Genomic DNA, 125,735 nt, shown 5'->3' on the forward strand with positions numbered 1-125,735 from the left:
CCTCCCCAAGAGAATCCAACTGAGTTGGGTTGAGCAGTGGCCTGAGCATCAGAAACTTTTTTATATCTCCCAGGGTAATTGTAATATGCAGCCAAGGTGGAGAACAAGTGGCCTAGAATAACATTCTTCACACATAATCGGATTTATTTAAGCCACTGTCTGTCTTTACCATAAGGTGTCAAGTGCTGTAATGACAGAGTTCATGGACAAACGTTTACTCCAGAAGCCCTGGCAGCAGGGTGAGTACTAGCTGCACAACATTCAACTATTATGGTCTGGATATTAGTTTAGATGTTGACTATCCCCCAAAAGCCATGTGTCAAAGGCTTGGGCCCAGGGTGGCATTACTTGGGAGGTTGTGGAACCCCTGGGAGGTCCTTAGGTCATTAGGAGCATCCCCTGGAAGGCAATCCTCACTAGAGGGTTGTTGCAAACGCCTCAGCTTGGGTCTGTCCTCTCTGCTTCCTCCTCCCCAGTCAGGGTCATTGTTGCGGATGGGGACCAGCAGTGACAGCCAGGGATGGCTACTGGTCAGCGAAGTCTCCTTGTAGCTGATGTAATCTCTCTGTCCCAATGGACATAAGAAAGAAAAGCATCTGAGGGCTGGGAAACTCTCCATGCCTTCAGCTCTGTCCAAGAACTCATCAAAAGCCATCAAGGCTGAACAGATGGTCCCTAATTGCAGACAGAATTACTTTATGGAGATATTTTTTAAAAGATTAATATGCTGTACTCACTATGGAAGTGTTGATGCTAATTCACTTTCTCTTCAATGGTCTCTATTACACCACTTCTGCAGAACATTTTAGCAGGCCCCTGCAAGATCAGGAAAGATCAGGAAACTACTTTTTCAGTGAAGTCACAGAGATAATTCTTCAGCAAAACTAGTTAGCTGTGCTAACAAATCGACTTGCAGACCTGTTCTGTGAATGTCAGTGCCTGCCAGCAACAGAAATTGATCCCTCCAGACTGCAAACTGCGCTTGTTGAATCAAATCATTTCTAAAAAGAAATTAAGAGTTAAATGTAGGGTTACCATAAACGTGCCTATTTTTGCTTATTTCCTTTTATGATATCATTGATAGCATCAAAATATTAAAATACTTTGGGACAAATTTCACTAAAACAGTAAAAAAAACTGTGCACCAAAAAATTATACAGCGTGCTTGAAAATAAATTGAAGAAAATAAAACTAAATGGAAAGATCATGTTCATTGATTGAAGAACCAGTATCATTAAAACATCCATACAACCCAAAACAATATATAAGTCAAATGCAATCTCTATCAAAATTTCAATGACATTTTTCACAGAAATACAAAAAAAAGTTAATGGAAGACCTCAAATAGTCAAGACAATCTTAAGAAAGAAAAAGGTAGAAACATCCTCTTCTCTGATTTCAAACTATATTACAAAGCTAAAGACATAAAAACTATAAAAACAGATAAGTAGAACAATGACATAGGACAGGGAACACAGAAACAAACCTGACTGTATACAGTAAACTAATTTAGACAAGGTTGCCAAGAAAACACAATTAGGAAACGACAGTCTCTTGAATAATTGGTGCTGGGAAAATTGTATATCCACGTGCAAAAGAATTAAACCAGATACTTATCTTGCCCCCAACATAATACAAATTAAAGGCATAAACATACGACCTGAAATTGTAAAAACCCTGGAAGAGAATATAAGGGGAAGCTTTCTTGATATTTCCTTGGCAATGATTTTTTGGGTATCAAAAGAAAATCTCAGTGTGCCAGTACTGTGGCACAGCCAGTTAAAGCCCCAGCCTGCAGCACCAGCATCCCATGTGGGCACCAGTTCGAGTCCAGGCTGCTTCTCTTCTGATCCAGCTCTCTGCTATGGCCTGGGAAAGCAGTGGAAGATGGCCCGAGTCCTTGGGCCCCTGCATGTGGGAGACTGGAAAGAAGCTCCTGGCTCCTGACTTCGGATCAGCTCAGCTCTGGCCATTGCAGTCATTTAGGGGGTGTGCCAGAAGAATGGAAGACTTCTCTCTCTCTCTCTCTCTCTCTCTCTCTCTCTCTGCCTCTCTCTGTAACTCTGTCTTTCAAATAAATAAAATAAAAATAAATCTTAAAAAAAGAAGCTCAGGCAATTAAAGCAAAAATAAATGTACCTTTGGGCGTGAAGAACTATATCAAACTAAAAAATCTTCTGCACAGCACAGGAACAAGTCAACAGAGTAAAAAGACAACATGCAGAATGGGAGTGTATGTAATTTAGGCTTTTTTGATGTGTGACCATGATCTTTATTTTTTTTCAAATAGGTTAGTCATGAGCTAGTTTTCATGTTCATGCTTAGACTTTGATGTGACTAATTGAAAGGTCAGACAATCTTAACTATTATGAATATTTTCTATGGATCTTTTGACATTATAAAATGACTTGTAATCTTACAACCCTCTAAAATTCAACTACCTTGGATATTTTCATAACATAAGCTATTTGCAAGTAGAATCTTTTTAAAAGTCAAATTCATATGTGTGTATGTGTGTGTATATGTGAGTGTTTGTATGTCAGTGTGTATATATCTGAGTGTGTGTGTACATATGTGAGTGTGTATATGTGTGTAAATGTGAGTGTATGTATATATGTGTGTGTATGTATATATGTGTGTATGTGAATTTATGTATATATGTGTGTGTATGTGTCATTATATGTGAGTGTGTGTATATCTGAATGTGTGTATATATGTGTGTGTATATGTGAGTGTGTATGAGTGTGTATACATGTGTATATGTGAATGTATGTATATATATGTGTATGTGAGTGTGTATATATCTGAGTGTGTGTGTATATATGTGTATGTGCTTATATGTGAGTGTGTATATGTGTGTAAATGTGAGTGTATGTATACATATATGTGTGTATGTGAGTGTATATATGTATGTATATGTGAATTTATGTACATATGCATATGTGTGTATGAGTGTGTTTATGTGTGAGTGTGTGTATATCTGAATGTGTGTATATATGTGTGTGTATATTTGTGAGTGTGTGTATATATGTATGTGTATATGAATGTGTTTGTATGTGAGTGTGTATATGTGTGTATATGTGAATGTATGTATGTGTGTATGTGTGTATGTGAGTGTGTGTATATCTGAATGTGTGTATATATGTGTGTGTATATTTGTGAGTGTGTGTATATATGTGTGTACATATATGTGTATATGAATGTGTATGTGAGTGTGTATATGTGTGTGTATATGTGAATGTATGTATATATGTGTGTGTATGTGAGTGTGTGTATATCTGTGTGTATGTGAATGTTTTTTAATGTGTGTGTATATCTGAGTGTATATATATATGTGTGTGTGTATGCATATGTGATTGTGTGTGTGTGTATATATATGTGTATATATATATATATCAGAATTCAGACAGGTAGTTACAAGGGACAAGGAGGGGGTGGGAATGGGGTGAAGTGGGTCTAAGGAGACAAAATTTCAGTTATGTAGGATGAATAAGTCTAGCGATCCAATAGTTAGCATGAGGACTGTAGTTAATAATATTGTGTTTAATACTGAAAATCTACTAAAAGTATAGGTTTTAGGTGCTCTCGCCACAAAAAAAAAAAAAGGTAACTACGGAAAGTGATGGATGTATTAATTTGCTTGATATGTCCTTTCACTGTGTTTATGAGTCTCAAAGCATCAAGTTGTGCACCTTAAATGTATACTATAAAAACTAAATTTAAGGGGCCAGCACTGTGGCGCAGTGGGTTAACACCCTGGTCTGAAGCGCTGGCATCCCATATGGGCACCAGTTTGAGTCCCAGCAGCTCCACTTCCTATCCAGCTCTCTGCTATAGCCTGGGAAAGTGGTAGAAGATGGCCCAAGTCCTTGGGCCCCTGCACCCACATGGGAGATCCGGAAGAAGCTCCTGGCTCCTGGCTTCAGATCGGCACAGCTCTTGCCATTGCAGCCAATTTGGGAGTGAACCATCAGATGGAAGACCTCCCTCTCTCTGTCTCTCCTCTCTCTGTGTAACTCTGACTTTCAAATAAATCTTTAAAAAAAAGACTAAATTTAAGAAAAAGAGAAAGACAGAAACAAATGTGAAAAACATCAGGCTTTTCCATTCAGGGGGAAGATCAATTAGTTGCCTAGATGGACTTTATTCTAATTTTGAAATCTATAAAAACCACTGAGTTAAAACCAAAGAAGGTACAGTTTTCAGTGTAAATCTCTGATACTTGTTCAGGTTCTAATCAGAGAGACAGAAACTATTCCTATGGGTTGACCAGAGAAGTACTAAGTAAACGGTTATTAATAAGCAATTGGAAAGTTAAAAAGAGGGAAAAAAACAACTTTAAGGAGCTGCTGCCACCTCCCAAGGGCTGAGAATACAAATGGAAAACTCTGTAATAAATGGAAACTGGAAACTTAGGATAAAGACCCCAGGAGACTGTTCCTGGTGAGTGATGATGCCTCTGGGCATGAAGAAGGGTGCTAGGGGCCTAGAACCTGACCTCAGAGAGTGGTGTCACTGACACCTGGTGCCCCGACGTGCTGGTAGCTCTGGAGCACAGAGAGCAGTGGACCATGAAACTGGTTCTGAAAGTGTTGGAAAATCTCCAAACATGAGGTTAAGACACAATGACAGCTATTGTGTAAAAAGATACAACTAGGGAGCCGGCGCTGCGGCTCACTAGGCTAATCCTCCACCTAGCGGCGCCGGCACACCAGGTTCTAGTCCTGGTCAGGGTGCCGGATTCTGTCCTGGTTGCCCCTCTTCCAGGCCAGCTCTCTGCTGTGGCCGGGGAGTGCAGTGGAGGATGGCCCAAGTCCTTGGGCCCTGCACCTCATGGGAGACCAGGAGAAGTACCTGGCTCCTGCCATCAGATCAGCATGGTGCGCCGGCCGCAGTGTGCCAGCCGTGGCGACCATTGGAGGGTAAACCAACGGCAAAGGAAGACCTTTCTCTCTGTCTCTCTCTCTCACTGTCCACTCTGCCTGTCAAAAAAAAAAAAAAAAGATCCAACTAGGGTACCATTCACAGAACCTCAGCGGACAGGGGAAAGCACACAGGAGGCAGACAGAACTCCCTATAGCTCCCTTTTGGCCAGACCTAGCAGGAGCCCAACCAGAAAAATAGAAATATTGTGCTATTCCCAGCCCAGGACCCCAGGTCCAACCCTGAAAAACATTAAAGAAAGTAACTGGCCCACGGAACAACAGAAGGTCTGCTTCATTGCCAATCTTACTGCTGACCCAAATGACTTTAAGTCTTTAGAAACTGGAGAACATGAAGACAAGGCACGCCAAGGAAGGTGTAGTAAGTGAATGACTTGGCTGATGTGACAGCTTAATGCCCCAGGTTGATATAAACTATCTCAGTAAACTATTGAGAGACAAAGCAAAGGGTACAACAAGTTCTTAAGCCTCCCCTCATCAGGAAGAGAGAAACAGTAGTCATGTGGGTTTCACAACTATACGGGGAAGTTCCATGTGCCATGGAAGACTGAAAAGAAAACATTTAGTGCTATCTAGGAAGATGGCACAAGCAAAGTTGTACAAGCAAACTTAGTGTTGAAGGATGAATGTAGCTTCACCTGACAAAAAAAAACATGGGGGAAGAGCATTTTAGGCAAAAAGAATTATAAAGAGGGCCGGCGCCGCGCCTCACTAGGCTAATCCTCCGCCTAGCGGCACCGGCACACCGGGTTCTAGTCCCGGTTGGGGCGCCGGATTCTGTCCCGGTTGCCCCTCTTCCAGGCCAGCCCTCTGCTGTGGCCTGGGAGTGCAGTGGAGGATGGCCCAAGTCATTGGGCCCTGCACCCCATGGGAGACCAGGAGAAGCACCTGGCTCCTGGCTCCTGCCATCGGATCAGCGCGGTGCGCCGGCTGCAGCGCACCAGCCACAGCGGCCATTGGAGGGTGAACCAACGGCAAAAGGAAGACCTTTCTCTCTGTCTCTCTCTCTCACTGTCCACTCTGCCTGTCAAAAAAAAATTAAATTAAAATTTAAAAAAAAAAAGAATTATAAAGAGCACAACAACCTGGTTGTGTATTACCATGTACTTCACAATGACGAACTTTCTTCTTAATCTGATTTTCTCATGATTTTAAGAATTTCTCCATTGAAGACTTCAAAATTTATATGCATATTCTGAGTCAATTTCTAACCTCCAGATGTGTACAACCAAAGACCAATTAAAATGTACACTTTAGGGACCAGCATTGTGGCATAGCAGGTAAAGCCACTGCTGGCAACACTGGCATCCCATATGGGCACCAGTTCGTGTTCTGGCTGCTCCACTTCTAATCCAGCTCCCTGCTAATGACCTCGGAAAAGCAGCTAGAGGTGGCCCAAGTGTTTGGGACTCTGCCACCCATGTGGCTTCTATCTCCTGGCTTTGGCCTGGCCCAGCGCTGGCCATTGTAGCCACCTGGGAAATGAACCAGCGGATGGAAGATCTCTCTCTATCTATCTCTATCTCTGACTTTCAAAATAAATGAATAAATCTTTTTTATGTGTACATTTTAGTATCGACCTAAATTGCTGTTTTAAATTGAATGTCTAATGCCAACCCCAAAACTCCAATACCTACTTCTACTTCTACTCATGCTCGTGTCTATAAGGGAAGCTCCACACAAGTTGCTTAAAGCAAAAACATGTGTGCCATCCTTGAATTTTCACTTTCTCTCACACCTTACACCGCATCTCTCTGGAAATCATGTTAGCTCTGCCTTCAAGGGTCTAAGATCCAACCGTTCCTCCCCACATCCACCGCTCCCATATGTGCGTCTAAGTCACTATATTCTCTCACCACTAGGGCTGTCCAGTTCCCTGTTCTACCTTTGTCCCCAAGATCCACACAAAACCTGGAGGTCCCAAGTGGGCACTTGGCACAGCAGTTGAGACACCGCTTGGGACACCCACGACCCACAGCTGAGTGCCTGGGTGACAGTCCTGGCTCCTCTCCCAGATTCCTGCTGATTCACACCTGGGAAGCAGTAGATAATGGCTCGAGGGATTGTGTCCCTGCCACTTGCCTCAGAGAACTAGACTGAGTTCTTGGCACCCACCTTCACCCCCACTAGCTCTTATGGGCACTTGGGGAGTGAACCAACAGGTGACGTTCTCTCTCTCTCTCTCTCTCTCTCTCTCTCTCTCTGCACTTTCTTCTGTTTCTTTGCATCTCAAGTAGAAATATTTTTAAGGGGCCTGGTGTTGTGGCACAGTGGGTTAAGCCACTGCCTGCAACACCCGCATCCCATATGGTCAACCGGTTTGTGCCCTGGCTGCTCCACTACCAATCTAGCTCCCTGCTAATGGCTTAGGAAAAACAGTGAAAGATGGCCCAAGTGTTTGGGCCCCTGCCACCCACATGGAAGACCCGGATGAAGCTCCTGACTCGTGGCTTTGGCTAGCCTAGCCCCAGCTATTGCAGCCATCTGGGAAGTGAATTAGTGGAAGGAAGAACTCTCTCTCTCTCTCTCTCTCTCTCTCTCAAACAAATAAATAAAACCTTAAATAAAAAAATAGCATTAAACCAAAGTCTTATCTTCAGTATCTCAGCCCCAAGCAACTCTACTATGGTTGAGAAGTTCATGGGTTTCTAATTATAATATATATCTGTATGTAGGCATATATTTTTAAAACCTAGAGATTACTTTCTCTCCTTGCAATACATTAGAAGTGATTCTATGTAGCTTCTGAAGGTTGGTAAGAATTGTCAACTTCTGCTTCATTTCCTGGGAGAGTCACATCCAGCACTGCTGGCTGTCTGGGGTCTGGGGCACTGGGAAGAACCAGGCCAAGGAAGAAGGCCATTTCTAGGTGCTTCTCCGCAGGCCTTGTTGTGGGCTATGAGCTGATTGATTCGCTTTTCTCTCAGTACAGGGCAATACCAAGTACCTTTTCATGTGTTTACTGCCCCCCACCCCACCCCCAAGCCCTGGGTTTTAAGTCGTCTCCCCAGTCACCTGCCCTTTACGGGCATCCTTGTTCTGTTATCTGTCTTTCACGGGCTCAGAATCTGCTCATTGTCTTCGTCTTGTTACCATGCAGTCCAGCAAACCATCCCAACACTGCGAGACATAAAACAAACCTTGTGTCATGACCCCAAGTTCCTTGGGTCACTAACTGGGACGGGGGCAATGCAGATGACTTATCTCTACTCCAGGGTTTCTGGGGCCTCAGAAAGACTTCAAATTTGAGGGTGACTCATTGTTTGGAGGCTGGAATTACCTGCAGATGTCTTTGTTCAAAACCTGCTACTTGAGGGGGCTGGTGCCGTGGCTCACTTGGTTAATCCTCTGCCTGCGGCACTGGCATCCCATATGGGCACCAGTTCTAGTCCCGGTTACCCGTCTTCCAGTTTAGCTCTCTGCTGTGGCCCAGGAGGGCAGTGGAGGATGGCCCAGCTGCTTGGGCCCTGCACCCGCATGGGAGACCAGAAAGAAGCACCTGGCTCCTGGCTTCAGATCAGCGCAGTGCCAGCCGTTGCAGCCATTTGGGGAGTGAACCAACGGAAGGGAGACCTTTCTCTCTGTCTCTCTCTCTCCCTCTCACTGTCTATAACTCTACCTGTCAAATAAATTAAAAAAAAAAACCTGCTACTTGGGATTGGATAGTTCACAGACTAGATGGTAACTATCCGAGGAAACAAAGCAAAAGTTGCATTGACGATTTTTTTTTAAGATTTATTTTATTTATTTGAAAGACAGAGTTAAAGAGAGAGGTAGAGACAGAGAGAGAGAGGTCTTCCATCCACTGGTTCACTCCCCAGATGGCCACAATGGTCAGAGCCATGCCGATCTGAAGGCAGGAGCCAGGAGCTTCTTTCCAGTCTCCCACACGGGTGCAGGGGCCCAAGGACTTGGGCCATCTTCCACTGCTTTCCTAGGCCATAGCAGAGAGTTGGATCAGAAGAGGAGCATCTGGGACTAGAACCAGTGCCCATACGGGATGCTTGCACTTCAGGCCAGGGCTTTAACCCACTGTGCCACAGCATCAGCCCCTCTTTTTTTTTTTTTTTCAAGATTTTTATTTATTTATTTGAGGGGCAAAGCTACAGACAAAGAAGGAGAGACAGAGAGAAAGGTCTTCCATCTGCTCGTTCACTCCTCAAACGGTGACTATGGCCAGAGCTGGGCCAATCCGAAGCCAGGAGCTTCCTCCTGATCTCTCATGTGTGTGCAGGAGCCCAAGCACTTGGGCCATCCTCCACTGCTTTCCCAGGCCATAAGCAAAGAGCTGGATCAGAAGAGGAGCAACCAGGACTCAAAGCTGGTCCATATAGGATGCTGGCACCGCAGGCAGAGGCTTAGCCTACTGTACCACAGCACCAGCCCCCATGTTGACAATTCTTACCTTCCCTCAGAAACGACAGCATGACTTCCAGTGTCTCCTACTGAGTGACTCAAACACAACCCACTCGTATTCCAGGAGAGGAAATCATGATGCTTTTATGTAAAAGGAAAACTTTTTAATTGCTTGTATCCAGCAAGATTGCTAACTTGACTTATTAATTTAAATAGTCTGATTTATTTTTGGACTCTCAGGAGCCTAAAAACGTGAACTTTTTTTTTTCTGAGACAGGAAGACGCATTAGCCCATGGTGCAACGCGTGTTTTGGCCAGCTACAGCTCCTGACTCACCGCTGATGGCTCTCACTGAGGCGTGAGCTGGTCGGGAAACCGTGCCACAACCACGGCTTTTTTTTTTGAAGATTTTTATTTAATGAATACAAATTTTCATATGTACAGCTTTTAGGGATATAGTGTTTCTTCCTCCCATTCCCACCCTCCCACCCCCGCTCCCATCCCACCTCCCACTCCCTCTCCCATCCTATTTTCCATTAAGATTCATTTTTAATTATCTTTATATACAGAAGACCAACTCTTTACTAAAGAGAAATTTCAACTAATTGCACCCACACAGACACACAAAGTACAAAGTACAATTTGAAGACAAGTTTTACCGTTAATTCTCATAGTACAACTCATTATCAGAGGTCCATCTTGGGGAGCAAGTGCACAGTGACTCCTGTTGTTGATTTAACTGACCCTGTTATTTATGACGTCAGTGATCACCTGAGGCTCTTGTCATGAGCTGCCAAGGCTATGGAAGCCTTTTGAGTTCACAAATTCCATCGGTTTTTAGACAGGGCCATATGCAAAGTGAAAGTTCTCTCCTCTCTTCAAAGGAAAGTACCTCCTTTTTTGATGGCCTCTTCTTTCCACTGGGATCTCACTCACAGAGATCCTTCATGAAGAACTGTTTTTGCCACTACATCTTGGCTTTCCATGCCTGAAATGCTTTCATAGTGTTTTCAGCAGGCCTTAGGCAGCTACGGCTATTAAAGACACTGGAGAGGCTGGTGCCATGGTGCAGTAGGTTAACCCTCCGCCTGCGATGCTGGCATCCCCTATGGGCACCAGTTCTAGTCCCAGCTGCTCCTCTTCCAATCTATCTCTCTGCTATGGCCTGGGAAAGCAGTAGAAGATGGCCCAAGTCCTTGGGCCCCTGCACCCGCAGGAGAAACCGGGAAAAAGCACCTGGCTTCGGCTCAGCACAGCTCCGGCCATTGCAGCCATCTGGAGAGTGAACTAATGGAAGGAAGACCTTTCTCTCTCCCTCTCCCTCTCATTGTCTATAACTCTACCTCTCAAATAAATAAATAAAATCTTTAAAAAAAAAAAAAAAACACTGGAACCAGAGGTGGCCATTCCCAGATTCAGGATCTCCCTGACCAGTCGCAACGTCGCAACGTCAAATCCCTGGAGAAGGTGTGTGCTGACTTATCAGAGGAGCAAAGTAAAAGAATTTGAACACGAAGGGATGAACCAGTTGGGATGCCTGCCAAGACACTGTGAATCAGGCTGGCACTATAAAGCAGCTGCCTGCAGTGCCAGTATCCCATATGGGCACTGGTTCGAATCCTGGCTGCTCCACTTGCAATCCAGTTCTCTGCTATGGCCTGGGAAAGAAGTAGAAGATGGCTCAAGTCCTTGAGCCCCTGCACCTGTGTGGGAGACCCGGAAGAAACTCCTGGCTCCTGGCTTCAGATTGGTGCAGCTCCAGCCGTTGCGGCCAGTGGATGGAAGACCTCTGTCTCTCTTTCTCTCCCTCTCTCTCTCTGCTTCTCCTTCTTTCTGTGTGTAACTCTGTCTTTCAAATATAAATAAATAAATCTTTAAAAAAATGAAAAAGACACTGTGAATCAGGACCAGAAAAACCTCTTGTGGTGAAGGTTCTAAGACAGAGAATCCATAAGCAGCACATTGACTTGCACGATCCCGAGATTGTTAAGCAAATCACTTCCATTAGCACTGAGCTGGGAGTAGAAGCTGACATCAACGTTGTGGATGCATAAGCCAACCGTTTTAATAAGTTGACTACCAGCTGTTTAAAAAAAATGAAAATTCTATTTCTTGCATTCCAATCTTTATGCATTTTATTTCTTATTACTTAATTTGAACTATAGTGGCTAGGACCCCAAGTTCAATGTTGAATGAAAATAGTGATTCCGCACATTCCATGTCCAGGCCCTCAACTCAGTAGGGAAGCTTTCTCCAATTCACCGTTCATTATAATGTTTACTACAGGTGTTTTATGGAATTCTTTCTCAGATTCATCAATTCTAATTCTCTTTCTAGTTGGTAGAAGCCTTTTTTATTTAAAGATTTTGTTTATTTATTTGAGAGGTAGAGTTACAGATAGTGAGAGAGAGAGACAGAGAGAAAGGTCTTCCTTCCGATGGTTCACCCCCCAAAATGGCCACAACGGCCAGAACTGTGCTGATCCGAAGCCAGGAGCCAGGTGCTTCTTCCTGGTCTCCCATGCGGGTGCAGGGGCCCAAGTACTTGTGCCATCTTCTACTGCTTTCCTAGGCCACAGCAGAGAACTGGATTGGAAGAGGAGCAGCTGGGACTAGAACTGGTGCCCATAGGGGATGCCAGCGCCACATGCAAAGGATTAACCTACTGCGCCACGGCACCAGCCCCTGAAGCCTTTTTTAAAATCATGAGTTTAATTTTATCAAATGCATATCTTTTGTATCCCACATGACAATAAAATGACTTTTCCTTTTCTCCTTTGATGTAAAGAATTATTTTGACTAACTTTCAAATGTTAAAGCACTGTAGTATTTTAAAATACACTTTGATTATCTTTTTTTATTTATCTGGCATTTTGCTTATAACATTTATATCTATGCTAATGATGTAGATTTATCTCTCAAACTTTCTATTTTTGTAATATCCTTGTCAGTGTATAAGGATACTTTTAAACATTTGTGGAAAATAGAAGTTAAAAAAAGTATCGCTTCTCAGCCTTTTGGCTAAGAACAAGTGTGTAAAAAAAGTTTATGTTTGCACAAAAAAATCGAAATCTATGCATAGCTTTTTCATAATATGAATTTTTCATGAACATTTTGACAACACCTCCTACCCATGAATTTCAAAAACATCTTACATCAAAATAAATTTATCATTTAATTCTATTTTCTGTGCCCTCATTGTGTCTGTGTATTTATTTGCACATGTTGAACCATCTCTGGGATAAATCCGACTTGGCCACAGTTTTTCATGTGCTGTTGGGTTAGCCTTGCCAATATTTTGTTGAGGATTTTTGCATCTAGGTTCAACAGAGATGCTGATGTATAGTTTCCATCTCGGTTGTGTCATTGGTTGATTTTGATCTCAGGATGATGCTGACCCTACACAATGAATTTGGGAGAATTTCCTCTATTTCTATTCTGGAAGAGTTTGAAACTAACTGCATGTTAGTTCTTTTTAACAGTTTGGTAGAATTCAACAGTGAAGCCATTTGGTCCCGGGGTTTTCTTTATTGAGAGACTATTTCTTATCCAAACCCATCACTTGTTAGTGGTCTGTTAAGGTTTTCTATGCCCTCATGGTTCAATTTTGGTAGGTTATATGCATCTAGAAATTTATCCATTCCTTCTAGGTTTTCTAACTTGTTGGCTAATAGCTAGCTCTTCATGATAGTCCCTGATGCTCTTTGTAGTTCTGTGGTATCTCCTGTAATGCTTTCCTTGTTATCTCTAATTTTGTTTGGATCTTCTCTTTTTTCTTGGTTATTAGCTAAAGCCTTGTTAGTTTGGTTTATCTTTCCAAAAAACAACTTTATTTCATGGACTTTTTAGAGTCTTTTTACTGTCTATTTCCTTTATTTCTACTCTGATTTTTGCTATTCATTTCCTTCTCCTTCTGTGGGGTTTGGTTTCTTCTTGACTTTCTAAGCCCTTGAGATGCATTGTTAAGTTGATTATTTAAAATCTTTCATTTTTTATGTAAATGCTTACTTCTATGAAGTTCCCTCTAGTATTGCTTCAGCTGTGTCCCAAAAATTTTTCTATGTTGTGTTTCCATTTTCGTTCCTTGAGAAATTTTTTTATTTTTTTAAAGATTGATTCGATTGATTTATTTATTTGAAAGTCAGAGTTGCACAGAGAAAGGAGAGGCAGAGAGAGAGACAGACAGACAGACAGAGAGACAGAGAGACTGATAGGTCTTTCATCCAATGGCTCACTCCGCAATGGCCCAGGCCATAACAGAGCTGGATTGGAAGTGGGGCAGCCGGGTCTCAAACCAGCGCCCATATGGGATGCCAGCACTTTAGGCCAGGTCATTAACTCGCTGTGCCACAGGACAGGCCCTGAGAAATTTTTTAATTTCTCTTGATTTCTTCAACAATCCATTGTTCACTAAATAGCATGTTGTTCATTCTCCTGGTCTTTGGTAGTTTCTGAAGTTTCGTTAGTATTGATTTTTAGTTTTATTCCATTGTAATCAGAAAATATTCAGTATATGACTTCAACTTTTCTAACTTACTGAGACTGCTTTGTGGCCAAGTATATGCTCTATTCTAGAGAATCTGCCGTGTGCTGATGAGTGCTGCAACTAGTGATAGAATGTTCTATAAATGTCCATTAATTCCACTTGGTCTGTACTATAGTTTGGTGTTTCTTGGTTGCTTTTTTCTTGTCTGAATGATTTGTCTATTGATGAAGTGAGGTGTTGAAGTCCCTCACTATTATTGTATTGGATCTCACCTCTTCCTTTAAGTGTAACAAGGTTTGTTTTGCAAAACTGGGTGCTCCGGCACTAGATACATATGAAATTGCAATAGTTATATCTTATTGAATTGATCCTTTGATCACTGTATAGTGACTTTGTCCCTTCTTACAGTTTTTAAGTCTATTTTTTCTGATATAACACTCCCACTCACTTTTAATTTGTTATTGTATATTCTTTTTTTCCATATTCAATGTCAGTCTGAGCATTGTCTGTATTGGTGAAGAGTTTAATATTGGCAGAATACCATTGAGTCTCATTTTTTATCTGTTTAGCCAGTCTATATCTTTTAATTGAGGGATTTATTCATCTACATTCAAGATCAATTTAGAAAGATTATTTATTTATTTGAAAGGAAGAGTTACAGAGAGGCAGAGGCAGAGAGAGAGGTCTTCCATCCACTGGTCCACTCCCCAAATGACCACAATGGCTGAAACTGAGCCGATCTGAAGCCAGGAGCCAGGAGCTTCTTCTGGGTCTCCCAAGCAGGTACAGGGGCCCAAGGATTTGGGCCATCTTCCACTGCTTTCCCAGTCAATAGCAGAGAACTGGATGGAACAGCCAGGACTCGAACCAGTGCCCATATGGGATGCCGGCGCTGCAGGCAGCAGCTTTACCTACTACACCACAGCACCACCCCTCAAGGTCAATATTGATTAGTAAAGATTTCTCCTGTCATTTTGTTAAACTTCTTTTGCATTCTTTGAGTTTCATTCCTTCTATTTTTCCCTTCTTGGTTGTCTTTGCAGCCTGGTGGCTTACTGTATTGACAAAGTTATATTCTTTTCTATTTCTCTTTTGTGCTTCTGCTTTCTTCTAGCAAGTTTTATACTTTCATATGTTTTCATGATAATAATTCTTTCTTTTGCTTCTGGATATAGGACTGCCTTAAATATTTTTTGTAAGGCCAGTATGGTGGTGATGAACTCGCTCAATTTTTACTTGTCTTAGAAAGCATTTGTGGAGCCAGCTCTCTGCTATGGCCTGGGAAAGCAGTAGAAGATGGCCCAAGTCTTTGGGCCCCTGCACCCTCGTGGGAGACCCAGAGGAAGCTCCTGGCTCCTGGCTTCGGATCGGCACAGCTCCGGCCATTGTGAACCATCGAATGGAAGATATCTCTCTCTCTCTCTCTCTCTCTCTCTCTCTCTCCCCCCCTCTCTCTCTCTCTTTCTCTCTCTCTGTCTCTTTCTCTCTCTCTCTCTCTCACCCTCCCTCCCTCTCCTCTCTCTGTGTAACTCTGACTTTCAAATAAATAAATAAATATTTTTTTAAAAAAGAAAGTATTTGCCTTTCATCTCTGAAGGATATCTTTGCCGAGCGTAGTATTCATAGTTGGTGGTTCTTTCTTTCAGAACTTGGAATATATCACCCATTCTGCTGAGAAATATGCTGCTGCTATAATGGAGGCATTCTCTTAAATGTGATTGGTACTTTTTCTTGCAGTTTTTAGAATTCTTCATATCATACTTTTGGGAATTTGAATATAATATGCCACAATGAAGATATTTTCTACTCAGGTCTATTTGGGGCCCTATGCACTTCTTCTGGATAGCCACGTCTTTCCCAAGATTGAAGTTTGCAACTATTAATTCATTGAATATGTTTTCTACACCTTTCCCTTTTTCTTCACCTTCAAAGACCCCAAAATTCTAATATTGGTTCATTTAGTGGTATTCCAAAAGTCTCACAGGTGATCTTTGTTTTCTTGCTGACATATTTTAAAACACTGATCTTCAACTTCAGCTATTCTTCCTTCTGCTTGATCTAGTCTATTGGTGAGGTCTTCAACGTATTTTTCATTTGATTTAATGAGCTCATCATTTCCAAGACTCCCTTTTTTTAATTATCTTTTTTTAACTGAACTTCTCAATCAGATCAAGAGTTTTTTCCTATTTTCTGAATGTCCGTTTGTATTCTCTTGAAGCTCATTGATTTTCTTTTTTAAAAAAAAAAATTATTTATTGTATTGGAATCCCCTGGCACGTTTCTAACTCGACTATTTGGGGTAAGTCCGATTGAGCATGTCCCAAATTGTACATCTCCTCCCTCTCTTATTCCCACTCTTATATTTAACAGGGATCACTTTTCAGCTAAAATTTAAACACCTAAGAATAATTTGTACATCAACAGTCAGGACAAGGGCTGATCAAGTCACTGTTTCTCATAGTGTCCATTTCACTTCAACAGGTTTCCCTTTTGGTGCTCAGTTAGTTGTCAAGGTGGCATGTACCAATGAATTCTCACTAGTCCAAGTGATCAATTTCAGTTCACAATTGATCACACTGATAGGTCTAAGAGTCAAAGGGATCACACAAACAAGACTACTGTCTGATAACACTAACTGATAGAATAAAAAAGGAGAGAACAATCCAACATGGGAAGCGGGATACACAGCAGACTCATAGAATAACAGATGTCCTAAATAGCACTCTGGCCTCAGAATCAGCCCTTAAGGCATTCGGATCTGGCTGAATAGCCCGTGAGAGTATTTTAGGCATGGAAAGCAAAGACACTCTGGAAAAAAAAAAAAGAAGAAGAAGAAGAAGACCTAAATGAAAGATCTCTGCGAGTGAGATCCCAGTGGAAAGAACAGGGCCATCAAAGAAGGAGGTGCCTTTCTCTGAAAGGAGGAGAGAACTTCCACTTTGACTATGACCCTGTCGGAATAAGATTGAAGTCAGCGAACTCAAAAGGCTTCCATAGCCTTGGCAACTCATGACTAAAGCCTAGGGAGATTACTGACGCCATAAACAAGAGTGTCAAATTGTTAAGTCAACAACAGGAGTCACTGTGTACTTCCTTCTCATGTGGGATCTGTCCTTAATGTGTTGTCCAATGTGAAGTAATGCTGTAACTAGTACTGAAACAGTATTTTACACTTGTGTTTCTGTGTGGGTGCAAACTGATGAAATCTTTACTTAATATATACTAAACTGATCTTCTGTAAATAAAAATAATTGAAAATGAATCTTGATGTAAATGGAATGGGAGAGGCAGCGGGAGATGGTAGGGGTGCCAGTGGGAGGGAAGTTATTGGGGGGGAAAGCCATTATAATCCATAAACTGTACTTTGGAAATTTATATTTACTAAATAAAAGTTTAAAAAATTATTTATTTGAAAGAGTTACAGAGACAGGGAGGATGGGAAGGGAGGGAGAGAGAGAGAGAGATCATCCATCCTCTGATTCTCTTCCCAAATAGCAGCAATGGACAGGGCTGGGCCAGGTGGAAGCCAGGAACTTCATCCGGATCTCCCACACGCAGGGACTCAAGCATGGGGCCATCTTCTGCTACTTTCCCAGACACATTAGCAAGGAGCTGCATTAGAAGTGGAGCATCATGGACTCAAACTTGGCACTCATATGAGTTGCTGATGTTACAGACAGTGGCTTAATCTGTGCCACAATGCCATCCCTTTATTGAGCTTCCTTTCATTATTCTTTTCAATTATTTATCAGTTACTTTATCAATATCCTTTTCTTTGGGGTCTGTTTCTGAAGAGTTCTTGTGTTCCTTTGGAGGCATCATGTTACCTTGTGGTTTTTTTTATTATTATTATTTCTTGTGAACCTGCCCTGAGATGTGATTATCAGGTTGATCAGTTGTCTCTTCCACTTTTATAAAGCTCTCCTGAAGCTATGTCAAAGGGTGTTAGTTTGATAAGCAATGTTCCAATTCGGCACCAAAATTTAGTCTCCCCATAGCTTCATTAGCCGCAAACAATGGCTTTGGATGCAACGCATGTAGTATTAGGGTCAGAGGGGCCCACTTTCTCTGAGGTCCACTGAGGGGTGAGGACACTCTAGAAACCAAAGCAGGTGTGATGCACTCAGCAATTGAAATGTGATACCAGGAACACAATAGATGTTTCCTCAGATGCCACTGGAGCTAGTTCTGTTGTCAGCAAGAGCCTTTGGCACTGGTAGCCCCATCAGTGAGGGAGGGGAGAGAGAGGGCACTTGTAGCACTTGCAGTTAGTGTCATTGGCAACACAGGCCAACAGGTAGCTGCCCACAGGTGGAGGAAGGAGGCTGTGGGCTAGTGCATTACACAACTTCATTTCCAGGGATGATGTGGGCCCACAAGCATCTGACCACGGGGGAACAGCAGGTGGGATGCACAGCACCCGCCTCAGCACCAGCAGTATTGCAGACTGACAAGCCACTAGCTCTGGAGGACGTGGTGGCTGGGAGTGTAGTACCCACCCAGACCCACAAACAGCCAATAATAAGGGGCAGTGACAGTGAGTGGAGGAGGATGGGCCCCAAACCCCAGCAGACAAGTGCCTTTGTCTCTCTTTGAGGTATTCCCCAGCCATTTCTGAGTATAACTGAATGTTGAAATGGCAGGAGACATAAGGAGGCAAGGGACTATGGCTCCAGATGTTGCTGTGTTCTGATCCTGGATAATGCCAGAGAAGGAGCTAGCTGCTCATGCAGCTTAAAAATCCAGTAACCTTGTCGCTCCCCCTCTTCGTGGAGGAACGACACTGGACCCTGAGCTGTTCTTTTGTCTGCTCGGCCCTTCCCGGGTTTGCTGCTGGTTCTTCCCGGGTTGCCTGCCGACCCTTCCACCTCCATGGAAGGGCGGCTCCCCATGCCACTTTCCCCACTTCCGCGGGGGAGCGGCACACCGCCGGCCGGCTCTCTCGGGGGCTGCTCAAATGTTATCCGGATGTTCCCCTTAGATGTTCCTGGTGCATGTTGTCTCTCTCCTCCTTTATAGTCCTCTTCCACCAATCCCAACTCTGCTACCCACATGCCGAGCACGCTGCTCTCCTCCAATCAGGAACAGGATCAGCTCCTGCAGCTCATCAAATTGGCGAGAGGCAGCTGCGTAGAAGTTGTTTGGTCTCTTTCTCTCAGCGCCATATTGTGGGAGAGCAGATGCATAGAATAAATCTTAATTCCAGTAGCTTAGTCTAGTCCGAGTTGCTCCCCACAAACCTGAAACTCGGGTCCCTTTTTAAGAGTCTGATGTCTGGTAACTCTAGAGCTCTGTCTCCAGTCCACAACTGGTGTGGGCAATGGGCACACTCCATTGCTCCTGCCCCAGAGAAGACTGAACTTGAGAGTATCTAAATCTGCCGGCGCCGTGGCTCACTAGGCTAATCCTCCGCCTGCGGCGCCGGCACACCAGGTTCTAGTCCCGGTCGGGGCGCCGGTTTCTGTCCCAGTTGCCCCTCTTCCAGGCCAGCCCTCTGCTGTGGCCAGGGAGTGCAGTGGAGGATGGCCCAAGTGCTTGGGCCGTGCACCCCATGGGAGACCAGGAGAAGCACCTGGCTCCTGCCATCGGATCAGCGCAGTGCGCCAGCCCCGGTGGCCATTGGAGGGTGAACCAACGGCAAAGGAAGACCTTTCTCCCTGTCTCTCTCTCTCTCACTATCCACTCTGCCTGTAAAAAAAAAAAAAAAAAAAAAAAAAAAGATACTATCTAAATCTCCTACCACATGTTAAAATGATTATTTGGGACAATTTCACAAACTCTCATCTCCTAGCTGGTCCAGCAACCCCGACTTGTTCCTTCCCATAGATCCTTCCTGTCCTTATCATTATTATTATTTGAACAGAACTTGGCTTCCCAGCTCATGCAGATTAACCTCGCTGTCTTTATGCTAATGGTTGATGGATTAAGGTTGGAGGCCTGATCCAATTATGGCTTCTGGGAGCTGAGCCTAGTGGGAGGTCCTTAGGTCCCTCAGGCTGTGTTTTAGGAAGGCAGTTTTTGCCAGGTAGCCGATTTTATAAACCAGATTTGACCTAGCCTCTCTCTGTGCTTCCTGACTTGCTGTGCAGTACTTTCTCTGCACATGCTCTACCCCTGCCAGACTCACCCTGTCAAACACCAGATGGGGACACCCAGGCACAGACCGTGAACCTCAAACTGTGAGTCTCCATGAAACGTCACCCTTCATACGTAATCTCTCTCAGGTATTCTAGTTAGAATAACAGAAAGCTGATATGGTGACCATGTACCTCTCCTGCTCAAAACCCTCCAGTGGCTCCCTAAGGTTTTCTGCACAGTTCATGATCCTTGGCAAATAAGGTCCTGCCAAGGCTGCCAACTCCTCCTCTCACTTTCTCTCTCTCTCTCTTATTGTGCCTGAATGAGTGCAAACAGAGGAGCACCACACAATGATAAAATTTGATAGTCTTTTATTGCCATTGGTCAAGAGTAGGCTCATGCCCTAAAGAACTCTCGACCCTGAAGGTCAAAGCAACAGGGTTTATAAAGGCAAAAACCACAAGGAGGGGAGAGAGAATACATGATTGCGAGGGTCAAGGGCAATACATGGTTACTAGGATCAAACTGACCTAAAGCATATACAAAACTAATATCAATTATAATCTTGACAATACCAATTACAGTCTTGACATTAGTTCAAGTACCAATCTAAATCATATATGGGACTTAGACAAATTAATCCTGGTCCAGCCTGTTTTAAACTTGAGCAATCATGCTAGGCGATTTCTATGTTTTGCCAAGCAGGATGTAGTGTGCTGTGTGTTTTTTGTGTTTTTTTTTGTTTTTTGTTTTTTGGTTTTTTTGACAGGCAGAGTTAGACAGTGAGAGAGAGACCAAGAGAAAGGTCTTCCTTTCCATTGATTTGCCCCCCAAATGGCCGCTACGGCCAGCGCACTGTGCCATCCAAAGCCAGGAGCCAGGTGCTTCCTCCTGGTCTCCCACGCGGGTACAGGGCCCAAGCACTTGGGCCATCCTCCACTGCACTCCTGGGCCACAGCAGAGAGCTGGACTGGAAGAGGAGCATTCGGGACAGAATCCGGCGTCCCGACCGGGACTAGAACCCGGTGTGCTGGCGCCGTTAGGTGGAGGATTAGCCAAGTGAGCCCGGTGCCAGCCATCTGTTATTGTCTTAGGTTTAGACCATAGGTAGTCTCAGACCATAGTCTCATGGTGGGAGGTGCTTTCTCAAGATGGAGTCTTGGTGCTTTAAAATGGAGTCCCTCTTGTCAGTCATGGTGTCACTTCACTCTCCTGCTGTCCTCCATCTAATCCGATCTTTGTGCATTCACTCCTAAACCTGTCATACTATTTGACGCAGGACTATAGAAGTCTTAATCTGAGGAGCAAACACTCACTTGATATGAATATTACGTATAAACTATAAGTTTCTCTTTCTCCACTTACAGTTTCATACCACTTGTCCCCAGGCAACCCACATCCTGAAAATATGGAACTTCTTTCAGTTCTTCCCATGTACCAGGCCTACTCTCCTCTCATAACCTCCAGTTACCTGCTTTTCCTGTGTGGATTTCACTTGCACTTCTCCTTACACCTCAACCCCCTTTACTGCATTAATTGATACACACATTTTCATTTTAGCTTGAAAATAAATGTTTCTCTGAGGAAATTTCTATAATCTGCTAAATTACACTAGGGCACTGTATTATGCTTCTATTTTAATGCTCTATGCTTTCCAAGCATAACACTTTATGCATTATTTTAATCACATTATTCATGTTTTTCCTCTAGACTATAAACTCTAAGAAGACATGTCCGTTTTGCTGATATTTGCGGTGTTGATGCCCGTATCTATCATTGCTTAGCATATAGTAGAAAAAAGCTAGTAGTTCCTAAAGGAATGAAATACGAATCCAACCACAGCATCCTGTGTACACACAATGTGAACTGAATTCACAAATTGTGAACCATTCCTTCTAAGTAAATTTTTCTTTCACCGACTTAACACCGACACCCCTTTCTCATCAGCAGATCCCCAGCATATCTGCACAGCAGAGAAGCAGAATCAGCATCCAGAGTCCTTTAGGGTCAGTTATCCAAATGCTTTCAGTGAAGTCATGGAGAAATTCTGAAGCAAAGGCTACTTCCTACAACTGACAGCTAAACAGATTTCAAGGAATGCACTGTTCCTCCTGTGGCTGCTGACAGCCCTCCTCCCAGAAGGCTCCTGCTTTCAGGAGCCCCAGAAGGCAAGCACACTCCAAATACATTAAGTCGTACTTGTTCATTGATCTTAGGTTGTTTCACAAGAGAAGTTCTGAAACTTACTCAGGAGTGAATTGATGGTGTTCCTGCGGAAATCACAGAATCATTTGGCTAATACTCTAGATTTTAAAAGATCATTAAAACAAACTGGAGTTACATTTTTTTAAAAAAATCGAACATTCAGTATCAAATACTGACTTTTATTAGTGAATTTCTGCTTCAGAAAAAATTATTCTTGATAGTAAGCTGCATTTCAAATGGCCATGAGTAGAACTTTAGCATGTAAGGAAAATTTAGTGTAACTGCATCAGTAGATGCATAGCCCTAAGAGTGTGGTTGCTGGGACATATGGAAATTTTATGTTTAACTTGTTGAGGGACCTTTGGTTATGCAATGAACATTGAATGTTGTTCCCAGAGCAGTCAGTTTATTGATGGCTCAGCTGTATCTTACTGAGCCTTGGAGTAAACCTGATTAGGGGGCATCTTGAGAAGACCTGATTTTAACCCTGTTTTTAAGGTAGGATGCATCTAAGGCTACGTATTTCTAGGTTAATTCATGCAGAGAGTAGTAATAATATTTAGAGAAATGCAGTAAATGGTTCAAATTGCTCTATGTAATGATTTTTCATTGTTTTTAAAGCAAAATACCCTTTTTGTTTCTTTCCTTTAGATAAAGTTTTGTTTATTTTTTTAATTTATTTATTTATTTGAAAGAGTTGCATAGAGAGAGAAGGAGAGGCAGAGAGAGAGAGAGACGTCTTCCATCTGATGGTTCACTTCCCAGTTGGCTGCAATGGCTGGAGCTGCGCTGATCTGAAGGCAGGAGCCAGGAGCTTCTTACAGGTCTCCCTCACAAGTGTAGGGGCCCAAGGACTTGGGCCATCTTCTACTGCTTTCCCAGGCCATAACAAGGAGCTGGATGGGAAGTGGAGCAGCCAGGACTCAAACCGGCACCCATATGGGATTCTGGCACTGCAGGCGGCGGCTTTACTCGTTATGCCACAGCATCGGCCCCTATTTGTTTTGATAGGCAGAGTGACAGAAAGAGAAAGAAAGAGACACAGAGAATAGAGATCTTCTATCCACTGGTTCACTCTCCAAATATCTACAAAAGCCAGGGCTGGGCCAGGCCAAAGCCAGGAGCCCAAAATTCCATGTGAGTCTTCCACATGGGTAGTATGGACCCAAGTACTTGGGCCGTCTTCTGCTACCCTCCCAGGAGCATTAACAGGGAATGAGACCAGAAAACAAAGTAGCCAGGATTCAAGCCAGCACTCTGATATAGGATGGATGTATCCCAAGAAGTGGCTTAACACACTGTACCATGACACTCACTCCCAAAATAGTCTTAGGGTGTTCATAGGCTGAGAAAAGAGAGGCAGAGACAGAGAAGAAATAAGAGTGTGTGATGTGCTGAAGCCACTGAGGAGGCAGCAAACTGTGGAGGGGGCTTTGCAAAGGAGTAAAAATGCTTCTCAGAGTTAGACCAGTGGAAAGGTGGGCAGAGATCTCTCTCACCCACTCTCCAAAGTTGTAACCACAAGATGTTTTCACCAATTCTATATATGCCAACCAAATATCACCTACAGGAAGTTGTCTTATGAATTGTTATGCTGCAGGAACAGCCTTGTCCCTAAAAATTTACTCTGCCCACAGTTGGAGGAATGCCTCAGGAGACAGGGGTCTTCCTAAGTAAGGAAGTGAGGCCACACATTCATTAACAAAGGGGCACACATGTCAGTCAATTCAATCAGGTTCATAAAATTAGCTTTCCTATTTTATTGGAAGAGGATGCATTTCTTAAGTCAAATTCATGGTTACTAGGCTCCCATAATGTAATTTTACTATTCCAGAATCCAATACATGAATGCTAAGAAAACATGCAAGAGTCAAATGCCCTGAAAAGCTCAGATTGACCTTCTTACGGGAAAGCTGAGTGGAAATAAAATTACTAGAACATTGTATTGTGCAGGGACTCAGAATCAGAAGAGTCAGGCAGTTTTAGAAGACTTGGCTAAGGGAGCTTGAAGTCTTCTCATTGTGGTTATTGCTGGAGTCTGCTGAGCCAAGATGTCTTCTCTGGGTAGACTGAATCAGATGCTGCCATCCCGGCTTCCATTCTAGAAAACCTCAGTTCTTCTTTTCATGGGGAGATCCACCCTGGTATTTATAATGCACTTCTACAAATAGATCATAGGTTGAAGTAACCAATCTTCACAACTAGATCCACTCCAGGCCCCTGAAACTCTTCCTGGATCCTCTTGAGTAATATTCAAGTACTCCCAAAGGCATTAATCAAATGTGTCTGAATTTCTCAATTGAGCACCACAGTTAATACCACATCTGATATTTTATCCTGAGGATAACTCTTTCAAGTTAGAGATACAAGTTAGGGGGTTCCCTAAAAGGACAGTATCAGTGATCTGTGATAGGTAGATTCTGGACCATCTGAGCAGTTGTTTTAGCCTACAGTTTATAAAAATCTTTAGAAATCACCTAGAAAGACGAGAAAACTCTATCTCCCTGGATAGTTTCTCATGGAGGTCATTCTACGTTGCTAGAAAAACATTTTAATAAACTTTGCGAGATGGAAATTGAGATGACTATGTCCCACTTTCTCTATTTTGTTTCATTTCAAGTGAAAGGGAGAGATCTTTCATTCACCGATTCCGTTCACTCCACAAATGCTCACAACAGCCATGAGCCAGGAACTTCCTTAGGTTGTCCCACATGGGTGTCAGGGACCCAAGTGCTTGAACCATCACCTGTAGCCACACAGGTTATGCACTGACGGGAAGCTGGAATCAGAATCGGAGTAGCCAGAACTCTATCCCAGGCACTCTGATGCAGGATATGGACATCCTAATCACTTTACCAAATATCTACCCCAGCTTTTCTCCATTTCTAAAGAGGATGCGTCCATTAACTTCAGGGCTTCTGTTTTACTGAACAGAGTATAAAAGTTGGGATCATTAAGGAACTCTTCAGGACAAAAGAGAAAAACTTTACCCTCACCATCTGGATCCTCCTTAGCTTTTGCCCCAGGAATTTTACTTTCAAGAAAGGCCAAACTGGGGCCAGCACTGTGGCACATCAGGCTAAGCCACTGCTTACAGCACTGGTGTCCCATATGGGCACTGGTTCAAGACCCAGCTGCTCCATGTCCAATACAGCTCCCTGTGCATAGTCTCGAAAAGAAGCAAAAGATGGCCCAAGTCCCTGGGCCCTGCCACCCATGTGAGAGACCCAGAATAAGTTCCTGGCTCCTGGCTTCAGCCTGGCACAGCCCTGGGGTCCTTGTGGCCATTTGGGGAGTAAACCAACAGAAAGAACATTCTCTTTCTCTCTCCCTCCCTCCCTCACTTCTTCCCTCCCTGCCTCCCTCTCCTTCTCTTGCTGTAACTCTGCCTTTCAAATCAATAAATGAATATTTTTTAACAAAATATTAAAAAAAAAAAAGCCAAATGATCAGTTAAGGGTGCTGCAAATATCAAGTTGTGCATATTGCATAAACACAGTTTTTAAATGCCAACCATGCCTTAATAAAGTTAGGGGGAAAGTAAATTAAGCAAATAAATATTTTTAATTACAAACATCTACACTTTGAAACAAACAATAATGGGGCGGGCACTGTGGCCCAGAGGGTTAACGCCCTGGCCTAAAGCACCAGCTCCCATATGGGCACTGGTTCGAGACCTGGGTGCACCACTTCCAATCCAGCTCTCTGCTATGGCCTGGGAAAGCAGTGGAAGATGGTCCAAGTCCTTGGGCCCCTGCACCCACATGGGAGACCTGGAAGAAGCTCCTGGCTCCTGACTTCGGATCAGCACAACTTCAGTCATTGTGGCCAATTGGGGAGTGAACCAGCAGATGGAAGACCTCTCTCTCTCTCTCTCTCTCTCTCTCTCTCTCTCCCTCTCCTCTCTGTGTAACTCTGACTTTCAAATAAATAAATAAATCTTTAAAAGAGAGAAAGAGAGAGAGAGACAAACAACAACCAAATTTTAAAGTCAGGGGCCAGTGCTGTGGCAGAGTGGCTCAAGCTGCACCACCCCATATGGGTGCTCATACAGACCTGGCTGCTCCGCTTCCTATCCAGCTTCCTGCTAATGCACCTGGGAAAGCCATGGAGGATGGCCCAAGTGCTTGGGCCCCTGCACCCATGTGGGAGACCTGGGAGGAGCTCCTGGCTCCTGACTTCAGCAGGGTCCGGCACTGGCTGTTGCAGACATTTGGGAAGTGAACCAGCAGATAAAAGATCTCTCTGTTTGTCACTCGGCCTTTCAAATAAATAAAATAATATAAAAATAGTAAATTTTTAAAATAAAAAATTTTAATGTCAAATGAGAGATACATAAAATAATAGATTATATATTCATATAACATCAAAAGAGACTATAAAGCAATAAGAAAATACAAATAATTGAATTTTTAAAGTGGAAATGGGTTGAGAGTTTCTCAGGCATGGAAAGCCAAGACACTGTGGCAAAAAAAAAAATGAACTAAATGAAAGATCTCTGTGAGTGAGATCTCAGAGGAAAGAACAGGCCATCAAAGAAGGAGGTACCTTTCCCTGAAGGGAGGAGAGAACTTCCACTTTGACTACAGCCTTGTCTAAATAAGGTCAGAGTTTGAACTCAAGAGGCTTCCATAGCCTTGGCAGCTCATGACAAGAGCTGGGTGATTACTGACATCATAAATAAGAGTATCAATTGTTAAATCAACAATGGGAGTCACTGTGCACCTATTCCCAATGTAGGATCTCTGCCCTTAATGTGTTGTATTATGCAAATTAACAGTAAAACTACTACTCAAACAGTACTTTATACTTTGTGTATCTGTGTGGGTGCAAACTGTTGAAATCTTTATTTAGTATATACTAAGTTGATCTTCAGTATAAAAAGATAATTGAAAATGAATCTCTTTTTTTTTTTGGACAAGCAGAATGGACAGTGAGAGACAGAGAGAGACAGAGAGAGAGAGAAAGGTCTTCCTTTACCTTAGGTTCACCCTCCAATGGCCGCCGCGGCCGGAGCACTGCAGCCAGTGCACCGCGTTGATCTGAAGCCAGGAGCCAGGTGCTTCTCCTGGTCTCCCATGGGGTGCAGGGCCCAAGCACTTGGGCCATCCTCCACTGCACTCCCGGGCCACAGCAGAGAGCTGGACTGGAAGAGGGGCAACTGGGACAGAATCCGGCACCCTGACTGGGACTAGAACCCCAGTGTGCCGGCGCCGCAGGCAGAGGATTAGCCTATTGAGCCACGGCGCCGGCCTGAAAATGAATCTTGATGAAGAGTGGGATGGGAGAGGGAGTGGGAGATGGGATGGTAGTGGGTGGGAGAGAGGTTATGGGGGGGGGGGGAGCTGCTATAATCCAGAAGTTGTACTTAGCAAATTTATATTTATTAAATAAAAGTTGAATAAAAAAGTGGAAATGGGTGATGTGATACATAAGAGTATTAATTGTTAAATTAACAACAGGAGTCACTGTGTACTTACTCCACATGCAGGGCCTCTGTCCTCAATGAGTTGTATTATGAGAGTTAACTGTAAAACTGTTCCCAGTTTTTGTGTGTATGTCTCTGTGAGCAAATTGTTGAAATCTTTACTTAGTATAGAGTTGATCTTCCGTGTATAAAGTTAATGAATAAATAAAAGTAGTAATAATAAAAACGTATAAAGAAAATGAATCTTAATGGAGAATGGGACTGGGAGTGGGGGGGGGGGGGCCGGGAGAATTCTTTGGGGGAAAAAATTGGAAACGGGTACAAAGACTCATTTAATAGAACAAGAAATGAAATACAAATGTCAACAAGTATGCACAAATGCTTAACTTGTAACTAAACAAAGAAATGCCAATCAAAACAAGGGATATTCTATTCATCATTTGGGGGAAATTTATAAAAACTGATAATCTTAGGAAGCTTATCTTTCTCACATTGAGAAAAGGATCTCCTTTTGCTCTGCTTCCGGGAAGAAAACACAGTTCGTCGCCATTCCACCCAGTGAGGACAGGTTGGACTGGACAGAACCTGAGCGCTCCTGAGCTAAGCTAATCAGTACTGGCTTGCTGTCCAAAGCTTTTTCATTATAATCAAGAGAAAAATCATGAAGCTGGAGCCAATGTTGTAGCATAGTGGGCGAAGTTGCCACCCGTGACACCAGTATCCCACATGAGCAGCAGTTCAAGTCCCAACTGCTCCACTTCCAATCCAGCTCCCTGATAATGGCCTGGGAAAAGCAGTGGAGAACGGCCCAAGTGCTCGGGCCCCTGCCACCCCGTGGAGCTCCTGGCTCCTGGCTTCATCTTTGCCCAGCCCTTGCTGTTGCAGCCATTAGGGAAATAAACCAGTGGATAGAAGATCTCTATCTCTCTGTCACCCCCTCTCTCTGTAACTCTGCCTTTCAAACAAATAAATAAACCTTATGGGAACTGGGTACCATTAGACAAAAAAGAAAGAAAGAAAGAAAGAAAAAGTCGTAAGGCTGATATTAATGGTTGAAAAATTTTGTTACCAAATTATAAAATTAAAGAGTGTTTCAAAGTGCTATTTTCTCTTCACTGCAGGTGTGGATAGAATTAATTCTTAGCCAATGACGAGGCAAATTGGATGTAATCATTTCTATTTTTTCTTAGCATTGGTTTTCAAATTGCTTGAAACATCTGGATGTGCAAGAATTTTGTTTAGTAATTTCAATAAAGACTTAGTTAAAATCATCTTGAAATGAATTTGAGAGAGTATTATCATTATCAGGTTCCTTATTAACTTGTATTTCAACAATAATTTCTCCAGTGCCTCCTGTCCTTGACCAACAGTCAATTATGTATATATACCAACATTCAATTATACATATATGCTAACACTCAATTATATATATAAATTGATATATATAAATCATATATATATATATATATGATTAAGGATAAACAAGTTAAAATTCCAAACAGTCCAAATGATCATCACCACTGGCAATTTGGCTGAGTGAGAAATCCACTGGGTTGGCAACACACTCAACTAATCTTAACTCTACTACCTCCTGCAAAGTTATTTCTGACTGCCTTTTAAAGGAACAAATATTTTTCATTATTTTATTAATTTAAAAGAGGAAAATTCAAAGGCTTCCAGCTTTGGACAACATGTGAAAACAGCATGTGCTATTGACTTTGTTCCTCAATCCCAACTCTTGAGGTGTCAAAGAAGTAAGAAGGAAATTCATAGAGAAACCCCAGGTGGGCAGAGGTGGTTGAACCACTGAGTACGGGAGTAGAAGAGCAGCCATGGATAAACAGGCTTATCCCAAGGACAAGGCACTCCAAGACTGCTACATCTCACCCTCACATAGCTTAGTGCAGTCACTGCTCTCTCTCATCAGCTTATTTTTTTTTATTTTTTAAATTGGAGAATCATATAACTTAAAATTAACAATTTTGCAGTGTGCAGGTGGAGTGGGCATTTGGCCTGGGAGTTAAGATGCTTCCTGGACACTTCAAATCCAGCTTCCTGCTGAAACAGGCAAATTCCTGAGCCCGTCACCACCAAGCGGCTTACCTCTGGCCGAGCTCAGGCTGTTGTGGACACTGAGATGTGAACTAGCATCTCTCTCTCTCTCTCTCTCTCTCTCTCTTACTCTCTATCTCCTCTCTCTCTGCTTTCAGATAAATATAAATAAAGGAAAAAATAATTGTTTAAAAGTTATATATAACAAAATGTATGTGGAAATGAAAAGAATCTACAACATTTTTTTTTTTTTTTGACAGGCAGAGTTAGATAGTGAGAGAGAGAGAGACAGAGAGAAAGGTCTTCCTTCCGTTGGTTCACCCCCCCCCCAAAATGGCTGCTACGGCCGGCGCACCGCGCCGATCCAAAGACAGGAGCCAGGTGCTTCTCCTGGTCTCCCATGTGGGTGCAGGGCCCAAGCACCTGGGCCATCCTCCACTGCACTCCCGGGCCACAGCAGAGAGCTGGACTGGAAGAGGAGCAACCGGGACAGAATCCGGCGCCCCGATTGGGACTAGAACCCGGTGTGCCGGCGCCGCAGGCCGAGGATTAGCCTAGTGAGCCATGGCAACATTATTTTTAGAAAAACAGCAACAAAGGCCGGCGCCGCGGCTCACTAGGCTAATCCTCCGCCTAGCGGCGCCAGCACACCGGGTTCTAGTCCCGGTTGGGGCGCCGGATTCTGTCCCGGTTGCCCCTCTTCCAGGCCAGCCCTCTGCTGTGGCCAGGGAGTGCAGTGGAGGATGGCCCAGGTGCTTGGGCCCTGCACCCCATGGGAGACCAGGAAAAGCACCTGGCTCCTGGCTCCTGCCATCGGATCAGCGCGGTGCGCCGGCCGCAGCGCACCAGCCGCGGCGGCCATTGGAGGGTGAACCAACGGCAAAGGAAGACCTTTCTCTCTGTCTCTCTCTCTCACTGTCCACTCTGCCTGTCAAAAAAAAAAAAAAATAAAATAAAATAAAATAAAATAAAGAAAAACAGCAACAAAGCTAAAGGTCTCAGACTGCCTGATTTCAAAAACGTGAAGCTACAATAATGCAGCTACTAAAGACTGGAGTAGAGACAACAAACAGATTGTATTCATCAATTTTTTTGTTACTACAACAAAGGCAACTGACTCAACGAACTTTACAAACTGAAATGGTTTATTTAGCTCGCAGTTTTGGAAGTTCAAGTCCAAGATCAGGTGGCCCCTTTGGTTTGGCCTCTGTGAGGGTGGCAGCTGGCAATGGCAGAACAGAGGAAAGTTTGCCTGGCAAGCTAGGAAGCAACGGGGGAGTGAGCCCAACCTCAGTCTTTGACAACCACCCTCTGGTTAGCACTACCTTCCAAGGACAAACCCCTGGTGACCCTAGGAGCTCCACCAGACCCACCTCTGAAACACCATAACTACACTGTTCTACCCTCTTAGTACCATCAACTTTGTCAGGACTTTGTGGTTTAAAGTCCTACGTAAGTTCTAGAGCCACACCATGTTCATATGTTGGCATAGGTCAACGTAGAATCCAGAAACAGTCCCACATACCAAGTCTGCTGACTATCGACAAAAGTGCCAAGACAATCCAGTGAGGAAATGAAAATATTGTAATAAGGCACTGAAGTAACTAGATAAATTAATGGGAAAAATAGCCATATACAAAGCTTAATTCCTTACGGGTTACAGACCTAAACACAAACATTTCTGGAAGAAAACTGAGAAGAATACCTTGGGACAGGAAAAATTCCTTAGATAACACAAATAAACATTAACCACAAGTGAGAAAGCTATTAAATTTGACTTCATCAGAACTTTCGACGTTTCTGTTCATCATAAGTCACTGTTGGGGCTGGCTCTGTGACGTAGTGGGTAAAGTCACCGCCTGCAGTGCCAGCATCCCAAATGGACCCCAGTTCAAGTCCCAGATGCTCCACTTCTGATCCTGCTCTCTGCTGTGGCCTGGGAAGGCAGTAGAAGATGGCCCAAGTCCTTGGACTCCTGCACCCACTTGGGAGATCCGGAAGAAGCTCCTGGCTCCTGGCTTCAGATGGGCACGGCTCTGGCCGCTGCGACCAATTGGAGAGTGAACCAGCAGATGGAAGACCTCTCTCTCTCTCTCTCTCTCTCTCTCTCTCTGCCTCTCCTTCTCTCTGTGTGTAAATCTGACTTTCAAATAAATATTTTTTTAAAAAAGTCGCCGTTGATAAAAAAGAAAAGGCAAACCACAAGGGCAAGCATTTGACACAGCAGTCAAGGTGCTGCTTGGGACACCCACATCCTATTTCACAGTGCCTGGGTTCGAGCCCCACATCTACTTCCCATCCAGCTTCCTGCTAACATACATCCTTGGGACAGCAGCATCCTTGGAGGTTCAAATAGTTGGCTCCCTGCCACCCACATGGGAGACTCACATTGAGTTCCCGACTCCCAGCTTTGGCCTGGCTCAGGCCTGGTTGCTACAGGCATTTGAGGAATGATCCAGTGGATGGAAGATCTCTCTGCCCTTGTCTCTGTGTGTGTCTCTCTCTGTGTCTCTCTACTTTTCACATAAAATGGAAATAAGCAAATAAATAAAAATATAAGGAAAACCATAGATTGGTAGAAAATATACATAATACAAATGATGATTATTCAGAAAAAAATAAAATAAATAATAAAATAAATAAATAATAAAATTCAGGAATAAAAAAATTAATATTCACAAAAAAGGGAATTAAAAGAGAAAGTTCATTTTCCATTTTTGGGTTTATCTAATGAAAGATTAGTATCTAGAATATATAGAATCCCCTATAAAGTCAGTGATAAAGCCAAATTTAGAAAAACTGATCCAGGGGCTGGTGTTGTGGCTTAGCAGGTAAAGTCACCACCTGCAATGCCAGCATCCCAAATGGGTGCTGGTTCATGTCTTGGCTACTCCACTTCCAATCCAGCTCCCCGATATTGACCTGGAGAAAGCAGCAGAAGATGGCCCAAGTGCTTGTGCCCTTGCTACCCATGTGGGAGACACAGTTGAAGCTCTTGGCTCCTGGCTCCTGGCTCCTGGCTTCAGCCCAGCCCACCCCTGGCCACTGCAGCCATGTGGGGAGTGAACCAGCAGATGGAGGATCTCTCTGTCTCTCTGTCTCTCCCTCTCTCTCTGTAATGCTTTCAAATAAAAATACAAATCTTTTTAAAAATTTTAAATGATCAAAAGACTTGGAAAGGCACTTCATAAAGAAAATCTATAATGGCCAACAAGCACATGAATACTTAACATTAGTCAGCAAGGCAATTAAAAAATCATAGCAATATCATTTCACACCCACTGGAACACCAAAAATCAAAAAGACTAACCAAACGTTGGCAAGGATGTGGAGCAACCTAGAATTCTCATTATTGCTCATGGGAGTGTGAAGTGACATCCATTTCAGAGAAGGGTTTGGCACATTCCTACGATGTTCAGCACACATCTATCTGAAGCTCCAGACACTCTGCTTCTGGGTGTCTCTTGCTTACTCAAGAGAATTAAAATAGATGTCTACAGAAAGACTGATATAAAAATGCTTGTAGTAGCTTTATTTGAAATAGACAACAATTAAAAACCAAATATCTATCAACATGAGGAAGAGTAAATAAACGTTTGCACTGTTTTGATACAGTAGAGTACTACACAGCTAGGAAAAAAAAGAATTAACTATTGAGAAACTCAACAACATGGTTGAATCTCACACATGTGTCAAGGGAAAGAAGCTAGACACAAAATAGTACATACTGTGTGATCTATTTTTTTTCTTTTTTAGTAGTGATCTATTTATTTTAAAAGTCCCAAGAATAGGGGCCCGCGCTGTGGCATAGTGGGTACCGGTTCGAGTCCCTGGCTGCTCCACTTCCAGTCCAATTCTCTGCTATGGTCTGGAAAAGCAGTAGAAGATGGCCCAAGTCCTCAGCCCCTGCACCCACATGGGAGACCTGGAAGAAACACATGACCCCTGGCTTCAGATCAGCACAGCTCCAGCCATTGCAGCCATCTAGGGAGTGAACCAGCGGATGGAAGATCTCTCTCTCTCTCTCTCTGCCTCTGCCTCTCTGTGGCTCTGCCTTTCAAATAAATAAATAAATCTTTTTTAAAGAATTTTTAAAAATAAAAGTCCAAGAATAAACAGAACCAATATTTAGTGAAAGAACTCAGAACAGTGTATGCTTGTACAGAGGACTTATGGGGTTGACTGGAAGGGAGAACAGGAGAAATTTCTAGGGTTGGGGAAATGTTTTGTTTTTTGATGTCATAGCATTATGCAGCTGGTGACATTTAACAAAACTCTCAAATCTGTGGATTTTCCTGAATCCAAACTCAATTTTATAATGCTTACATACAAAAAAATAAGCGTCATATCATTGGACATACCTGCTAGAAAAAGGGTACACTTCCATGCTAAAGATAGTAACTTTGATCATTTGTAACCTTAGGATCAATATGCAAAAGGAGCAAATGAAAAAGAGCAGTGTCCCCAACATTTGCCAGAGTAATAACATTATTCTAGGGGCCGGCGCCGTGGCTCACTTGGTTAATCCTTCACCTGCAGCACCGGCATCCTATATGGGCGGTAGGTTCTAGTCCCGGTTGCTCCTCTTCCAGTCCTCTCTCTGTTCTGGCCCGGGAGGGCAGTGGAGGATGGCCCAAGTGCTTCGGCCCCTGCACCTGCATGGGAGACCAGGAAGAAGCACCTGGCTCCTGGCTTCAGATGGGCACGGCTCTGGCCGCTGAGACCAATTGGAGAGTGAATCAGCAGATGGAAGACCTCTCTTTCTCTCTCTCTCTCTCTCTCTCTCTCTCACTGTCTATAACTCTACCTGTCAAATAAAGAAAAAATTATTCTAACTAATGTATCTAACAGCACTTAGCCACAAGGCAAACAAACCATTAATTAGGAAGAAGATGATTAAATAAACACAAGATACTTTTTGCTGATTTTTATTAGACACTCCTAGAGTACTGGCCTCAACACATCATACTTGTATACAAGGGAACTTCCCTAAGTTCATGGAAAGTTGACTTAAAAGATAAATTGACTTTGATGCAAAAAAAAAATCCTTGCAGATTTTCATAATAGACATTTTCCATGAACTTCTTGAAGATCCCTATTATTTGTCAAAAGACTAAAAGAGGGAAGTAGGGAAGAAATACCATTAATGTGTGCCTCCTCCTACATCTCACTACAAGAGGATATATAGGAAATTGTCCTAAATATTCTGAGAAGAGCACAGTTGTTCGGTGCAAGTGAGTGAGGTGAAGAGAAAAGAGAGACTGAGGCAACTTTCAATTAGTTAAGAAATTCGAGTCCCCAGAAGGCTCCCATAGCCTTGGCAGCTCATGACAAGAGCCTCGGGTGATCACTGACATCATAAATAAGAGTGTCAAGTTGTTAAATCAACAACAGGAGTTATTGTGCACTTACTCTTCATGTAGGATCTCTGTCCTTAGTGTGTTGTACTATGAGAATTAATGGTAAAACTAGTATTCAAACAGTACTTTATACTTTGTGTGTCTGTGTGGGTGCAATCTGTTGAAATCTTTACTTAGTATATACTAAGTTGATCTTCTGTATATAAAGATAATTAAAAATGAATCTTAATGAAGAATGGGATGGGAGAGGGAGTGGGAGATGGGATGGTTTGCAGGTGAAAGGAAGGTTATGGGGGGAAAACCACTATAATCCATAAGTTGTACTTTTGAAATTTATGTTTATTAAATGAAGTTTAAAAATAAATAAAAATAAATGTAAAAAAGAAATTCGAGTCCCAGCTGAGGCACACCCACTTTCCTAACTCACTGCAACCCACTCAGTCTATCAGAGTGATTTCCACTGCTCTGCAGTCACCAATTTACTTGTCGATTTTCCCTTCTCAACTGAAAGTTCATTTAAAGAAGAGAATGTGTTTTGTTCAATTTCATGTTTCCAGAAACCAGTAGAGACCACATTATCAAAATATGTGTTTAATAAATACTTATTATATGTATAAATGATGCAGGGAAGACAAGTAGTTAGAAAAACACAAATATTCCCACCAGTCCTGTCACCTAGGATCCTGGCCAAATAAAGCAAAGACGATCCAAATTTGTGATGTGCAGATAACAGTTGTATATAACAGTGACTCCCAAACCTTTGGGTCTTAAAAAATCATACACTCTTAAAATTACTGAACACTGGGGGACATTAAGTGAAGTGAAATAAGTCAGGCATGGAAAGGTAGATGTCAGGTGTTCTCACTTATGTGCAGCAGCTAGAAAGTTGAACTCAGGCAATTAGAGAAGAGAACAGTGATCACCAGAGTGCGGAAGGTAGAGCAGGAGGGGGCACGGAGCGATGGTTAACGGGTGCAGGGGAGCAGCTGCAAAGGAAGAATAACTTCCAACATTGCATAGCACAGGAGGGGAACTATGGCTTTAACTAGATGTGTGTGTCAAAATCATTAGAAGAAAGGATTTCTGAGTGTTCCCAACACAAAGAAACTCTAGGGAGTGGGCATGTATCCTCCCGGTTAGGAGCCCACATCTCATACCAGAGTACCTGGGTTCAACTCCTCCTAACTCCAGCTGCAGACCCTGGGAGACAGCAGTGATGACTCAAGTAACTGAGTGTCTGCCACCCATGCAGGAGACCCGGATTGAGTTCCTGGTCCCTGGGTTTGGTCCAGCCCAGGCCCTGCCATGCCATTGGAGGCATTTGGAGAGTAAACCAGCATATGGGATCTCTTTCTCTCTCTCTCTCTCTCTCTCTCTCTCTCTCTCTCCATCTTTGTAGATGTGTGTGTGTGTGTGTGTGTCCGTCTCTCTGCCTCTCAAATAAATTAATTAAAAAAGAAAAAATGATAAATGTCAGACCTGATTGATGTCCCAGTTTCCTTGATCTGATCATCACACATGATGTACCTGTATTGAAATGTCACACTATACCCCATAAACATAATTACTATGTGTCAACTAATAATTAAAACATATATTTTAAAAATTACTGAAGATACCCAAAGAATTCTTGCTTATGTGCTATTTATTGATATTCACTTTTTCAGAAATTAAAACAAATTTTAAACAGCAACAATAAACCATTATATCATGACATAATAACATTCTTTTGTGAAAAATAAATTCAGTGAGGAGTAGCATTGTTCTACGTTTTTACAAATATCTTTAATGTGTGACTTAGTAGAAAACAGTTGGATTCTCTTATCTTGTGCACTCAGTCTGTTCCCTCATATCATTTTGGCTGAAGTACATATATGAAGAAAATCTGGTTTCACAGAAATATGTAACTAGGAAAGTGAAGCACATTGCAATGTGCTTTTCAGATCATTGGTAATATACCAAAAATCAACAAGTGATAGTTTCTTAAATTTAAGTGCAATGTGAAATCTAAAACATTAAGTAGGGCATTTTGAGGCTGTTTGCACTTTTAATGGATCTTTTCCTCGGGCATGGTTTTGTAACAAGATGTGTTAGCCATCTAGAAAATATTAGTTTGCGGGACTGCTGCTGTGGTGTAGTGTGTAAAGCTGCCTCCTGCAGTGCCGGCATCCCATATGGGCACTGGTTCAAGTCCTGGCTGCTCCACTCTGATCCAGCTCTTTGCTGTGGCCTGGGAAAGCAATAGAGGATGGCCTGAGTCCGTGGGCCCCTGCACCCGCGTGGGAGACCCAGAAGAAGCTCCTGGCTGCTTGCTTCAGGTGGGCTCAGCTTTGGCCCTTGCTGCCAACTGGGGAGTGGACCAGCGGATGGAGGATCTCTCTCTCCCTCTCTCTCTCTCTCTGTCTCTCTCTCTCTGCCTCTCCTTCTCTGAGTGTGTGTGTGTAACTCTGACTTTCAAATAAATAAATTAATTTTAAAAAAAGAAAATATTAGTTTACAGGGCCATCACTCGCTGTCTGCAGCACGGGCATCCCATATGGGCTACTCCACTTCCAACCCAGCTCGCTCACTCTCTCTCTCCTCTCTCTGTAACTTTGCTTTCAAATAAATAAATACATCTTAACTTTAAAAAAAAGTATTGGTTTGCTAAGTTATGCAGATCATCTAAATATTGGCACTTTTCTGATGTCATCAGAAAAGTCATTCAGTGTTGAGAAACGGTGGAGCTCACAGTGGGGAAACACAAACTTTCTACAATTCCAATTTTCCCTTAAAAGCACAAATGTTATCATCGGAAACAAGTACCATGGGTTGTTTTCCTTGAACCGACAAACTGTCTCCATGGTGGAGAAAATGTAGACCAAGTACTCGAGAGTCAGAATAATCAGGCTTTGTCTATCAGTCATTCCGTGGAAAAAGCAGCTAGTGCAGTTTGCAAGTCAAACTAGTGCACAGCGATGTCCCTCGGCGCTTCATTCCAAACAAGTGACTCATGGGTTCTTGCCGTTCCATGACGCAGAATATGAAAAAGATGCACACTCAGAGCCTGAGATATGATGGAATTAATTTTTTTCTCAAGGATGTTCTTAACAAAAACTGGCTTTTTTTTCTTTTTTATACCTCCCATGGGTGGTGGTAAAGTACAAATGACTAGTAGTACTGTGTTCATCAGGGTTCTCCAGAGAAAGAGAACCAATAGGAGGTAGAGATAGATAGTGATAGATGAGAGAAGAGAGAGAGGGTGATGATGATGATAGATAGGTAGATAGATAGATATAGGTAGATAGATGGATAGATATAGATAGGTAGATATAGATAGATAGATATAGATAGGTAGATAGATAGATAGAGATAGGTAGATAGAGATAGATAGAGAGAGATGGATTTTTATTGGGAATTGGCTCATAAAATTATAGAGGCTGGCACATTCCAAGATCTGCAGGATGAGTCAGCATCTGGAGACATGGAGGAGCCAATGGTGTCCAGTCTGAGCCCACAGCCTGAGGACCAGGGGAACCCAAGATGCAGTTCTAGTTCAAAGGTAGGCAAGCTCAAGACCCAGGGAGAGCTGGCATTTCAGTTTGCTTCCAAAGGCAGAAAAAGCTCATGTCCCAATTAGAAAGCAGTCAAGTGGGAAGAATTCTCTCTCAGCAGGTCAGCCTCTTTGTTCAACTGATAGGAGGAGGCCCTCCTGTCTTCGGAAGGGAAATCTGCTTTACCCAGTCTAGCTGTTTACATATTAATCTTATCCAAAACACCCACAGAACAATGTTTGACTAAATGTCTGGGCACCCTGGGACCCAGTCAAGTTGACATACGAAACCAACTACCTCATCCAGTTTGATGTCAATGCCTTGAGTCTAGGGTGCTTGCAGTTTTATCCACCATTTTTTTACACCATCAGAGAAATTTTGAACACAATGGAAAAGGCAATAATATCTTAGCCTCATCATGAAGACAGTTTTGATCTTGGGGACTCCCTGGAGTCCATGGACCATACTTTGGAAACAGCCAGAGTGTAAGAAACAACTGTGTAAAATGATCAACTGTCAAACACCAGAAGATGCTGTCTTTTAAAACAATGATCTGCACATCCTCTAAGACTCTCAGCCAGAAGCTCATTAGTCAGAGCTATATCAGAAAGGCTTCCTGCACTAAGAAGATGATGGAATCCATGACTTTCCTTTCAAATTTAAGATTCCTGTGGCTATTTTGCCAAAGAAACACAATGATTCTTAAACTGATGATGTCTTAGCTTTGAAAAAATAAAGGCAAAGCATTAGAACACTGGCACATAGGAAGTACTGTATGACTATTAACCATTATTATAATTATTTTATTATCATTATCATCATCTTCTTCCTCTTCATTATTATAAATAACCAGATGTATTCCTAAGAGACATGCCACATGCCGACAGAGAATACACATCTTTTTCAAACACACAGAGAATAGGCACACAAAAAATCGCAGTCTAAAAACAAAGAGAAAATCTCAATAATATCTCTCCATCTATGTTTGCTGAGCACATGGAATAAAATTAGAAAAAAAAACTACCATAAGTAATTGAAAAAAATCTATGAAGGGAGTTCAAACAGTTTGCGGGAGAATAGAACTCAAAGATAAAACCTAAAAATATATACTTTATTCCTTAGCATTATATCCCTTAAGTTCAAGATACTTCTGTGAACAATGGCACCAGTCATGTAGTCCATCCCTAAAGGTCAATGCAGAGCTTTCTACAGTACTAACAGGAAAAATGGGTACCCTATAGAGATTTTTGCTACAACTAGTAAACAAAAAGGAGTCAGAGGAAACTAACCAGGACCATAAGGTGTATTCCCAATGATTCCCCATAAAAAAATTCTTGCATAATTGCCCTTGTTCGATGTTGAGCAACAGCAGGAGCTTCGCTGTGGTGGAGGACTTTCCTTGGTGTTGTTCTGTTAAAGCCTTGGTGAGCTTTCTCAGAACACGCTCCTAACAAACAGAGGGGACTGTTCTTTGGCTACCCATAAAGTCAATAAACAAAATGACTTGAGCATCCCAAAACACTGTTAACATGGCATGTAGTGTTGACTGCTCTGTCCTTGCTTGGCTGGACCACAGCCACCCCTTGGTAGCCATTGCTTTGATTCTGCTTTGTCTTCAGGACTGGAAAAACTTGTTTCATCTCCCGTTACAATTATTTGAAGAGATATTTAAGGTCTTGAGCCCACTGCCTACAACTTCCTTTGAAAATTCTTTTGGCTTCTGCAGCTGATTTTGACACAACAGTTTTGACAGCCAAAATTAACGTATCCGCAGAATTGTGAAAGAGATGCCTCCCATGTTGGCTATTGTTCCTGCTTCTTCTTTGACTTTTATTGTGACTGGGATGAGTACTTCATTTTTAAAAAAAAAGTTATTTTTATTTGAAAGACAGAGTGACAGAGAAAGAGAGACACAGACATGGAGAGATCTTCCATCCTTTGGTTCATTCTTCAAATGACCACATTAGCCAAGGCTGAGCCAGTCCAAGGCCAGGAGCCAGGAGCTTTATTCAGGTCTCCCACGTGGGTGCAGGGAGTCAAGCACTTGGGGCATCTTCTGTGACTTTCCCAGGACATTGGCAGGGAGCTGGATTGGAAGTGGAACAGTCAAGACTGGAACCGGTGCCCAAATGTTATGCCAACATTGCCAGTAGTGACTTAACCTGCTATGCCACAACACCTACCTGTTTCTGCTGTCAATCTTGGGTTCTCTTCATTGAGGACATGAAGAAGATGACTTTTTGTCTCACAAATTGATATGAATTGTCTACTGCTGCAGGTTTCACCTTTGATAGCATTTCATTCCTTCTTTAAACAAAGCATCCACATGTAAACTGCTGGTGGTTTTGCAGCACTGCCCCATACACTCTTCATAAAGCACCCAAGATTTCGCCATCCTTCTGTTCAAGCTTCACCACAAATTTGAGTTTGTTCTTGCTCTGAGCTTAGCAGAATTCATGTTTCTCTGATGATGGCTCTTTTCAAACTGATGGCTTATCCTTGCTAACGCCTCCAACTAGAGGTTATTCAACACACGTTACCAAAAGTTAATATGAGTTTATTTTAGTTCGATGAAATTTGAAATCAGTGCATATTTTTACCATAATACACATTTTCCGTGAGCTTTTTAGACCCCCAATACACTCAACTATGTTAATAAACATTTCTATATAACTACTAAAGAGAAAATAAAAATGAAGACTACCAATTATTCAGAAGAACCAAATAACAATGAGAGCACTGCATATAAAAGTTTTCATTAGGATGCAGATCCCATGCAGATGGAAACTTCTGCCTGATTTGTTTACATCTGTGTCCTAAAAGACTACCACAGTGCCAGGTATACAGCAAGTGCTCAAAGGTTATCTCCTGAATGATTATAGAATTCCGGCAAAGCAATGCTCAGAAGACATAGAGGATTCACGTGCTTAATAGGAGATGAGAGAAAATAAAGGAAATTATGCTTTTAATTCAAGAGAAACAACAAAATAAACCCATTATTACAATTATTTCTATTATTAGTGTCTTCTTAATTATTTTGATTCAGTTATGGCCAACCAGATGCATTCCTAACTGACATGCAACAGGGAATGCATATCTTTTTCAGATATTCAGGGATAAGGCAATAACACATAAGGAAAAGAGAAGGGAGATAAAGGCACATATTAATTTTCAAATATCAAGAAAATTAGAGATGATCACAAGCCTGGTCTCTGAAAAAATCAATAAATTAGATATGCCTCTAGTATGTATGGTCAAGGTAACTAGCCCCAAGTAAACAACATCAAAATCAATATAGAAAATAAAATTGTAGAAAGAGAAGGGCTGTACAACAATACAGTACAGATTCTTTATGTTTTTTACTTATAAAGAGAACAGATTTCAAGTGTTTCATATATATAATTTTAAGCCCATAATGACACTCCTCACTCTCGCTACCCCTTCCCTCCTCCTTCCTTCCTTTTTTCTTTTAATTTTTGCAATAGCATACTTTCACTTTACTTTATACTCACAGGTTTACTCCTTCACTAAATAAGAAATTCACAAGCAGGAAGCAGAAAGACAAGTATTCCACAGGGTATAGACAAAGGCTATAAACAATAATCAAATCTCAAGATGTCAATTTTGGGCCGGCGCCACGGCTCACTAGGCTAATCCTCCGCCTAGCGGCGCCGGCACACCGGGTTCTAGTCCCGGTCAGGGCGCCGGATTCTGTCCCGGTTGCCCCTCTTCCAGGCCAGCCCTCTGCTGTGGCCAGGGAGTGCAGTGGAGGATGGCCCAGGTGCTTGGGCCCTGCACCCCATGGGAGACCAGGAAAAGCACCTGGCTCCTGGCTCCTGCCATTGGATCAGCGCAGTGCACCGGCAGCGCGGCGGCCGCGGCGGCCATTGGAGGGTGAACCAACGGCAAAGGAAGACCTTTCTCTCTGTCTCTCTCTCTCACTGTCCACTCTGCCTGTCAAAAAATAAAAAAAAATAAAAAATAAAAAAAAGATGTCAATTTCATTCATACACATTGCATTATTTTTGTGCTCTATATATTGGCTACCACAAATCAAAAAAAAAGATATATTTGTCTTTTTGGATCTGACTTATTCCACTAAGCATAAAGGTCTCCAGTTGCATCTATTTTGTTGCAAAATACAGGATTTCATTCTTTCTTATGATTGAGTAGTATTCCATGTGTATATACACTTTGTTTTTATCCAGTCATCAGTTGATGAACATCTGGGTTGAGTCCATATCTTAGCAATTGTGAATTGAGTTGCTGTAAGCATGGGGGTACAAACAACTCTTTCATATTCTGATTTAATTCCCTCTGGGTAAATACCCAGGAGTAGGATGGCTGGGTCATATGGTAGATCAATTTTCAGAGTACATTTTAACATTGTGAGAATACCGTGTGCATAATAGATGGTCAACAGCTATTTGTGGGGACCAGTGTTGTGGCACAATAGATTCAGCCACTTGCAGTGCCAATGTTCCATGTCCAAGTGCCAGTTTAAGTCCCAGCTGCTCTGCTTCCAATCCAGCTGCCTGCTAATGTGCCTGGGAAAGCAGTGGAAGATGACCCAAGTACTTGGGCCCCTGCTGCTTATGGGGGAGACCTGGATGGGTTTCCTGATTTCTGGCTTCAGCCTGGTCCAGCCCTGGCTTTTGCAGTCATTTAGGGAGTGAACAAATGGATGAAAGATCTCTCTCTCTCTCTCTCTCTCTCTTTCCATCACTCTGCCTTTCAAATACATAAACATTTTAAAAGATAAAAATTTTAAAATAAGAAAAAGAATACAGTGTGCAACAATTTTGTGCCAAAATTGTTTTAAATTCATGTAAAGTTGGAAGCTGTTGATAAAAGCATAAATCACCCAAATTGGTGGCTGGTGCCACAGTTCACTTGGCTAATCCTCCACCTGCGGCGCAGGCACCCTGGGTTCTAGTCCCGGTTGGGGTGCTGGATTCTGTCCCAGTTGCTCCTCTTCCAGTCCAGCTCTCTGCTGTGGCCCAGGAAGGCAGTGGAAGATGGCCTAAGTACTTGGGCCCTGCACCCGCATGGGAGACCAGGAGGAAGCACCTGGCTCCTGGCTTTGGATTGGCGCAGCACACCGGCCACAGCAGCCATTTTGGGGGGTGAACCAACAGAAAGGAAGACCTTTCTGTCTCTCTCTCACTGTCTAACTCTGCCTGTCAAAAAAAAAAAGCCCAAATTGGTATAAGCATAGAAAACTTGAATGGATCCAAATCATAGGAAAAAATGAAATAACAGTAAAAAATTTTTATTTCCCAAAATTTAATTTTATATTTAATAGTTTTAATTATTTCATGTGTCGTAAGTACATAATATGTTAATATAATGTAATTAATTCTTAATAAATTATAATTTTTAAAAAACTGAAATAGCTACTAGGCCCACATGTATTTCCCATATTATGCAAACAACCTTTCAGAACATAGAAAAAGTTGAGAAATCACCTGATCCATTTCATGAGGCACCTGTAGCCCAAAATACCAAAACTAGACAATGAGTCGAGGTCTTCCAGCACAGCTGCTCCAGGGCTGCGTGACTTGAGCAGGACTCAGGTCTCTGCATTTCTTGACTTTGCATCTGTGGTACCGCCTCCATCCTCTCCAGGGTTTCTCCTCATCAGTACCAAGCCTGCCAGCATCTTCTAGAAGCAGAGATGAAGGCTGAATCTTCGACCCAAAATCACCAGCCCAATTTTCATGACATCTCATTGGCTCTGATTTGGTCAATGCCTATTCATGAACAAAACATGGCAGCCATGCTCCAGCCTCTGAGCCACGCACGTCATCAGCATGGCAGGTAACACGTGGACCAGGAGCGGGCAAGAGAGTGGCTTTCTGGAAGGAAATTGGAGAAAAGGTTCCAGAAATCTAAATGAAGAGGCTGGCAATGAGGCCTGATTAAGCCACTGTCTGCAGCACTGGCATCCCACATGGTCACCGGTTGGAGACCCAGCTGCTCCACTTCAGATCCAGCTCCCTGATAATGCACCTGGGAAAGCAGCAGAAGATGAACCAAGTGCTTGGGCCTCTGTATCTACATGGGAGATCTGGAAGAAGCTCACGGCTCCTGGCTTCAGCCCTGGCTGTTGTGGCCATTTGGGAAGTAAAACAGCAGACAGACAATATCTCTCTCTCTCTTTCTCTCTCTGTCTCTCTCTCTCTCTCTCTCTCTGTCTCTCTCAACTGTGCCTTCCAAGTAAAATAAAAATGAATCTTAAAAAAAAAGAATACACGAGTACTCAGACAGTATGTTTCACTTTGTGTTTCTATGGGGGTGCAAACGACTGAAATCTTTGCTTAGTGTACACTAGACTGATCTTCTGTAAAAAAAAAAAAAAAAAAAAAAGAAAGAAAGAAATTGTCAATTCCCAGCTTGACTCTCACTGGGATTAGACATGACGGTGGGTCTGATCTGATTTCATCATCATTTAGGAAAGGTCATCTATTATTTTTCACTTTGTGTTTCTGTGTGGGAGCAAACTGTTGAGGTACTTGCTTAGGGTATACTGGGCTGATCTTCTGTATATTGGGATAGTCGAGGGTGGATCTTGATGTGAATGGAGGGGGAGGGGGAGTGGGAAAGGGGAGGGTTGTGGGTGGGAGGGACGGTGTGGGGGGGAAGCCATTGTGACACATGAGTCGTACTTTGGAAATTTATATTCATTAAATAAAAGATTAAAAAAAAAAAAAAAAAAGAATACAGTTTTTTAAAAAATCTAAATGGATGCAAAGTAGCCCAAATGTCCAGTTATACCTCTCAAAATAATATAAATGCAATACTTTCTGATTGCAAAGCAAAACTAAATCAGATTATGATGGTGAACTCCCCAAATCACTGGCAAAGCCAGCAAAAACCCACAAAGTTAAAAGCTGAGATTCTATCAGCCTGGTAAATGACACATTGGGCATTCGAAGGCAAGAGTTCATCTATGGAATATTAGAAGTGCTTTACAAAGCTGAAGAAACTCTTCCTTGTTGTGAACAACTGACCTCTCTTTAAGCATCTCATGAAATAGGAATACTAAATATCATTACATTCTTAAAACCGTATACATGAAATACACAGAATCTGTTCTCTTTATATAAATAAATAATTTTGAAAAAATACAAGGGTACTTCAAAACCTTCCTGGAAAATAGAAATAAATCATGTTTATTTTGGTAGAAAAAAAGTTGAGATTTCTGCATAATTTATGCATGAACTTTTTTATATGCATGCATTTCAAATGTTTTCACACCAAAATAAGCTTATCTTTTAATTCCATTTCTCGTAGACTTTTTGAAGCCCGCTTATATCTTCTACACCAAAAGTAGCCCGACAGCAGCACCACTTTGCCCACCACACCCATGTCACCCCCAGCCCCAGGTTGCAGTCAGGAGTCCCTGTCTCCACAGAAAGGAACCAAGGCCGGCAGAGGAAGCTGACCCTGAGTTTGGAAACGGGAGAAACCCAGGGTAAGCTTGCTGCTGTCCCAAAGCAATGACGTTGTCAAAAACAAGGCAGTGGTAGAGGACCAGAAAGGCCGTCACAGGGGCTCCTTCCTGTTGGAAGAACAAGGGGAAGCATGGTGAAGCGGAGAAAACTGAGTGTGCAAAACCCCAGAGTCCTGACAGCATCCAAGACAACAGTCAGGAGTGTGTGTGTGTGTGTGTGTGTGTGTGGCACAGTGGGTAAGGTGCTACCTGCGCGGTCCACATTCTGTTTCAGAGTGTTTGGGCCCCAGTCCTGCCTCTGACCAGCTTCCTGCTACCAGATGATGGCTCGGCACTTGAGTTCCTACAGCCACGTGAAAGATTGTGGGGTTCCAGGCTCCTGGCATCAGCATGGCCCAGCACCAGCCCTGTAGGAATTTGGGGAGTGAGCCAGCAGATGAGAAATTCATGTGTGTGTGTGTGTGTGTGCACGCCTTTCAAGTAATTTTTAAATAAAATTTTTAAAAGTCAAACTATACTAAAAGATTTACTTAAAAAAAGTAGGGGCTGGCACTGTGGCACAGCAGATGACGCCACCTCCTGCAGTGCCGGCATCCCATATGGGCATTTGTGTCCCAGCTGCTCCACTTCTGATGCAGCTCTCTGCTAAAGGCCTGAAAAAGCAGCAAAAGATGACCCAAGTGCTTGGGCCCCTGCCTCCTATGTGGGAGACCCAGAAGAAGCTCCTGGCTCCTGGCTTTGGCCTGGCCCAGCCCCAGCCCCAGCCCCAGCCTTTGGGGAGTGACCCGGTGGATCGAAGACTCTCTGTTTTTTCCCTTTCTGTAACTCTGCCTTTCAAATAAACAAATCTTTTTTTAAAATTTAATAAAAAAGAACAAAATAAAAAACATTAAGCAAAGTGTGAAAAAGGGTTTAAGGACTCATAAAAGGTAAATGTTAATTCCTGTTGTTTTTAGTAAGAATAGAATTTGTGCCTTTGAGTAAGTATGCATCTGTCTACATGCAATTAATATGCATTTGTTTCCACTTGTGGATAAAGAGAAGGGGCAAATATCCTGGAATGAGCAGGGAGTGTATGAAGAACAGGAGGGACACATCGGTAAGTCAGGTCGACCAGAACTCCACGGGTGAGCCAGCCTCGGGGTTCCCAGAAATCAGCCAAGTACAGATTCAGGGGCACCAGTGTGCTCCAAAGTGATTCATCAGCCGGATGTAAAAAGAACAGAACTGACTCCCCAGACTCCATCGCTCATTGCTAGCAGACGAAACTTCCAGATGGCCCTCCTAAATAGAATAAGATGCTAATAAGGCAAGCAAAATTCCTAATCCTCCTACAGCCCAGTTTAGCACATCCCTAATGATAGGGCACTGGCCAAAGAATCGAAAAGAACATCCCCAGGAGAGGCGCTGGGTTCTAAAACCCAAAACTCTACTTGATGTAAGCAATGACGCTCAATGACCAGCGGCTTGGGTCTGAGTCACTTTGGATGCACCCCGCCCTCAGTAAAAGTCAATCAGTTTATAATCCAGATGATATAACCTTAGCAAGATAAAGGATCCCAGGGCACAAACCACCAGTTAGCTCACTTCCAGTCTCCACTTGTCCACTCTTCCCTGCCACTCGGAAGAAAGGCTGCATCTCACAACCTCTCTTGCAAGGAAGCGGGCCCATCTGACTCCCGGGCAGCAAGGCAGATGGTGGACCTCGGGTGTGAACCCAGGCAGCTAGGATTTGGGGCAGGAGAGGAGGCGGGGGTGGCAGCTGTGTTCTCAGCCATCGTGTTCCATGCATCACAGGCCCGTTTGTGCCCCCCTTGCTCCTCTGCAGCCCCTGGGCTGTTTCCTTCGCCATCGTGGTCCAAAATGGTTCCCTCTCTCTTCTGCCGCCTTCCACTGCCCAGGAAGAAAAGACGTGGGCCAACAAAAAGCTCTCTTTAGAGCCCACGCCCTTCCCGCTGCGCTCTACCGCCCTCTGGTGGGCACATCTGGCAGGGGCAAGGCTGGGAGCCCCGTGTGAAAGGGGCCACTGGGGGTCGGTGTGACCAGAACAAGGGGCCATGCAAATGGTTTTCCACAGAGCCCAGAAGAGGAGCAGTCCCGGTCCTTCCCTCCACCACCTGGCTCGGGACTCACCGCTTGAGTGACAGGAACTCCAAGTTGACCCCAGAACTGACTGCAGCAATGGGGCCAGCGCCCAGAGGGTGCAGGTGCCGCTCTGTCTCTTAGGATCAGTGCAAATGGGATGTGCGTTCTCATGGGGGGAGGAGGGGGAAGGGAGGAGAAGGGAAAGACGGTCACGAGTAAGGAACAAACCCACGCTGCGAAGAGACAGACCTGCAGCCAGATTGTGCAGAGCCTTGATCACCTAAGGGCTGCAGGTGAATGCTTCACACAGAGGGCAGGTGCTTGTATTCAGGCTTCTGAAATGCCACCAGGCTTCTAGGTGGCATACGGATTGTATGGGACTCACGTGGAGGCAAGGAGACCATTCGGAAGATGACCACAGAGGTCGGGCAAGGGTGGGAGGAGGCTTGCATTGGGAAGGAAGCAGGGGAAATTGGGAAGTGTAACAATGGGTCTCCATGGAGAAGATAAAGCCAGCAGGCGAGATGGGGGAGGGATGGCCAGGTCTGCTCAGGGCTCCATAGCAAAGCAACAGAGGCTGGGAGTTAACACCCAGGGCTGAAGGCTGCAAGTCCCAGACCGGGCACTGCCTAAGGAACAGTCCCTTACAGGCTGCCAACTGCTCACCACGCCCTCATGCAGCAGGCAGACGGCCAGCGAGCTCTCTGCAGGCACCTTGCCATTCGGGAGGGCTCCACCTTAGCCCAGAACTACCTCTCCAAGGCCCCATACCCTGGCACCATCACACTGGGAGTTAGGATCTCAGTACACAAAGGGTGGAGCACAACCTTGTAGCCCACAGCAGGGGAGTTGAGGGAAAGGAAACATATACAGATGTAGTTTTCATTTTGGACCAAAGATTCTGTCATTTTTAATATATTCTCTTTTTTTTTTTTTTTTTTTTACTTCACAAAATCTCAGTTAAAGAAGTTTTCTAGGTGACTGATCTGGATGGATCTCACCTAATACCAATATGAATTTTTTAATTTTTGTTTATTTATTTTCATGTTATTTGGAAGGCAGAGTGACAGAGAGACGAGCGAGCAAGAAAGAGAGAGAGAGATTCCATATGCTAGTTCACTCCCTAAATGCCCTGCAATGGCCAGAGCTGGGCCAGGCCAAAGCTAGGAACAGGTAGCTCCCTCTGGGTCTCTCACATGGGTGCTAGGGACCTTGCACTCGAGCCATCATCTGCTACCTTCCCAGGGTGTGTATCAGAAGGAAGCTGGATGGAAAGCAGAGAGGCTGGGACTCAAACTTTGATGTGGGATGCAGGCGTCCCACACAGCGCCTTTGCTGTTCCAAACGCACCCCTGCTCCGCGATTCTTGCTTCAGGAAGTACCCTTGTACTCAGCTCCTCCTAGTGTGTACCCTGAGAGGCAACAGGTGATAGCTCAAGTGTTTGCCTTCCTGTCACCCACGTGGAAGACTGGGATTGGGTTCCAGGCTCCTGGCTTCTGCCTGGCTCAGCCCTGGGTGTTGCAGGCTTTGGGGAAGCAAACCAATGAAAGGAAAGTCTCTCTCTCACTCTCTCGCTCGCTCGCTCGCTCGCTCTCTTCCTTTCAAATAAGCAAGACCAAATTTTAAAAATGTTTAGAAAACACAGAGAAGAGTGAGCAAGACCAGGTCGGAAGCCCTTTTCTGGACTGTGTGTTTCTGGGAGCTTGTCCGTTAGACTTTTAGGTCCCTGCCTGGCACCGAGTGCAAGCAGCCAGCGTCCTCCAGGCATGTAGGGGCTGTCAGTCCTCCATCCCCAACCTCGCTACCGAAAAGGCTTTGGCACTTCCTCGTCCCAACAACACCCCTTCCTCCTTGTCCCTGCCAACAGCTCAGTCTTTTGCGCCAGGAACACCTGCTGAAAGAATACCTCTCCAGCCTCACGGTCCTTCACTCACACCCAAGGACAAAGAAGGGTGCAGGTGGGATGACTGACCCAGGAGGCAGCCCAACGAAGGACCTCCTGGGGCGAAAGTTGGCACCATCCAGCCCATCGGGCAAATTCTTGAATCACAGGTTTAAAAAAAAATCAAGGACCAACCTCGAATATCTCTTTCATTAGAGAAACAAAAATATTGTTTCTAACTCGCTTTTAACCAAAATCCAGATCCTATGTCCCAAACCCTTCCCTTCTCAGGCCATGGGGGTCTTGTTACGGATTGCGCCCTTCAAAGGAAGGTGGCACCCATGTGATTGGTCAGGAGGAGGTCAAAGTGGGTCAGGACCCTCTGCCTGAGTGGCGTCCTCGCAGGCCACAGCTCCCCCTCCCCACCGCCAGGATGCCATGGGGAGAGCGGGCCGCACAGTGCATCTCCCAGGAGCACCTGCTCAGAGCTGGGAGAGAGGCAGGGAACAGAGTCTCCCCAGAACCCTCAGAAGGCAGCAGCCCTGCCGACACCTTCATCTTGGATGCCCTGCCCCCAAGCTGTGAGGCGATCAAGTTCTGTGGTTTGGAGCCACCCAGCCAGAGGTGCTTCATGGCAGCTGCCCTAGGACGGGAGCGGGAACACAGAGGTGACTGGATGGAGAAGCGGCGGGAGCTGACACGCAAGGGAGCCCCCCCCCCAAAACCTGCTGTCCCCTCGCAGAGCGGCACAGCCTGATAGAAAGGGCACCTCTGGAATGTGGCACTGAGCCCCCCCTGGTGCTGGCTTGCTGCTGTGCTCAGTCCAAAATCGCAGCTGACCTCGCTAAGCCCTTGTCTAGAATAGCAAGGGCAGGTGCAGGGCGGAGAATGCAGGGGAATCCTGCTGAGACATTTGGTGCTGATTTAACCGGTGATTCGGGAGCATGAACATTGGTTTTAAGATGTTTGGGCTTATTATCATCAATTAGGAACCAAATCCTCTATTGACCTTAAAGGTAATTGGATTCACTGTGCGACTGAAGTCTGAGGTGGTGGGAACTGGGCTGGACAGTTTCTAAGGTGCTTTGGACTGGAGCCCCTGTGTAATCCCTCCCTCTCTAAGTATGGGCTGCATGTACTGATTCGCTTTTTGTTTGTTTGTTTTGTTTTGTTTATCTGTTTATTTGAAAGAGTTACACAGAGAGAGATAGAGAGGTGGATCATCCATTGACTGGTTCGCTCCCCAAATGGCCGCAACGAGAGGAGTTTGGCCAGACCCAACCCGGGAGGCTGGAACTCCCTACTGGTCTCTATTGGGGGTGCAGGGGCCCAGGCACTTGGCCATCCTCCACTGCTCTACCAGGCACATTAGCAGGGAGCTGGATGGGAAAGTGGAGGAGCCGGACTCGAACCCTGCTCCTATGGGATATCGGAGCTGCAGGCAGGCCCCTTAAACCTCTGTGCCTCCACGAACTTGTTCATCTTTTTCCCAACGAACCGCTCCAGCCCCCAAGCTGCCTGGCGAGAGAGAACCGGCTGTGCCGCTGCTGTCCTCCAGCGCTGCCACACGGTGTCGCTGTCGAGCCGGCCCGGCCCGGGGCTCGGCGCCCACATCCCGGCCCCAGGGAGCTGCGGCTCCTACGGCCGTGGTCGCGGGCCCCACCGGCCACTCGCTGCCCCTCCCTTCCCGGATCCACGCAGACCCCAGGACTGCAGGCCATTCCTTCCCATCGAGGCCCCCGTGGCCCAAGGGCCCTGGACGACCCCTTGGAGGGAGCTCAGAGACTTGCTGTCACCTCTCTCCGTGCAAAACACGACCCACGCATTCACAGAATCTCTCTGGAAGGCGCCCACGACACCTGCAGGGGAAATACAAATTAAAGACAAAAGCTCCTGCCAACCCAGAAAACCGCTCTGCAAAAGCAGCAGAGAAGGGAGACAGTTTGGTTTTTAAATCTGCCTGCAACCACGCAAAAACGGGAGGAGGCACCCCGTTATCCACAGACAAGCAGAGTGGCGACCTGTTGCACTCACGTTCTCGGTGAGAGGACCTGACCCCAGCGCCGGCCAGCACAGCTCATCCGGAATCTACCTGGCAATGACAGAGACCACCTGTGTTCGCTAGCCGACCTCCTTGTGCAGAGGAAAATGCCTGTCTCCCGCGGTTGGGAGAGGAGGCAGGTTTGCAGCTTGGACCAGCAGACAGCTGACAAGAGGTTCCGGCTCGCCTGCAGCAGGGGCGCCCAAGGGAGCCTTCTTGGGGTGGGAAGCTGGCGAGAGGCTGAATTAGCCGCTGAGACACAGAGGAAGGACATGCAATTTCTAGGTTTCTAAAGTCAATGCTCCAAGAAATCAGCAGGGAAAGTCTCTTCCCTTAATTCAACGGGCAGAATTCAACTTTTTTTTAATTTGCATTTATCCTTAAACACCCATGGCAAGCACTCGCACTTCCTCATCCCCACCCTCCCTGCACCCCCGCCCCCGGTTGCTGGCCACCCACTGACACACAGGGATTGGGCCCTGCCGCCCCTGGGGCAGAGTGTGTGAGCGTCATTGGGAGGGGGTGGGGACCAGAGACCCGGCTCAGTGTCGTGTCCGGTAGAATAAAGGGGCAGAGCTGCAGTGGGTGTGGCCAGTGGGCCCCCTACTGTCGAGACAGGAGGCCACATCTCCTAGGCCAAAGTGGACATCCAGGGACAAAGCTGGGCCAGGGCAACGAGACCCCACCCAGGAAGGCTGCCTGCAGGCACTCAGCAACCCAGGCAGAAGTGCTGGGCAGGTATGAGGGGTCGTCTGGAGAGGGCACCCGTGTCAGACCCCAGGACACCCCTCTCGGATGGCAACAGCGTAATCAAGGGGCCCTCTGCGTTCCCCCCATCCCTCTCCCCCTCCCAGGTCCGGAAGGATCCGGAAGCAGCTTCCAGCAGGTGGGAGAGGAAGTGAGTCCAGACAGTAAGGACCACACAACCCACCCTCCCCTCAGCAGGAAACCGGGCCTGGCTCAGCCTAAATAGGAGACGCTTTCTATGAGGTGGGAGGGAAATAGTTTTATTTAGATGGGGCTGGACTTGTTTTAACTTAATCTACAGGCGCTCAATCCCTTATATAAAACGGCACAGTGTCTGCATAGCTGCACCCATTCTGTGTGCTTTCAAACCTCTCCGCAGTACCCAGGCAACGCAAACGCAACATAAGTAGATACACTGCCTTGTGCAGGGGACCATGACGTGTGTTCAGCACAAATGCAATTTATTTTAACATTTTTGGATTCGAGGCTGGTTGAATGCAGGGATGCAGAACACTGGGACAGAGAGAACCGACCTTGCTCCCACCACACCCACCCCTGGAGGTGGGGGGGCGGGCAGATAATAAGTCTAAATGGAAGTCTATACAGGTGCAGCACTGAGAGCAGAATTTGTTTAAAGGTGACAATGTAACATTCACGTAGCAGTGTGGGCTGCCCCACGTGGAGAAATACCTGTTATGAGTGGGCCAAAGGATTGCCTGGGGGCGGGGGGAGCCTGAACAGCACCTCCAGTCGTGGTCAAGGCGGAAGAGAGAGCCCTCCCCCATTCTCAGCCTCTTCTAGGAGGTGAGGGGCGGTGCCTTCATTGAATAAACAAATAGGAAAGGGTCTTAGCTTGCATGAAGCCAGCTGGGATTTCCATGGCACCTCCACAGGGAGTTTAATATCCATGTGGTCATCACGGCGTCTCCTCCTTCCTGGTCCGGGATGAGACCCAGGTTCATGCTGGGAGGGCGGGCGTTTTAGATCGACAGGTAAAGAGATGATATCACACGGCAGAGCTGGCGAGAATTCCAGCTCCCAGGCCTAACTCACTGCCTGTGCATTCACAACGCATCCGCTTGAGGTCACGACAACTCGGCTCCTAAATCCTTCCGCGTGCACCTCCCGAGAGAGTCAGGTTCTTTCCACTCTGTCAGCTTCAGGCTGACACTGCTTGAAACCTGAGCTAAACAGGGGAAGCTGCTCTTAGCTGAAGGGGTTCAAGGAGAGACAAGCACCAGAGACAGTGCAAGAATCGTGGCTGAGCCATGGGCCGGTCCCAGAGAGCCCTGGCCTCTCCCAACACCTGGGCCCTCAAGTCAAGGCTTGGATGTCCACCTGCCTGGGCCCTCAAGACAAGGCCTGGATGTCCACCTGCCCTCCCTCAGCCCGGCATCAACAGATCAGACTAAAACCATGTAACTCCCACATAGCCACTAAGTGAAAATCCCCTAACACGCTGAACGCTCTGCCTATCAGAGGACTGGAAAATTAAACTATGCAATGTAAGTATGTACTCAAATGCCTGAAGAAATATTAGCCAAGCACTGTGGTGCAGTAGGTTAAGACTCCGCCTGTGGTGCCAGCATCCCACACGGGCACTGGTTCGAGTCCCAGCTGCTCCACTTCCAATTCAGCTCCCTGCTAATGCACCTGGGAAGATCTCAGAAGATGGCTTACATGCTTGGGCTCCTGCCACCCTCATAGGAGACCCAGAAGAAGCTCATGGCTCCTGACTTCAATCAGCTCACTTCCAGCTTTTGAAGCCATTTGGGTAGTGAACCAATGGATGGAAGACCTTTCTCCCTGCCTCTGCCTCTCAACTAATTATATATGTATATATATAGTTATATATATAATTATAATATATAATATAATAATATTATATATGGGATGGTGGATGGCAGAACAAAACTTCTTCCTTGTTTGAGCCCTACAATGTCCAGCTGGTCAAATGAACCAGATTCATGCAAATAAGACAATTCCAAATAAAGGCAGGTGGGGCCAGCACTGTGGCATAACAGGGAAAGCCTCCACCTGCAGTGCCGGCATCCCATATGGGTGCCAGTTCAAGTCCCGGCTGCTCCACTTCCGATGCAGCTCTCTGCTATGGCCTGGGAAAACAGCAGAAGATGGCCCAAGTCCTTGGGCCCCTGTACCCACATGGGAGACCTGGAATAAGCTCCTGGCTCCTGGCTTTGGATCCGCGCAGCTCTGGCCATTGCAGTCAGTTGGGGAGTGAACCATCAGATGGGAGACCTCTCTCTCTCTCTCTCTCTCTCTCTCTCTCTCTCTCTCTCTCTGTGTGTGTGTGTGTGTGTGAGTGTGTATGTGTGTGTATGTAACTCAGACTTTCAAATAATAAATAAATCTTAAAAAAAAAATACGGGCAGGTGCTACAATGGAAATAAAACAGGGCAGAAAGTGACAAGAGCAAGGCCAGGACGGAGCAGGTGTTCAGTCTGTAGTTAAGACGTCCGCGTTGCACACTGGAGTGTGCAGATTTGACCCCCCACTCAGGCTCCCAGCTGCAGCTTCTTCAAGACCCCAGGAGGCAGCAGTGACGGCTCAAGCAATTGAGTGCCAGCCCTCCATGTCGCAGACCTGGGTTGAGTTCCTGGCTCCAGCCCCAGCTTAGCACCAGCGGTTGCTGGCATTTGGGGAGTGAACCAGGAGATGAGAGTGCCTTCTCTCACTCGCTCTCTTTCTCTCTGCCTCTTAATTAAAAAAATTAAAAAAAAAAAAAGAATTAAGACTAGGAGGCGAGGCAGCTTGGGAATGCTCAGTAAGACACGATGTTCCTGGGAAGGGCAGGTGACGTCTGAGCTGAGACCTCAGTGACAAGGAAGACCCAGCAGACCCAGGGTATGTAACCAGCTAGGCCAAAGACCTGGAGGCAGAAAGGAGAGTGGGTGACGGAGGCGGGCAGAAAGCACTGAGAGAGGACAGGTGGTCCAGGGCCAGGTCTTGTAGACTGAGGGAAGAATTTAAATGAGAGAGACTTGACTTTGGGTGTTTTTATTTTTTTAAAGATTTGTTTATTATTTATTTGAAAGGCAGAGAGACAGAGAGGCAGAGGTAGAGAGAGAAAGAGTGATGTCTTCCATCCACTGGTTCACTCCCACAAATGGAGCCTCTTCCAGGTCTACCACATGGATGCAGGGACCCAAGCACTTGGGCCATCTTCCACTGCTTTCCCAGGTGCATTAGCAGGGAGCCGGATCAGAAGTGGAGCAGCCGGGACTCGAACTGGCGCCCATATGGGATGCCGGCACTGCAGGCAGTGGCTTTACCCGCTATACCACAGTGCTGGTTCTGAGAGAAAAATCTTTCATCTGCTGGTTCTCTCCACAGACGGCCAGGACTGGGCCACACTGAAGTCAGGAGCCAGGAACCACATCTGGGATTCCACGTGAGTGGGAACCCGTACCCACGGCAACTCCTGCATTGCCCTCTCCCCAGCCACAGGTGGTCACTACTCCCTGTGTATATAAACTTGCCTATTCCAGGTACCGTCTATGAGCAGAGGTAGCCACTGCCCATCCTGGCCTGTCTGGCTGGTTTCAGTCAGCGTCATGCTGTCAAGGCTTGAACCTGTGTTTCTGCTCTTCTTAAGCCTGGACAAGATTCCATTGCACGTGTGCACCACTGTGCTTGTCCACTCATCCCTTGGTCGAGGTGGGCTTTCTGCCAAGGTGTCGGCTCCACGACCTCCCGCTCCGGCCAGCGCAGTGCCCCTCTATGGCCATCAGATGGCGCACGGGACACTCCAGGCGGGCGCACTGTAGGCCCAGGGCAGTTTGTGGGAGAAGTGCCTGCTGACTCCGGTCTTTTGCACACACACACACACACACACACACACACACACACAATGGGGCATGCAGACGAGAGGGAAGCCGGCCCCGAGAGAGCGACTGGACCATAGGCCCGGCCGCAAGTGCAGAAGGACGTTGAGGTCAGGGAGGCAAAAGGCTGCCCCTGTCATCCTGGTCCAACCCCCCGAAATGGAAATGGAGGCCACCGCCACCCACAGCTCCCCAGCCTGCCCTCCTCAGCGACAGGGGTAGAGGACTGAGCCTAGCAAGGCCCAGATGCCCAGTCCTGCTCCTCTCCTGCAGCCGAGTGACCGCCAAACTGTAGCTTGACACATTTTAGAGAGGAGAAAACTGTGGTGTGGAGCTGTTGATTGTCCAGAGCAGGTGGAAGAGGCAAGAGGGAGTTTGTTGTCTGCAGGCCCAGTGCCCTGACGGCCCCCAAACGCACTTCCGCTATAACAGGGAGTCCTTGGGCTTCAGTGCCCCCTTCATCTTGCAGGCCGGCCTCCCACAGGGATGCCAGAGGGGGTGTGGCTCCCGGAGCCACTTGCCCCCTTCCCTAGTCTCACCACCGGGTCTGTCCTGGCTGTGCAGGCAGCCCCTTGTATGGACCAGCATCTCAGTGCTGAGAGCCCGCCCTCTCCCCCTGCTGTTGCTAAGCCGCTCCCCCCTCCCGCATTCCTCTACAGCTGGGCCCTTGGCTCCCAGTCCAAGAACTGACATTTATCCCTGTCACATTCATCTTGTTCACTCATCTGACAGACATGTGTTCAGTGCACACTCACGCGCACCAGGCTCTGGGGATTCAGAGAGGAAGGGCAAGTCCCCCACCCTCGGAGCACCTGCCCTGTCGCCCATCACAGCAGTGGCCACCAGCTGCTGAAGACCTACTGTGTGCCCGGCGGCAGGGACCGGGAGGGCCCGGAGCTGTGTGTCCGTCTGCTGTCCCTCGAACCCTCACAGCCCGGCTGTGTGGGCGGCGCTGTCCCCATTCTGCAGATGGGAGTGACGTCACTAGAAAGCAGCAGGCTCGGCACCCAACCCCACCCCCCACCCCCGGTTGCTTTGGATCCTGGTTCTGCCCTCCCCCTTGGAGACCCTCTCGCTTGGCTCTGAGTTCTCTGCGAACCTGATCAGCTTTCCTTCTCTGCATTTCGTCAGTGGCACTGATGAAACTCAGGGGAGGTCAGAAGCCTGGAGGGAGGGCCGCCAGTGGCCCCTGTCCCAGGCCGACACCACCTAGGACTGTGCATCCCGGGAGTTCAGCAGGTGCGAGCACACCCTCCTCCCACTCCCACCCCAGCTCCAGGCTCCCGGCGCTGCCCCAGGGGCTGTGCCTCCAGCCACTGGCATCTTTACCATGGAGCAGACCCCCACCCCCACCACAGTCTCTGCAGGCAAGAGCCCACTGTGCCCAGTGATGTTTCACCATCCCATCCCCCTCCCAAGGAGGGGACTTGAAGCCCAAGGCCCAGCACAGGGCACTTGAGGTGGGCTCGCTCAGGCTCTGAGCACCTGTCCTTGCATCCGAGGCTGCCCCTCTGCTGCACCGTCTGCTCCAAGGGGCTCAGCCCATTTTCATCGCTCATCTCTTCTGCTGCGTGGAGGGGCTCCACTGCACAGCCAGCTTGTGGGCAGGAAACAAGGCGGGCAGGAAAAATGCCTCGTCGGATGTCGGTGAAGGGGAGAGATTATCTCAGCAGGCTCCACGCTCCCAGCCAGGACCCAGGGGTGCAGGGACAGCGCCCCCCCCCAGCCCAGGACTGCAGCTCTGCCCCGCATAGCAGCACATGCACTCACCCTCCTCACAACTGTCTCGGGAGACCACTAGCCTTGTGCCCAGTTTGCAGATGAGGAAACTCGGGTTTGGCAAGTGGGAGCGAGGACTGAGCATGGCCTCTGCTTCCTGAAGGCAGGGTGGGGACTTCCAGGCTGAGAGTTGTGTTCTGCAATGGGCACACCCAGAGGGGGTGAAAGGGCCACGGATGAGGGAGGGGACCCGCAGTCTTCCAGGCATCCCAGGAGCCCAGGAGGGGCTGGCTTGAGAGGGAAGGGGTGCAGCTCGGATCCCAGTGCATCCACACCCCCGCGCAGACGGCACCTCACACGGCTCCGACCAGAGACCTCCATGGGGGAGCAAGGGAGAAGGTGTCCCCAACCCGCCATGGATGGGAGATGCCCCCAAAGCAATACTCTTGGTCTTTATCTCCTGTCTGCACGCTGCGCGGCCCACGGCTGGAACTGGAATGAAGAGGCAGCGCCAGGACGCCGGAGGAAACCCTACCTCAGTCTACCCGCCGGGCCCTGATGGCGCCTGTGTGGCCCCTACAGGGGATAACGGGAAAAATAACAAAGGGATTCCAGAAGGCGGGAGGAGGGGTCGCCCACACAATTGGAAAATTTCACACAAAAGTCCAGATTTCAAGCTATTTTTAAACTATCCGAAGATCTGGCAACGTGCAGCCTGCACATCCCCATGGCAACGCCTGCGGGTGCCGCGCGGCCGCTGCCCCCTTCAGGCCGGACTCGCGCCCCTCGCGTTCGCGCTCGCAGCCCAGCACACGGATTCTCTCCACCAGGCCCCCTGGGCGCTTGGGGCTGCCCACCCTGGCTTTAAACAACTCCGTGAGCCAAAGGCCCGTGCTGGGGACATGGAGACGTTGCATCCATCCCATCGGCCTTCGGCTAAGGAGCGTCTGGGGTCCGTCCCTGGAGTTCCGACGCCGGCTGTCCAGTGTCTAATGTGTTTCTCCCCTCCTGAGTACCAACACCCCAAACCCCAGCCTCGCCACTTGGAGGGCAGAGGTGGAGTTCCCGACGTCGACCACAAGGGGGCGCCTCGCCCTCCAATGCTGCAGAGCTGCGGTGAGCGCTGCTCCGCCTAGCCTGGCCGAGCAGCGGAGCTCCAGGCGTCTGGCCTCGGCCTCTGACCCGCCCTGGGTCCCGGGAGGATCTCGGGCTCCTGCCTGTTGCCGCGGGGTGACAGCGCAAGCCAGTCTCCTTGGCAACGAGATAGGCTTAGTCGGGATTGGCTGGGTGCCCAGGGAGGGTCTCCAGAGGCCCACCCACCTTTGCACCCTCCTCCTGCTTCTCCTTGTCCTCAGATTAAGCACTGCGCACTTGGCCCTGAGTCATTTAAAATCCCGACTATCCTAAGAGGCAGGGAGGAAGGATTGGGATGCCCAGGTCCAGCCTGAAGCTACCGGACCAGGGCTGCCTGTTCCTTCGGAGTCGCCCAAAGACAGGGGCTAAACCTGGGGTCTCTAACCCACCAGTTAAGGGCTGAGGGGGAGGATGAGTAAGTTCCTGGTTCCTGGAGGCTCGCTGAACACCTCACCAACCCCACCTAAGGCCACAGGTGAGCAGAGCAGGGCCTCACCCATGCTCCAGCTTCTGTCTGGACCGTTCCAGGCAGGGGTGAGTGCAGCTGATGGCCCAGCCCCGGTGGGTGCAATGTTTATGCGGGGCAAGAGACCCAGACTTCACACTACGTGAGGTTAGGGTCCACTGAGCAGGATCCAGTCGGCTCCCAGTGCCTAACGGGTCACCAGCACTAGGAGCCTCCCCATCCCCCGCCCTCCACCCCCTCTACCCCACCATTGCACAGAGGAGCCCTGGGGGTGACCAGCCCCTCTGAGCCCACTCCAGAGATGTCCCGGCACCTGAGACCAAGGCTGCCACCCAAGCTGGCCCAAGCGAGTTCATCTGCTCGGGTGTGCAGGCTCCTCCCAAAGTCTCCCCATTGATCCCCCCCACCATCATAAGATTGTAAATGTCACCTGTAGGCAGCCCACCCAGATCCTACTCCTCAGACCTCCTCCTGTGGCACTGAAGTCAGTCTCCTCGATGCCAGAACCACATCTCATAAGCAGGCTGGAAGGTAGGGCAGGTCCACAGCTCCTAGCACAGGACCTCCATGCACAAGCCCTGCACACACATAGCAGAGGTGGACAGACGGATGGACGGTTGAAGTGATGGATGGATGGATGGCTGAACAGGTGGGTGAATGGGTGGGCAGAAACGTAGAAGACCCACAGGAAGTTCCATGAAGCCATCTGTCCAAAATGCCCAGGTTCTGACACCGATCCTCCTGCATTAAATTCCTCTGTCTTAGCTGTCATGGCCCCTCCCCCAGCTCAGGGACTCTCAGATGTAGACAGACTGTCTACTGGGCCACAGTGCCAGGGGAGCTGCCCTCACTGAACCCCGGTTCCTGCAGCTAAGAGAACTTTGCACTCGATAGCTTTTTGGGCCCTTTCAGCTCAAAATGCATGTTCCCTGTTGGGACCCCGGAGAGAACAGGCAAAACTGACTCAACCCGGCTCTGCTTAAAGGAGACTCTGCAAGAATTTAGACAAAAGATGAAGATAGAGGTGGGGAGAGGAAAGAAGGGAGGGAGGGAGGAGAGAGAGAGAAAGAAAATGCATTTCCATGTCCCAAATTAAAAATGCATTTAACATGTCCGATTTCCCAAATGTGTAATTTCTTTCTTAAGAAAGTTAATGTGGACATATTGAACTTAGGGTCATGGCATGTAAGAAGTGATAGATTCCTTAATATTGTGGAGACGCCTCGGGCAGGGAGGCCAGAGGGATGAGCCGAGGAGGTGCCGGCAGCAGGGCGACTTTGGGGACACGCACTTGAGCCAGAGCACAACTCAGCTGCGTGCTGCCTACATTGATCTCACGAACCCAATGTGTTGTTTGAATAAAAGCCCTCTGGTGCCTTTTTTTTTTTTTTAAGCCACTTAACTAATGAAAAGAGAATACCGGAGGCCCAGGGAGAGGTTATTGGCCCAAGGTCACACAAGTGCATCCCACAGTTTCCCGAGAGACTCCTCCATCCAGACCTCAGAAATCCAGTCATGTCCACTGAGGCCAGGGTGCGGGGGCTCTTCCCCGAGGCAGCTGGGAGTTGTATGCTCTGGCTCCGCTCCACAGCCTCAGCGGGACGTCACCAGGTTCCTTTAAACAACATTCCACTGGGCCGAGAACAGACGGATAACTCGGGCCAATTAGGAGCCAGAAAATCTGAAAGAGGGTGAGTGCCCAGGACAGGGGGTGCTCGGGGCAGCAACCCAGCTCCCTACAAGCCTCACAGTCGAAAACCTTCCTAAAACAACCCCGTGGCTGCCCGGAGCATAATTTAATCTGCCTTTGATGACTCCGGATCTCGGCCTGCCTCGGGGCCCCTTGCAGAATATCAATAACACTGGGCCCAGGTGGGCAGCAGAGAGGAGGGGCTGGACCCTGTCCTGCAGGGAGTGTGCTGGGGGGAGCTACAGGAGCAGGCTGGCCGCAGGCCGCTGGATGCTGCTCTGGTGGACAAGGGGGCCCAGAGGAGAAGGGGATCCCCAGCCAGGCCTCCCCTGAGCAGGTTAGGGGGTAGGGGCAGCTCCCAGAGGGTGGTGGGAGCTGGAAGCAGAGAGCTCAGGGCAGGCGGGGGTGAGGTCAGACCCCCGATAAAAGAGGGGCAACAGAGAACAGCAGACTTCCCACGTAGAAAATATTGGCTCCGGATGGACGCGGGCCCGAGGCCACTTCTGCCCCTGGCCTGGCCTGCCTCTGCCTGGCTGGGGCACCCTGAGCAAGTGAGTTAACCTCTCAGTTCCCTAATGGTTAAGGCCGGGGCAGGAACAGCACCGCCCTGAGGGTTCAGGGAGAGTGCTACTGCTGGAGCGAGTTTGGGACTAAAGTCTCTGCCCAGGACAGGGTGGTGAGAACACACGTCTGGGCAGGATCTCTGGGAAGACCCCATGGTTTGGTTTTGGTTTGGGGTTTTTTTGGCTTGACTGTGTCACCGACATTTTGTGCAAGAAGTAAACATTATTATATAATTAAAATCATACCCAAGATAAAGAATCAAGAGGAGGAATTGTCTTTGGTCCCCAGAGGGATGCAGCTGACCAGCCAAGAGCCTGTCTGTGGAGGACAGGATGGGAGGGGCTCAAACAGAGGAGGCCCTGGCTGCTCGGGGGCGGGGGGGGGGGGGACAGTTGCTGCCTGTGTGTGCCCTAACACCCAGGCAGGCAAATCCTCACACATGCACCCCAGGTAGGCAGACCTGGTGAGGAAGGCCACGGCTCCTGGGCTGCCACACCTGTCCCACTGGTTGTTCTCAGCTCAGAGGGAGCCTGGACGTCGAGGCTCAGGCCAGACACCCTCCTGGACCCTCCTCCCGGCAGCCAGCAGCTCTGCCGGACTCAGCCCTGCCGCTCCACCCCCACCCAGCCTTCGCTGAGGCAGCCCTTTGAGGAGAGCTGGGCTCGGTGGGTCCACAGCACCCTCCCTTCCGGTGATGTTAATCCTCCAAAGAAAGTCAAACATTAGCCTGGGAAACAGCTTATGCCTTATATAAGCCCCCCTGGGGGAGGCACAAACACAGCTCAGAGGAGCTGAGCTGTCCAACTCCAGCGGCCGCCGGACCCCGTCACAGAGCAGGCCCTCGGCTGCACCGACCAACAGCCCCCAGCGGAGCCTGCCCCAGCCACCAGGTGAGGAGGGGGGGAGGGCCCCCAAGCCCAGGCTCCCAGGAACCACTCCCCCCAAGGCCGGGCCTGCTGCCTCGCCGTGCTGACTAAATGCCTTAGTATGCGATGGGACCTAGGTGGGTTCTTTCCCATACCTTGGCATGGTTGTCCCAGCCCCAGGGGACAATCAAAATCCAAGAGGCTCTGGGCTGGGGGCCGCCTTTGCCCAGCAGGCAGCCTGAGCTCCACTAACCCTGTGTCTGCCCGGAGCAATCGGGGACATCCTCCACCCACCTCTGCAGTCCATCCTGTGTCGGCCAACATGGAGGACTGGGCCCCTTGGTCCCTACTGTGTGCCCACACCACTCCATGCATGCAGCACATGTGACCACACACACTCACACCCACAGGGGTGCACATGTGTGCCCGCCTGCTGCAGCCCAAACAGAAACACACCTACAGACACTTCTGCATCCACACACTCACGCCTGGTACCCTGTCTCTGTCCAAGCAGCTGGGGACATGCCTCTGTGGCTACACATGCGTGGGCTTCTGTGCCTTCACACGTGTGCACATACACTGCTGTCCACACATGGGCTCCCACGGGGGTTGGGACCCCTCCATCAGCCCACATATCACTCTCACACACGCCCCTCTCCCTGGCCGGTGCCTTCCCTGCAGCTCTGGCTCGCCTCACCTGGCACCATGACCTTCTCCGAGATCCTGGACCGTGTGGGCAGCATGGGCCCCTTCCAGTTCCTGCATGTGGCCTTGCTGGGCTTCCCAATCCTGGGCATGGCCAACCACAACCTGCTGCAGATCTTCACGGCCACCACGCCCAGCCACCACTGTCGCCCGCCTCCCAACGCCTCTGCGGGGCCCTGGGTGCTCCCCGTAAACCAGAACGGACAGACTGAACGGTGCCTCCGGTTCGTGCATCCACCCAACGCCAGCCTGCCCAATGACACCCAGGGGGCCACCGAGCCATGCCTGGACGGCTGGGTCTACAACAGCACCAGGGATACCATTGTGACAGAGGTAGGCCTGGCACCCCACGCCCTGCACCACTCAGAGACGGGAGGGGAGGCTGGGGCACGCTCCAGGACCTGAGGATGGGCTCTGGGCAGGCCAAGAGGAAGGGTCTGGGTGCAGGTGCAGGGGGGCCGGGAGATTTGCTTTCTCCACACTCGGAGTCCAAGCACTTTCTCAGTTGCTGGCTATTGAGGGCCTGTTCTGGGACAGGGACAGTGCTAAGCTCTGGGGATACAGAAAGGCACCGGTCCCTGCCCCCAAGGGGGTCCACAGCCCAGGGCGAGGGTTGGGGGAGCAGCAGTTCATGAAATCACCACACAAAGGGGGAAAATTGCAAAGTACTTTGCACTGTGACCTTTGACTGTGACCTTCCCCTAGGCTGGGTGTGGGGCAGGAGGGCCTGGGCAACGGAGGAGGTGTCCCTGGAGCTGAGATATGAATGCTGGGCAAGGGTTAACCAGCCAAGGGGGGAGAGAAGGAAAATTCCACAGAGGCCCCACAATTTGGGAAGGCGTGTGGAGAGGGACTTGGTGGAGTGGATGGCTGGAACCTCCTGAGCAGACCCAGAACACAGCTCAGCCCCTCACCCAGCCACTTGAGGGTCCACTTCCCATTCAGCCATCCCCTTGTGATCCACCGACCCTTACACCTGCCCTCTCTGTGACTCAGAGTTAAATCAGACTCTTCAATGAATGGGCAGGCCCAGCGAGGGGCCAGTGACCAGACAGAGAGGAGAAAACGGGAACTGGCGTTTTCTGAGCAGCTCCCGACTGCCAGGCAGAGCTTGGTGTCTTGCATACGTTGATTTGTTTGATTCTATGAATGCTGCTCTGTTGGAAGTGACTGTTATCATCCTTGGCAGATCAAAAACCAGAACACTAAGACTCAGAGAGGAAAAATAGTTGTTCAGTGCCACACAGCAGGTCGGCTTCACAAATGAAATGTAAAGCTAACATCCATCGGCGGTCCAAGGAGGTGCCTGTTAGAGGGGGCTCAAAAGAGGGGGAAACCATACAACTTGGGAGGGGCTGCCTGGAGGAGGAGGTATCTGAGCAGTGAGCAGAGACCAATGATTTCACTCCTCCTTGGGGGTCAGGAGCCCTTCCCGGGCAGGACCCTTACCTTGCCTTGTTAAAGAGCTGCATGGCGCAGCCGTCACCTGCACTGAGCACCCTGCAGGTGTGGGCTCCAGCAAGCCCAGGGGACAGAATCTTTCCCAGGCAAGGATCACTCTCTTTCTCGTTCCCACATGAGGGAATGGAGGCTCAGCCAGATCCCACAGTGTTCCCAGGATTGCACACGACTGGAACCTGGCAGGGGCAGGATTTGAACCCAGGACTCTCTGCCAACAGGGTGTGCATGACAGCTTTGTGCTTGTGTGATAAATGTGCATTCCTATAGGAGGCACTTGCCATGTGCCAGGCACTGTTCTAAGTGCTTTACAAACATGAGCACTTCTAACCCTCCCGGCAACACCAAGAGATAGTATTCTAATCTCTTTTTTTCAGAGAGGGAAACCGGAGCACTGGAACTTGAGCATTTGGGTAGCTAGTAAGTGGCAGACTCAGGATCTGAGCACAGGCTCCCGCCCCAATGCTGCGCTCCTAACCGTCACCCACACATCGCCCAGATGACCTTTCCTCCCGGTGCTGGCACTTTTTCTCCCCAGCGTCTTGATGCCTGAAATGCATCAAGTACGCAACACACTTATTGACATTGAATGCTTAATACTGAGGACACAGAGCTCCCACACCAGCCCTGCATGGCCGGGTCTCCAGTGAGGACACAGCCCCACCTCTCTAGGGTCACGGGCAGTGGAGTGCGATGTGTGATCTCCAGAGGCAGGGTTGCAGAGCTGTCTCACGTGTTGCTGTATCTGCAGCATCGTACAAAGGAGTGCCATGCAGAATAAATTTTTGTAGAACAATGGAATGAATGAATGAGTGAATGTGACACTTTGTGAACTCAGTGTCCCCCCTGGGACTCCCGGGAAGGGTACCTGGCCAGCCTTGGGGGGCCGGGGCAAGGTCCAGCAGGATGTGCAGGAGTGTGAAGGAGAAGTGAGAGTTAGGAAGCAGGCAAAAGTGGGCAAGCGTGCCCCAGGCAGATGGAACAGCGTGGCAGGAGATCAGATGCAAAGCCATGGAAGCATGAAGAGAGCAAAACAGGACAGCGAGTTCCAGGGGTGAGCAGTAGGGGATGGAGACCTCCAGACACGAGGCTGGGAGGGCAGCAGGAGGGCTTGGCTCTGAGGCTAAGGTGAAGATTTGGCCTCTGTCCCTAGGACAATGAGAGCCATCAAACGCCATGGTGCTAAGCCAGAGAGTGGTGTGCTCGGATCACCTTCCAGGGACTGGCAGGCTGACTGCAAGATGGAGAGTGGCTTGTAGTGCGTCTGGGAGACCCACTAGCAAGTTGCCCGGAGATCCAGGACAGAGATGACAGATAGGAGGGGCCATCAGATAAAGCAGACATCTGTCACAGTAACTGAAGGGATGTGGGGGAGGAGGGTTGTAAGTTTCCCAGTGCAATGGTGACTTGCTGTGTATCAGTCTCTGGGGAAGATGAGGAGGAGTAAAAGGCACCTTCTGTGTCCTCCAGAAACATAGTCCAGCCAAAGCAGCAAAGAGCCTGCAGGGAGCAATTAAACCACCGCCAGCATCACTAGCCTTTACCGCTTGCTCACAGGTCCCAGAGCCAGTTCTGAGCACCCTGTGCATCCGAGCCTCTCAACAGCTCTCTGAGTTTAGCACAGATGAGGAAACTGAGGCACGGGTCCCTGACTCAAGGCACCATGTTTCGTAAATGGTGGCCTCAGGAGCGGAACCTAGGAAGGCAGGTCCAGGAGCCCACAGCACAGCCCCCGACCCACCGGTCAGGAGACTGCGCATGCGCTGTAGCCCCAAGGAGCGTGTCGGGTGGACCCAACCCTTCCAAGGATCCATGTTCTCCTCTGGCTGTAGCTCCGACGGGCCAGAGACGGTGTCTGTCATGCCCATCTCTGCTGTCACAGGGCTAGGTGCGGAGTAAGCATTCAGTCAACACAGAACGAAGGACACGCCCCCGCAGAGCAGGGTAGGGGTGGGGGGCCAGTGTGCAAGCTTCGCCTGCAGAGGCAGGGGTGCAGACATTGCAAGCTGCTGAGAAGGAAGTGGCTTCCTGTCCAGGACACCCATCAGGAGGGCTCCTGGGAGCCTCGCCAAGAGCAGAGGCAGCGGGGCTCGTACCCAGTCAACAGCCAGCTTAGGTCCGGGTCAGCCAGCATCCGTCACCATCCCAGCAGGACACAGGGTCACCGGGGCTCAGGGCCGGCACCCTTCTGTCTGCATCAGCCTCTGGCTCCTTGAGGACTGTCAACCGTGAAGGCCCAGAGGTCCTTGGGTCCCTGCCCAACCACTGACCCTTTAGTAGCCGGACCCAGACAGGGGCTAGGACCAGCACTACAAGGGCAGAGCCCTTGGCTTTTCCCCTTTGTGGTTCAGCCATGGCCAGTCCAGCGTGGGGAGGGGTGGAGGTGGAGCAGGGGCTGGACCTTACGGAGGGGTGGATTTCCAGCGTGGAGGCGGGGGCCTGGAGGGTGGCGATGAGGAAGATGGGTACCTGGCAACGAGCAAGCCCCAGGGCCGGGTGACCCAGTTAGTCGTGACAAGGGGCTGCTTCCTGGCCCCGCAGTGTGGGATCATGACCTGCGGTCAGCCAGCAGTCACATCCTGACTCTGCCGTTTACTGGGGGCGTCACGACCCCGACAAGTCTCAGCTTCCTCCTCCTTGAGAAGGGGTAGGAAAGCAAACGTGAGGGTTAAAGGAGACAGTGGGTGGGGTGCAGCACTGGGCTCAGGGTTGGCGTGAGCTGCTCTCCTTAGTGGGCAGGGCAGCAACAGAGGGTCCGTCCCCCCCAGGAGGGCAGGGCCCCCCAGTGAAAAGGGGGTCTGCCTTCTCAGCGCTCCCCTGCACTCCCAGGCTCCCAGACCCTGCCTAGCCCTCCCCTGGTGCCTGGAAAGTCAGCTCCCCTCTCCTGGGTCCACAGAACAGGACCATAAGGAGAGGCCTGAGCTGGAGGCTCCGTGGGGGAACAGGAGTGAGGGGCCTCTTCCCACTTGTGATCCCCTAAGCTCTCCTGGCAGGGGTGACCACAAATTCCTCTCTCAGGCACAGCGGCAGCAGCAGCAGCAAGGTGGGGAATTCTCAGAAGGAGCTTTATTCAGACATTAGAAGCAAACAAAGGCTTCCTTTCATGTCTGGGAGGCGTGGGAGCAGGGAGCTGCGTGCTGGGTTCCTGGAGAACAGTGCAGCCCACAGTCCCACCCCACTACCCTCCGCCCTGTGACCTGGGGGCGTGGGCCTGGCCTTGCAGAGGTGCATTCCCCTGAGACCCCAAGACTCTTCTCTGGGCTTTGAGCCTCCCTGTCTCCAGGGCCACAAGGGGCCCATCCCCCATTGGAACCTCTGCAAGCCCCAGGCAGCTGCTGGAGACGCAGGCTCCCCTGCGAGTCCCTAGGAGTCTCTAGCCGGTCTCCTCTGGCCACTCTGCCTCCATCCCCAAAGGCTCTCCACCTCCCAGACTTTGCCCACCTCTTATCTCCCTTTCCAGCCTCACTGCCCCTCCAGCCCATCTCTGCCCTACCCCGGGCACCCCTCTTCCCACCTCTCTCCAGCTGTCAATCTGACTCCCGGGTAAGGACCTGGAAGCCCCTTCCTGGACAGCCTGACTCTCACCCACAGCCCTGACCAAGAAAGACCCTGATGATGGGCCAAGGTATGGGGCCAGGAGGCGGGGCGCGGTGTCTTAAGGCTGCTGTCATCCGTGGGTGCCAACTGTATACAAACCCCCAGCACTGCATCCCTCTCCTGTGTCCCTGAGACTCAGGCACTGTTGTCCCTACTCTAAGAGGAGCACACAGGGCTCAGATGCAGAGGTGGCACTTCTGGGATGGGATGGTGAGCCAGGCTTTCAAGGGGAAGGGGTGGGCATGGGTTCCTGTGAGCACAGGCCGTATGCTGACATGACAATAACAATGAAACAGCGGTGCACACTGAATGCCCAGTGTTTGCCGGGAGTAGTGCTGGGTTCTTTTCATTCTTCACATCATTTACAGCCCTGGGAAGCAGACAAGGGGACTGAGCCGCGCTGAGGTTAAGCAGTTGGCCCAGGGACACACAGCTCCTGCACGGCGGAGCTGGGGACTCACATCCCTTTGACTCCCTCCAAGGCACCTGGCTCATCCTCCCTGGCCCTGTGCCACCGCGAAGGCTCCGCCAGGGCTCTGAGGATGCACAGTGCTGACTCCCCAAGGTGCAGCCTGGCTCCCGAACCACACCCCACCCCCACCTCGCTAAGGCAGGCCTTTCACTTGTCCTTGCTCTAGGGATGGGGACCATGTGTGTGGTCCCCTGTGCCTGCAACCTTGAACAAGAAGGGCTTTCCCTCACCTTCCATGACCCACCTTCTGCCTTACCCTCCAAGGTGGCCTCCTGACCTCTCTTCTGCTGCTCTAGCTGCTAAGCCCATCCTCACCTCACACTTTGGCCTTGATAACAGACCAGTCTGAATGGCTCTGACCTTGACTGCCTCCTCAACCACAATCCCATTCCATCCTGGGCTCCACTGTCTTCCAGTGGCTCAGACCAACAGTCCTGTGCATTGACCTTCCAGTGGCCGCTCAGAGCACAGCACACAGTAGGGTACATAGCACACAGTAGGGAGCTGTGATCATGGTGCAACAAACCTGAGTTTGAGTCTCTGCTTTGACATTGTCCAAATCAGTTCCCCCCTGGGCCTGGGCTCTTTGTATAGGAAGATAGGTAGCACCTATGACACAGGGTTATCACACTTGCAAAGCTGCCTCCTGCCATGGTAGTAACACTGCCACCTTCGTGGTGCATCCAGCCAGGCAGGTAGATGTGCAAGTGAGCTTCCTCTCCTTCCCTTCTAGAATCCACTCCCTGAAGGCTCAGTTATGCTCCGAGAAAGGGAAAAGAAAGCCAAGAACAGTGTACTAGGATATTGAAAGACAAAGCGCCATGCAGGCTTGCCCAAAGTGGATGGGGAAGATTGGTCAAGGCCATGGCCAGGGCGAGGCAGAAGCACCGGGAAGCTGAGGCACTGGCTCCCCCAATCCAGCAAGATACCTCTCTCTATCTGGGCCTTTCAGTAAAACATGTATAATAACCCCAACCCTGTTTACTCATTAATTATTCATTGAAAGTACTTTAACTTTTAATAGTCACCAACTATTCTGCTGGCTGCCAGGGACAAAACGCCAAATGAGACAATCTCTGTCCTCAGTGAGGTTATGGAGCCCAGGAGAGGAAAACAAGTGAGTAACCAGGGTGCAGAATGCACCCTGTTGAGCGAAGTGCAGGATGCTGGGGGGCGAGGGAGAAGTGGCAGACGCTTCCCCTACATGGGGCGTCCTCTGCGCTTCCCAGCCACACATCCGCTTCACAGAGGGTGAGTGAGCATCTGCCTGTGCCGGGCACCTACAGAAGTTCCAGGTACTTAATGTGAGTTTGGGAGGGCTGGCAAAATTATTAGAATAAAGGGATCGTAGCAGGTGCAAAAGCCTTAAAAACAAGTGCAACTGCAGGGAACTTTACAGACTTCCACATGGCCTAGCCCATGCGTGGAGGCACAGTCAATGGAAACACAAATGACACTCTGCGTCATAACTGTGGCTTTGGGGGTGGGCATTTGGTCCAGCGGTTAAGTCCCTGCTTGTGACTCCAGTAGCCCCTGAGTTCCAGTCCAGGCTCACTCCCAATTCCGCCTTCTTGCTCATGTGCACCCTGGGAGGCAGCAGGCAATGGCTCAAGTGAGTCCCTGCTGCCCATGTGGGAGACCCAGGCTGAGTTCCTGGCTCCTGATTTCTGTCTGGCCCAGCCCCAGCTGTTGCAAGCATTTGGGGAATGAACCAGCGGACAGGATCGATCTCTCTCTCTCTCTCTCGCTCGTTCTCTCTTCCAAATAAACAAAATAAATTTTTAAATATTAATAATAGAGACTTCTGCTACAGGATTTTTTTAAAAAAGAAAGACATTTATTTGTTTGAAAGTCAGAGTTACACAGAGAGAGAAGGATAGGCAGAGAGAGAAAGAGGTCTTCCATCTGCGGGCTCACTCTCCAAATGGCCAAAATGGCCAGATCTGGGGCCAATCCAAAGCCAGGAGCCAGGAGCTTCTTCCGGGTCTCCCACTCAGGTGCAGGAGCCCAAGGACTTGGGCTGTCCTCTACTGCTTTCCCAGGCCACAGCAGAGAGCTGGATCGGAAGGGGAGCAGCCAGGACTTGAACCGTCACCCATATGGCATGCCAGCACTGCAGGCAGCAGCTTTACCCACTATACCACAGCACTGGCCCCTACAGATTTTCTTAACAGGGCCTTCTCAGTGGCTCTGCATAGCTAGCTACAAAAAGTGTACCAAGATTTGCCCTAAGTGTCTTCCTATCCCCTAAAATCTGAGGATGCCTTTAAATTCTTCTCATTCTCTCTATACCTCGTGCTCACACTGATGTGCTCTTCTGTTCCCACGCCTTTGCCCAGCAGCCCCCATCAGGCTGCCAGACACTTCACCCATACTGGAAACGCCGGCCTCTGTCTCTAACTTCTAAGGCTCTGCTTCTGTCTACTCTTTCCATGGGAAGTTCACTCACTCAACCCCACAAGTATCTATTTATTTGTGTCCATCGTTGATCTAAGCAATCAAAGTACAGTAGTAAACAAAACAGACTAAAAGCCTTATCCTCATCAAGTTGATATTCTTGAAGGAGAAACATACAACTAACAAAAAAATGGAAAAGTATGACTGATGACTGATAGGTGGAAGTGCCATGGAGAAATAAAGTAGGGGAGGGGAAAGTTGCCATTTTTCTTAAAGATTTATTGATTTATTTGAAAGGCAGAGTTACAGAAAGAGAGAGAGACAGAAAGAGAGATCTTCCATCTACTGGTTCACAACAGCCAGGACTGAGCCAGGTCAAAGCCAGGAGCCAGGAGCTTCATCCAGCTCTCCCACACAGGTGGCAGGGGCCCTGGTACTTGGGCCATCTTACCACACACGTTAGCAGGTAGCTGGATCAGAGGTAGAGCAGCTAGAACTTGAACCAGTGCTCAGGCGAGATGCTGGCATCGCCGGACATGACTTAACCCACTGTACCACACTGCCAGCCCCAAGGCTGTCATTTTCAATAGGGTGGTTGGGGAGGGTCCCATTGAGAAAGTAGCATCTGAGCAAAGATCTCAAGGAGGTGAAGGAGCCAGGTGGATACCAGGGGAAGAACACTCCAAAGAAAGTGACCTATGCCAAGACTCGGAGGCAGAAGCAAGCCTGACGTGCTTATGGAACAGCAAGGTGACCTGAGCGGAGCCCGCGAGGGAGAGAGCAGTAGCAGGTGAGAGCAGAGCGGTGCAGAGACAAAGACGGGAGCAGGCCTTGCAGGGTCTCGTAAGCCATTGTAAGGACTCCAGCACGTTCTAAGCACAGCTCAAAATTCATTCCAGGAGTGGCATTCTCTATAAATTGCTTGTTTCTGGTAGGAATGGGTTTGCACCAGTTATTCTAACATCTACATGATCACAAGTCTCACAGGAGAAACCAAGCTCCTCAGATCTGGTCTCAGAGAGTGGAATAGACAGCAGCCTCAAACTAATCCAAGCTAGTCTGATAGTGACCCTCTCATGATCCAAACAGACCCTGGGTTCCTTCAGGCAATAAATACAGTGGGGATTGAGATATTAATCTAATTTCCATTTGTAGCTTCTGGTGGAAAGCATTGGAGTAAGTCAAGTTGCCATAACAAAAACAGCCAATCATAATGCATGGCTTCAAGAAAACAAAATGCTTGTCTTTTCGACGTAAAGTAGTTCTCTTTTCCATGTAGCAGTATTTTAGGCTGTTGCGTGGAACTGCTCCACGGGGTCACTCTGGGCCCAGTCTGACTGCCGCCCTGTCATCTTGGCTTCCAGAGTTGCGGAAGTTGTGACCGTTACCTCCAAATGGAAGGAGAAAGCATATAAGTTACCAGGCCTGGGATTTCCCCTTAAGCACACGGGCTAGATGTAGCACACATCTCTTCCGTACACATTCCGCTGTCAAGAATCGCATGCCCCCGTCTGGTTCCAAGGGGACCTAGGAAGTATGCTGTCTGCTGTGGAGGAAGGGGCAGATGGATTTAGGCGGACAGTAGGTCTTCTAAAGGAGCCTTATACGGCGCACCACGCAGTAGAAGCGTCTCTCACACCCTCACTCCCTCCTTGATGCTCTTCGTCCCCTGCCCCCACACACCAGTGCAGGCCCCTCCCAGGCAGAAGGGACCCCCCGGGGGACCTGGATCTTCACCCACTGCAGCAGAGGGACGTGGGGAAAGCTGCCTGGGATGTGTGCTTCCTTCTCCCACACTGCTCTACTTCCACAACATTCTTGGGAGGCATTCATTTCTAGTGAATCAAATTCTCCACCTCATTACACACGTAAGTCCGGATGGCTGGCACAAAGGGTGTGTGTTGGGGATTAGTGGGAGATTAGACCAGACAGGTAGGCCAGGGCCAGAGCTTGGACGGCCTCATAAATCTATGTTAACTGAGCTTTATCTGCACCCAAACAGCAAGAGGAAGCCAGTAAGCGCTTTAGGCAAGGCAGGAACCTGATTTGAGTGATGTCTCAGAAAGCTAGTTAGGTTATCAGGCAAAGAACGGATGGGAGGGGATAAGATTGAAGGCTGCAAGACTGTCATATGGTTGTAAACCTTTCCGGGCCTCAGTTTCCTCATCTGTAAAGTGGGGGTGATGTTGGCACCCCCGTGATAAGGTTGTTATACAAACTACAGGAGTTAAGCCAGCTTACTCGGGACAGTGCCCCCAGGAAACAGTGTCTGTCATTAACCAAGTGCAAGGTGGCGAGGCGGACACTGAGGCCAGGGTGGTGGGAAGAGGAGGATCCAGATTCACACACTATTGAAAACTTGGAAACTTGAGGACAAGGTGATTGTGGAGTAGGAGAGGGAGGGGAGGGCTACCACCAGGATCTCACTCTCAGGTACATATGGAATCTGATCAACAGTCAGGACAGGAGACTGACAGCTACCAGAGGCACAGCGGATGGAGCAAGGGAATGGGGGCTACCAGTTAAAAGGCAGAAAGCTTCAGGTAGACAGGAGGGGATTTGAGATACGTTACACACGAGGCTGGCTATAATCAGTGATACTGCATATTCCAAAAATCTAAGAGAATAACTTATTTACTTTTTGAAAAATTTGTTGATTTATTTGAAAGAGAGAGTGACAGAGAGAGAGGAAGACAGAGAGATATTCCATTTGCTGCTTTCTCCCCTCCCCCCCCTACAACAACCAAGGCTGATACAGGCTGAAGCCAGGAGCCAGGAACTCCATTCAGGTCTCCCACATGGGTGCAGGGGCCTAAGAAGTCGGGCCATCACCCACTGCTTTCCCAGGCATGCTAGTAGGGAGCTGGATCGGAAGCAGAGCAGCCAGGACTCAAACCAAGGCTCCGACGTGGGATGCCAGCATTGCAAGCAGCAGCATAACCCTTTGCATGACACTGGCAACTAGATTTTTTAAATGTTTTATTTTATCTTATTTTTAAGTTTTTAATGTGTATTTGTTGACGTTGACGCATAGGAACTGTGCACGTGTGGGGTATAGTGTGACATTTCAATGCCTGCATGAATTGTGCAGTGATTAGAACAGGGTCATCGGTGTATCTGCCCTCTCGGGCACACATCCTTTTTTCAGTGCTGGGAACATTCAGAATCCTAAGAGACTTTCAAATGTCTCAGCACAAAATAATGTCAAGGAAGGGAGGTGATGGATACATTAATTAACTTGATTTACTCTTTCCACGCTGTACACATCGATCAAAACATTGTTCTCCCTGAATGCAATATAATTATTATTGGTCAACTGAAAATAACATACAAGTTTTTCAAGTAAAAATTTTAAAAAGAAAGCTGCCAGTGAGTGAGATTGGGACCTTGCAAGGACTGGGTGACAAGTGCTGTGAAGTGTGAGAGGTACATGTGACATCACCCAGGTGACTGAGAGGTGCATGTGAGTGACATCACCCAGGTGGCTAAGAGGCCTGTATGACATCACCCTGGTGCTGAGAGGCACGTGTGACATCACCCAGGTGGCTAAGAGGCACGTGTGACATCATCCAGGTGGCTGAGAGGCACATGTGACATCATCCAGGTGGCTGAGAGGCACATGTGACATCATCCAGGTGGCTGAGAGGTGCATGTGAGTGACATCACCCAGGTGGCTGAAAGGCACATGTGACATCACCCAGGTGGCTAAGAGGTACATGTGACATCACCCAGGTGGCTGAGAGGCCTGTATGACATCACTCAGGTGGCTGAGAGGCACATGTGACATCACTCAGGTGACTGAGAGGTACATGTGAGTGACATCACCCAGGTGGCTGAGAGGTGCATGTGAGTGACATCACCCAGGTGGCTGAGAGGCCTGTATGACATCACCCAGGTGGCTGAGAGGTGCGTGAGTGACATCACCCAGGTGGCTGAGAGGTCTGTATGACATCACCCAGGTGGCTGAGAGGCCTGTATGACATCACCCAGGTGGCTGAGAGGTGCATGAGTGACATCACCCAGGTGGCTGAGAGGTCTGTATGACATCACCCAGGTGGCTGAGAGGTGCATGTGACATCACCCAGGTGGAGTTTTCAAGGCGGCAGTGGGATCTGCTGGTCTGGAGACCAGGAGAGCAGAGGGGCTGAAGACAGGGATCCAGAGTGCACCGCGTAAAATAGCAACTGAGGCCGGGGAACGCAAGGCACTGCCTGGGCAAAGTGGGCAGCAAGGAGGCTCCCAAGAGTGCCCTGCGGAGGTGGGAGCCCATGGAGAGAAAGGAGTCGGGGGAGAGCAGGAAGGGCTCCTGGAGAGGGCGAGGGCAGCAGGGCCCAGCCGGACCAGGACACAGAGGGTCCGCGGTGCCTGGAGAGGAAGTCACCAGTGGCTTTGGTGAGCTCGGTGGCAGTGGATGGTGGTGCAGACTGAGAACGGAACAGGAGATGACCCCAAGTGCAGCCCGTCTTCAAGCAGACCGGCTTCGAAGGGAAGGGAGAAGCAGAGCAAGTGTGGAAGAGCTAAGGAGAGGATTTTCTTCTGCGCTGCGCAGGTTACCGCCTTACAGTCAGGAGGCCCGTGTGGATCTCACTCAGCCAAAATCAAGGCTCTGGCGGGGGCGGGGTGGGCGGCATCTGCTTCCCCGCCTTTTCCACCTTCCAGGCTGTGCACACCCCTGGGACCTTTTCTCCATTTTCAAAGCCAGCAACGTTGTCTTTCTCTGCGTCTTCCTCCTGCAGTCACATCTCACGGTGACGGCACCTGGGAAAGCTCTGGCTGGAAAGACCCCACATGATGACAATGAGACTCCCCCACCCAACCCCACCCTGCCCCAGATCACCCAGGATCCTCTCCCCTGATCTGGGGTCCTTAACTTCATCACAGCTGGAAGAGCTTTGAAAAGACATAGGAAGCAGGAAAGTCAGAGGTGGGGGGCAGCAGATGTGGGGTGCAATAGAGCAGGGTCCCTATGGGGGACAGAGATGAGGTCAAGGGTGCAGACAGAGAGACCAGCCTTGAGTGCAATAACAGGTCAGCAACCAGCCATGGGATGCAGGCACGGAGGGGAAGAGGGGGAGAAGAACACAGGTCTAGAGGGGCAGCTGAGTGGACTGTGTAAGTCATTCCAAGGCCACACCTGCCGAGGGCGGCTGTGATAACACAGCCCAGGGTCAGAGACCCACAGGCAGCCCCAAAGAGTCCCTGGCCAGGCGGAGGAGGAAATGGTGCCTGGCAGGTATGGGCCAGGCTCCTGACAGCCCAGAGAGGATTGGGGGAGGGTAGGAGTCAGTGTGAAGGCTGCTCTGCGCTGAGCCAGGCGGGCCCACCCTTGCTCTCGTGCAGTGGGACTTGGTGTGCAGCTCCAACAAACTGAAGGAGATGGCCCAGTCGATCTTCATGGCAGGCATCCTCATCGGAGGCCTCGTGCTTGGAGACCTGTCGGACAGGTGAGCTGCTGGGACACACGCCATGGAGGCACAGCCCCAGGAGACCACTCCTCTCCCATGCACATCCTTCAAGGCAGAGCTGAGAGGGACGGGAGGGACAGTCCTCGCCGAGCAGCCTCGGGCCCAGCCTTCTCCCAACCCCGAAGCCCTTACAACCTGAGCCTTCTGGTCTCCCCAGGCCCAGGGGAAAGCCTCCGGGTTTTCCACATGACATAGTGGCCATGTGGAGGCAGGGCAGATGGACTGTTCAGAGATGAGTGGTCCTTGACCTCTGCCCAGTCAGCTCCTCCGTGGGTGGAGGTGGAAATCACTCATTAACTGAAACCTCTAAGTGCCAACTTGTCAAAAACTAGCAATTACCAGCAAGGCTCTGTCTGGGAAGGGAGTAATTTGCCCCACCTGGTCCTTGGCTGGAGGGCAGGAGAGGGTCCAAGCCCTTGGCCCTGAATCCTGCACAGTCACGCATCTTGGCAAGTGCACGGTGGCTAACCTGGCCTCTCCTTTCCTTTGGGCTGCAGGTTTGGCCGCAAGCCCATCCTGACCTGCTCCTACCTGCTGCTGGCGGCCAGCGGCTCCGGCACCGCCTTCAGCCCCACCCTCCCCATCTACATGGTCTTCCGCTTCCTGTGTGGCTTCAGCATCTCGGGCATCATCCTGAGCACCGTCATCTTGAGTGAGCCGCAGGGGGGCAGGGAGCAGGGCTCGGGGAGCACCAGCCAGAAGTCAAAACAGGGAGATCTGGGCCTGGCACAAGGAGAGGGCTCCCTGTGGGTCAGTGCATGGCCCTCGGAGGCCCCCTGAACACCACGACAGCGTAGTAATAGCTGCCGTCACCACTGAGGACTAACCCTGGGCTGGGCTCTGTGAGGTGCATGGTGCATCGAGGACACACACACGTGAATGATACTGGCATTCCCTCTTACAGATAAGGAGATTGAGGGGGTGGTCAAGAACATGGGCTTGGGGGTAACTCAGGTCTCGGTTGGGGTTCTACCTCCTTGAGCCACAGCCGCAGCATCCATAAAGTGCCACTGCAGAGCCCTTAGGGTCAGGGTCAGATGAGGCAGCCTGTAGGCGGCAGGAACTGGTGCCCCCTTCACAGGGCGGTGCCTTGGATCTCTCCCACAGATGTGGAATGGGTGCCCACCAAGATGCGGGCCATCACGTCGACGGCAATTGGGTACTGCTACACCATCGGCCAGTTCGTTCTGCCTGGCCTGGCTTACGCCATCCCCCAGTGGCGCTGGCTACAGTTAACCGTATCCGCTCCCTACTTCATCTTCTCCCTGTTATCCTGGTACGTGGCCCTCTCCTCTTCACCTCCCTCCTTGAACCAACCAGGGCCAAACAGAGGAGGCCCATGCCTGACCAGGCTGGCCGACTCTGTCTGTCCCTAGACACCACCTCCCAGAGCCAGGGGGCAGGAGTGCCACAGGCAAGGCTGCAGGAGGGAGCAGCTGCCTGCACCCGGAGAAGGGAGGTGCGTCGCAGCGGATGGGACGGGGCCAGGCTATGCTGAGCACGGAAAGCCAGGGAGGCCTCAACTTCCTGCAGAGGGAGGCATGTGTGTGGCTGACCAGTAGGCCTGACCAGGGCACCATCAGCAAAATAATGGCCCAGAAGGCCACACTGAAGGCCAGGAAATGGGTCTCCAGGAGGTGGTGGAGCCAGAGAGCTCAGGGCAGGTGGTCAGCAGAGCACAGACCGCAGCCCAAGCCCTTTCCTCATGTGGCTTGGGGCAAGTCTCACCCACTCTGAACCTTAAGGTTTTTCTAGGTAAAATGAGATAATACTGCCCATCACGCTGAGTTGTATGGGCCTTGCACATAATTGGTGGCCATTGCGTCTATGCTGCCCTGGGAGAGGAGGCAGGCATGCAGGCCCTGGCCGTGGTACTGGGAAGGAAGTCCCTGATGATCTTGGTGAGAGCAGGCTGAGAGGACTAGCAGGGCAGAAGCAGAAACCACAGGCCAGGAGGGGAGACAAGGTTGGGACCAGCAGGCTGCATGTGTCAGCAGGGGGCAGTGGTTGAGGCCAGGGGACCAGTGTCCTCTCCCCAAGGGCCTTGTTGGAGCCAGGTCTTGAGTGCCCACAGGGAAGCTGACCCCACCTTGGACCAGACTTCTCCAAACACCGCTTCCTTCTCTCCACACCTCTGCCTCCTCCATCCTCTTCACTTGGGGGCCCTCGGGGAGGGCACAGCATGAGCCAGCAATGGGGGCAGAGAGAGTGGCGGTGACGGCCCACTCACCAATCCCAAGATCCATGCATGCTTTGCTCATGCCACCTCCCAGCAGGGCTGGCCCTTTGCAGAGAGAATCAAGGGATTCTCACGTCCACTTCTTAGGCCACAGCCCTCACCCTGGCCTCTGGGCCCAGTCCTGAGCTGCCCCGGGACTGCAGAGAGACTGGGAAAGCAGCCCGAGGAAGCTGGAGAGGCAGACACGCAGGACCCTCCAGCGCCCAGCCTCGATCTTGCCGTGGCCTCCACGGGTCCCACCTGCCTTGGCCGAGAGCCCTGGGGCTCCCAGCTAAGGAAGACACCCAGTGATAACAAGCAGCCCGGGCAGGGGGCAGAGGAAAGACTCTTTTGGAAGCGGGGGAAGAGAATGTTGGAATTTGTGCTGGCTGTAGGCAACCCAGGTGCAAAGTTGAGCCAAGTTGAAATTCCGTGCAATCTGCAGTAAAGGCAGCTCAGGTTTCTGGACCTCCCACCCCGTGGCCCAGGCTATTGATGTTCTTCCAGAAGGGCCTGGGGATTGGCAGGGGAAAGGGGGAGAGGGGCTGTGACTTGACTCTGGCCCCCAGGTGGATACCAGAGTCCATACGCTGGCTGGTCCTGGCTGGGAAGTCCTCAAAGGCCCTGAAGATCCTCCGGCGAGTAGCCACCTTCAACGGCAAGAAGGAGGAGGGAGAAAAGCTGAGCCTGGAGGTAGGGGCCAAGCAGGACCCCACACTTCACCCCTTCCCCCTGCTCACAGCCAGCAGCACTCCAGACCCCCCCGCCCCCACCGAGGCAGTTCCTCTAGCGACACCAGGCCCGCACCTCCCTCCCCTGCTCCTGCCCTCCAGCTGCTCAGTAACGGTGCCCCTCCTCTACCCCCAAGGAGCTCAAACTCAGCCTGCAGAAGGACATCTCTTTGGCCAAGGCCAAGTACAGCACAGCTGACCTGTTCCGGACACCCATCCTTCGCCGCGTGACCTTGTGTCTTTCCTTGGCCTGGTAACCCAGCACCCCTCCCTGCCCACACCTTGCCAGAGCTAAACAACAAGGCCTCCAGCAGGTTCACCTGAGGGCAAGGCCTAGAGCACCTGCGACAGAAATCAAGGGGATCCCCTCCCCTGAGCCACCACAGCCCAGCCCCCAACCCCAAGATCTGCTGGATCCCTTCACCGCACCCAGGTGCGATCTTTGAGTCTCTTCCCCCTGGGGTCACACAAACACACCCATCCACAGGGCAACTGCTCCAGGCCCAGAAGTTTTCCCACACTCTGCCCCTCTGTCCCTGTCCCTGTCTACCCTGCGGAGTCCCACAGAGCAAGGCTGAGCCTCTGGGCTGAAGACCTGCAGACAGAAACGATGTCTCCCAAGTTCTGTCTTCTGTCTGACATTCTAAAGTTCCCTCAAAGCCCTTTCTGTGACCTGGCACTAGGTGACTGGGATCCAGTTTGCCCAGGAACCCTTCAAAAGGGATCCCACAGTTCTAAGAAAGGAAGGAAGCGCATCTGACCCACATGGCCAGCGCGACTTTCACCTCCCCAGTCCAGACGTTCAACTGCTACCCAACCAGCAGACATTGCTCACTGCCTCTTTCGGTCTCTGAGATTCCCCCAAGTCCTAACATTCGCTAGTCAGTTAGAAATACCTTGGCCGCCCTACCCTAGACATGACTAGCAGATCCCTGCACATCCTCACTGAGCCCAGACACAGTTGCAGAAGCCTCAAAGCAGCTCTCAGGCAACCCCCATCAGTCGGTCGCTGTTGGCACAAGAGATGAAACCACTCGTCATCCTGGTGACCCAACAGCCCGCGGGGGAGAGGCATCAGACCAGCTGCAGATCTAACCAAGCCCTCTCTGCCCCCCTCAGGTTTGCCACCGGTTTTGCCTACTACAGTTTGGCTATGGGTGTGGAAGAATTTGGAGTCAACATCTACATCCTGCAGATCATCTTTGGGGGGGTCGACATCCCCGCCAAGTTCATCACCATCCTGTCCTTGAGCTATCTGGGCCGTCACATCACTCAGGGTGCCGCCCTGATCCTAGCAGGAGCAGCCATCTTGTCTCTCATCTTTGTACCCATGGGTGAGACGCTGGGGCTCCCCCAGAATTCTCTGGAAAACGCTGTGCCAGGAACCCCAGTCCTGCTGCCTCTGCCTCTAATTCTCTATGTTGCCTTCAACTGGTCCCTGCACTCTCTGAGGCTCAGGTCTGTCTTCTAGAGAGTAATTCAATTGAGCTAGATAATATCAAAGCTACTTTCCAGATCTGACTTGGGCTGAGCGCGGCAGTGGTGTCTGGACAGTGTGAGGAACTGCTTAGGGACTGGGTGTGTCCTGGGTGACGTCAGTGCAGAGGATGAGCTAAGACGAGGAAAAACCGGAGCCCGGGGCTCAAGGAAGACCCACAACCTACTCCACCGTGACCTTGGAAAAGCCACTTTTATTTCACATACATATTGTTTCTTAATACCCTTACATCCTTCCAAAGGAACTTGAGGTATTTTAGGGCAAGAACATATACAACAAAATACATGCGGGAAGAGGGAATCAGATCCAGAGGAAAACACAAACACAGCAGGGCACAAGCACGCAAAGCCTTTGGAATAACAGGGCAGCTGTTACTCAGCTTTGAATTTGAATCTGGGCTTCCTGGCAGGCAAAGCAAAAAGAGAGAGCAGGTCTGCTAAGGTGTGAGAACACTCAGCTGCTCCCCAACCGCCCAGGGCCCACATTGTCTTCCCTCTGCAGACATGTCCCTCTTGAGGACAATCCTGGCTGTGTTTGGGAAGGGATGCCTGTCTGGCTCCTTCAGCTGCCTGTTCCTCTACACCAGTGAACTATTCCCCACAGTCATTCGGTAGGTGCTAGACCTGGACTGGGGATACGGCGGGGAGGGGGGACTGTGGCATCCTGCTGCCCCACACCCAGGGGTGCCTGAGCCACCCTTTGAGAGCCCCCACACACTGGCTGCCAATCCCTGCTCTGAACCCTTGCAGACAAACAGGGATGGGCATAAGTAACGTGTGGGCCCGCGTGGGAAGCATGATCTCCCCACTGGTGAAAATCACGGGCGAGATCCAGCCCTTCATCCCCAATATTATCTACGGGACTGTCGCCCTCCTGGGAGGCTCTGCTGCCCTCTTCCTGCCGGAGACCCTCAATCAGCCCTTGCCAGAGACTCTGGAAGACATGGAAAACTGGTCAGTCCCCCACCTCTGGGCTCCACTGGCGGTCCTCCTTGGAGAGGTGGGTCTGGGCCCAGGGCTTTCCCTGAGTTCTGTGTCCCTAGGTTCCTGCAGTCCAAGAAGCTGAAGCAGGAGCCCGAGGCAGAAAAGGCGTCCCAGAGGATCCCTCTGCAGCCCTCAGGACCGGGCGTGGACCGCAACTGAGGACAATGGAGTCCCCTTTCCCTGCCCTCCAAAGACTGATCCCCACCAGGGCCAGGCCTACCTCTGAGCTCCTTGGGGGGCCATGAGGGTTAGGGGAGGGGTGTACACTCCTAGGACAAAGCCTTCTGAGATCTGGAAAAGGCATCTCCGCCAACACCATCATCACCAGCCCTGGTACAGCCCTGGCAAGTGCAAAGGTTTGGCCACAGGCCCCTCTGCACCTAGCCCTGCACGCATCCCCCTGCAGCCCAAGCTCTACAGTTCTGTCCAGCCCTTCCTCACTGCCCACCTTCCCCCATGTCCCAGCTCCTTCCCCTGAGGACTCCTGAGGTCCCCTGGGGTGATCAGTCCTAAAGGAGACCATTGTCCCTTCTCTCAATGCTTTTCTTCCATGGGAGGTTTCAATAAACAGCAATAAATAACTCAAGCCATGCTGCTCAGGAGCAAGGTGTGGACGTGTGAGTGCGCACATCCGCCTGCCCGTTCTTGCATGTATATACAGATACAGGCACACGGGTGCATGCGAGCCAGGCTTCCGCGGACACGAGCGTGTGTCTTAGTGCACCTGTGCTGCCATAGCACAACACTACAGGCTAGTGGTTTACAAACAATAGAAATTGTTGCTCATGGTTCTGGAAGCTGGGAAACGCAGGATCAAGGCACCAGCAATGCTGTGTCTGTTGAGGGTCTTCTTGCTGCTTTGTCATGTGTCCAAAGGGGTGAATACTGTGTCCTCACATGGCAGAGGGCACCAAGGGCTCAAGCGAGGTCCCTCCAGCCCTTTTATAAGGTGTTAAAGCCGTTCAGGAGGATGTAGGATTCATGATTCAACCACAACCCAAAAGACCGCACCTATTACTACCCCCGGAATGTGCCTAACTTCGATGCGGGAGCTCTGGAGGGTGTTCAGACAGCAGCATGCAGGTGTGAGTGCACAGACACATGTGTTCATCAGCCTTGTGTTTGGAAAGATCACATGTGGGTCTACATGTGCCAGAATGCGTGTGAGCAGTTGACCATACCAGCCCGGAGTGGCTGTGGACAGGAGCCACCCTTCTCCAGTCTTCATCCTCCTGCCCAGCTCACCCCGAATCTCTGAGCCACGTCCCAGCCACATGCCTGACAGACAGTTTGTTGCCATGTACCCCAGGTCCCGCCCACCTCAGCTCCACACCTTTTATAACCACCCCCTCCATAGGTCTCCAGGGCCTCAGAAGAATCACATTAATCCCTCCCAAGGGCAGTGCCCCCAGTGACCTAGTCACGTTCCTTCGTGCTCCCACTCTTAGAGGTTCTGTTACTTTTCTGGTGCTCTAAGACTATTTATTTATTTATTTATTCAAAAGGTGAAGTGACAGAGAGTGAAAGACAGGGAGAGAAAGAGATTTTCCATTCGCTAGCTCACTCTCCAACAGCCAAGCCTGGGCCAGGCTGAAGCCAGGAGCCCAAAACTCCATCCAGGTCACCCACACGGGTGGTAAGGGCCCAAACATCTGAGCCATCATCCACCATCTTCCCAGGTGCATTAGCAGGAAGCTAGGTCAGAAGCCGCGCAGCTGGGACTCAAACTGGCACTCTGATGTGGAACCACAAATAGCGGCTTCACCCCTGTGTCACAATGCCACCCCTCTACCATCTCTCACTACCACAACACTGAGGACAAAGCTTCCCCAACATGAGGCTGTGAGGGGAAACCACAATCCGACCATGGCAGGGAGACTCTAGTCAGTCTCTTGTTCTAAGGCAAGTTCACATGAGGCAAGGCTGGCCCGGATGCAAGCAGAGCAGAGGGTACCAGTTGCAGAGAGAATGAAGCAGATGCACAGTGAAAAAAAGATAACAAGAGACCACAAGGCCCAGATCAAAGGGGTGATGAGATTATTCCCATTGGTTTTCACGGATCCCATCAGTGCCAGATATACTTTCTGCAAACCCTGGATTCTATTAAATACCCTTTAATTCTCCAAATATATATGGCTTTAGTTTAAGCTAACTAACGGGGTTCAGCTCCTTGTAATCAAACAATCCCATAAGTAACCCTCTTCCTCCCTTTCTCACTGATGTTCTCAGAAATCTTTCCCGGCCTCTGCCTCAAGCCTCTGCGCCAGTTGCTGTTCAGTGGAAATATGATGCAAGCCACAAATGTAATTTTAGATTTTCTAGCAGCCATTTGTAAAAAGCAAGAAGAAACAGGTGAGATTAATTTTAGTCATACATTACAAACATAATATAATAATATATTTTATTGAAACCAATAGTCATTCATATAAATATTAATCACCATTAGTCATAATAAAAGCTATTCATGAGAAATTGTATAGCCTTTAGTTCATACTGTCTTCAAAGCCTTAGTGTGTGTGTGTTCATACTAACAGCTTGTCTCAATTCAGATTTGCACAGTTCAAACACTCAGTAGTAGTAGCTACTGGATTCCACATTGAGCAAGTAAGACACACCCCAGGAAGGCTTGGATTATCAGCCACAGATCAATTATTCTCAAGTCCATGTTTAGAGATCCAAGAAAGAGCGCTTCATAAACATTGAAGAGATCATATTCTTCCCCTGCTTCAATCTTTTTTAAAGATTTATTATTTATTTAAAGGCAGAGACACAGAGAGAGATCTTCCAACTGCTGGTTCACTCCACCAAATGGTTGCAACAGCCAGGGTTATCCAGGCCAAAGCCAGGAGCCTGGAACTCCATCTGGGTCTCCCACATGGGTGGCAGGGGCCCAAGTACTTGGGCTGTCTTCCACGGCTTTCCCAGGTGCATTAACAGGGAGCTGGATCAGAAGTGCAGCAGCCAGGACTCGAACAAGTGCTCTGATATGGGATGCTGGAATTGCAAGTGATGGCTTAGCCTCCCCCTGTCCCTCCACTTCAGTTCGTGGTGGCTTCCCATCAGGATAAATCTAAAGTCCATTACAGTCAGGCCTCAACCTGCCTCAGCACCTTCACAATTAACATCCTCTACCTTGCACCTTGCAATCCAGCCTCATCAAACTTTTTCTTGCAGCTAGACTGCCCTGCCTATCACACATGCCCAGAATCTGACTTTCCCCCAACAAGTGCCCACTATATCTGGCTCACCCCAACACATCCTTAAGGCCTCAGCTTGAATCACTTCTTCCAGAAAGCTTCCTGTCATTCCCCAGTGCCTGGGCCAGGTGCCCCGCTCATCACACACTGAACTGTGATCACAGTTGTATCTTACTGTGTGTTCCCCTAGAAGCACACCTCAGGACAGGAATTTGACTGCAAGCCATTTAGTTGACAGGAGATTCCAGAAAACCTGCAAGGGGCATGGAGGTGTATGTGGGGGAAAGGAAGCAAGGGCCAGGAGGGCAGAAGGGTGCCCTCTGCCTGTCACTCGGTCACATGGAAAACTGTTGGGATGGACCATTTTTGACCATCTGGATACAGGGCTCCCCACTTGTCAACCTTTGGCTAATCTGGAGTTGGCACCCAGACCCTCCCTGGGTGGTGCTGCCCCTTGAGATCTGGCCTTCACTCTGGAGTGACCAGGCCCTGCCTGGTTTCATCCCTGGAACCTGGTTTGTACCTGTGCAGTTTCTTGGTCAGCTTCCAGCAGGGCCAACATTGCCTCCCCTTGGCTTGACTGGGTCTCCACTTGGAGGGAGAAGAACTGGGATCCATGAGCAACACTGGACCCCACCCTAGGCCCACCTTTCAGTTGCCTAGACTTCAAGGTGGTTTGCAGGATGCTCTGTTTGTGGCCCTGCCTGTGCTGCTTCCAGTGTGTTTATTGCAAAGGTACTTAGGAGGAGAAAGGAAGGCACCCAAGGAAGCACTTTCCCATCCCACTGTCAGGATGGACTGGCCCCTCTCATGAACCATTCTACTTACCGTCCCCAAATCCTCATTCTGGATTCCTCTGTTTCTCCACCACTGCTCGCTCCTCTACAACCCCTGCTCCCCCAGCTTTCCCTACCCCCTCCTCTCTATCCCTGAGCAGGGACTCTGAGTGGCTCGGTGAATCACCACCATGCAAGATAGAGCAGAGCTCGGGTAGAGTCCTCACACTGGGCCTCCTCATTGGATACTGACCTCCCATGTCCAGCCTTGAAATACCAGTCTTTGGACGAGTTTCTAACGCCTTCACTGTCTTCCAGCCAGGGTGGCCGGGCCACAGGGCCTAAACCACAGTGTGGCTTGGGACTCCTTGCTCCGAACAGTGCTGTGAGCCCTAGAAACTGGAACCAGCTGAACTCCTCCCCGGGTCATTTCAAACCCACGCTTAGGGCATGTGATCTGAGAAGTGTGTTTTCTTTGAACTGTAAATTATTTATTTGAAAAGTCTCACAAAATAATCAAAATCACATGTAGTCCCATACTTGAAGTCCCATTAACTTAACAGAATAAAGTTAGACAAAATCAAGACTTGTCCCAGAAAATCTGCGATATGTAACGACTGCTGGCACAGTAGAAAGAGCAGCAGGGTACAGAGCACTGAGTTCCAGACTTGCTTGCTGTGTGAGCATGGACAGTTTGCCCACGATCCCTTGCCTGCTCTGGGCTTGGGGTCCTGGTCTGCACTGTGACATGTTCCCTCCAGAGCAATGGCATTCCACTCGGATGGCGTGTGGTTCTGTGACTCTGTCCCACGGGAAAAACTAGATTTGATACTTTCCTAAGGGATAGTTCCCAGCTCGGCAAATCACTTGCCATGGGAGTTCTTCCGCCCAGAAATTCACCTTGAGCCAGGAGGCTGCTGGGAAATCCCCTGGCCACTCCAAGATCCCAAGAACCAACCACAATTCAGTCCCTGGAGTCTCCGGTGGAGCTTTCTCTCTAGACTCAGCCAGGCTGGGAGTTGGTGAGACACAGGCTCAAAGAGCAAAGACACATGTCGGGGCCCATAGTCTCCCCCACTGCCCCCAGCACTCTGCCCACTGCCCCTTGAGGGCACCACGTCCTGGCAGGAGACTGGCCCCACAGCCCCAAGCTGTTTGTCCAGCTGTTCTCGCATCCCCAGGCCACAAGGCTCTTATATACCTTGGCGTGGAGAATGTTGTCAGGCATGTGGACACCCACCGGGTCCCCAGCCAGAACCAACACTGGGTGGGAGGGAGGAGGCTGGGCTCAGGCACAGCCCTCTCTAGCCCCCCCCCCCTTTTCTTCTGCCGTGTAAAATCAGATAATCTCCTGAACTCTTTTAGCTGGGCAATCTACACCTCTAGAGCCGCAACTAGGAACTCAGCTCTGAAGTCAGAATGGGTTTGAACCAGTCTAAGAACTCATGTATCCCAAGGTCCCACTGGATGATAAATACCCTCCCAACTTAATTCATAAAAGTGCAGTTGTATGGACCGCACGATGATGACATGATATCCTGACTTCTAACAAGAGAAGTCAGACATTGAAATGCCCCCCACAACAAGAAGACTGGCAAATTTCTGCCCAGAAGAACTGAGAAGCATCCCTTGCCCTCATGATCTTTGGCATAAACTAATTTGTATCTGTCTGCGATATCTCATAAATCTATGGAGCCTGTACCCTCCATCATGCTTAGACATAAGCCAACACAGCTGACAAGTACAGCTGAGAGACAGTCAAAAAGAACCAGAGTACAGGTACAGGCCTTTGGCACAGCAGTTAAGACACTGTCTGGATTGCCCACATCACATACTGGAATGCCTGGGTTCAAATCTTAGCTCCCTTTCCAACTCCAGCTTCCTGCTAATGTGTGGCCTTAGAGGCAACAGGTGGTGGCCCAAGTACAAGGGCTCCTGCCACCCACGTGGGAGACCCAGATGAAGTTCCGGGCTCCTGGCTTCACCATGACCCAGACCTGGCTGTCGCAGGCATTTAAGGAGTAAACCAGCGAATGGGATATCTCTCTATCTATCTGTTTATCTATCTCAAATAAATAACAAAAATTTTTTTTTCAAAAAAGAACCAGATTACAAAGGCCCCAAATGGAAACACACCATAAAGGCAAAGAAAAGTCAATTATGGTAAGCCAAGTGCAACAACCAAGTTCAAGCATTGTTGAGAAGAGTGTCAGGCGGGACACAAGGTCCCAATTTGGCCACCCTAATTGCAAAAGTAGCTCAATAAGCACAGCGGGAAAAGAGCTGCAGGACATTGGAGGCTGGGCTACTGTGCTGTTCTCAAGCCGAGCAAGGGAGGGTGGAGGGGAAAATTTCTCCTCCTCACCTTGCAAAACATTTTCCCCACTCAAACAAGGGTGGGGATTCTCAGAAATATTTTGGTAGGGATTGACTATGTGGCTGGCACTTCCTTGGCCAAGCAGGTCCAGGATTGATCACTGTACACATAGCTCAGAAATGTTTGATGTCTCAGCACTGTAGATTAGCATTGTTGACATTTGGGGTCAGGATAATTCTTGATTGTGAAGGGCTGTCTCAGGCACTGTAGGATGGCGTCCCTGGCTTCTACCCACTGGGAGCCAGTAGCATCACCACCACCAGTTGTGGCAATCAAAATTGTCTTCTCGGGGCTGGCGCCCTGGCACAGGTTAATCCTCCGCCTGCGGCGCCGGCATCCCATATGGGCGCCGTTCTAGTCCCAACTGCTCCTCTTCCAATCCAGCTCTCTGCTGTGGCCTGGGAAAGCAGTAGAAGATGGCCAAGTCCTTGGGCCCCTGCACCCACATGGGAGACCAGGAAGAAGCTCCTGGCTCCTGCCTCCGGATCGGCATAGCTCTGGCTGTTGCAGCCATTTGGGGACTGAACCAACGGAAGGAAGACCTTTCTCTCTGTCTCTCCCTCTCACTGTCTGTAATTCTTTTTTTTATAGGATTTTTTTTTTTGACAGGCAGAGTGGACAGTGAGAGAGAGAGAGACAGAGAGAAAGGTCTTCCTTTACCGTTGGTTCACCCTCCAATGGCTGCCGCGGCCAGCGCGCTGCAGCCGGCGCACCGCGCTGATCTGAAGCCAGGAGCCAAGTGCTTCTCCTGGTGTCCCATAGAGTGCAGGGCCCAAGCACTTGGGCCATACTCCACTGCCCTCCCGGGCCACAGCAGAGAGCTGGCCTGGAAGAGGAGCAACCGGGACAGAATCCGGCGCCCCGACCGGGACTAGAACCCGGTGTGCCTGCACCGCAGGCGGAGGATTAGCCTACTGAGCCGCGGCGCCGGCCTCACTGTCTGTAATTCTACCTCTCAAATAAATAAATAAAAATCTTTTATTTTTTTTTTTTTATTTATTTATTTTTTTTTTTTGACAGGCAGAGTGGACAGTGAGAGAGAGAGAGACAGAGAGAAAGGTCTTCCTTTGCCGTTGGTTCACCCTCCAATGGCCGCCGCGGCCAGCGCGATGTGGCCGGCGCACCGCGCTGATCCGATGGCAGGAGCCAGGAGCCAGATGCTTTTCCTGGTCTCCCATGGGGTGCAGGGCCCAAGCACCTGGGCCATCCTCCACTGCACTCCCGGGCCACAGCAGAGGGCTGGCCTGGAAGAGGGGCAACCGGGACAGAATCCGGCGCCCCGACCGGGACTAGAACCCGGTGTGCCGGCGCCGCTAGGCGGAGGATTAGCCTAGTGAGCCGCGGCGCCGGCAATAAATAAAAATCTTTTAAAAAATTTGTCTTCTGACATTGCCAAATGTCCCCTGAGATGGGGCAGAGCAAAATCAGCCCCAGTGGAGAATCACTGTTCTTAGGGTAAGATGTACATAGGCATCTTTTCTCTCGAAAATCAATGTGATCATACCATAAACAAATAAGAGCTTGCAATCCCTGAGCCGCAGGACCAGACTTCTGTAAGCTCTCTGGCCCTCATGGAAGTCAATGAGGTGAGCATGACTCCAAGCTTCTTCTCTCCAATGAGGGCAGAAGAGTTCAGGGGCTGGCCCCTGGTTACACAGTCCCTAAGTTGTGGCGTGAGGACTTGGATCCGGTAGGCGGACTCCAGAGTCCATGTTTTATGTAATATTCACTGTACAAAACAAAAAATAAGGAGCTGTGCCTTGTTCTCTTGGCATCCCCAAGCCACAATCCAACCAACTGGCACCCCGGGAAAATCCAGCCCATCAGAGATGGACCCTGCCTTGATCATGAGTCAACAGACTTGGGTGCCAAAAAGTGTTGGAGGCATTCAAGTGATTTTCTTAGGGTTGTGGCTCATTCTGTTTGTTGTTTAGAAAAATACTATGGACAGAGGGCAATCTAACAAAGGAAAACATCTGAGTAAGAGTAAGCAAGAGGAATGCTGAGACCCTGCAAGAATCAGCCCAAATCATGTAGGAGGACGGCTTCCATCCCAGTCTTTTGAGGGCAGCCCTGGCCTCTACTGTGTCTTCCAGCTGAACAAAGCTGTGGTGCTTATAAGATGTGAGCTGTGGGGTGGGTTTTGTGATACCGTAGGTTGAGCTGCCATTTGGGAAGCCTGCATCATGTATCAGAGTGCCAGCTCCTCCACTTCCCATTGAGCTTTCTGCTAATGCAGTTGGGAGGGCAGTAGATGATAGCCCAAGTACTTGGGTCCCTGACACCCACATAGGAGACCTAATAGAGATCCTGGCTCCTGGCTTCAGCCTGGCCCAGCTTCAGCCATTGCAGCCATTTGAGAAGTGAACCAGTGGATAGATCTCTATCCACCTCCACCCTCGTTCTGCGTCACTCTGCCTTTTAAATTTTTTTTTTAGTTGTGAACTTTCCAGGGCTGGTGTTTGTGGTGTAGTAGGTTAAGCCTCCACCTATGATGCCAGTATCCCATATGGGCACCTGTTCAAGACATAGCTGCTCCACTTCCAATCCAGCTAATGCACCTGGAAAAGCAACAGAAAATGGCCCAAGCACTTGAGCTCCTGCATCCATGTTGGAGATTCAGAAGAGGCACTGGGCTCCTGGCTTTGGCCTGTCCCAGCCCGGGCCATTACAATCATATGGAAAGTAAACCCATGGATGGAAGATTCTCTCTCTCTCTCTCCCTCTCTCTCTCTCTCTCTCCCCCTTCTCTCTCTGTAACTCTGCCTTTCAAGTAAATAAAAAAAATAAATCTAAAAAATGAAAAAAAAGGTTGTGAACTTTCCTCAGATGGTCAGAGTGGAACTGCCAAGCTGAGCCCCTAAGAACACAGGATGCTTAGTCAGATTTGGATTTTGTATCAATGAACAAGATTTCAATGTAAGCATGTTCCGTGCAAAATTAGAGACATACTCGTACCTCAAAATCACTCACTGATCTGAAGTTCAGAGTTAACTGGACCTCCTATGTTTTCTCTGGCAAGTCTTCCCTATGAGACTGTTTGGATTCTGTCCACTAAGAAGGACAGAAACCCCTCAAGAGGACACCACACTTCCCAGAGCCCAGGGTCCTCATTAAAAGGAAGAAAATGAGGTCCTGCTTGCCCCCGCCAACCCTCAGATGCCCAGAGGGACCGCCCAGGTCCCCTCTCTCCACTCCCACTTCCGCTCACCCTCTCCTGCCCTTTATCCCCACTTGGAGAAATTCCACTGACCCAAGGAGCAGTTGAGGGTTAATCCCTCTGCTACTAAGTCACACTTTAACTCATTCTCTGCAGACCAAGAATTAAAAACTGCCAGGTAAGGGTCAAGGCTACAGCAGACCCTGAAGGCTGAGTGGTCCCGACCCCCAACGCAAGGCAAAGCTGCAAGGGAAAGGGAGGGATAGAACAGGGAGCCGAGGGGAGAAGGAGGGGCAGCAGCCAGGCTGCAGTCCCCCCACAGAGCCGGCTCAGATTCAGCTCCAGAAGCAACTCAGCTGCAGAGGAAGCAGCAGCCCCAGTCCTCGGGCAAACGACAGCAGGAAGACAGAGGGACAGACAGAGATCCTGGGACTGGAGGTGCTCAGCTCCCAGCCACTCGGCCAGGCCTGGCCCCATGGCCTTCAATGACCTCCTGAAGCAGGTGGGGGGCGTCGGCCGCTTCCAGCGGATCCAGGTCACCCTGGTGGTGCTCCCCCTGCTCCTGATGGCCTCCCACAACACCCTGCAGAACTTCACCGCCGCCATCCCCCCCCACCACTGCCGCCCGCCTGCCCATGCCAACCTCAGCAAGGATGGGGGGCTGCAGGCCTGGCTGCCCCAGGACACACAGGGGCGGCCCAAGTCCTGCCTCCGCTTCACCTCCCCCCAGGAGAGACCTCCCTTTCTCAACGGCACAGAAGCCAATGGCACAGGGACCACAGAGCCCTGCACCGATGGCTGGATCTACGACAACAGCACCTTCCCTTCCACCATCGTGACCGAGGTGAGGTTTTTTTTTTTATTTTTATTTTGTTTATTTGAGAAAGAGACAGACAGATAGATAGACATAGCTCCCATCTGCAGGTTCACTCCTTAAATGCCCACGGTGCCTGGCCTGGGCCAAGCTGAAGCCTGGAGACAGGAACTCAATCCAGGTCTCCCATGTAGGAGGCAGGGACCCCACTACTTGAGCCATCACCTGTTGCTTCCCAATGTGTACATTAGCAGGAAGCTGGACTCAGGAGTGAAGCCAGGACTTGAACCCAGGCATGCTGACATGGGTATAGGTGTCCCGATGTGGTGTCTTAACCGATAGGCCGAATGTCCCTGGGGCTCCCTCACTTCATGTGGCATCCAAACTCTGCCTTCCCCGGGAGACAGCTACACACACACACACACACACACACACACACCCCACACACACTCACATACTATCCCACAAGTACAGCACACACCACACACATACACACAGTCTGTCTCAAATCCTCCAGGGGCCAAGATGGGGAGAGGAAGAAAAGTATTCATGATGCAGACTTTGTGTTGGGGTTGGGGGGGGGGGGGGCGGAAAGAAAGTTGATGTGAGAGCTGCAGAGTCTTTAAAAGAAAAAAAGAAAGAAAGAAAAAAAAAAGCTCCTAGCTCCAGAACCAGCCAGGGAGGAAACAGCAAAGAGCAGTGTCACAGGCAGAGGTGGGCACAGACTGCTGGAGGGCGGAGGGCTCCCTGCGACTGGCTCAGCTCACCTGACCCTCCCCCTCCCCCCACAGTGGGACCTCGTGTGCTCTCACAGGGCCTTACGCCAGCTGGGCCAGTCCTTGTACATGGCAGGGGTGCTGATTGGAGCCATGGTGTTCGGCTACCTGGCAGACAGGTCAGTCTTGGGGCTAGGCAGGGATTGTGGGGGGTCCCCTGCACTGGGATCGGAGTGGGGGGGTGTCCTGGAGGGAGCCAGGCAGGGCTGGTTTGAGGACTTGTGGCCCCAGCCCCATAATGCTCCACAATTCCTCCATCGACCCCTTACCCCCAAGCGTAAGGCATCACCCAGGGCAGGCACAGCTCTGATGGCCCAGCCTGCACCTCCCCCTCCCCCACCGTCCCACAGCCCTTGGCCCTGCTGCAGGTCTTCCTTCCCCTAACAGGCTGGGCCGCCGCAAGGTGTTGATCCTGAACTACCTGCAGACGGCCATATCAGGGACCTGCACAGCCTTCTCGCCCAACTTCACCGTCTACTGCACCTTCCGGCTCCTCTCGGGCATGTCCCTGGCCGGCATCGCCCTCAACTGCATGACACTGAGTGAGAGACACAGCTCAGCGGCCCGCTCCCCTTCTCACCACAAGCCCCGCCCCCTCCCAGCCTCCTGGCCCAGCCCACCCCTCCCCAGCCTGCCTGCCTTACAGCCCGTCCCTTGGCTCTGCCCTTGGCTCTGCCCTTCCAGCCAGTACAGCAACCTTCTGCTCAGGCTCATGCCACCCTGTCCCCTCATTTAAAAGCGAGATTGAGAACTCCACTGTGAGAGTCTCCAGGTCACGCAGGTGACTGAAGCAGGGAGGGGTGAGGACTGTACCCAAAGGACCCAGAGACACACAGATACTGCGCTGCCTCAACCGGGGGTCCCAGGGTTGTCACATTTTTTTCCCTTCCCTCTTCGATCAATGTAAAATATCCTACTTTGAAAATGTTTTGATATTTCCTTTTTTATTAATTTATCTATTTATTTGAAAGGCAGAGTTACAGAGATGGAGAAGCAGAGAGAGAGAGAGGTCTTTCATCTGCTGGTTCACTTCCCAAATGGTCACAATGGCCAGAGCTGGGCTGATCTGGAGCCAGGAGCTTTTTCTGGGTCTTCTAAGTGGCTGCAGGGTTCCAAGGACTTGGGCCATCTTCTGCTGCTTTCCAAGGCACATTAGCAGGGAGCTGGATGGAAAGTGGAGTAGCCAGGACTCAAACTGGTCCTATATGGGCTACTGGCACTGCAGATGACTTTTACCCGCTACTCCACAACGCCAGCCCCAGATGTTTTGATATTTCTAAACATGGGGTGAGCCAGTAGCATGGAAAAAACACATTTTTGGATTGAGTATGGTCTGTCCATGGGCCATCCAAGTGCATCCCTGAGATACCTGGTTCCTCCCATTTCTCAGATGAGGAACCTGAGGTTGGGGAGAAAGGAAAGGATTGATGTCAGGTTATCCCTCAAGACCCAGAAAGGAGTCCAAGGATCTGGTATTCTCCAAACTAAAGGAGACCTGAGACTGGGCTGCAGCCAGGACAGGATGCCCAAGAAACCCAGCCCCAAAGTCCAGTCTAAGAATCCAAGTCCCTGCCCCAGGAGCTGAACCAGGACCCCACCAGGAAGGAGCTCAGCCCCTCAGGTCGCAGCAGAGGGGAGGTAGGGGCAGAGCTTGCACATGGATGTTTCCTCTAAGCTGCTATGGTCACCAAGGGTGGAATCCGGCCCTGTGCTAAGAAAGACCAGAGCAATGGTCACTGCAGAGCAGCCGGAGATACTCTTAAGGGGAAGGGGACTCCAGCCAGAACAGCAGATGGGAAGAAGACCCAGCAGGAGTGTAGAAGGGACACATTCCTGGGGGGACTCTGAACGCTCTCCCATCACTGCCTCCCCCCAGACTCCCCCTCCCCCAGCCTGGCCTGCTGCATCTTCCACAGGGCTGGGGGGTGAGCCAAGGTCTGGAGGGAGGAGGGGTCTCCAGCAGCCCAGCCGCGCCATCAGCTGCACCACCTCTCCACCCTCCTTGCAGACGTGGAGTGGATGCCCATCCACACGCGGGCCTACGTGGGTACCTTGGCTGGCTACGTCTACAGCACGGGACAGTTCCTCCTGGCTGGTGTGGCCTACGCTGTGCCTCACTGGCGCTACCTGCAGCTGTTGGTCTCCGTGCCTTTTTTCGCCTTCTTTGTCTATTCCTGGTATGTGGGGCCCAGGGTGAGAGGCAGTGTCACAGGGAGGTTGCAAAGGACAGGATTTCTCCCAGGGCACACACACACCCCATCCCACAGAACTACAGAAGGTCAAACCCAGTCCACAGCCTCAGCGGAACAGATGGGGAAACCGAGGCTGTGGGGAGGCTTCTGCCAGGGTGTCCAGTCCTCTGACTTCCTTCGTACTGCAGACTACCTGCCCGGCTCCCCTACTCAACACCCCAGAGCTGAGCCTCTGAGTTGAGGAATGAGTGGACCGCCAAGCTGGGCACCGCCTTGTGGTCCTGCAGAGTGCAATTTGACAAGCCCACTGCCCTCCCCCTGGAAAGCCCAGCCCCTGCCCCAGGCCTGCTGACTGCAAGCAAGGCCATTCGTGCCTATCTCCACCCCACCCCTGCTTCCAGGTTCTTCATTGAATCTGCGCGCTGGTACTCCACCTCTGGGAGACTGGACCTCACCCTGAAGGCCTTGCAGAAAGTGGCCCGGATCAACGGGAAGCAGGAAGAGGGGGCCAAGTTGAGTATGGAGGTGAGACCCCCCACAAGACCTCCTGTGACACCCCACCAGGACTCCACCCCCAAACCCCTGTCCCAGGAAACAGGAGGCCTCTCTGAATTAGGGTTAGGCTGGGAGGAGCCAGATCCTGACCCCTGCCTGTCCCACAGGTGCTCCGGACGAATCTGCAGAAGGAACTGACAATGAGCAAAGGCCAGGCCTCAGCCATGGAGTTGCTGCGCTGCCCTGCCCTCCGCCACCTCTTCCTCTGCCTCTCCTTGCTGTGGTAGGCCTAGGAGACTGACAGACGGGCAGGCAGGCAGACCAAGAGACAAAAGGCTGGCTGGGGAGCGGGTGGAGGCAAAGGGTGAAAGAGAGGGACGAGCCTTGAGCAGAAGTGCGGTGAGGGGTACTGATCCTATCTCAGGCCCTGCAGCCTTGGGCACCAGTGGACATCAGCTGCCCCATCTCCTCCTTTCACTGACAGCCTCCAGAGTCAACAGGCTTATACCCTGAAGACAGAGACCTGTCTGGCCTGCAAAGCATTTGGAGGATTTTCAGGCTTGGGGTGCCTTCCAGAAACACAGGCACAGGCAACAAGATGACCAAACCTCAACTCCCTAAGTACACTTGGCCTGTGGCTGGTATAACCCAAACATTCCACTCACCCTGTGCAATATTCCCCACTGTCGTCTCGTGCACCACGCTCCTTCCACCGCCACAGCAACCCCATGACCGTAAGAGGTGTGCTCAGCAGGAGCAAGCTGGGCAACACGTTCTATGCCTCCAGTCTGGGGTTCTCTCTCTCAGGTGTGGGTGCTATCTAGTCCCTCGAGCTTCCTTGTGTGGGCTTGTGACATCTTAAGAAGCACAACATTCATCCCAGAACCATGGACAGGTCCCAGGAAGCCCTTGCAGCCCCCAACAGCTTGGCCCTCAAGACAAGGCTTGGGTGTCCACCTGCCCTCCCTGAGTCTGGCATCAACAGATAAGACTGAAACCAGGGGGCTGGTGCTGTGGTGCCCCATGGTTAGGTTTAGGGCCCCAGCCTGCAGCGCCAGCATCCCATATGGGCACCAGTTCAAGTCCTGGCTGTTCCACTTCCCATCCAGTTCCCTGCTAATGCACCTGGAAAGGCAGCAGAAATTGGTCCCAGTCCTTGGGCCCCTGCACCCACATGGGAGACCTGGGGGAAGCTCCTAGCTTCTGGCTTTGGATCAGCTCAGCTCCAGCCATTGCAGCCACTGCAGCCATTTGGGTAGTGAACCATTGGATGAAGGACCTCTCTCTCTCTCTCTCTCTCTCTTTCTCTCTTTCTCTCTCTCTCTCCCTCTCTGTCTTTCAAATAAATTAAATAAATTTCTAAAATAAATAAATAAAAGCATGTAAATCCCACATAGCCACTAAATGAAAATCCCCTAGAACATTAGGGACTCTATTTATTGGAAGATTGGAAAATTAAACTGTGCAATTTAAATGTGTAGTCAAATGCCTGAAGAAACATTAGCCAAGGGAAATTCCTGCTCCTTAAGCAAGGTACCCAATGTAGCTTCCTTAAGCCTCCCTAACACTCCCCATCCCTCTCCCCCTGCCCCTTCCCCTAGGTTTGCCACCAGCTTTGCCTACTACGGGTTGGTCATGGACCTGCAGGGCTTTGGGGTCAGCATCTACCTAATCCAAGTGATTTTTGGCGCCGTGGACCTGCCTGCCAAGCTTGTGTGCTTCCTCGTCATCAACTCCCTGGGTCGCCGGCCCGCCCAGATGGCCTCGCTGCTGCTGGCCGGCATCTGCATTCTGGTGAACGGGGTGATACCCCGGGGTGAGCACCCATGTGCACCTGCGCCCCTCCCCCTCAGCTCCATTTTCAGCTATTACCCAACATCTCAGAAGGGAGGGAAAGAGGGAGACCCACTCCTCCAAGCCCCCACTCCCAGGCTCCTGCTGTCCCCTCCTTTCTAGACCAGTCCATCGTCCGGACCTCCCTCGCTGTTCTGGGAAAGGGTTGTCTGGCCTCCTCCTTCAACTGCATCTTCCTGTACACCGGGGAGCTGTACCCTACGATGATCCGGTGAGTGGGAGCTAAGGGTGGGGCTCAGACCCACCCTTCCAGCCCAGCCCAAAGACTCCCTCCTCAAATTCATCACTGCAAGGCATCCAGTAGCCACTCAACACACTCCACAAGGCCTAGCTAGCACAGGTGTGGCTGTCCGCTAAGCCTTTAGCTTCCCCTACAAGAAAACTTCAAAAAGAGCCACCAATTGGGCAGTCCAGGAAACACAACTCAGAGGCAACAGATGCACAAGTTAGAAGCTACCACCAAACATAACTTCTCCCTCTAAAGCAAGTGGAGCAAACCAAAGACTCCCAGCATGCAGGTATAACAGCCCAGCAGTGTAGGCAAACATGGCATTGGTGGTGCCAAGCTGGGGGGGGGGGGCACCATACAAAGAAACAAGAAAGAACATTTAAAACTGAGATCAAAATTCACATCGGAAATTAAAGAAATGTAGGGCTTCTCTCAGCTGCTTGGAATGAGAACCCTGAGGGGCCCTGTGACCCTGTGAGACTTCAGGAGAGAGAACAAGAGAATAAAGCACTTACTATGTGCCTGGAACCATATGAAACCTTTCACAAACACCAACCCACTCAAGCCTTGATAGCATGTCAATAGGGAACTTCTATCATTATTCCCACCTAACACACGTGACAACGGAGGCACACCGAGGTTAAGTGACTTTTCCATGACTTTTCCAAGATCACACAGCTAGTGGTAAGAGATGACCTTTACCTTTGAATACCAAGTAGTTTGTCTTCTGAGTCAATGTTTTTAACCCCTTCCCTCATAGGGAATGTTCCTAACGTACACTTAGCATGTTCTTAGCATGGACTCTGGGGATCCTAATGCAAGAGGCTTATGTGGAGCTGGGGCAACTGTGGTTCAGAACTCCTCCAGGTGATTTGAGAACTATTGGTCTAATTCAACCGCCTTATTTGACAGCCAAGAAAACTGAGGCCCAGAGAGAGAAAGAGGCTTTGCCCAAGACCACACAGCAAGTTAAGGGCAGAGACAAATTCAAACTCAGAACCCTCATTCTCCGCCCAGAGCCCTTCCCAACTTCCCTTTTTGAAAAACACCAAAACAAATGCCAGATGGGTTTTTTCGAAGCAAATGGCGGGGGGACACCAGGGGATGTCCCTCCTCCCAGTGGGGCCAGCACTCAGCATTCAAGCCGGAATTCTAACCAACACCACCCTCCATGAGCCCACAGGCAGACGGGCTTGGGTATGGGCAGCACCATGGCTCGAGTGGGCAGCATCGTGAGCCCACTGGTGAGCATGACCTCCGAGCTCTACCCCTCCCTGCCTCTCTTCATCTACGGCGCTGTCCCTGTGGCTGCCAGCGCTGCCACTGCCCTCCTGCCAGAGACCCTGGGACAGCCTCTACCGGACACAGTGCAGGACCTGGAGAGCAGGTAGGACTCCCTGTAGAGAGAAGCAGGGACCTACCCAGGTCACACACCCAGGGTGGACTGGTGTTGAGACACAAGCCCAGACCTTTGCCTTTTGTCCCCAGTTAGCTGTGATTCTTCCTGGGGCCCACAGACATTCTGGGCAGATAGCAGGTGGCTGGGGACAGCAGAGTGGCAGTCCCTGGGAAGGCCCTGACTTCCAGCCAAGGCCTGGGGCCTACATACTCAAAGTATCACTGTTCTTCTCCCCTGCTCCCCAGGAGGAGAGGGAAACCAAGGCGACAGCAGCAGGAGCAACAGAAGCAGATGGTCCCTCTCCAGGCCTCGGTACAAGAGAAGAATGGACTCTGAAGACTGCAGAGGGGCCCCTCCTAGCCCCAAAGGGAGTGAGGGTCCTGCAGGCACCTGGCCACCCACTCAAGGAGCAGAAGCTAGGGGGTGGAGGCCCCAGTGTGGGGCTATGGCTCAGGAAGTGCCCCGCAAGGGTTCACCCTCCCCAAACAGACCCCACCAAGGCCATATCATTAAATGGTCTGACTGTGAACAGCGTCTCGTCATGCAGTTCCTTCCCCACCCTCCAGCCCTGTTCTAGATGAATAGAAAAGACCGATCTCAGCCCCCTCTCCACCCTCTTTCCCTGCCTTCTCCTTCCTTGAGCTATTTGAACAACCTTTCTGTGAGTTGTAGGTAAATACCAGATGCCCCGCTCCTTCTGCGTACATTAACTCCCTCTGTTCTCTCTGGAGACTTCTAAGGGTACGGACTACTGTTATTCCCCATTTTACAGATCGGGAAATCAAGGCACACAGGAGGAGAGTTAGGTAAATTGCCCAAGTTCACACACAGTAAATTGTGGAGTCTGGGTTAGAATCCAGCCTGGCAGGGCCGGCACTGTGGCACAGCGGATTAACACCCTGGCCTGAAGCACTGGCATCCCATATGGGCGCCAGTTTGAGACCCAGCTGCTCCACTTCCTATCCAGCTCTCTGCTATGGCCTGGGAAAGCAGTGGAATATGGGCCAAGTCCTTGGGCCCCTGCACCCACGTGGGAGTCACGGAGGAAGCTCCTGGCTCCTGGCTTCAGATCGGCACAGATCTGGCTGTTGCAGCCAATTGGGGAATGAGCCATCGGATGGAAGATCTCTCTCCCTCTCTCTCTGTCTCTCCTCTCCCTGTGTAACTCTGACTTTCAAATAAATAAATAAATCTTAAAAAAAAAAAAAAAGAATCCAGCCTGGCGCCAGAATGTGTGTGCCAGGTGTGCAGAAGCAGGGCTAGTGTCCCACCTTCCAGTCCTGTGTCCCTGCTCCAGGCCAGGGACACCCTTTCAGGTGCCCCTTCAGGTTCAGCCATGGGGGCAGTGCTGGCTGAGCAGTCACAGCAGGGGTGGGGCCGGTGGCCCTCAGCCGTCTCATGGGTCCACAGTGCCCTGGAGGTTCCTGGGGAGCACCGGAGTGCCAGCTCCACGGGAGAACCCCAAGGCTCCAGGTGCGGCTCTAGGCGAGATGGATGACGGTGGGGTCAGCTCTGCCCCAGCTGGGCCTCTCAGGAAGTGGTCCTGCCTGCCCTCTTATGGACTCTCTTCCAAGGCCCGTGGTTTTTCCAGGGCTCTCCAGCCCACCTCCCCTCTCCAGACTGCCCTGTCTCATTCTGAGTCCTAGGGTCCCACCTGGAAGGCAGTGTGTGCAGCTTGAGGGATGTGGGCTTTTCCTGGGGGGCAAGGGGCTGAGGGTGGGCAGCAGGGAGAAGGTTTGCAGGCTGTGTGCCAGTGGACAAGCACAGCTGAGCCACCCACTCACAGCAGAGCACACAGGCCCCTCAGCCTGCCGCCTGCAAGATCTGCGAGACCAGTGAAAGGCCTTACCCCTGCCCCAGAACCCTGCCAGCAACTCCAACATGCTCTGACTCCTCCTGTGAGCCCTTCATCTCCAAGCTCACAGCGTTCAGACCTGCACCGGCCTCAACACGGCTGCCCGGAGCCAGACCCAGGCTGTCCTCATGACTCCCCCATGGGTACTGTTCCCAGGGGCTGACTCAGCTCAAAATCCGTTCCCCAGCTCCCAGCCGGGGACTTCCTCCTTAACCAAATAGAACCCTACCTTCCTCCCACTTTCCAATCCCCAGTTGGTCATTTGTGACTCTGTCTCGCCAGAATCTCCCCTCCAGAACATGGGCTCCGTGCCCATCCTCTGACCTTGACCCTGAACCTGCTACGATTTTGTCATGCCGTGCCCCAGTGACCTCAACTGCTATCCTCAGTGCTACCTGCAGTCAGCTTGTCAGGGCCTTCGTGGCCACCCTGTTTCCTGGCCAGGGTGGCACACTCAGGAGGAGGATCCTCAACTGCCTGTCCCTGAGAGAGTGCTCAGCAGAAGCGACCTTCCCAGGGCTCCTCCTGTCAGCCCAGGCTTCACCTCCCTTGGATTCTTCCTTCCCCCTTCCCAAGAGTTTACACAGCCCCTTGATGGCAGATGGCAACCAGTTACACTTTTGCACCATGCAGTAGGCTGAACAGTGGCCCCAAAGATGCTTCCTGCAACCATGTGGGAAACCTGGATTGATTTCTGGCTACCAGCTCTGGCCACCCCATCATTGTAGGCATTTGGGGTATGAACAAGCAAATGCAAGCGTTCTTTGTCTGTCTTTCTCTGTCTCTCAAATTAAAAAGATGTTTTGATAATAAATGTATTTAACTCTCTACACTTTGATCCATTGTAAGTTGGTTTTTCTGTGATTTGCAAAGACGTCATGTAATTTTTGTAACTTTATTGAGCTATAATAGACAGCTGCTCATACATTTTTAATTTTTAACTTATTTGTTTGTTTTACTTGAAAAGCAGAGACAAACAGACAAAGATTTCCCATCCACTAGTTTTCTCCCCAAATGCTTACAACAACTGGGGTTGGGCCAGGCCAAAGCTAAGACCCAGGAATTCAACCCAGGTCTCCCACACGGGTGGCAGAAGCCCAGCTATTGAGCCATCACCTGCTGCCCTCCAGAGTGTGCATTAGCAGGATGCCAGAATCGGAAGTGAAGCCAGGATGTAATCCCAAGCACTCAGGTATGGAATGTGGACAGCCCAAACAGTATCTTAACCACTCTGCCACACATAAAAGTATATAAATGATGAGTTTTGACAGATGCGTATGTCCATGAGGCCAACCCAATCCAGACAAAAAATGTATCCATCACCACCAAAACGCTTCCTCAGGCCCCTTCTTTGTGTGGACATGAACTTCCATTTCCCTTGAGCAAATATCCAGCTATGGAATGGCTGAGTAGCACATAAGACTAAGTAGTACATAAAAACTTCTGAAAAAACAGACAAGCCATTTCCGTGGTGGATGTCATACTTTACATTTCCACCAATGGTGCATGAGGCCCAGTTGTTCCACATCTTTGCCAGCACTTGGCATGATGGGTACTTTTAATTTTAGTAATTCCAGTGAGTGGGTACTGGTATCTGACTTTAGTTTTAGTTTACATTTTCCTAATGACTAATGAGGTCAAGCAGTTCTTCATGTGCTTGTTTACATCTGGACCTCCTCTTTGGCAGTGTTGTGCAAACATTTTGCACATCTTTAACTTTTTTATTTATTTATTCATCATCTTATTTGAAAGGGAAAGAAATACAGTGGGAGAGATCTTCAAATAGCTGGCTCATTCCCCAAATGCCTACAACAGCCAGGGCTGTCTGTATTATCTCTTCCTTAAATGTCTGCCAGGAGTCTGGTGTTGTGGTACAGTGGGCTAAGCCACCACTCACAACACCAGCATCCTGTGTCAGAGCGCTGGTTCAAGTCTTGGTAGCTCTACTTCCAGTCCAACTCCCCACTAATGCACTTGGGAAAGCAGCAGAAGATGGCCCAAGTAGTATTTGGGTCTTGTGCCTTGCAATTCATGTGGGAGACCTAGATGGAGTTCCAAGCTCCTGGCTTTGGACTGGCACAGTCCTCAGAAGTTGCAGCCATTTGGGGAGGGAATCAGCAAGTGGAAGATATCTCTCTCTCTCTCTCTCTCTCTCTCTCTCTCGGGGGTGGGGGGCTCTGCTTTTAAATAAATAAAATAAATCTTTCTTTAGAAAACTTTGTCAGAAAACAGCCAGTTAGTTTATCGGTGCCTGGAAACTTCTTTTTGAGTTAGTTTTTAAGCACAAATTTAATTCATTCAACACCTCTCGCAGTGCAAATCTGCTGTTGAATTCTTTCAACTTTAACACTGGTGAAAAAGTCCTTCTGTCATCAATTTTGAAAGATATTTTTGCTGGTATAGAGTCGTAAGCTGACGAGTGTTCTTTCATCACTTCTAAGCTCTGTGAAGGTAGAAGCAGAGAAGCTGACAATTTTTCTCACTACTGAAGCAATTGTTTGGAGTTCTGTACCCAAAGCTCTGAGTACTGTAGGGTTTTTTTGTCTTTTCCACTGTGGCCAGTGGGAGGATAAACTGTTCCTGGCCTTGTGAGAGTTCTATGGATTGTTCTGTTGCTCTTTTGTGTAGTTCTTTCCCCAAATGCATGCCCCAGCCAACACTCAGCTGAAGACTTTGATGAAACTCCCTGCAGATCTCCAATGCTCCATGTACTCTCGCCTCCACAGTCCTCTGCCTACAAACTCTTGCCACCTGGGCCTCCCCAAACTCTCAACTGTGTTTCCTCAACTCAGGGAGGCTCCCAGGCTCCTCCAAATTTTCTTCAGGAAGCTGGTGTATACGGCTTATTTTGTTTGCTTCTCCTCTGTCTTCCCATTTTTTTTTTTTCTGTTGCTCTATAAGAACACCTGAGGTCAGGTAATTCACACATTGGGAAGTCCAAAATCATGGTACCATCAATGCACAGCACCTGGTGAAAGCTCTCTTGATCATTATAACCTGGCCAAGGGCATCCCAGGAGGAGACCGAGCAAGTATACCAGCTTGGGTCTCTCCCTTCATAAAAAATATCTACTAGCACCATGGGGACCCTGCCCTCAAAATCTCATCTAATCCTAATCAGCTCCCAAAGACCTCACCTACAAATACCTGATGTGGAGGCCTGAGCTTCCGACACACGAACTTCTGGAGGAACATTCAAACTACAGCACCCTCGCTCAGAAGTGTCTTGAACTGCCAACTGCCCAGTGTCTGAAAACAGTTTGTATTTGTTATTTTCTTTTATTTTTGTATTTGTTATTTTAAAACACAAGGGTAAATCCAGTCCCTGTTACTCCATCTTGTCTGGAAGCAGAATTCCACTAACTGATACATTATTATGGTCTCATGGCCTCTTGCCAAATACTTTTCCATAAGTGGAACTGATTAAAGAAATTAAAGACAATGTTTTCTGATTTCTACACCTAGCATGAAGACAACATCAAACAGAACTAAAGGGTGGGGGGCAAATGCCACCCAGGAGACCTGAACTTGCAGCTGGGTACAACAGATGATCAAAACGCTCATCTTTTCTATACCAGGGTGTGGTATATAGAGACACAGCAGTCAAATACCCTAACGGAGTGGTCAAAAACATACATTCTGTTCTTCCCAAAAGACAGGAAGCATAAAGTACCTCTCCATGCCCTGTTCCTTCTCCCAAATGCACCAATCAAATAGCTGCCCTCTATTCTACAAGGAACCAGAAGCCAAGAGAATGGGGTTTTCCCTCTCCATCAGCTGCCTGGCTTCAGCAAAGACAAACGTCAATTTTACGTTTCACAAGCAGCATTGGAGCTTTAAAGGTGTCAAGAATGAAAAAGAAAAAGTTCCAGTCTCCAGAGTAACTCTCACGGTGTGCTACTAGAGAATTAAAGGAAATACGGGAAACAGCAGTTTTCAGATATTGGCCAAGCAAGGCCAATATGGTTTCCGTGAGAAGAGAAATAAATAATGTGAGATCTACCATTGCCCAGGCTTTCTTCCTGGGAGTGACTTGTGGAGTGCAGAACAGAGAGGTGGGATTCAGGTGGAGCCTGGCAATCTCACTGAGTTCAGAAGGACACAAGAGAAGTTCGGAGCAGACAAGACAGCTAGAATTTGCAGGAAAGGGGAGAGCTATGAGGAATTTCTGGAGGGGATAGAGCCTGCAAACAGAGTTCCATGATGCTACAGAATAGAAAAGAACCCCTACAACTCAGTAAAAGGAAGTCAGAAATCCCAGTTCAAAAATAGACCCCAAAAAATTGAAAGGGCCAGCATTGTAGCACAGCAGGTTAAGCCGCCAGCATCCCACATGAGTGCGAGTTCATGTTCCAGCTGCTCCACTTCCCATCCATATTCCTGCTGTTGCACCTGGGAAAACAGGAGAAGATGGCCCAAGTACTTGGGCCCCTGCAACCCACATAGGAGACAAAGATAGAGTTCCAGTCTCCTGGCTTTGACCTGGTCCAGACCAGCCACTGCGGCCATTTGGAGAGTGAACGAGCAGATGGAAGAGCGATCTCTCTCTCTCTCTTTCTCTCTCCCTCTCACTCTCTGTAACTTTGCCTTTCAAATAAATAAATAAATGGCCCAAAAAACTGAATAAGGGCTGGCATTTTGGTGCAGTGGGTTAAGCCACTGCTTGCCACGGCAACATTCCTATTTGACTCTCAGCTGCTCTGCTTCTGATCCACTCCCAGCTAACGCACCAAGGAAGGCAACAGAACATGGCCCAACATTGGGCTTTTGCCACTCAAGTGGGAGAGCTGGTTGGAGTTCCTGGCTTCAGGCTTCAGCTGGGGCCCACTCAGTTTTTGCAGTCACTTGGGTAGTAAACCAGTGAGTGCAAGATGATCTCTCCTCTCTCTCTCTCTCTCTGCCTTTCTTTTTTTTTTTTATTTTAAGATTTATTTATTTATTTATTTATTTGAAAGGCAGAGTTACAGAAAGGCAGAGAGAGAGAGAGAGAGAGGTCTTCCATTCACTGGTTCACTCCCCAGATGGCTGCAACAGCTGGAGCTGTGCCAATCCGAAGGCAGGAGCCAGGAGCTTCTTCTGGGTCTCCCACACGGGTGCAGGGGCTGAAGGACTTGGGCCATCTTCTACTGCTTTCCCAGGCCGCAGCAGAGAGCTGGATCAGAAGTGGAACAGCCGGGACTTAAACCAGCACCCATATGGGATGCCGGCACTGCAGGCAGTGGCTTTACCCGCTATGCCACAGTGCCGGCCCCCCTCTCTGCCTTTCAAATAAATCTTTTTTTAAAGTCTCAACTCATGCTTTGCCACAGAAGATATATGAATAGCCAGGAAGCACATGGAAAGATGTTCAGCATCATTAGTCATCAGGAAAATGTAAATTAGACCACAATGAGATTCTACTCTGCATCCATACAGATGACTAAATTGTAACAGACCGGCTCTGTGTTGCCATGTGATGTTCTGTGCCATCTCGGGCTCTGCAGCAGCCCCACGGGCAAGAAGGCCCTCGCAGCTGAGGCCGCTTGCCTTAGGACACCCCAGCCTCTGGAACGCCACAAGACCAAGATGCGGCGAGGTGAGCAGGCCTTAGCCGGTGAGAGCTCCCACCCAGGAGTCAGCGATGCACCAACGAGGCCCAGCGGAGAATTCCCCGTGCTAAGCTCTGAGGCAGACAGCATCATCTTCACCAGACTAGCTCACAGGTCACGCTACTCAAAGCATCATCTTCACCAGGCTAGCTCACAGGTCACGCTACTCAAAGCATTGTCTTCACCAGGCTAGCTCACAGGTCACGCTACTCAAAGCATGGTCTTCACCAGGCTAGCTCACAGGTCACGCTACTCAAAGCCAGGCGTTCCAGCCTTCCCCGTAATTCTGGGTATTGGCCAGCTTTTCGTCACTACAACAAAAGAGCTGAAGGCTAACTTTACGAGGAGAAAGGTTTACTTTGGCCCACAGTTCTGGAGGCTCACAACCAAGACCAGGCAGCCTCAGTGATGTGGCCTGTGGTTATGATACTGTTGCCCAAGATGGCACAGAGCACTCCATGGCAGGAGACAGGGAGCACAAGTGTGGGTGCGGTTTCTCATGGAGCCATCAGAATTCATCACGTGGGTTCCCCATCTACTGACCTAATCCACTTCCCAAAGGCCACACCTCCGAATGCCAGCATTGGGTTAAGTTTCTGCTCTCTTTGCAACTATGAACATAAAATTTGGCAGACGATGCCCTTGAGTGCAGGAGGACAAATATTCAAGCAATATTATTCCTTCAACTACCCAATGGGCCATCAATACATTCTTCTGTGATTAAATAAGATTAAATAAAAGACTGACCATACCAAGGTGTTGACAAGACTGCAGACTAACTGGAACTCTCATACATTGCTGGTGGAAATGTAAAACTTGGAAATGCTTTGGAAAATAACTTGACAGTTTTTGATGAAGTTGAATATGGCTAGTCCTCTGTGCCCATGGAGCCTGCATGCTTGGACTCAAATAACCACAGGTTGAAAATATTTGAAAACAAATACCTGCATCTGTACTCAATACACACAGGTCTTTTTTAAGATTGATTTATTTATTTGAAAGGCAGAGTTACAGAGATAGAGGGAGAGAGACACACAGAGAGAGAAATCTTCCATCTGTTGCTTCACTCCCTAGATGGCCACAGTGGCCAAGGCTGAGCCAGGCAAAAGCCAGGAGCCAGGAGCTCCACCCTGGTCTCCCACGTGGATGCAGGAGCCCAAGCACTTGGGTCATCTTCCCCTGTTTTCCCAGGTGCAATGGAAGGGAGCTGGATCAGAAATGGAGCAGCTGGGACAGGAACCGCACCCATATGGGATGCCGACATCGCAGGCTGCAGCTTTGCCTGTTATGCCACAACACCAACCCCAGGGTTTTTTATCTTGTTATTTCCTAAATAACACAGTATAGAAAATATTTACATAGTATTTACATTGTATTAGATATTATAACTAATCTAGAGATTATTCAAATTACACAGGAAGATGCATGTAGGGTATGTGAGAGGACTTCAGAAAATTTGTGGAAAAATGATATTAAAACATAAGTTTGGGGCCGGCGCTGTGGTGCAGCGGGTTAACACCCTGGCCTAAAGTGCCGGCATCCCATATGGGCGCTGGTTCCAGTCCCGGCTGCTCCTCTTCCAATCCAGCTCTCTGCTGTGGCCTGGGAAAGCAGTAAAAGATGGCCCAAGTCCTTAGACCCCTGCACTCACGTGGGAGACCAGGAAGAAGCTCCTGGCTTCAGATTGGCGCAGCTCCAGCCGTTGCAGCCATCTGGGGAGTGAACCAGTGAATGGAAGACCTCTCTCTCTCTCTCTCTCTCTCTCTCTCTCTCTGCCTCTCCTCTCTCTGTGTAATTCTTTCAAATAAATAAATAAATCTTAAAAAAAAACACACACCATAAGTTTAGGGATCCAGCACTGTGGTGTAATAGGCTAAGCCTCCACCTGCAGTGCCAGCATCCCATATGGGAACCAGTTTGTGTCCTGGTTGCTCCACTTCTGATCCAGCTCTCTGCCATAGTCTGGGGAAGCAGCAGAATATGGCCCAAGTGCTTGGGCCCCTGCACCCATGTCGGAGACCCAGAAGAAGCTGTGGCTCCTGGCTTTGGCCTAGCCTAGCTCTGGCCATTGCAGCCATTTGGGGATGGAACCAGAAGATGGAAGATTTCTCTCTCAGTCTTTCCTTCTCTGTCTGTAACTCTACCTCTCAAATAAATTAATTAATTAATTAAAAAAATAAAAAAGTAAGTTTAGGGGCAGGTGTTTGGCCTAGTGGTTGAAAAGCCATTTAAGGGGCCAGTGCCATCCTTCAATTCACTGCCCAAATGGCCGCAATGGCTAGAGCAGAGCTGATCCGAAATCAGGAGCCAGGAGCTTCTTCTAGGTCTCCCACACATGTACAGGGGCCCAAGGACCTGGGCCATCGTCTACTGCTTTCCCAGGCCACAGCTGGATTGGAAGTGGAGCAGCCGGGATTTGAACTGGCACCCATATGGGATGGCAGCGCTGCAGGTGGCAGTTTTACCCACTATGCCACGGCGCCAGCCCCATCTGAAGGCATTTTTAAATTCACCCAGGTAAGAGCCTCCAAGAGCCTGCACTGGGTAAAGGCAGCTCTGTTCCCACCCTGAGCTGATGTCATCCCAGCCCAGGAACAGAATTAAATGAGCTACCAGCCTCACGTCTTAAGATGCTGGTTTCAGAACCCTATGAGGGCCGGCGCTGTGGCTCACTTGGTTAATCCTCCGCCTGCGGCGACAGCATCCTATATGGGCTCCGGATTCTAGTCCCAGTTGCTCCTATTCCAGTCCAGCTCTCTGCTGTGGCCTGGTAGGCAGTGGAGGATGGCCCAAATCACCCGCATGGGAGACCAGGCAGAAGCACCTGGCTCCTGGCTTCGGATAGGCGCAACGCCGGCTGTAGTGGTCATTTGGGGAGTGAACCAATGGAAGGAAGACCTTTCTCTCTCTCTCTCTCTCTCTCTCTCTCTCTCTCTCTCTCTCTCACTGTCTGTATCTCTACCTGTCAAATAAATAAATAAAAATCTTTTTTAAAAAAGCCATTTAAAACACTCTCATATGAGAACTGGGCCTGGGTGCAATCCCTGACAACTCCCAGTTCCAGCTTCCTCCCACCGCAGACCCTGATGGGCAGCAGGTGATGGCTGACGTCACTGGGTCCCTGCCACGTACACAGGAGATGTGGATTGAGTTCCCAGATCCCAGCTGTAGCCTGGCCCAGTCCTGGCCATTGCAGGCATTTGAGGAATGAGCCAACAGATGGTCTCTCTCTCTCTCTCACTCACTCATTCTTGCTCTTGCTCTTGCTCTCTCTCTCTCCCCCTCACAAATCTTTTTAAAAGATAAGTTTATTTTGGCACAAAAAAAAATTGGAATCCATGCACAGTCTTTTCAGGAAACACATTTTCAGTGAGGTTTTTTGAAGAACCTTTGTAGGCAAGTACTACATCATTTCATATAAAAGACCTGAGCCTCCTGAGCCTCTGCAGATTTTTGTCCTGGGACCAGTTCCCCATAGATACCTAAGGTCAATTGTGTATTACTCATCGTAGGATTACATGTCAATTAAAATAAAAGAACATTTTAAAATAAATAATAATAATAATTGCAGCATAAAAGGGGTATACAAAGGCATCCATAACCAAAGCACAAGGCAGGCAGAGGGGGAGCTGGCTCCTGAGATGTGGAACCAGGGTGTGGATGTCATGGTGTCACTGCTGGCTCCATTTCTGCAGGGCCACTGTGCACAGGATACCTTGCTGGGTGCCACTCAAGGTTCACTCCTAGTACCAGTGTGACTAGAAAGAAAAAAGATTTCTGTCTCCCAGTTCCACCTTTGAAAAAGTTTAGGAGGCCGGCGCCGTGGCTAATTAGGCTAATCATCCGCCTTGCAGCACTGGCACACCGGGTTCTAGTCCCAGTCTGGGCACCGGATTCTGTCCCGGTTGCCCCTCTTCCAGGCCGGCTCTCTGCTGTGGCCAGGGAGTGCAGTGGAGGATGGCCCAAGTACTTGGGCCCTGCACCCTCATGAGAGACCAGGAGGAAGCACTTGGCTCCTGCCTTCAGATCAGCGCGATGCGCCGGCTGCGGCGGCCATTGGAGGGGAAACCAACGGCAAAAGGAAGACCTTTCTCTCCATCTCTCTCTCTTACTGTCCACTCTGCCTGTCAAAAAAAGAAAAGAAAAGAAAAAGTTTAGGGAAGGATGCTTGGCTGGTTCGCGCCTGCACGCTGATCCAACAATGTAGGGTAGAGGGGTGTGAGTCATCATGAATGACCCAGCCTGAGACTCCTGTGCACTCCTGTCCTGCAGATGAACCACAGCCACCATCTCTGTGTCCTGCCGTCCCTAACGCTCGTTTTCTCTTTTCCTCATAGCACCTGTCATTTATCATAGCCTTTATCAAGTTAGTAGTGCAGCACTGGCCTAGGCAGCAGCTCTCTTAAGTCCCCCTCGAACCCACCACTGTCTCCCCTTCAACTTTGTTTCCTGCTAGTGATAAATCATTCTCTATACTTAAACCACAGGAGCACCCAGAAAGACTTGGTTCTCAGGGGTTTCAGGAGCATACAAACGGTGAAAGTTTGTGATCACCCAAGGTGGTAGAAGCCCAGTGCAACTGAGAGGACAAGCACCGTGAGTGGACCAGAGGCCGAGAGAGCCTTTCTGAATAGTCTCTGTTTATTGACCAGCTTCTAATCTCTTCTACTTGTAGATTTCATCACCAAGCTACAAGCAAATTCTGTTCTTGTCCCTTCCCTATTTCTCTTGCTTTTTCACCCTTCATTCCTCAGTTTCTGCCCATAATATCCTTAACCCCCTCACCTCAGTGCATCCCATATAACACTCCACAGGCATACACCATCCATGTACCCTCATTAAAGTGTTGTTAAAATTAATCCCAGCCTTCTTTGACACAGCCCCAGAATGTCTTTCAAATAAAAGCTTTATTTAAACAATACACAGATTACCAAATAGCAGTGATTTGAACAAAATGGGAGGAAGATCCATTGCTCTTTGAAATAAAAAGGCATTCAAGTGACAATATCTCAAATTTTACATTTTGTGATATTTGCATCCAAAGAGGACTAAAAATCCCACAGTAAAGGCCAGTGCTGTGGTGCAGCAGATTAAGCCACCGTCTGCAGTGCTGGCCAAGTCCCTGCTGCTCCACTTCCACTCCAGCTCTCTGCTATGGCCTGGGAAAGCAGAGAGGAGGGCCCAAGTCCTTGGGCCCCTGCACACATGCAAAAGATCCAGAAGAAGCTCCTGGCTCCTGACTTCAGCCTGGCCCAGCCCCAACTGTTGGGGCCAATTGGGGAATGAACCAATGAGTGGATCTCTCTCTCTCTCTCTCTCTCTGTAACTCTGCCTTTCAAATAAATAAATAAATATTTTTAAAAATTCAATAATAATCACTGGCCGGCGCTGTGGCTCAATAGGCTAATCCTCTGCCTTGCGGTGCCGGCACCCTGGGTTCCAGTCCCAGTTGGGGCACAAGATTCTGTCCCAGTTGCCCCTCTTCCAGGCCAGCTCTCTGCTATGGCCCGGGAGTGCAGTGGAGGATGGCCCAAGTGCTTGGGCCCTGCACCCACATGGGAGACCAGGATAAGTACCTGGCTCCTGCCTTCAGATCAGCACGATGCACCAGCCACAGCACGCCGGCCGCAGCAGCCATTGGAGGGTGAACCAACAGCAAAAAGGAAGACCTTTCTCTCTGTCTCTCTCTCTCTCTCACTGTCCACTCTGCCTGTCAAAAATAAAAATAATAATAATAATAATCACTAAATTCACAAATAAGGATTTCTCTCCAACAAAATCAGGATTATCAAGTAACCAAGCTTGAAGAATGAATGCATTTGGATATGTATTAGCACATCTTAGGGATATTCGCTAACTGTCCTGATCATTCCAGCCCCTGTTCCTGTATTTTGTTTCTGTTAACTAAAGAAATGGCAGTTTAAAAAACCATCCAAAAGCACTCAAAAATCTGTATTTAATTTTAAAGACTTTTTTTAATGTCATATCTCTTTGTCATTCCAGCTTAATTGTAATGGGATATCCCTCTGCATTCTGAAACAGTTCTGCTCCACCCAGGGAGGAAGCACTTTCAAAGCAAGAATGCTTTCCTTATCTTCATTTGAAAGAACAACAAAATTATTCAGCAATAAAAACAAATGAGCTATCAAACCTTGAAGACGTGGAAGGAACGTAAATGCATGTCAGCAAGTGAAAGAAGCCGATGTGAAGAGGCTACCTGCTGAATGATTCCAACTCTGGGATGTTTTGGAAAAAGCAAAACTATTGGACAGTAAAAGGATCGGCTGTCACCACGGACTCAGGGGAAGGCAGGGATAAACGGGCAGAGTGCAGAGGGGTACAAGCAGTATCATGCGGCATCACACTCTAAGTGATACGGAGCTATGAGAGTGTCATCACAGATCATCACACATTGGTCAGAAGCCTACAGAGTGTACAGCACCAGGAGAGAGCCTTCATGTGAACTATAGACTTGGGTGATGATGATGTGCCGAGGTAGGCTCTACAGTCATCACAAACGATCACTCTAGTATGGAATATTGATAATGGAGACTTGTGTACGTGAGGACAAGGGGTGGATGGAAAACCTCAAACTCTTCCATTCAATCTTGCTGTGAAATTGCTCTAAAAAGTCAATTCTAGGGGTAGATATTATGATGCAAGGTTAAGTCACTACTTGTGATACCAGCATTCCATACTGGAGTACCTGGTTCCAGTCTTGGCTACTCGGCTTCCACTCCACCTTCCTGCTAATGCACATCCTGGGAGGCAGCAGATGATGGCTCAGGTAGCTGGGTCCCTGCCACCATGGGAGACCCAGATGCAATTCCATCTTCCTGGCTTTGGCCTGGCCCAGCCCTGGCTATTGTAAGCACTTGGGGAGTGAATGAGCAGATGGAAGATCTCTCTCTCTCTCTCTCTCTCTCTCTCTCTCTCCTTTTCAAATAAATAAATTAATTCAAATAAATTAAAACCAATAGATAAAACTTACAAAATAATAGCAGGGTTAGGCACAAGTCTCAGATCTGCCATTCACTTATGTCCATGGGCAAGTTACATAACCTCTCTTATATCTGGCTTTTCCATCTATAAGATGAGGTTGATGATTCTAACCCCACAGGATGATGGTGAGCATTAAATTAGCACCTGGAACTCAGTGTTTGTCCACGTACCCTCCATCATCATCCAGGCCAAAGACCATAAAGAGATAACAGGGTGATGGCCAGCACCACGGCTCACTAGGCTAATCCTCTGCCTTGCGGCGCCAACACACCAGGTTCTAGTCCCAGTCGGGGCACCGGATTCTGTCCCGGTTGCCCCTCTTCCAGGCCAGCTCTCTGCTATGGCCCGGGAGTGCAGTGGAGGATGGCCCAAGTACTTGGGCCCTGCACCCCATGGGAGACCAGGAGAAGTACCTGGCTCCTGCCATCAGATCAGCGCGGAGCGCCAGCCACAGCACGCCGGCTGCAGCGGCCATTGGAGGGTGAACCAACAGCAAAAGGAAGACCTTTCTCTCTGTCTCTCTCTCTCACTGTCCACTCTGCCTCTCAAAAAAAATTTTAAAAATAAAATAAAATAAATAAAAAGAGATAACAGGGTGGCTAGCAAAGGCAATTTTCTAAATAATAAAAATTGCAAATACTATAAATGTGATGTACAATCAAATATCCACAACCTCAGCTTTATTCTTCCTAAAATGTAAGTCACAGTCCTATGGAGTTTGTGGAGTCAAAAGGCTTCCATAGCCTAGGCAGCTCATGTCAAGAGCCTCTGATGATCAATGACGTCATACATAGGAGGTTAATTGTTAAATTAACAACAGGAGTCACTGCGCACTACCTTTCCATGCAGGACCTCTGTCCTCAAAGAGTTATATTGCGAGAGTTCTTGTTCTCAAAGATTTATTTTGTTTTAGTGTATGAAGTGGAAGATATTCTTATGTCTCATAAGTTTTAGTTATGCCTAAGTGTCCAACTCCATTGCTTATTTTCTTAGGTGTGTCCTTAATTAATGATAAAACTCGTTCTCAAGGACTTACTTTCTTTCAGTGTATTAAGTGGAGGATATTCTTATGTCTCATAAGTTATAGTTATGTCTAAGTGCTTGCAAAAGATGTATCATTCTTGGGTGCTTCTTTAAAGTTAGTTAAGTTTCTAAAAAAAGTGAAATTAACTTTGAGATGCAATGACTTTGAACAGCCCTTGTCTCAACTGTTGAGGAATATTTTTTTTCATGCAAATTGTTGAATCCTTTACTTAGTATAGAGTTGATCTTTTGTGTATAAAGTTAATAAAAAATGGATCTTAGTGGAGAATGGGACTGGGAATAGGAGAGGGAGGAGGAGGAGAGGTGGGAGTGTGGGTGGGAGGGCGGGTATGGTGCAGAGAATCCCTATATTCCTAAAGTTGTACTTATGAAATGTGTGAAGTTTGTATTCTGTAAATGAAGGTTTTTTGGGGGGAAAAAAAAAGTAAGTCACAGTCCTAGCTATTCTGTAAAAGCATAGACTTTGAAAAGGCCTCCCTCTCAAACCAAGAAACTAAACATAAAGTTATCACCTGGGAGAGGGCTGATGGGAGTGCCCTTCCAGCACACCCCCCAGCAGCAGTTCCCAAATCTTGGGAACCTGTTAAAAATCAAATTTCTGGGGGCTGTTGTTGTGGCACAAAGTAGGTTAAGCCTCTGCCTACAGGAACAGCATCCGCTATAGGCTCATGTTCCGGCTGCTCCTCTTCCAACCCAGCTCCCTGCTAATGGCCTGGGAAAGCAGTAGAAGTCAGCCCAAGTCCTTGGGCCTCTGCACTCACATGGGAGACCGGAAAGAAGCGCCTCATTCCTGGCTTCAGATTAGCCCAGCTCCAGCCTTTGAGGCTATTTGGGGAGTGAACCAGCAGATGAAAAATATTTCTCTCTCTCTCTCTCTCTCTCTCTCTAACTCTGCCTCTCACATAAATTAATTAATCTTCATCAAAAAAAAAAAAAAAACGAATTTCTGACTTCCCTTTCAGATAATCAATAGGACTTGAATGGCCATCAGGCATCAGGCTGTTTTCAACATCAGGAAGCACCCCGGGGAGCTCAGAGCCCAGGTCCCAGCCCTCACCATATTGTCCCCACCTTCCCAAGTCAGCAACTACCCCACCACATGGGGGCAGCCTCACCAGCATCTGTTACGTAGCCCAGGACATCCAGGGTGCCACAGCCAGGAACATGGGCAAGGCGAGGGAGCAACGTGGGTCCAGGCAGGGCCACTGGAAGGTACCGATCTGGACCCGCCTGCCGTTAGCCACAGCAGGGACCTGCACAGCCTTCACACCAACTTCCTGTCCCTCTGCACTTGAAGTTTCCAATCAAAGACGGCCATGACTGTCCTCACCAGCAACTCCCTGATGCCAAGTGAAGGGGTCCCTGACAGGCTCATGGGAATTCCGAGTCACGGGGCTTTAGCGGACCAGGAGATCTGACAAACTCAGAACCTCAGCTCCTTCCCGATGTATGAAGCTGAGTCCTCCTGTCCCAGCCTCCCCCACTATCATGCGTGGCCTCTCCTGGAATAAGCAGTATCCAAGCAAAAAACTTTTTTCTTCAGTTAAAAAGGCCGAAGCCTGGGGCCGGCACCGTGGCTCACTTGATTAATCCTCTGCCTGTGGCGCCGGCATCCCATATGGGCGCTGGGTTCTAGTCCCAGCTGCTCCTCTTCCAGTCCAGCTCTCTGCTGTGGCCTGAAAGGGCAGTGGAGGATGGCCCAAGTCCTTGGGCCCCTGCACCCACATGGGAGACCAGGAAGAAGCCTGGCTCCTGGCTTTGGATCAGCGCAGCGCTGGCTGTAGCGGCCATTCTGGGGGTGAACCAACGGCAGGAAGACCTTTCTCTCTGTCTCTCTCTCTCACTGTCTATAACTCTCCCTGTCAAATAAATAAATAAATAGGCCAAAGCCTTATTTAGTCTTCAGGGAAATACAAGATGCATGTAAACATAAAATAAAAAAAAAGAAAAAAACTTGCAGTCCAGAAGCATATCAAGATACTGCATCTGCTGCAGGCCAGAGTCCTGCCCAAGTGAAGAAGGGCACCTGGACAGTGGCAGGTCCAGGGCTGGGTCCACTCCCCAAGGACACCCGCATTTCTGTGGTGAAGAGGAAAAAAAAGCTTTAAAAATATTAGGAACAGGGAGATAGTTTAGCACCACCATAGATCCTTGGAACTATTTTAGCACTCCAAGCTAAACAAATGGTCTCTGCTCCAGTTCCTCTGCTGAGGGGGGGAGGGAAACCAGGAGGAAAGGTTCCTCCTGACCTCAGTGCCCCGCTAGGAGCTGGGAGGGGTCGAGTGGACAGCATGAGGAGTTCTCCAAAGTTCTGGAGCCCCAGAGACCTCTACCAGTTCACACCCAACCACTTCAGAAACCAGCCACTCAGGTGTGCCGGGCTCAGACATCGCCCTCCTGCAGGCCTCAGTAAATGACAGGGAACCCATTTTCTATCCCACGTCCTGGAGTTAGGAAAAACCTGCTACAGATTCCTTCCTCTTCAGCAATGAATTCTTAAGAGCAGGGTGTCTTGTTAGAAGCCACAAAAAAAAAAAAAAAAAAACACGGTGGGCTGTGCCCGGGGATGAGTGCACATTCCACCAGGTCTGAGTCATGGCAGCAGGGCAGACTCCACAAAGCCCTGCCCTGGGCTTCCTCGGGACCTTGCAAGTAACCGGTACCCAGAAGGACAGAAGGACTCCCAAGGGGGATGGTGGGTCCCTGTCACATAGCTGATTGTGGCTGCTTGTCTCCGATTCATACAGCTTGAGAGCTGGCTCTGTATTGGATCAAGGGTAGTGGGCCCGATCAGCTGGGAACCTGGGAGGCAGACAGAAATGTTCTGGACAGAAGGCCCCAAACTCAAAGGTTTATTTGTTGAGGATATTTGTCCGTACCACTAAGTAAACGAATGAGACCTGCTGGGGACCCATCTGGCTCATGTCCAATGACTAACAGTTTTCTCTGGTAGCTTCTGTGGCCAAATTTGAAGGATTTTTTTTAACCTGCTCTGGGTAGGCCCTTGGGTGCTGAATCACCAAATTCCCTCTCTACCTTTTCTCTTCTTCCTGAAACAGACTTTTTCCTTCTTTCCGATCAACAAAGACAAGACTCAAAACCCTCGCTGAGCGTCCTCACACCTTTGCTGTCTTTTCTGGAAGCCCCCTTCCCCAGGAAGGGATGGGAAGCCCCAGCCACCCCAACATGCACACACCCACCTGCTGATGTGCTCAGTCCAGTCTACCGCAATTCCCTCTCAGGCCTCTTGTGGCCCAGCCCAGTGACCAGGATGGAACTGGAAGCAAGGCTGGGACCTTGAGCCTAGGGGACACAATTCTCTAAGGCCACTACGTTCTGGGATGGGATGAGGGTGTTGATCGTCAAAGTCAAGTGCAAACTTGACTTTGGGGAAGGGGAATTGCATCCAATTCCAACCTGATAGCAGGTTGGGATCAGGTCTTGGAAGACAGAGATCTCCACCAATATAAACACCAGCATGGCCACCTTGTGGCCTGGGGATGCGGGTGACAGCCTCTTGGGAGGCTGAGGTCATTTGGGAGATACAGTTCATCTCAGATATTTATGGATCACTGAAAGGCTGAATTGAATAAAGACTTGATGGATGGCCAGCGCCACGGCTCACTAGGCTAATCCTCTACCTACGGCACTGGCACACCGGTTCTAGTCCCGGTCGGGGCGCCAGATTCTGTCCCGGTTGCCCCTCTTCCAGGCCAGCTCTCTGCTGTGGCCTGGGAGTGCAGTGGAGGATGGCCCAAGTGCTTGGGCCCTGCACCCGCATGGGAGACCAGGAAAAGCACCTGGCTCCTGGCTTCGGATCAGCGCGATGCACCGGCTGCAGCACGCCAGCCGCAGCGGCCATTGGAGGGTGAACCAACAGCAAAAGGAAGACCTTTCTCTCTGTCTCTCTTTCTCACTGTCCACTCTGCCTGTCAAAAAAAATTTTTAAAAAAAAGACTTGATGGAGACGGGTCCAGTTGCTCAGAAAGGACATTCAAACTATGAGCCTTGAACTCAACGTTCTCTTCCCAACAAAAGTTCAGCCAGCACTTATTTTGCGTTGGACACTACACCAAGGATACAGAAGTGGACAAGAATGGTGCAATCCACGACCTCAAGGAGTTAACAATCTACTGAGGGAGACTGCCCAACAGTTACAAACACCTGGAGTGATGCAGGAGCTCAGTCAGGACCTGGGGGACCAGGACGCGACTCCCACATGAAGCAATGCCTGACCTCAGAACCGGAAGGTAGGCGCAGGAAGTGAGGTTCCGCAGCAGAGCCCTAGACAGAGAAAGAAACATTTCCTTGGAGCAAAATGAACGTGATACAGTATGGCCCAGGCAGGGCCCACTCATCTCTGGTCCCCAGGGAGGAGTTGCCAAGCCTAAATGTTGGTTGAACTAAAATAAGTTAAAGGAAATGCAAGAAGGTGGCTGCACCCTACAGGTGCAGAGCAGGACAGGACTAGAAAGAAGAGCCCTTTTGCTCCAATATTAAGATCTTGCCCATCCCGAAGTAGCTACTGCCACACACAAGCACAGACACACCCACCCACTCCTACGTCAGTCACACAAGTCCTGACTTCCACCTGAGCTCGTTCTCGCCAGGCCTGGAGTGGGTGCCCATCCATGCCAAGTCAGGTCTGGGCCTACTGATTGGGTTGATCCCAAGTCCAGGCCAGTTCTTCTAGTAGGCAAGGCCTATGCTCTGCCCCACTCCAACTGCACCACCTTAGCTGTGGTCTCTCTGCCATTTTTTTTTTTTAAGATTTACTTATTCACTTGAAAATCAGAGTTACAGAAAAAGAGAGAGAGGGAGATCTTCCATCCACTGGATCACTCCCCTAATGGCCACAACAGCAAGGGCCAGCCCAGGCCAAAGCCAGGAGCCAGGAGCTTCATGCAGGTCTCCCACATGGGTGGCAGGGGTCCAGGTACTTGAGCTATCTTCCACTGCTTTTCCCAGGCACGTTAGCAGGAAGCTGGATCAGAAGTGGAGCAGCCAGGATTCAAACTGGTGCCCATGTGGGATGCCAGCATCACAGGCAGTGGCTTTACTTACTACTCCACAATGCCAGCCCCCTTTCTCCCTTTGTTTGTCTTAGTCATCTACTCCAGGTATGTGGGACCTCAGGGTGGCTTTGAGGATTCCCAAGAAGTCACAGGAGGAAATAGCATCTCCTAGAGTATCCCCAGCTTCTCCCTTCTCCCAACCCTGGAGTCCAGAAGTCAATGCAGAAAGAACCAATGCCCTGTGTGATAGAACATGTGTATCTGATTAAAACCTTGCAATGACTCTTAAAAGTGTGATTACTGGGTCAAAAGTATGAAAAAAACACAAGGCTTTTCACAGATATTGCCACATTTCTCTCTCAAAAACTCAGATTTTACAGAAGTGTATAAGATACTGTCATCAACAGAGTACTCTCTCTGAGACACAGAAAATAATGGCTTTGTTGAAATTCACAATTATTTGATTCTGGGAAGCGTTGAACATTTTTCCATATGATTTTGATCTATTTATAATTTCCTTTCTGTAAACTTTCCATTCATATCACTTGCCCATTTTTCCTTTCTACTGATTTCTAATAAAAGGATGAATCTTCTGCATCAAAAGTATTAACCAATTACCACATATGATCACCATCTTTTGCATTTTAAAATCTATCTTTTATATTTATTACTTTTTAGAAGTGGAGACCTGGGGCCGACGCTGTGGCGAAGTGGGTGGATCCTCCCCCTGCAGTGCTGGACGCCTGTCCAATTCCCAGCTTCTCCTTTGCCAATCCAGCTACCTCCTAATGTGCCTGGGAAGGCAACAGAAGATGGCCCAAGTGGGAGACCCAGAAGAAGCTCCTGGCTCCTTGTTTCGGCTTGGCCCAGCCCAACCTATGCAGCCATCTGGGAAGTGGGCCAGGGATGGAGGATCTCTCTCTCTCTCTCTCTCTCTCTCTTTCTCTCTCTCACTCACTCTTTGTGTGTGTGTGTGTGTGTGTGTGTGTGTAACTGCTTTTTGGATAGATAAGTAAATCCTTGGAGGAAAAGGAAAGTTAATTAATTAATTAATTTTTAAAAGTAGAGGCCTTTTGCTGCCTTATATAATCACATCTGTCAGGTTTTTTTTTTATTCATTTTCTGTGTTTCAGGTCACATTTAGAAAAGTCTTCCCTTCCTTCCCCCTGAATATAAACCGTTTCTCTAAGTATTCTTCAACCACAGTAACATATATATTTTATCCTAATCCATCTGAAAATTAGTGTAACTGAAGGCGAGAAGTAGGGTTCTCTTTTTTTGTCCAGATCCATTACTTGTCCCGAATCCATTTAATGAACCATCCCAACTTCCCTGCCCGGCATAAAATGCCCTCCATCACATACCGGTTCTGAAATATTTGGCCCCACTGATTTGTCCACGTATTCCACTGCCAACGATGTTCTGTTTAATTCTTAATTTGAATGCATAAGGGATATGAATGGGAAGTTTACCAAAAAAGGAAATTATAAATAGATCAAAATCATGTGGGGAAAAAATATTCAACTCTTTCCAGAATCAAATAAATGTGAATTAAAGCGAGAGACTATTTTCCGCTTCTCAGAGCGAGAGCGCTCGGGGTTGCTGATGGTATCTTAGGCACTTTTGGAAAACTCGGTTTCCTGGAGAGCGCTGTGCTCTCCACGTGACACGGTCTCCTTGCAGGCAGCGCCTCCTCGCTGTGCCCTCTGCCAGCCCCAAGGTGGGACACAGCCTTCCATCCCATCACGAAAGAGCAAAGTTGCCCACAGCGACACTCAATGCTGCTGCTTTCGCTGAGGATCCGTGAGAGAGGAAGGCGATGGCCCATCAATGCCACGGAGCAGAAATGTTCAACGGGCTCTTCTGCTCCGCAAGTCCATCCTGGGCCTACAGCCACGTCTTCCTCCCCAACCCCGACTCTTGTGATCCTAAGAATTCACCTCCAGTTGTCAACTTGCACAATCATTCAACAAAGCAGAATTCTTCCCATTAGTTGAATCTTTCCTTCTTATAATTCATCAATTGTCACTTCAGCATCCCCAGGGGAAATGGATCGATCTCTCTCTCTCTCTCTCTCTCTCTCACACACACACACACACACACGCACGCACACACACTCCCAGTGCAATCAACTTACAAAACATGCACCCGGAACCACATGCACTGTGGTATAGTGGGTTAAGACACTGCCTACAGCACCAGCATCCCATATGGGCATCAGTTTGAGTCCCAGCTGCTCCACTTCTAATCCAGCTCCCTGCTAATGCACCTGGGAGAGCAGAAGATAGTTCAGGTGCTTGGGCCTCTGCATCCACAAGGGAGACCTGGAAGAAGCTCCTGGCTCCTGACTTTGGGTTGACCCAGCTCTAGTCATTTTGGCCATTTAGGAAGTGAACCAGCAGATGGAAGATTCTCTCTCTCTCTCTCTCTCTCTCTCTCTCTCTCTCTCTGTAACTGCCTTTCAAATAAATAAAATCAATCAAAAAAAGAAAGAAGGAACACCAGGGACTGCATTCCCTTGGACTTCTTTGGAAAAAAAGACAAAGATATTCCAAGTTGATTTCTTTATTTTAATATTTTATTTATTTATTTGAGAGGTAGAGTTACAGACAGTGAGAGGGAGAGACAGAGAGAAAGGTCTTCCTTCTGTTGGTTCACTCCCCAAATGGCTGCAATGGCCGGAGATGAGCTGAGCTGATCTGAAGCCAGGAGCCAGGAGCTTCCTCCAGGTCTCCCACGAGGGTGCAGGGGCCCAAGCACTTGGGCTATCCTCCACTGCTCTTCCAGGCCATGGCAGAGAGCTGGATCAGAAGAGAAGTAGCCAGGACTAGAACCAGCGCCCATATGGGATCCAGCGCCGCAGGCAGAGGATTAACCTACCGCACCACAGCACTGGCCCCCAAGTTGATTTCTTAAATCTGGTTCATATTATCTACAAGAGACCCATCTAACATTTTAATATATTAAATGTAGAGAGATGCAAAAAAGATATCTGAAGCAAATATTAACTAGAAAAAATTTAAGTCGATATACTAATAGGAGACAAAATAGACTAAGACCAAAAGAGTGCAATGGTTAAGAGGCTTACTGGCTGGGGCCAGAGCTGTGGCGTAATGGGCTAGGCCTCTGCCTGCCGCACCAGCATCCCTTATGGGCACCAGTTCATGCCCTAGCTGCTCCTCTTCTGATCCAGCTCTTTGCTATGGCCTGGGAAAGTAGTGGAAGATGGTTCAAGTGCTTGGGCCCCCACACCCATGTGGGAGAACCGGAAGAAGCTCCTGGTTCCTGGCTTCAGATCAGCCCAGCTCTGGCCATTGCGGCCATCTGGAGAGAGAACCAGCTGATGTAAGACTTTTCTCTCTCTCTCTGCCTCTGCCTCTCTATAACTCTGCCTTTCCAGTAAATAAACAAATCTTTTTAATAAAATACTGTAAGATGACATAAACATTAAAAATGATAACTTGAGTGATTTAATAATTTTTTTTGACAGGCAGAGTGGACAGTGAGAGAGAGAGACAGAGAGAAAGGTCTTCCTTTTGCCATTGGTTCACCCTCCAATGGCCGCCTGATCCGATGGCAGGAGCCAGGTGCTTCTCCTGGTCTCCCATGGGGTGCAGGGCCCAAGCACTTGGGCCATCCTCCACTGCACTCCCTGGCCACAGCAGAGAGCTGACCTGGAAGAGGAGCAACCAGGACAGAATCCGGTGCGCCGGCGCCGCAAGGCGGAGGATTAGCCTAGTGAACCGCGGCGCCGGCCTGAGTGATTTAATATTAAAAAAAAAATCTTGCCTTAAAGGAAACACCAGCCCCAGAAAAAAGGTGAGCTTTACCACAATTTTAATAAATAAATACTACAGTCTTACAGAAATTCTCCAGGGCCGGCACCACGGCTCACTAGGCTAATCCTCCACCTGTGGCGCCGGCACCCCAGGTTCTAGTCCCGGTCGGGGCACTGGATTCTGTCCTGGTTGCTCCTCTTCCAGTCCAGCTCTCTGCTGTGGCCCAGGAAGGCAGTAGAGGATGGCCCAAGTACTTGGGCCCTGCACCTGCATGGGAGACCAGGAGGAAGCACCTGGCTCCTGGCTTCGGATCAGCACAGTGCGCCGGCCATAGCGGCCACTTGAGGGGTGAACCAACAGAAAAAGGAAGACCTTTCTCTCTGTCTCTCTCTCTCTCTCTCTCTCTCTCACTGTCTAACTCTGCCTGTCAAAAATAAATAAATAAATAGAAATTCTCCTCCAAAAAAAATCAAAAGAGGGAATCATCTCCAGTTCACTCTATGAGGCCAGTATCCCATTGATATTGAAACCAAAGAAAGATAATTACGGAAGAAAATTACAGATCAATATCACTCATAGATTCACATACAAAAACCCTAGAAAAGCTATTAGAATAAATGAATTCAGGGCCAGCTTCTGGTTTGACTTGGCCCAGCCCTGGCTGTTTAGTGAACCTGTGGATAAAAGATCTCTCCTCTACCACCCTATCTATTTATCTCCCTATCTGTACTATTCAAGTAGATGAAAATAAAAATAGGAATCAGCATTGTGGCATAACAGGTTAAACCGCCAGCTGCAATGCCGGCATCCCATATGGGTGCCAGTTCAAGTCCTGGCTGCTCCACTTCTGATCCAGCTCCCTGCTAAAGACCTGGGAAAGTAGTGGAAGATGGCCCAGGTGCTTGGGCTCCTGCACCCATGTGAGAGATCTGGAATAAGCTCCAAGCTCCTGGCTTTGACCTGGCCCAGCCCCATTTGAAGAGTAAGCCAACAAATGGAAGATATCTCTCTCTCTCTCTCTCTCTCTCTCTTTCTGCCTCTCCCTCTCTGTAACACTGCCTTTCAAATAAATAAATAAATAAATAAATCTTTTTTAATGTCAATTATTACACAGATTTTTATATAAGTTCAGTGCAATTCTGATCAAAAACCCTAATGCTTACTTTAAGGAACTGGCTAAACAAATTCTAAATTTTATATAAAAATGCTTAGAGCTAGCATTGTGGTACAGTGGGCTAAGTTTCTCTTTCCTTTTTTTAAAAAATTATTATTTTATTTATTTGAAAGACAGAGTTACAGAGAGAGGTAGAGCCAGAGAGAGAGAGGTTTTTCATTCTGCTGGTTCACTCCCCAGATGGCCGCAACAGCCAGAGTTGAGCTGATCCAAAGCCAGGAGCCAGGAACTTCTTCTGGGTCTCCCACATGGGTGCAGAGGCCCAAGCACTTGGACCATCTTCCACTGCCTTCCCAGGCCATAGCAGAGAGCTGGATTGGAAGAGGAGCAGCTAGGACTCAAACCAGAGCCCATATGGGATGCCAGCGCTGCAGGCTGGGGCTCTAACCCACTGTGCCACAGCACCGGCCCCTAAGTTGCTGTTTTCGACATCAGCAACCATATTGGAGCGCATGTTTGAGTCTCATCTGCTTCGCTTCTGATCCATTTCTGCTAATGCTCCTGGGAAAGCAGTGGAAGATGACCCAAGAGCTTGGGCCCTACCACTCAT

General features: G+C 49.1%; 2 protein-coding genes across 3 annotated transcripts; both read left to right on the forward strand.

Moving 5' to 3' along the window:
• Positions 1 to 62,802: 62,802 nt before the first annotated feature.
• On the forward strand, positions 62,803 to 83,062 carry SLC22A8 (solute carrier family 22 member 8). 2 transcript variants are annotated; one of them, XM_008274325.4, is made up of 11 exons: positions 62,803 to 62,960; positions 63,618 to 63,974; positions 76,906 to 77,009; positions 77,528 to 77,682; positions 78,138 to 78,306; positions 79,818 to 79,941; positions 80,117 to 80,232; positions 81,099 to 81,313; positions 81,979 to 82,087; positions 82,227 to 82,430; positions 82,520 to 83,062. In XM_008274325.4, exons 2-11 carry the CDS (start codon positions 63,642 to 63,644, stop codon positions 82,617 to 82,619), a joined length of 1,629 nt encoding a protein of 542 aa, XP_008272547.2. In that variant the 5' UTR covers positions 62,803 to 62,960; positions 63,618 to 63,641; the 3' UTR covers positions 82,620 to 83,062.
• A 9,383-nt stretch (positions 83,063 to 92,445) lies between these two features.
• SLC22A6 (solute carrier family 22 member 6) lies at positions 92,446 to 100,065 on the forward strand. The gene is given in 10 exon segments (NM_001082127.1): positions 92,446 to 92,814; positions 93,576 to 93,679; positions 93,948 to 94,102; positions 95,569 to 95,737; positions 96,154 to 96,277; positions 96,415 to 96,530; positions 97,849 to 98,063; positions 98,204 to 98,312; positions 99,514 to 99,717; positions 99,975 to 100,065. Coding segments are annotated over 10 exon segments (1,656 nt in total).
• The last annotated feature ends 25,670 nt before the right edge of the window (positions 100,066 to 125,735 follow it).

This window comes from Oryctolagus cuniculus, chromosome 1 (genome assembly GCF_964237555.1).
Source record: "Oryctolagus cuniculus chromosome 1, mOryCun1.1, whole genome shotgun sequence".
Taxonomy (NCBI): Eukaryota; Metazoa; Chordata; class Mammalia; order Lagomorpha; family Leporidae; genus Oryctolagus; species Oryctolagus cuniculus.

What these genes read in the sequence shown, in the direction of transcription:
- SLC22A8 (XM_008274325.4), top strand. Translation starts at nt 63,642, where the DNA reads ATGACCTTCTCCGAGATCCTGGACCGTGTGGGCAGCATGGGCCCCTTC. An exon ending in ATCTTCTCCCTGTTATCCTG is followed by an intron (nt 78,307 to 79,817) that starts GTACGTGGCCCT and finishes TCTGGCCCCCAG; the next exon opens with GTGGATACCAGAGTCCATAC. An exon ending in GAGAAAAGCTGAGCCTGGAG is followed by an intron (nt 79,942 to 80,116) that starts GTAGGGGCCAAG and finishes TCTACCCCCAAG; the next exon opens with GAGCTCAAACTCAGCCTGCA.